This window comes from Mugil cephalus, chromosome 9 (genome assembly GCF_022458985.1).
Source record: "Mugil cephalus isolate CIBA_MC_2020 chromosome 9, CIBA_Mcephalus_1.1, whole genome shotgun sequence".
Lineage (NCBI taxonomy): Eukaryota > Metazoa > Chordata > Actinopteri > Mugiliformes > Mugilidae > Mugil > Mugil cephalus.
In genome coordinates this window covers 11,939,412-12,083,024 of record NC_061778.1, presented here as the reverse complement: position 1 = coordinate 12,083,024, position 143,613 = coordinate 11,939,412, and the positions used below count along the sequence as shown (strand labels likewise).

The window sequence follows — 143,613 nt, the reverse complement described above, 5'->3', positions numbered from 1 at the left end:
TGTCCTGACTTTGTGACTCATTGTTTCAACCGTGTCTCAACCGCGTCTGCCGTTTCGTCTCAGTCGCCTTAGTGCGTCTTGCTCTTTGACGTTTGCCTTGTGTGCGTGAAAGGCCAGCAACTGGGCGAGATTTGAACCGTGAAAACCCAGTGCTCCAGACTGTTTCCTTACATTTGTTCATTGGGTGGCTTTTTCCTTCTTTTCTCTCATTGAAAGAAAACTCTTCGTTGACGCACACTGTATGTGAAAGTGTCTTGTACACACGCCTGGCAGGTACCATGACATGTCAGGCGGTTGTCCCAAATCCCCTGGTGCCAAGGTGGCGCGTTAAGTCCTGCTGACTTTTCCTGTAGGATATCGACCGTTGTATCCCTCCATTTTTCTTCATCGACCAGTAACTCTTTTTACTCGGATGAAACGTCCCTTACAAAAAATATATATATTTTAAAATTTACCTCCAGAAGTAAACGTCCGTTCTCCTCAAAACGTGCCCAATTAAACTAGAAGTGCCATATCATCAAATAAAGGCTGTGGTCTGTAATACTATTTCCTTGTGATCATCAACCCGAGTGGAATATAGTCAGACATCGCATCACAGAAAATATCTGTAACAGGAAGCAATCCAGACATCTTATGAAAGTTGTGTTTTTGGGAGTTCAAAATAAAGTTTAGTTTTTATTATTATCATTATCATTAATATTATTATTTATCTCTGTGACATCTGGCACATGCCAATGTACCACAGAATGGGAAAAATAAAAAAAAACAAATTTTACCAAACTAGCAACATGTAACAGTGAAAGACCTGACAAAACTAATAACTTTAAATGACTTTTAATTGCACTTATATACTTGAGATGTATTGGGCCGTATAATAACTAAGTGGAGCAAATTTTCCCTGTTATATGTAAGATAACATACTTGTACATGCTTAATATGCAACCTTTTTACTGTAACCTTACCTTTTAAATACATTTAATAACATAAGAATTTAATATAGTGGAGTAGTTCTCTCCCACCTCAAAAGACATGCTCGTTACGCTAATTGTTGACCCTAAATTGGCCCTAGGTGTGAGTGTGAGTATGGTTGTTTGTCTTTGTGTTATCCCTGTGATAGACTGGCGACCTGTCCAGGGTGTCTTCAACCTACTCTAAACGTACTCTCATGTCATATGCAAACATAATCTTAGTTACCATAATTATGCAGATAATTCACAACTTTACATTTCACTACACCCAGATGACCTATCACCCATAATATCCCTCAGTCAGTGTATCAAAGATATTAATAATTGATGTCAGAAAACTTTTTACAACTAATCAAAGACAAAACAGAAATACTCATCTTTGGTGCACAGGCTCAGAGACTGAAAATTGCAGCACATCTCAAACTCTCTCTCTCGACAGCAAAACTGAAGCAAGGAATCTGGGTGTAATTATCGTCAGAAATCTAAATTTCAGAAGTCATATCAATCAGTTTACAAGATCATCTTTTTATCATCTCAAAAATATCTCCAAATTGAGGTACTTTATGTCAAAATCAGACCAAGAAAAATGAATCCACGCATTTATAACAAGTACATTAGATTACTGTATTGGTTTATTCACTGCACTCCCGAAATCAAGTATTCAGAGGTGACAACTAATTCAAAATGCAGCTGCACGTATTCTCACTGGTACCTGGTACATGAAATGAGCTTTATACATAAAATTGAAGAATTGAATTGAACCAAAACACTATATATTACTTGCATTCTCACTTAAAACACACATTTCGCTGCGAAAACTACAGTATTTTGGTAAAAAAATAACACAACCATGCCATAATGTCATAAGCAGGTAGATGACCAAAAATTAGCACTAGTAATGAGTATAAATTATAGAATTTTCTGATGATGTTTAGAATGATGATGGTGATGTGGCTGATTAGCAAGACACACATAATGTGACCTGAGTATTTAGTTTTTACTGATAGAGAGAGTTTGAGTTTTGAAGGGTTTGGGTTTCCATAGAAACTGCCTTTAGGGCAGAAAGGTCATTTTGTGCACATGGTAGTCACGCTCTGTAAAATGTGCTTAGTATATGTGTATGTAGCCTATTTTTACATCATTACCACACACAACTAGATTCTGGAAATTTACTGTAAAGTTTCCTATTGATATCGTGGAAATGAAACACTGCCTGTGGTTACATTACAAAGCTCTCGTTTCCTACTTTTACAATAAAATACATATGAATTAGAAGTTCACTTTTGCTTACGCAAGAAATTTACTTTTTACTTTCAGTGACTATGTTCTCGTTTTTTTTTTGTTTTGTTTTGTTTGTTTGTTGACAAACTAGCGACATACTCAAAGAATTCACAGGTCTGTAGATGGTGCAGTAGTCGGTTTATGATATTTTAGTGCGTCAGAATCAGTCTCACTCCACTTTGTGGTGTGACACCTTGACATGCATGATTAAAAAGTTAAAAAGGCTATCAGATTTTCACTTCATGATTATTGTGGACAAAAAAAAACAAACAAAGAAACAATAACAATATGATCAACAGAAATGTAAATAATAATGGCAAAATCCAGGAAATGCATCTTTAACGTTATTTAAGTTTTTGTGTATTTTGTGAGATAAATTACACTCAAATTAAAAAAAAAAAGTATAACAGAAGAAAACAGGGGCAGATGTAAAACATTCACTGTGTTCAAGTGGCACTGAATCAGTGGAGGGCCAAAATTGAATTTGAGTGAGAATCGTGGGCCAAAATGTTAATTATGCAGTACATTAAGTTACATATGGGTATAGCATCCATGTGCAAAATAAACACTATCACAAAAGAATTTTGAAAAATTAATTCCATTTTCAACGTGAACTGCTTCAACTCAATCTCAGTTCCATGCCGCTGTTTACTCCAAACCTCTGCCTCCTTCACTGGAGTCCACCATCATGGCGTTACCCCGGCCTCAGTCAACGGTGTTACGATCCTGCGCTGAACCCTGGGAAGTGCAGTCCCTATCTCCCTGGCGTCCTCCTACTACTGCCATTTCCCTCAATCCTAGGAACCAATCTGGGTAAGTATAAACTTATTTAAGACCCGGCTGTGCTTTGCCATGATTAACCTGGCTACGATTAGCAGGGATTACTCCGGCTGTCCGACTATTCTGCTCAATTTGCGTCACCTGCTCGCAGTTCACGATCTGTGGTGTGTCAAAACTGCTATTAAATCAATGGAACTATGCCTTTTGCTCGTTAAGCTCACAACAGATGCTGTTCACTCTACTTGGATGAGTGGCCACCCTTACATTAATGTATCATATTTATTAATACACAAGACAAGATGTTACAATTCCTTGTGCCATGCTCTGAGGCAAAACTCATTTAGAAGTCTAGTCCAACTGAAAAACTGACCAGCAGACCAGCAGACCAGCAGTCAGCTACTAAGGTGATGGGACATGCAACTACACTTCAACCAACACCTCTCCCTTCTGCCAGCATCAGAAGTAAGATACTACCAGACACCAGCTACTTAGCCTAGTCCACAGCAGCAGGTCATGAGTGGTGATGGGACATTTCAACCAGCACCTCTCCCTTCTGCTAGGATCAGAAATAAAACACCAAGAGACAAACGCTAATTAGCCTAGCCACGGTAGTAAAACACTAGAAAACACCAGCTACTTAGCCTAGCCAACAGCAGTAGGTAAGAAATGATGGGACATGCAACTACACTTTAACCAACCTCTCTCCCCTCTGCCAAGATTGGATGTAACACACAAGAAAACACCAGCTAACAAGCCTAGCCAACAGCAGTAGGCAGTATGAGGCACATCATTGGGGTTTTCAGGGGGGCACCTCCCTTCACCGACGCTTCGTTAAGTAAACCCACGACACCTCAAGAAGGTTTAACAGTGAGCTCTAGCATCCCAGAGTCACCCCCCTCAATGCAGCCACCACGCCACCGTGTGACTTTCAACCGACAGACTAGATTAGCCCCACTACAACTGCTAACTACTAACACTAAACAGCTAGCCGTACTTTTTGCATGCTCCCCAGCTAGCGTGTTCCCTCCTTAGCCACAGCCACTCGCTTGCTCGCTCCACTGCCAGGGACATGTTGTTTACAGCAACCCTCTATTCTTTCCTGCGAATGCCCAACACGTACAGGAGAGCAATGGTGGATTTTGCAACAAATCCACGGCAACCAACCTACCAACCAACCATCCTCGCTGCTCAGCTTCTGATGCCATCTTCGCAAATCTGTCTCTCTTGCACTAGTTTGCTTCCTCGACTCTGTCTTCCCATGAGACACAAAGTGTACTTTCTTTTCTACTTCGGACCACAGGAGCAAGTCTGTTCTTTTGCATGTAATGGCTATATGTTCTGGAACATCGTAAATCTGACCTCAGCTCCCAGGCTCCACCCACCCTTAACTGCCTCTCGCTGTGTCGGATTGTTGCTGGTCTGGCCTTATCTCCCTCATGAACAAACATAAAATGCCTATTCTCCTTTCTAGCAGATTAGGAATTTGCTTCAACCTGTTTTTTCCTCAATTGCCTGGTTGTGCACACAGCCCCAGGCCTCCACACCCTTGCTGTACAGGACCTATGATAACCCTAATCCAGGCCTATTCAATCAGCGGCCCGCGGCCTGCGGCCTGCGGCCTGCGGCCCACAGCTTGCGGCCCAGAGGCACTTGTGGCAAAGTGGCCCGGCGAGTCTGCACATGTTTCTATAGAAATTCCTACAGTACTTCCTACAGATCGTGAATGCAACATTATAAGTAATTAGCAACGCTGGACCTGCTGCATACCGGTACCGTAGCTAATTAGTTGGCTAGCATCACACAACCTGTAGCCCACTGTCAAACATGTCTCTCTGAAACAGAAAATTGAAAATGAAAACCGTCGGTTTAACCCTGCTTGGACTGACAAATATCTATTTATTTTGCCATCCACTCCACCGATGTGTTTATTATGCAATGAGTGTGTTGCGGTGTTTAAAGATTATAACGTTCGGAGGCACCACTTTGAAAAACAACGCATCTTCCAGACAAACTTCCCCGAAGGATCACAGGAAAGTGCTGCCAAAGTACAAAGTTTCGCTTCTTATAATTGTTATTGTAATTCCATTGTGTTAATATATCTGACTAGTTGCACCTTCGGTTAAGGTTGAAGGTGTTTTTGTTTATTCAGATGTTTATCTCTGTGCAACCCCAAAAGTTTTCTTCCCTCCTCTGCCTCTCCCCTTTTGTATGGGAGAGGTATGCGCCTTTTCTGTGTTTGTTTGCATGGTTTGGTGTTGTAGGCTACAAAATGCTAATTATTTGTGTTGTTTGATTTGAAGGGCCTGGAGGATGTTTTGTTTGTGATCATTGGTTATGTGTGCGTTAATTACTGTTAGCACTTTTGATGACACTGATATATAGCTATATAAAACTAAATCTTATGGCTAGGCTACTATTATGGGTCTGTGCAATAATTGCTATTTTTGTTGTTGTTTTTATATGCACTTTGAGATGGGCCTGGGTCAGACATGACCAAATTGTTTTTGTCTTTTGTTTTTTTTTGTTTTTTTTTTCGGCCCAGCTGAACTTGAATTTTTAATTGAATAGCCCTGCCCTAATCCCTAATCAAGTCCCTCGGATTCCATTTCCTCCCTGTTTTAACAATAATGTTAATGTGTCAAATGTTATTCTCTGGTAGAGAGAGCAAGCACAGGCTCTGATCATTGACCGTGGGAAAAACAATTATACAGCGGCAGGCCAAATATAATTGGTCGTGGGCCAAGTTTGTTCAGGGTTTACACGATATTATCACATGCGTATTTTAAACACGAATTACTACATCTTGGGCTTCATCTCATCTCATCTTCTACTACTGCTTATCCTCACTAGGGTCATGGGGGTTGCTGGAGCCTATCCCAGCTGTCATCGGGCGGGAGGCAGGGTACACCCTGGACAGGTCCCCAGTCTATCGCAATGCTAACACAGAGACAAACAACCGCTCGCACTCACACTCATACCCAGGGTCAATTTAGGGTCACCAAGTTACGAGGTGGGAGGTGAGAGGAAACCGGAGTACCCAGAGAAAACCCACACAGACACAAGGAGAACATGCTAACCACCGAGCCACTGTGCTGAAATTTATGCCTGTGACAAGGAAAGTTGTTGATACACATCAAATCAATATCTCTGAGATCTTTTTGAGAGAGCTATTTCTTCCAAGTAATCAACACCAGACAGATGTAGTACTTCTTGTCTTATAGTCACACGATTTATACAAAAGTACCAGAGAGAGGTGCAAAGCAACTTCAGAGAAACAACACCATGGGACAAAGATATGAAAGTAAAGTCGGACAATAATTTTTCAAATGCATGTAAATGTACGGAGGGTTCCTTCTGCTAAAAACCGAAGCACAAAAGCACAAATCTTTTTGCAGGAAGAATCCACATCATTTAATGACACCAATATTTGCTCTATCCTCCAAGTAATTAATACCATAAAACACTGGAACATTACATCTCATTCAATAGAAATTAAACAGCAGTTAAAAATAACAGGCTCAGCACATTGTACAAAACTGCTTTTTAAGTAAATCAACAGCAACTTATGTTCAGAACTTATGGCATAGGGGACAAAGACTGACCGTAAAGACATGAAAGAATGATATATCTGTGAGCAAGCCTGGTGTTTGAGAAGAGGTGTGTCTAGTTGCAGTTGCATCTGAGATGGCACACAAACAGGGAGAATTTGAGAACACGCCTGAAAGAAAGGATGTCTGTGGAGCGTCTCCGTGAGTCCCATAATCATGTACAAACAAGAAGGGGCTGACACCCAGGAGGGAGCAGAAGGCAGCGTGTGCCATGTTTACGCGACTCAGTTGCCAGGAATCGAGCAACATCCAGATGACGTGAAACTGGTAAAACGACCCATGTTGCAAATTTCAGTCAGGATGCACAGCGATTTAGCAACACCTCTGCAATATTCATGTTCAGACACAACAGAAGTCTCCCGATACACAACATTTCTCAACTCTGAATGACATGCTCAGTATAATACACTGCCAAAGGATTGACTTACAAATATGTTCTGTTGCCAAGAAGATGCAGTTTCTCAGCACGTGTCGCCTATCCTCTGAACCCTTTCTCAGTTTGTGTGCACTGGTTGTCTCAAGTGGTTGCACTCCACTTACTCAGCTCAAACAACTGACTAAACATGACAAAATGGAAATAACTATAAAATATGGCATTTTAGATGCACAAATTCAAGATCCAACTTTCAACATGAAATGTCTTTTACACATGTGCTGTCCATTGTGATGCATTGTTACTCCCACAAACTCCCTTTATGATTAAGCTGCCTGTGCACGTTTCCTGGTCATAAATTACTTACCGGATCCCACTTTGCTATTATTGTAATCATTATGTCAGCATCAATCGTTTTTTTGCCACTTACAGTTTTGTAGTGCGGTTTTTGACATAGCCAAGTCTAGGGTGGCACCCACACTTTTCTGTAACGTATTGATGGAGACAGGACCCCCATCATTCTTCTGTATTTTTGTTTGAACTTTGGCTTGATCATAGTGGCGCGTTTGGCAGATAAAGGGTCCCCCTGGGAGTTTCAAAGACCCAGCTATTTCCCGAAAGAGAATAAAAGGAATTCTTTTTATAAAACTAAGGAAGTCACGCCTTTACCACAAGTGTTCACTGATGCAACTAATGATGGCAATCCGTTCCAGCCCGGATGCAGCACATCACCGAACAAAAACATTACCACGGTCATGTTTCACATACAAGATGGGGTTCAGACGTGGCCATGTTGTGTCATTTGAACCAGAAAACATTACGTTGGTCTCATATTCATCCACAAAACGTTTCCTAGTAGACATCTGGGGTCTCGTGTATCAAAGTGTGCGTGCGCCCTGATCCAAGGACTTTTCGTTTGTACATCCCAATCCGTGTCAAACTCCTCCCTGTCAAACTCCTCCCTGTCCACGCCCCAATTTAAATATGCAAATGTATTTAAATAGGGCCTGCGTCGCAGATTTGTGAGGAGTAAAGCGAAAAAAAGGAACTTCCCTGAGTCTGAGGTCGAAGTGTTATTAAATGAAGTGGAGACATGCAGTGATAGTCTATTTGGTAGCCTGTCGTCAGGCAGCGGGCCGATTGCCCTCTCCACCACTGCTTGAGTTCGAGACTGGAGGTCATTGTACCTCCTCTCTTGGTCGGAGCCGGGGTTGGTGAGAGGGGTCAACAGCCACGTTCTCGGGGGGTAGCCACGGTCCCCTGGGGTCGAATGAAGGCAGAAAACTTGTGAAATAGATTTAGTTTCCTTTGTTCATACACCATTTGAATGAAGCACACTATCCTCTTTTTCTAATTATATGTGCTTCAGTGGGAAACGAAACAACAACAAAACAACTTTATCAATGGATAAATTATCGTCTCACCGAGAAGCCACCCATTGCGCCAACTGTATCAGCCTGTTCCCAACCATGCTGTTGGTCAGAATGGGCGACTGATGCGTTGAACCAGGGCACCTTGCCACGATGCTAGTGAGCTGCATTTGCGCATCACGTATTATTTAAACATTTATGGGATGAAAATGTTTCCTGTGGACAAAAACAAATTCATCTTGTTATGGCGCTGTGATAGCATGTGTGTGCAATCAATAGCTCTGATTACATCAGGGTTCAACAGCATTGTATGGGAATTTGATGTATCTGGAAGACATTCTGATGATCCCGTCCAACACAGCTGGCTCGGCTCAGGGTTGACCAACACTCCTGACCGGTCGGCCAGTTCACGCTTGAAAGCCCCTGTTGCCAGAAACCCCAGAGTGGTCAGCACCTGTGTCAGGACAACCCCTGACTCCACGCTGTGTTGCGCTCTAGGGCCGGTTGCAGTTCTGCCCACAGCTCCAGTAATACTGACCTCGGTAAACGAAAACGACTCATGAGCCACTTGTCGTCGTTTGCGAGTAGATCTCCATCTTCTCTAAACACTCTCTCACGCCTAATGTTACCATTTGCGAGGTCTTCTAACAAAGCCAAGGCTGCAGTTGTTAATGCCATTTTCTTCATTACTTTGCGCATGCTTTTATATCCACCAATGGTTACAAACACGTGTGTGTTAATTGCGTATTAATGTGTCTCTTATGTGTATGTCTTCCGAGAACTATTTAAAGTTTATGAGATGTTTGTGAGTGAAAATCCCAGAAGAGGATTTCAGCAGTTTCTGAAATACTCAGACCAGCCCACCTGGAACCATCAAACAAACCACAAACCTCGCCACACGTCACTGTAAACAACCATGGTGAGTGTGTATGGCAGAGTGGTAAGGAGGACCATTATATTACTATTACGTCCCATCTCCCGATTTAGGAAACTAATTCTATTTTGCACGTTTTCTTCCTTCATTTGACCCCAGGGGACCGTGGCTACCCCCCCAGAACGTGGCTGTTGACCCCTCTCACCAACCCCGACACTGACCAAGAGAGGAGGTACAATGACCTCCAGTCCCGAACTCAAGCAGTGATGGAGAGGGCAATCGGCCCGCTGAAGGGACACTGGCGCTGCTTGGACAGGTTGGGGGGAGTGCTGCTCTACGACCGGAGAAGCTGTGCCACATTGTAATGCCCCGTGGCGTCCTGCAAAACGTGGCACACCGCCACTGCATACCACTGCCAGAGTACATCCCCCCACCAGAGGAACCGGATGCCGGATCTCGGGAAGCGATACGGACCCGGTAGTATGTCATGTCAACCATGTAAAGATACAAAGACACAATTTAGCTAAATGCTCTTGTAATAAGTAGCTAAATTATGTGGTTGAAATGATGGATGTACTCTGGCAGTGGTAGGCAGTGGCGGCGTGCCACGTTGTGCAGGACGGCAGGTTGTTTTTTAAGTCATCATTGTTGGTTGGCCACCTTAGTTGTCTTAAATCTCCTCCATGTGTTTCCAGTTCTCTTTAGAGATGGTTTTGTGACATTTAATCACACGTCCCTCATTTACAGAAGAATAGTAAGAGTAGTACTGCGGTCTACTTTCCAGTTTGAACTTTTTTCTCGGAATTTTGACTTTTTTCTCTAAGTACATACTGGAAAAAGAATATAACTCCTCTATTTTTTTTTCTTCTCATGGGTGGCCCTAATACTCTCTGTAATCACTAGATTCACTGGAACAGATGCACGCTGGTTTGGTTGTGAAATAAACACATGCTTGTAGAGTTGTAGATATTTAATATTGGTTATTTTTCTAGATTAAACAAGTGCATTAGCATGAATTTCATTGTCATTTTATTAGTAAGGTTCCCTCCGTCTTTTTTCAGAATGTGTGAAATTTGCAAATACTTTTCAGTGGTGCATTAAACTTTTCACTTCTGGTCACGGATGTGATTCATTGAAACGACCACACAAAAATAAAAAAAAGAATAAAGATAAAATAAACATTCAATTCTCAAATGGGCATGAAAACAACTTAAAGTGTGCTGCTCATTTGTTTTGTATTTTTTTGCATTTAACTGTGTGCATTTCCAGAGTTGTGAAAAATGGTATCTGTAATTCTGTTTTCTTATTAGGTTCAGTCACTAGATCGTATAAGAGAGTACGTTAGGATACACACAAAATAAATTCAAAAAAAGTACATGTAATAGAAATAACAATGAGACGTTTCACCGCTCATCCGAGTAACTTCTTCACTTGTAAGAGACTGGAGTGAAGTTGAGGTTTAAATATGAAACTCTGTTGGTAAAAGCCATCAGAAATTTGCTTGACTGATTTCTGTAACAACCAGACTCGAGCCACTAATTAATGGCTTAACCTGACGTAGTTGGTGGTGGTAGTTGGGGAGGTGAGCTGGTGCTGTCAGGTGTAGATGGACTGCTGAGCAGTTCACCGATGAGTCGCTCTCCTGTCTTGAGACATGTGTTGTGGCATGTGTGGGTTACTTGGTTTTTCCAAATATACAAGCCTGCACTTTCTTCACTGAACAACATAAACTACTTTATCTTGTTTCTGCTTGGGATACTGTAGTGACAGCTGAACAAACAAAAACTTGATGACGTCATTCTGCAAGTATTCTCTTCAAATCCTGTTATCGTGCCTCCACCTGCCGAGGAACCTTACAGCATCAGGAGGGACCTCTTAAGCCTGGTTTCATCCGTCAATCACTGAATCAGTTCTCACATTTAACACATTTTATTTCATCCTGGTAATAACTCTTTAACATTCAAACACAACACCAAACTCTGCACTCCCCTGATTGAACTTGTCTGAACAGTTGCTGTGGTAGGAAGTTCCCACGGCGAGAAATTATTCTTCACTTCATTTTCAATAACCACTCTGAACTTCCTGAAAGAAACACTCCTCCTTTTAATAAGTTGCTCTTTCTTTAAAGAAAAACACATTTGTTAGAAAGCAGGGGGGTCTCCATTGTCTTCTGAAGTTTTTCCCAGTGAGTCATAGGGTGGATGTATGATGGAAGTTATGAATGCGGAGTAAAGCACTGGGTACTGAAGGCAGTAGATGTGCTGAATATTGTGGTCGAACAGTGGGTTCGAACCCACCCAGAACCTTCTTGCGATGCTGTGCGTCATCAGTGCTACGTCACTCCCGATTGATGTTGTCTTTTATCTTCATGTTTGTTGTGGGCAAACGTGACAACTTTTGCATCCATTTATTATATATTTAGTCTGTTTTATTGTTTTCTATACACTCACAGCATGTAATGTGTTATTGCATATGTCTGTGTACATGTTTGTGTGTTTTTTTTTTGTTTTTTTTTATCCTGTAATCAGGTACAAAACACACCTATGCTTACCAGTCACTGCCAGAAGTGAGAGCAAAAGAGATTAAGATCTATATGGAAGTATTTGATACGGCCACTCAAAGACTCATAAAGGGTTCTGTTTAGAAGCCTTCATTCAGATAATATCTCACTAATAGGTCTCTAGTCACACAGGTGTTTATTCTCACAGATGTTTATGCCTTTGAGACAGCCAAATTCTCGATATTCTTTTCACTTTTTTTTTTACCCTGTCATGAGTTCATTCTTGTAACTGTCATTTAGTAGTTCATCCTTGTAACTGTCACTTAGTGCTACTTCCTGTTTCAATAAAAATTTATGACAACGCTGATGTTGCAGATTATTGTCCAACTTCCTCCTGGCACTTGTTTTTCCCTGTCTAGTTCACTAGGACGTTCTTCAGACCCTAGTTCCTATTTTTTTGCTTGGAAAAAAAAACATTGCCAGGAACAAGTCAGACTTTGCTGTAAATAACACACAGTCTCCACACAGTTGACAGAGGGGAAATAAAGGTTTATTTGTTGGTGAGTATCACAAACCACTTCCCAAACACTTTTCATCATCCTTGTCATGTGGGACTGGTTGTCTGTAAGACACTGTTTACCACACAATGTAACATATACAGTGGTGGCATACAGGGTCTAATTTGCACCACAATGGTCTTATAATGAATTGGAAATATTTGAATTATTCCAGTCAACTTGTATATGTTTTTCCTATTGCTCCAAAAACACGTCTACCTCAGTCCCTTCCCCAAAGCTGTGTCCCCTCAGAGTCTGCACAGCACAATGCGACAGTGGAGCCATGATTTAATTAATACTACACTCTGTCTACCTCCACCAGTTATAAGTAAAATTTGGGATATAGACTATTTTTAGTTTTTACAATTCTCATGGTCCCAATGGACCATGTAATTGGACCATGACCCTGTAATTTAACCTGAATAGGTAATGGCACTGACAAACTTAGGATGTAAGCTCTTAAAGTAACGTTTGTGCTCTTTACTAGTGCCCTTAACTATAGGACACTGCTGCAAAGATCACTCCGACCTGGGCCGAGAGCCAGGCCACACACCTAAGTGCAGAGCGTCCAACCACCCAGGCCGACCACAGGTAGACAGGAACAACCCCAAGTGTGGCAGGCCCCCGCGAGGGAAACTACCTAAACTTTATAAGAGCTAGCTAGCAAAGTTAGATTGAAAGCAAACTGTTGTACCATAATTTGGATTTATTCGCTAATACTTTTAAAACTGACATACAATTTTACATTTAACGCCACATCTCGACAACCGTGTGTCGCGTACATCACCTATTTGTGTTATTACAGTTATTTAAAGATGGACTGGTGCAAAGCATTTCATATACTGTATAAACTATTTTTAATAGTTGGGAAGGAATCATTCGTTTGTTAAGATGGCGTAAGCGCAGGGTCTCATGAAATTTGTTTTTGGGAAACACTGCAAACTTATAGGACAGTAGTCAGATGAGCAATGATGACAGTGACTCATTCTGAATCACTCACATGAAGACACGATTGCGCCTGTAACTCTGATTACAACAGGTGAAAGTGACTGTATTTATAGCAGTCTATTTCCGCAAAGTAACAAACCACAAACAGTAAGTAAACAACTTTCAGTTACCCGGCCGTCACATTTCCGACGCACGATAGTCATTGACAGCAGCTCTGAGGTTAGCGTGTCTTTTCAGCGGGATAATACCACGTTAATACGGCCCGATTTCCGGGTTGACCCATTACGTGACATAATAAACTACAGTTGTTCATGCTGCAGATCGGCATCTCAAACAACAACCAGACGGATAATAGTACATTTTTTTAATCTTGAACGTAATGTTTCTAGTGCAGGTAAGATCCGCGCTATCCCTCAGACGGCTCCGTTTCTCTTCTTCTTCTTCTACGCCCGGCTTTCTTGGACGTGTTTGTTCCGGGGTCACATGCCAGCGCAGCGGTGGTGGAGCATGCGCACACGCATTATCCGATGAAAACTCCAATTCCAGTCGCATTATCTGGGTGTCTCAATCGGACAATGAGAACTCCGGTTTTAATCGGAGTAACGTGCTTACATGCACTTAAGTTCTCCTGTTATAGTCCGATTAAGGCAATAATAATTTTTTTTTCACGTGCATGTAAACGCACTGATGCCTCCCTGCTCATTACGCTAAATGGCGACCCTAAATTGACCCTAGGTGTGAGTGTGAGTACGAATGGTTACTTGTCTATGTGTTAGCCCTGCGCTGGCGAAGTGTCCAGGGCGTACCTGCTGGGACAGGCTCCAGATGAAATGATACACTGCGGTCTCTGTTTTCATATCTGAGAAGTGAGGTACAAAACACATTTGTGGTTACCAGGGTGAAATCGAACTGAGACCAATGTTTATTCTAACAGGTATTTAAAGCTTGGGTTAGCAAAACTCTAGACATCCTGTTCATTGAAGAGCATAAAAGTCTGACCATGGAAGAATTATGTTTGAGCACGCCTTGAAACCAAGGTAATTAAATGAAAGAATGCACAGTTCCTTTCATTTTTTTTTTTTTTTTTTTTTTTATTGTAATCACTGACGACTGCATGGGTCCAGGAAACACTACATTTAACCTGACAAATCTACCCCCAAGAACTGGAATCTGCACCAGATTAAGTGTGATTTAGTCTTTGCAATAACTGTATGTGTTGACATCTGGGTCTCTTTGAATGTATATTTGAACATAATAGTCACAAATATTTACATAAAGCAAGAATATGCTTTCACTCAATGGAAACTCAGACAGCCTAACTTGTTGAAACAAATGTTTTTATACCACCAACAATGTTGCTTCGGGTGATAAACATTAGTATGCACATTTTTTTCAGCATTAGTTAATTCTGTAAATATTCCCTGGTGGCCCTGCCTGTGACACTGACAGATTTACTTATCTCAGTTGAAACATTTGAAATGAAGTGCTCAAGTTTATTATGTGAATTCTCCACTTTCTGATCTGGTTCCAGGCAGTGACCCTCATGACTGTGATTGCTGATGCATACCAGTAAATGCTAGCACACCAACCACCTCACTTCTCTTTTCTTGAACCAAAACTTTAATGCACAGCAATGATGCTTTCACATTTCTCATGAGCTGTGAACGACTTTCCGACCAGGCCAGCCACTGGCTACCATTACATTATGCACATAGATTGTAAGGTTTTGGTTTTGGTGCTAAAATAAATGTTAGGCACGCCCTGGGTCTCGGTCGGACAGCTGGGAAGTGAAACTTTCCCTCTGTTTAGAAAATAATATATCGGCAGTACACAAAGTTGAGTAGCGTTCAATACGGTAATTGGGTTTGGACAACTTCCGCGAATGTATGAACTGTGCAGGTATTTTAAAGCTAACTTAAAGCTAAAAAACTAGTGTGCTTCCATGAAAGATCTTCTTTAGTGTTAACAGACAGTTAGCTTAAGCCTGAAGAGTGTGTTTGTTTTAAGTACCAAGTGTCTGTGACAGTTATTACTCATCCAGGTCATGGTAGTACAAAAGGCGTTGAATAAAGGCAACTGTAGAATTTTTCGAAGACGTTTCTTTTTGCTAAAGGGTTCTGATGACTCCTAGTTTGTGTTCCAGGATATGGTGGGAATCGTATACACAGCATACTTCAGTGTTGAGGCTTCGGTCTTTTTCAACATGCACCAGACAGTCCAGAAAGGCCAAACTATTCCTGCTGATGCCCTCCCTGGTGAACTTGACGTTGCTGTCCACTGCATTGATGCGTTGTACCTCCTCTGTCTTGATTTTAACCCAGGTGTCGTCCACATGCCTGTACCAGTGGCTGCAAAGGTGTCCAGGGCTCTGGTCTCTACCTCCTCCACATAGAGGCAAGATCAGTGACACTGGTGACGCCATCGCACAGCCGTGTTTCTGTCTGTAAAACCCTCCATTAAACGGGTCAGGCACAGACTGAGGAACACCCAGAACTAGCCTACAGTGAGGTTTGTTCTTGACAAGGAGCCAAGGAGTCGTAATCTTGCAGTCTTTTCCATAATACATGTGTCGCTTCTCTGGAATTCTAGGAATGCATGTGAACGGTGAGGCTACATCATAGGACACGATGGTTTCTTCTACCCACTTTGTTCACAAAATCCCTGGAGTTTTCAATGTGGTGAGGGGTGCTGCCTACCTTTGGAGACAGGATGGATGCCAAATGCTTAGCGATGTTATAGGTGACTCAAGTCTGAGTGGGACTTGTTCCTTGTGTATTATGGGGAGTCCATAAATACAGGGTGTGGTGTATACTAGTTGTGTTCTACAATGATAACAAAAACTATTCTTATTCTTAATATTCTTAAGCACAGTTATAAAATGTAAGTTATGGTCATGATGGCACCTAATGTATATGCATTCAACTTCAATACACTACACCCCTAATTGTGTATGGGCAAAATCAACAATTTGAAGAATGAAGACAGACATAAAAACTTCCTGATACAGCAAATTAAAAACAAAACACTGAGTTTAAAGGCTCTAAATAATCTCATTTTATGCTAAACTATGATACTATATGCAAGCCGTTGTAGCTCTCCAGCAGAGGGAGACATAATCCTTACAAGATAATTGATCACCCACTAAATTGTACATGGAGCAGTTTATCAATGCATAGCTAAGGCACGACGGTTAGGCAGGATTGTTCTCACATGTGTATGCTGACAGTGAGCAAGGGAAAGGCAGCACATCCATTTGAACACATGAATATGCCAAGACTGGCTCAATAAGCAAGGTGGGAAAAGCCCGGTAGGTGGTGGAATTGAACTTGGACTACTTGGAAACAGTGGCTGAGAGGAGGGACATTTGTGCAATACTGGACAAACCCTCTCGCTCTCTGCACGGCGAGCTGTGGCTGATGGGAAGCTCATTCATTTGGTGCAGAATTGAACGCTTCAGACGCTCCTTTGTGCCCACTGCCATCAGACTGTCAAGAGCAGAGAGCTCTGACCTCACTGAGCCAATATGTAGCTTATTTACTTAGTCACTTTATCCACAACTGTTGCCACTTTGTTCTTGTGTAGTGTTTTTTGTGTTTGTTATTTGTCCTATTTCATGTCTTTTTGTGTCTCTTTGTCCTATTTAATTTCTTTCCTGGTCACTGTAATATTTTAATTTCCCCCTTTGCTCATCTCATCTCATCTTAAAGCCCGAGCTGGACTCAAACGCAGGCCTTATCACCGGGAAGCCTCTTATCACATCTTACTGCGTGAAATTAGTAAAACGTTTACCCATTGTTGCATTCTCCTCACTCACTCCGGCAAAACAGTCTCTGTCTATTCATAACCACAGAGTAGGGGGAAAAAAATAAATGTTAAAATAATTTGTGGTGATTTGAATTTAATCCAAAACATCCTCATCCGCTTCTTGAAACCAAGTCCGGAATTTGCATTCAGTCTTTTAAAAGCACACAAATTAATGAGAGGATAACAAAACGGAACATAACAAACAAAATATAGTTTCCTACTCACTTGCCCCCACACTTATGTCTACACACAGAGGAGAAGTTAGAGGTCATTAAAAAGCTGTTTCCCTCGGAGCTTAAGGGAGTTGACTCATGTCCTGTAAACTCCAGTGAAAGGAGATGAGTCAACTCTGACTCTGGCTGAAGGCTTTAATGGACAGAATCGGTGTACTTCATGCCTTCAGAAGAGTAAAAATAAATGAATGAATGAATCATTTCCAGTTGAGATAATAATATGGGTCCCATAGGAGCAACCAAAAATAGCTGAAGCATTTTCTAAATGCCAACCCTATCTCAGACCCACACTCAACACTGTAAATCACTTACAGCATTATGATACTCATTCATACATACTGTATAAACACAGATACCATTTGCAAAAGTGTGCATCATGGGGCTTGGGGGTCAACCTGTCGTTGCTCAGGCCATACTACACAGTGCTGATATTTTTAAAAACAGACTCAAGACCCACCTTTTTAGCTTAACTTTTAGACGATCTTAAGTGTCTATTTTAGCTTGATTTACATACGCTGGACTAACATTCTGTTTATTTAGTTTATTTATGTATTTAATGTTTTTATTGGTCTATCCAGTGTATATTTTTATATTTGTATATACCTACATATTTAATGGTATTTGCTTACTATTTATATATACATATTATTATTGTTGTTGTTTAATCTTCTACTCCAGCCTCTGGTGTTTCCACACTGACTCATTTTATATCCCTGCGCTCCTTTGTGTGTTTGCATGTGTCTGTGTGGGTGTGGGGGTGGGAAGTGGGAGGTTTCTGTGGGCTTGCTTTGTATTTGTTTGTTAGATGCGTAAAGCACCTTGGGTTGCAATACATTTGTATGTGCTATATAAATAAAGTTGATTTGATTTCATACTCTGCACACTGCATCAAACTGGTCTCCATGGATATCATCCCAGAAGGAGGCCTCTTCTAAAGATGATGCACAGTTTGCTGAAGACAGGAAGACTAAGGACAAGGATCATTGGAACCATGTCCTGTGGCCTGAAGATAAACTTATTTGGTTCAGATGGTGACAACCAGGTGAGAAGTACAAAGACAAGTGTGAAGCAGAGCATGACCCCGTGCCTTCGGAAACTGGGCCGCAAGGCATTATTCCAACATGATTCCAAGCACACCTCTACGACGACCACTGCCTTGCTAAAGAAACTGAGGTTGAAGCTGACGGACCGGCCAAGCACGTTTCCAGACCAAAACACTACTGAGCATCTGTGGCCAAGCTCAAACGGAAGGTGGAGGAGCGCAAGGTCTCGAACATCCACCAGAGTGGAAGAGGATTTCAGTGGCAGCCTGTCAAGCTCTAGTGAACAACATGATCAAGAGAGTTAAGGCAGCGCTGGGGAAAAAAAATACACACAAAAATATTGACACTTTTTGGCACAATTTGGACATTTTCACTTGGAGGTGTACTCACTTTTGTTTCCAGCACTTTAATGTTATTTTGAGGGGACAGCAAATTTACACTGTTACAGGAGATGTTCACCGACTACATTGTACAGTCACATCGTCAGCCGTCACAAGATATATTAATATATATAAATATATATATATATATATTTGCAAAAATGCGAGGGGTGCTCTCACTTTTGTGCGATACTGTAGAAATTTGGTTAAAGTTTCAGTAAACAGTGATTCATTTTCTTTTGTTTGCTTTCAGCTAAGGTTAGTTGTCATTCATTCAACCCAGTCGTTCTATTTAGTATAGCTTTGATTGTATTCATGTTAAGCTTTTGTATTATACGTCAGGTTTGATGTTCACACAGACAGCAGCTCATCTTTAACTGGTGAAGTTTAAATAGAATGCATTTCAAGTCTTTAAAAGCATGTGGTGTTAAGGCACTGCTTATTCACTTCATTAAAAGTAAAAATTAGACAGTAGCATAGGGCAGTTTACAGTTGTTTTCTCTTTATGGATAATTTTAAAGTATATCATTTATATATTTATTTATTTACTGACATCAACTGACAAAAGACTCACTTTTTTGCTTAAAAAGTTATTGTACAAAGTTCATGGGTGATTTTGTTTGTTAATTTGTTTGTGTGTCTTTCTTTCTTTTTTTCTTGTGAAGGTCTTCTCTGCTAGCAATAGTTTCTACCTAAAAGATGAACCAGATGGATCCCCTAAGTGGCTGGATACTCATCTCATCTCATCTTCTTCTACCACTTAATCCTGCACTAGGGTTGCGGGGGTTGCTGGAGCCTATCCCAGCTGGCATCGGGCGAGAGGCAGGGTACACCCTGGACAAGTTGCCAGCCTATCGCAGGGCTGTAGCTGGATACGGTAGTCCATTAATAAATTTCTTGTACATGCCATCATTGTTCTCGCTGAGCAATATCCTTTCAGCACTGGTAAGTAATATTTCCTTTCTGACAATTTGTTGTGAAGGAAGGAAGTTACATTAGAGAATCATACTGGGAACAACTTCAGACAGGTCGGTAAAAGCTGTACATTAGCCTTTGTTGTAAAAATAGGAGGCAGTTAATAACCCCGCAAGTTAAAATCTTTTCTTCTATTTCCTTCTTTTCCTTTACTTTTATTTTCCCAGCACATTTGGATCATTTTTTTAGCAGAGTGGTGCATAAAGGGTCATTTCACAGTCCTATCTCATATTGCCCTGTTGTCTATATTAGGTATCATTGGATTTTATTCAGTGCTAAAATATTAGGGTTATCATATTTCAGCAGTATTAAATAACAAAACAGAAGAAACAACTAAACAATGTTAATACTAGTTCGGTCTTCCTTGTGGGTCCCAGATTCAGCACCTTGGAGAGCGGCCACACTGCAGCAGCGTGGAAGGTTTTCCCTTTTTTTGAGCCTCCGTTAATCCCTCTTAACAGCTGCCAAATATACACCAAGTAACAGGGAAATTCCCAACTGTGATTGCAGATATCCTCTCAGTGAGATCACAGGGATGACTCACTGAACAGTATCATGTAAAGCAATTGTGAAAATAAAGTGAAATTGTGTGTCAGAGATGCAAAAATTAAGATGTGAGATGTGGATTATTTTACGTTACACACTTCCCCAAAATGTTGTCAACACTGCTGAACACAAAATTTAGACAGAAACGATGATGTAAAAACAGAAAGCAAGATTGGGGAAGTCCAATAACAAGGACAGATGAGTAACTCTAAAGTCTAAAGTCCTCTAAATCACAAAACCAATGGAAATTACTACAGAAGTATTTTAAATGGGCAGTATTTTGATTTCTGGAAGAAATTGCAGGAGCTTGTTAATGCGTTCCGTGGTCTTCCACTAATCTGAATCCGGGTCACAGGGGCAGCAGCTTCAGTAGGGAGCTCCAAACAGCCCTCTCCCCGGCCACTTCCACCAGATCTCCTTCGGTGAGTGTCCAGCTCTTCCAGATGACGTCACGATGTGGGGGATGTTGACGTCGCGTTTTACACTTGGTTGGACAACAGGAAGAAGCAGAAGTGGAAGGTTTAGCGGTTGTTATTGAAGCAGAGCAACTTAGCGATTTTGTTCTGTCCTATTCTTTTGACAATTTGATAAAAGCTGTATTTTTATTTAATGTTTTTCAGGATAAAATTTCTTAAATCTTTCTGTGCCTACTATACAAACGAATGGATTGAACTGAAAATATTTAGTCATTTTATTACTTTACTTTTTATGGATAATGAGCTGTCATTGTATTTTTTTGTGTGTTTTGTAGAAAATTCTAAATTCTGAATAACTATACCAACTATAACTTTATTGAGATATCTCTTCCAAATATATTGTGAAAAATAAATCAAACTCGTGTTGCAAACCACTAACCATGGAGCCGAATTGAGCCGAAAGTACAGGCTGAACGTATGGTTGTCGTCATCCGGAAGCTGGAACACCTCTAACAGGAGGTGTAACAGGAGTATACTGATGTTTGTGTGAAGGACTGCAATCAGCGTGATGATGTCTGCAGAGACGGCCTGCAACAAAACAAAGCACACACTGTGTGATATATCCAGAAGAATGGGTGCATATCAAGGTCAGGGATGTTTTGACTCTCTTGCCAGATGGAAGCAAAGATGTGAAAAAAAGTGTCTCTTGTTCTCAGGGAAGCTTAAGTATCTTAACGTTGCAGGGTGAAAACAATGCACCGTGTGTACTTCTTAAGCACCACTCATTCCTGAAACAGACACTTGTGCATAATTAGATGGTGCTTCTGCACATACGCCACATAACAGGATAAGCCATGTGTGTGATTTAAGCGAGTTAGTCACTGTTTATGTTATCATTCTTTCAGATCCATTAAAGCCCTGGAATGTTGATTATTATTGTGAGCATCTTAACATGCTTCTCTGGTCAGAGACTCATCCATCACATGCTACCAGCAGTCATTGCTACAGCACCTTCATTGCTAGGTGTGGTGGAAATGAGATTTAGTAAATTGGCAGTGGCTCTTAGTGTTGCATTAAAGGGGATTACTTCTCCATGTGAAATCTTGTGCAAACCAACATTCAAGAACTACCTTGACTCTGTTCAACCGTGACATCCTCCCACGCCATGTGACCATAGAGTTGCATGTAAACACGTCCCAAAGTTATTCTGAGCCTGAATGAAAGAAGCTCTTTCATCTACAGCAATTCAACTCGCAACCACTAATGGCAACAATGTGGAATATGCCACTGATTTCAGGGCCTCAGGCATGGGCCAACTTCCAGCTGGCTTGGTCTGTGATGGCCTTTAAAGACTGGAGACAAACCAACTCACAAGCCTCTTACAGTAGCTCTAGCCAACTGTATCCTAGGACACTATCCAGATCAGATTAAATTTTTGAACCCTTGTGTCTTAATGGGTGTTTTTGTCCATTTGGCCATTTTTTGCCTCTTGACATGGTCATAATTTTGGCTGCGTTATGGCACATGGCAAGTTTTTTGTTTTGTTTGTTTTTTTTGGAAGAAAGTCTCTCTGTCTACAAATTTTGTAATTCCACAAACACAGTGGAGGAAGAATGGCTACTCTCTAAAGACAAAAATTTCCACTTCCAAAAAACTGCTCTGAATCTCTTGAGCAACCTCAGCCTGTTCAAAACATTCAGTTCTATAAGGGTATTACAATACTTTAGATGCCACTTTGATTACATGACATCACTGTTTAAAAAAAAAAAAAAAAAAAATTGTTATTTTCCATGTAACAGATGTTGGAGTGCTGTGCTTAAAGGAGACAGCGCTTAAAGATGCTTTATGAAATGTCAACGGAAAACCTTCAAATCAAAGCCAAGTTTCGAGCAATTGGCTGTAACGTGAACAGAGCATTGGAGCCGGGAATGTGTTTGGGCAGACATTCCCAGACAGGGAGGGCAGCTATGGAGACTGCTCCGAAGCTGGGGGACGGTTACTTGTTGCTGACTAATAGAGTCTGTCATTTGACATTGGAGGAGTAAGCAGATCTAGGTAACAGGTAAAACAGTCTCACTACTGTTTCACTTTTGCATTTCGGCTATATGCCTAGGAAAATACAGTGTACTTGTTTAAATGTGAAAAAACATGGTGTGTAAGCCACTGTTGAAATATTCTGTATTAAATCAGGCCAACTACATTCTATGACTGACTACTTTTTGTTCTTAATAAAAACATAAACAGTTGAACCAGTCTGTGGTCACTCTTAGTGGTACTATTAGTGGTCTGCTGTTTATTATTGCTTCATTCAGTATAGCGACTGACAGTATAACCAGACAGAAAGCAAAACAGAAATTCTACATGTGATGTAAATGTGATGCCACAAGAATGTTTGTGTTTTTAAATGAATGAAAGCTTTATTTGGAAGGTAAAAACGTGACCAGACACAAATATATGCCCAAGACCAAGGACAGAAAGCCCAAAAACTACAAAGTGTTGCTGTCTGCTGTCATATGTACCTCTTCATAAACCCATGCATCTTCATCAGATTTCACAGATGGGGATTCAGCCAACGAGGCTGGTGATGCCAAATCAGCTGGATTGAAAGTAGACAACTAGCGATGTGAGATTGCAACTATGTGTCACTCAAAGTGCCCATGACCTTAAATCATGCATGAACTTTGACATTATTTTATATGGAGAGTCAAATAAATTTTCACTCTGCTTAAAGGGGAAAGATGATTATTTCTGACACGTACTATTTATGACTACATTTGTGTGCAGAACAAAAAGAAGGACTCGCCTACTCCCACCTACCAAAATTTGACCTAACGAGCACGAGCTGGTTATTGTTAGATAACAGAGACCAGGTAATGCCCTCTTTAAGGCTGCATTGTGCTGCACTTATTAGCATGGCAATGCTAACATATCGATGATTAGAATATAGCATGCCATTTTCCCGATCTGAGTTCAGTCTGCAAACTAATTAGGTAAGATTAAGGGTGGTGTCATTAGTGGTGCACATTTTATCTAAAACTAACATTGAGGACGGGTGTGATTGGGTGGCTGTTACCACTCTTCTTCTGGAAAGTCTTAGGCAACAGGAGCCTGTCATTGGGCAAGGAGCGGGGTACAGGCTGGACAGGTCACCGGTCCATCGCAGGACTAACACAGAGAGACAGACAACCATTCACACTCTCACCTACAGACATTTAACCTAGCAAGCACGTCTTTGGATGATGGGAGGAAGATGGAGTATCCAGAGAGACCCCAAGCAGACACAGGGAGAACATGCTAACTCCACAAAGAAGGACCCTAGTCGGCTGATGGATTCAAACCCAGAACATTTTTGCTGTGTCAGTGGTAACCTCCACTGTGCCGCCCTCCTACTTTGGTTCCAGAATCCCAGTATTGTTCTTCACTTTCACCCTCTCACGGTTAAGACCTGCAGTCTAGCCATGTTTTTGTTAATAATAGTCAAACCTCTCGAATTTTATATTCACTTTAATGGCAAAGAATGTGATTATACACTGATATGTAAAATAAAAGGAGACAGTTGCTGCAGATTTGCTGGCTGCACATCTATGATGCAATTCTCCCATTCCACCACATCCCACAGGTGCTCTATTGGATTGAGATCTGGTGCCGGTGGAGGCCATTGGAGTACAGTGAATTCATTGTCATGTTCCAGAAACCAGTGTGACATTATATGAACTTTGTGACATGGTGCATTATCCTGCTGGAAGTAGCTGTCAGAAGATGGGTACACTGTGGTCATAAAGGGATGGACATGGTCAGCAACAATACTCAGGTAGACTGTGGTGTTTTAACCATGCTCAATTTGTAGTAAGGAAAATATCCCCCACACCATTACACCACCAATAGCAGCCTGAACCGTTGATACAAGTCAGGATGGATCCAAGCTTTCATGTTGTTTATGCCAAATTCTGACCCTGCCATCTGAATGTCACAGCTGAAATCGAGACTCATCAGACAAGGCAACGTTTTTCCAATCTTCTATTGTACACTTTTGGTGAACCTGTGAGAACTGTAGTCTCAGTTTCCTGTTCTTTGCTGACAGGAGTGGCAACCGGTGTGGTCTTTTGCTGACAGGAGCACCATCTTCTTCAAGGTTCGACATGTTGTGCATTCAGAGATGGTGTTCTGCATTCCTTGGTTGTAACTAGTGGTTATTTGAGTTACTGTTGCCTTTCTATCATCTCCAACCAATCTGCTCATTCTCCTCTGACCTCTCACATCAACAAGGCATTTTTGTCCACACAACTGCCGCTCACTTGATATTTTTCGTTCTTTTTCGTTTCTTTTTAATTCTCTGTAAACCCTAGAGATGGTTGTGCAGGATTCAGCCAACGAGGCTGGTGATGCCAAATCAGCTGGATTGAAAGTAGACAACTAGCGATGTGAGATTGCAACTATGTGTCACTCAAAGTGCCCATGACCTTAAATCATGCATGAACTTTGACATTATTTTATTTGGAGAGTCAAATAAATTTTCACTCTGCTTAAAGGGGAAAGATGATTATTTCTGACACGTACTATTTATGACTACATTTGTGTGCAGAACAAAAAGAAGGACTCACCTACTCCCACCTACCAAAATTTGACCTAACGAGCACAAGCAGGTTATTGTTAGATAACAGAGACCAGGTAATGCCCTCTTTAAGGCTGCATTGTGCTGCACTTATTAGCATGGCAATGCTAACATATCGATGATTAGAATATAAAGCATGCCATTTTCCCGATCTGAGTTCAGTCTGCAAACTAATTAGGTAAGATTAAGGGTGGTGTCATTAGTGGTGCACATTTTGTCTAAAACTAACATTGAGGATGGGTGTGATTGGGTGGCTGTTACCACTCTTCTTCTGGAAAGTCTTAGGCAACAGGAGCCTGTCATTGGGCAAGGAGCGGGGTACAGGCTGGACAGGTCACCGGTCCATCGCAGGACTAACACAGAGAGACAGACAACCATTCACACTCTCACCTACAGACATTTAACCTAGCAAGCACGTCTTTGGATGATGGGAGGAAGATGGAGTATCCAGAGAGACCCCAAGCAGACACAGGGAGAACATGCTAACTCCACAAAGAAGGACCCTAGTCGGCTGATGGATTCAAACCCAGAACATTTTTGCTGTGTCAGTGGTAACCTCCACTGTGCCGCCCTCCTACTTTGGTTCCAGAATCCCAGTATTGTTCTTCACTTTCACCCTCTCACGGTTAAGACCTGCAGTCTAGCCATGTTTTTGTTAATAATAGTCAAACCTCTCGAATTTTATATTCACTTTAATGGCAAAGAATGTGATTATACACTGATATGTAAAATAAAAGGAGACAGTTGCTGCAGATTTGCTGGCTGCACATCTATGATGCAATTCTCCCATTCCACCACATCCCACAGGTGCTCTATTGGATTGAGATCTGGTGCCGGTGGAGGCCATTGGAGTACAGTGAATTCATTGTCATGTTCCAGAAACCAGTGTGACATTATATGAACTTTGTGACATGGTGCATTATCCTGCTGGAAGTAGCTGTCAGAAGATGGGTACACTGTGGTCATAAAGGGATGGACATGGTCAGCAACAATACTCAGGTAGACTGTGGTGTTTTAACCATGCTCATTTGTAGTAAGGAAAATATCCCCCACACATTACACCACCAATAGCAGCCTGAACCGTTGATACAAGTCAGGATGGATCCAAGCTTTCATGTTGTTTATGCCAAATTCTGACCCTGCCATCTGAATGTCACAGCTGAAATCGAGACTCATCAGACAAGGCAACGTTTTTCCAATCTTCTATTGTACACTTTTGGTGAACCTGTGAGAACTGTAGTCTCAGTTTCCTGTTCTTTGCTGACAGGAGTGGCAACCGGTGTGGTCTTTTGCTGACAGGAGCACCATCTTCTTCAAGGTTCGACATGTTGTGCATTCAGAGATGGTGTTCTGCATTCCTTGGTTGTAACTAGTGGTTATTTGAGTTACTGTTGCCTTTCTATCATCTCCAACCAATCTGCTCATTCTCCTCTGACCTCTCACATCAACAAGGCATTTTTGTCCACACAAATGCCGCTCACTTGATATTTTTCGTCCTTTTTCGTTTCTTTTTAATTCTCTGTAAACCCTAGAGATGGTTGTGCATGAATATCCAACTAGATCAGCAGTTTCTGAAATACTCAGACCAGTCTGGCACCAACAACCACACCACGTGCAAAGCAGCGTCATCAGGTGGGAGTTGTTAGAATGTACACCCATGTACACTCATCTACTGTCTAGAGACATCCGGTAACCAAGTCGGGTTACTCAGCTGAGCACGAAACAAAGACACAGATGTTTGGCCAGGTTTCCAACAGCCGTCATTGAATATATTCCACGTTGCACATCTACTCCGCACAGGGGGGTGAACCAAAAATATAAACTGAGACCAGGATAAGGGAGTTTGTTGTTCCAGGAAGGGATGGCTGGGCTGAGGGAGGTAAAGAGGGAGGTAAAGAACCCCCCACCCACACACACACACACACACACACACACTCACCATTTCACTGCTTCCAGACATCCCAGCTAAAAATAGCTTTTCCGGTTTCCCCTCTTTGGTGACAGATGGCGACCAGAGGTGGTTTTTAATATGGATTATAAAAGTGGAAGATATAATAAAATGTCGACACAGGAAAAGAAGGAGGGTAAGAATGTAAAGAATCACTCATGGCACAGCCACTGGATGAGCACAGAGATGCTGTTTGTCTTGAGGCAGTCTCTATCGGCAGCAGAAGATACGGTAGAAAATAAACAAGAAAATGTTTCAAAGGTCGCACGCACAGTAAAATCTCTGGATCTCATCTTTTAATTTCTTCCCAGAATTTGACTCAGGCCCCAAGAGAGCCTGTGGGTATACTCCTACACACTACAGTATCACAATTATCGACGGTTACGCAAAACCTCCTTCTGAAATGTGAATCCTTCTGGCCACAACTTACCAAATGCTGTCTCTGCATTATTACATTAACAATTAAACAATTAAATGATAATTGTACGTTGACATCTGTCTCCCATCTCACGAAACAATGCATTTACTGTTGCACATAACCTATAAACAGCAACCACTGGTTTATAAAGGTTAAAACAAATGATCAGAGCCTGTTCAGTCGATATGGATCTGAATGATAACATTTATAAACATGTAACCATTTCCAAAAGCTCGACCCTGTGCTTCCAGATCAAAGTAAAGGTGGCAGCCGGCCAGCCTCAGGCAAGAAAACCGTTTTTATTAAAAAAAAATAATAATAATAATTAATGAATCAAAAATTGCTGTGTGAACAAATTATGAACAAAACAAAGAATTGCAATACAGGAAATTAAAACTGAAAAGAAGACGTTACTTTTGTCACCTCTGTTTTAATTCTCATACACCGGTTTGTTAAGCTGAATAGGCCACCTGAGCGACCTCTCTAAACGTGACTTGTTGCACCGTTAATCGAGCATGCCGAATCAGGAGGCCTGACTGCCGCCAGCAGTGCAGCAACACTTGTCAAAGGACAAAAGTCAGTATAGGCCACATCTTGGCAGCACTGGTTTTTGCTCATCATGTTTGACCCCTTGTGAGACAGAGAAGATTATGTCAATACTGGGATACGACGTGATATTGCGACACTCCTTCTGTTGTTACCCATTAACACCTGTGTTGTCCACTTCTAAAGTTATCTACATCAAAATAAACAAGGTTGTGATTCACACATTCGTGCAACGAGCAATCTCAGCAAAGATTGAAATCGCGCACCTGGGAGGAAAAACAAACTTTGGGAACTGCAAAACACCTGCAGACCATAGATCCAACCTCTCACCTAAAAAAATCATGCGGGTATGAAGAATCTACAACACTGATTACACTTGCATTCTCTCCACCGCTGCAACAGAGACAACTGTTATTATACCTGTGTTGCTGTGTGAAATCCATAAATGATGGAATGAAAGTTCAGCAACAGTAACAGATCCATTCAAAGCTTTATCACATATTGGCTTACTGTGTTTTTATTATTATTATTATTATTAACCATGGCCATTTGTAATTACTGCGAAACAACCAAAAAAGGAATATAATCACAACCCCAAGGCTATCACCTGTAATCACATAAATGTCAAAGTTGTTAAATTCAAGATTGGTCATGCCAGTGCTGCAGTGTGTGAGCCGTGACAAGCGTGGTGATGCTTGCCAAGGATGATTAACATCTCATTCAGTTTCCACAAGCCTGTATAAGCCTGTATCTAATCCACTCAATCGCTCTTAACCGCTTAATAACCTGAAGTCAAATTGTGCCTTTGGCTCTGTGTAAAACAGGCTGGATTACCATTTAGTTTTAAACATTCACTGCCAGCACTGAAGAGACTGGAGTCAGCATCCAGGATCTGTGAGAGTTAGAGCCCTCTGGTCAGGGTTGGGAAAAAGCTCATGATTTTGGTTTAATGTAAAAGTATAATCCTTTCCTCTAACTTAAGTATAACAAAGCTGCTAAAGCAATATCTGAGATTAGAGATAATTGTTACCGATATGTTAAGTGAATTAAAAACAGGTGTGTTCGTTCAACTATTTATTTATTAGTTATCATCTGGGCCCACATCCAGACACTATGCAATCTGGTGTAACCACAGAGGAAACAAGCGGTTTTATTATTACCACATGACCAACTGAGTGGACTTTCCATTATGTCACAGGTTGACATTGTCTTTTTATCCTTTTTTTGGATATTACATCCTTTATTATATGCTCCATTTAGGTAATGTGTGGCTGCTGAGAAGAAACAAACACCCTCCGCCATGTGTCTACTAGAGATTACTTTACATCATGTCTCATTTGAACATTCCTCACCTCTGTGTTTACAGAAGCAGTTCCATCAGCTCCAGGTGCCTCACTGAGAATGGCACAGTGGCAGATTGTTCCCATATCTTTAAATCGAAGCACTAGTCAGAGCCAGATTTGGTCTCGGTGTGCTCATACATAAAAGGAATTTGTCTTGGCGTTGGGTTCAATGAACAGAAATGATTACAAAACAATACAAGCCTACTAAATGAAAACGAAAGCATTATTTAAGTCTGGTTTTAAGGAGCAGAGAAACTACACGGACTGTACATGTATATTAATTAAATAGCAGAAAAGTGTTTTAATGTGACGTGAACACAATGGTTGCATGGCTTTACAAAATGGAAACGTAAATGATAAATATTAAATGAAATGAAATGGAAACAAAATATTAAAGCTGAGAACATATTGGTTGTGAGGTGGACTTCTAATTTGATTCCAGGATCTGAACTGTTAGTGACAATGTTGTTGAAGTTGTGCTGTTATGACCACAAATGAATAGAGCATTGTTTGATGAGGACTCAGTCAAGGTTACGGTTCAGTCATGTCCTCATCATCCGGGGCCCAGATCCTTTACTTTGTTTGAGGTCATCACTGGGGAATGAAGAGTTCACACTTCAGAGAAACAAATGGGTCACCTAGAAGGGTGAAGAAAAGGATGAGGCAAAACACAGGAAAAGACTTAACCCGAATACTGTAAGTGTTTTTCTCGTTAAATCCTGATTGAGGAAACAAACAAGCATGCACGGATACCAACACTGTAGGACCATTCCTGTAATGCTTCTAAAACCGGCTCTTAATGTTTCCGTCCTGTAAGTGGTGGGCCCGGACCTTTTTTTCAAAAATTTAGTTATGCGAATGTTTAGATGCTGGGCAGCATCAACAAGTTTGATCGTGGGAATTGTTTGCTTTTTCATGGGTGGGAAATGAACGGAAGCAAACCATATTTTGAAGACCTCTTGGACCAAAAACAGCTGTGAAATGTAAACTAGAGATGAGGGCTGAAAACGAAACGAAACAGTGACGAAACAGTATCTAAAAATGTTTTGGTCCTTTAACATATACAATTTCGCCATTATTTCAATAGTAAAAGATAAAGTTATGTAAATATTAATTAGAATAATTTGATTTGATTTTAAAATGTGGCTAAAAGTAGCTGGCAAATTTGTTTTCATTTATTTATTTTTTGTGGCCAAATTTTTTTATTTTTCTTGTTGCTGTTGTTGCAAATTAATTTTGTGATTCCCTTTTAAAATTAGGTCGACCTTTTCATATTGACTTTATACATATAGCTCAAAACTCAACGACAGAGACTGAAATTAGCAATAAACAAATGACTAATAGTGGCAGGTACTCGTAGCTCCTGGTACATCAAAGTTTTCATTGAAGAGCCTTGGGTTGGCGGCTGTGGCCTGTGGTTAGGTTTTGTTAAAGGAGACTCAGGAAAGGGATATGGCTTTTCGTCAAATATGTAAGTAACCTTTTGCCATTCCAAACCAAACCACTACTTTCTTCTACAACTTTCACTGTGAGTCAGATGTAATTATAAGAAAGTTTGAATGATGTTAATGATGGAATCAAATGATAATCCACTCATCTTTATTTGTAACGTAATCGTCTGGGTCCAGATCCAGACTAGAATCACTTCATTAATTGTGAGGGAATGAGGAATTCACAATTAAACACACAACTGATGCTTTTTACAAGGTTTTAGGCAGATCTGTGTGGGTGGGTGGGTGGGGGATGTGGAAAAAATGCTGTAAACTAAACCAAATGTTTTTAAAAATTCCATTTAACCTTTCACATGGTACTGTAGTTGAGAACAAAGTGAAAATTATCTTCTAAGAATGAACGGATTCTCTGGAACGTCCTGAATGCCGAAACAGGCAACTTTTATCGCCACCATCGGTCTATTCCTGTGTTGCTTCCAAAATCAGCTCTCGATTTTTGGCTTCAATCCTATGACCATGCTTTAGGTCCCCTTTTTTTAAACATTGCATCATACTGATATTTATATATTTGCTGAATAAACACAACCTTTTTATTTATCTACCGGGCACAAACAGAAGCTGTGACTAGACAGATTATTGCTAACACACTTAAGCTGTTTGGCCAACTCCCACGAGTTCACTGTGGAAAAGCAAAAAACCATGAAGCACACTGTTCAAATATCTCTTAAATATTTTTATTCTTTGATTTGATAATCAAGAGTGAACTGCTGACATCAGACACTTAGCCTCGTGTTTCTTCTCTTGTTTACTGTGGGTGGTTTTTGGGTGAGTACACACTGACAGTCCTTTTGCGAAAGCAAATGATAAAACATAGTTGTCCACACAAGGGAACGCTTGTGGTGGAGAAAAAAGCAAGCGGATGAGCTTATGCTGATGCTATCACATTATTCTGGTGTTGCACCCTAAATCATCTGTTAATGTTACACCTCACTAAAGCCCGTGACTAATGGACCTTGTCGTCTTTAACTCTTTTATAATAGTTGTATTACTGACATCTACGTATAACGCTGAATAAACGCAGCCTTTCTGTGTGTGGAATGGCAACAGATGGCAGCACTTATCTAAAATCATTCCAAAACGAAAACTAAATATTCAAGCTGAAAACAAACAGACTACAATGGAGGTGGACTTCTGAGTGACCCGTTAAATAAAAACTTATTTAAATGTGAATGAGCATTTATTTCTCTTATCTTAGGTCAGGCACCCTATTGACATGACGGACAGAGGTCAAAAGTAGCAATAGACAAATTCTCATCCATAATAACTTGTGATGGCTGCCACATGTTGCTCCTCATTCACTTTCTGTCTGCTGGCTACAACTATGGATCTGGCAACTGTTTTTCTTACTTTGTGTGGACATAAGAATCAAATATCTGAGGCTCTACCGTGTTGAGTTTGCATAGTTTCTCTACTATCAACCTCTACTATCTACCGACCACTCACTCCTTTTGTGTGAAATGGTAAATGGTCTTGCTCTTATATAGCGCTTTTCTACCTACTCAAAGGTACTCAAAGCGCTTTTACAGTCAGAGACACATCCACCCATTCACTCACACAAGCACACACACATTTACACACCAACTGGGAGCGACTGGGGGTTCAGTGCCTTGCTCAGGGACACTTCGGCATATGGCACACTCAGGGGATTGAACCGCTAACCCCTTCGGTTCATGGAACAACCCGCTCTACCTACTGAGCCTTAGCCGTCCGTGGTCACATGAACCTTTGTTCTTACAGGAAATTGACCCAGAATTGACCCTTTTTTTGTAAAATAAATAGCGCCTTAAATCCTTGGCCACCGCCTTGTGCAATCAATATTGACTAGATAATGATAAACGACCTCCCTAAAAAAAGCTGAGACCTATCAAAGAATGGGCCTCCTGAGGGTGTCCTGTGGTGTAACAGGATGTTGTTTTTTTTTTTTTTTAGTTGTAACTGAACCATTTCTTGTGTCTGTGTGCTGCAGGTCCCTGTTCTGGTCTAAGTGGGTGGAACATGTCCGGGTAACATCACTGCGAATAAAGTTAAAGCACAATGTGTCTGTTGTCACTAAGGTCAAACGTGCAAACTAATCTACATGTTATCAGACCACGTAGGTTTTGAACAAACCTCTCTCTGTATGCGGTTGATATATTTACAGATGGCTGTGATGACAGTGATTCTAAGATCAAAAGCACAGGTGCTGCAGATGTCGTCATTTGGGAGGACAAACAAAGACACTCTTCTGTGCTGTTTTCCATCAGGAAATGTCTCAACATATGCTGTGTGAAATCTTTCACACGCTGCTCGGACCACACAGCAATGACTTCCTGTTTCTGCGCAGACAGGTGAGGAACACCAAGAGGATCTGATGCTGTTGAAGCACAAACAGTCTCAGAGGTTAAGACTCTCGTAATTCATTCAAACTTGCGTGATAAAAATAGTCGGGCTTTCATGGAGGAAGGAAAAGGGAGCAAACCGTGAGTCCAACATCTCCATGGCGCACACTGACGTACGATAACTTCATGCCAAGAGCAATAGCACTGGCCCCTTGTAATCACTAGGTGGATCCCCTCTTCTATCGCTGACGCCCTTACTTGCAATGACTGACACTCTTAAGGCAGTGACTTAAAAGTCCCCAGTTGACAAAGTTTATCAAGCGCACGTCATCGAGTTGTTTTTAAATAAACCGAGAAGGGAAAGATAAGAATTGGGTAAGACCGTGACTCCTCAATAGCGATCGGGGGTGGATGAAACGAAACGAAACTGAAGGTGCGCAATCCGAGTGCCACGGAGATGCGCTACATTTATTATGTAAGTAAATGAATGTAGGTTTGACCCATTTCGCCCACGCCTTTCTTGCCAGTGGTTCTGTCAAATGCCTAAAAACTGTCATTCTTTGCGAGTAAAGCGTCACGTAGCGTCAAGTAGTGACACATCGCCACGAATATGTAAACAGAATTTTTTTTTCGTTAACAAAACGGCAGTTTACTGTCAAAGTTTGACATGAATATGATAATAATTATATTCAAATTAGATGTGACAGTTTAATATGACATAAACAAATACATACCTTTTACGGTGATCATCGGTACTCCGTCTACTGAAGGGTGTGGTGTGGTGTGGTTGTAAATGACCTTTCCCGCGGAGGGCAGTGTTGAGCCCAGTAGAATCAAAACTGCCAAACTTTCGAAGACGAAGAAGAAAACAACAACAACGATGCGCTTACAGGCTAATGCTGCTAGCGGGAGGAAGCAGTCTGTAAGTGTGTGATTAAAAAATAATGGTTATTGTGAAGTGTTTGTGCATCTTTCATTGAACTGTTGTTCAGTTTCTGCCGCTGGAGAAAAAAAGAAGAAACGTATTTTGTGCTTTTATTATGTCCACATTCAACAATATGACCAATACAGTTGTGCTAACTTTTAATGAAGGTTAACATTTTTTGTCCCCCTGAGTGAATAACACACTTGCTTTGTTAGACGACCTTATTTTAAACACTTTACGCCTCGATTTTTTTATTTAGTTTTACTTTGCTTAAATGTTAAACTAGCCACGGTTCCATTGATATGTGCTAACAACTCCTAGCACACAAGTTAGCACAAACAACAACAACGTGTGCGATGTTGAAATAATGCAGTTAACTAACGTTACTCATTTATTTTTGCATTAATACGGAAGGTTGCTGGGGTCGACCCAGAAGCTAGCTTTCAGACTAATCATTTAGGAAGAAAGAAACTGTACAAACCGTGTTAAAAATATTTGCTACATAGTCTGAAAAATGGCCCCAAACCTCCCAAAATGCTTGATTAAAACGAAATAAAACACATTAAAGCAGTTATTCTGCCCCTTTCTGGAAAAACGGCATTGAAAGGGTGACTTTCACTTTCATTGTGTTGATACATTAATCTGTGCCAAACCCCAAATGCTACTTTGTTCATAGGAAGTAAATATAAATATTATTGTGGGACATTATTTGTGCATTTTGAATTTGATGGCAGCAACACATTTAATAACATTAAGACTAGGTCAACAAAATTCATTAAAGGTCCATACCTGATGGAAAATCACATCTAATTAGCTCAGTTGTCAACAGCATCTTGACTTTACACAAAAAAAGCAGGGGACATTTACCGCTCAGTGAAACAGCACAAAGTATCACAGAAGATAATTGCATTGGCAGAAAAAAAATTCCACTATTTGTCAGAATCTAGAAATGCAATATGTTCAATTAAATTTAAGTTTTAAGAGATCATAGCATGCATCAGTTTTTATTTACTTTTCATTTACAATGTTCAGCCTTTTTGGAAGTGGGTTTCTAGTATAAGAAGTGAACTTTAGAGAGCACCTAAGGGCAACTTTCCCTCAAGATTGTAATTGATTTAGAGAACTAATTAATAATTTGTAAACGATTACTTAGTTTAGATTTTCAGTTCAGGAACCTCTTAGCTATCTGTGTGAATATTTCCCAGGATAAGGTGATAAAGTAGAGGTGATATAGAGGTGCTGGTGTGAATGACTTTGTTTTATCTTCCACAGGTGTTGGCAAAAAGAGTTAGTATGGCGATGCCGGTGTCTGTGATCCGCCTGCCCAGAGGACCAGACCCCAACAGCCGTGGATTTGACCCCAAGTCTCCCCGCTTCGTTGCTCTCTGCCGTACCTCCATAGTCACATCGTCTGCGTCAGAAACCGACCCTGAGCAGCTGCAGAAAGAGCAGCATGCTCGGTCTGTGCTGAGAGAAGGTTTCCTCCGCTGTCTGCTCTCCATAGCCAACAAGAAGGTTCAGTTTCACATGCACGAGAAGGTGAATGTGGAGGCCACGTTTGGAGCGTCGGATATTGACGTGCTGAACTTTCAGGTGTCGAACCTGCACACTCCCATCGGGGTGCAAAAGGAGGCGCTGATCAGGAGTCAGGATGTGATTTCATTCACTTTTGAAGTGTGAATGCTGCAGGCTGTTTAAAAAGCCTTGAGTGACATTTGGGATAAGAGGCACTTGGGAGTCCCATTTGTTGTTGTAAGTGGGCTCTCATTTCACACTGTGAGGTGGTTTATAAAAGTTTTTCTTTTTTTTTTTTTGCAGGACAGCATGGTTGAACACTGCTGTTGTCAGTCCTGTCTGTGTAATTCATTATATATTGTGTGTGACAGTCCACCATCCAGCACTGACAAGCAGTCCCACTTTTTCAGCACAAGGGGGCGTCATATACCTTTAAGAGAAGTTTCAACCTGATGTTGGTGTTTGGCAAACTTTTCACTGGATACTTGGAAAATCATTGACAAAGTATTGATGATGTATCATATTTTCCTGATGACTGTCAGTTGTGTGCGTTCACCATATGTTTACCTGAGTGCATCTTGGCACTTGTGGTTTATTTCTTTCCTCAATTGAGGGACTTTATGATAATGAAGTTAAGGTCAGTAAATCAAACCAAATTTCCCCAGACATCCAGCCGTACATTGTTTTAATCAAAATGTCCGCTCTACACTGTCTTCCTTTGTGACATACAAAAATACTTAATTGCTATTTTGAAGTTGCACCTTTAATTCTGTAAAGTGAATGAAATGATGCACTTTTATCATCCCTTGCGTTAAGTACACTTGTAACTGAATGTTTGTGTTGGGAAAATGTTCAATACTTTGTAACATATAGAGGTGTCTTTCGTAAATTACAACTTCTGAAGAAAACTTTTTTTTGTTTGTTTTTGATTTTCTCTTACAACACATTACTAGAAAATCATTTATGTCCACATCTATTAGCGTTTTCCCTCTGTGCTCTGCTTGGAGAATCAGTCGTGGCCCATAACTCATTAAAGGGTCAGCCTCATGACTACAGTTCAGAACAGTTTTTATGATGAAATAACAGTTTCAGTAACCTGTGCAGCCCAGATGCCAAACATTTGGTATTTCTGAATTGTAAGAATTACCTAACCCTCGTCGTCATACATATTTCAAAGCGAGTATCAGAGTTTGGACAAAATTCAAACAAGAAGGATGACAAAACCCTTGGCCTCTGAGAAGCAGTGACAGCCAGTTTCACTGTTCTCTAGTGCTCAATAAACAACTGATTATAGATCCATTGACCAAGATGTGAACAAGTACACTGATCAGGCATAACATTATGACCAAATTCCTAACATTGTGTAGATCTTCCTTGTTCCTTCAAAACTGTTGTGACTCATCAGAGAATGGACATGGGTCTTCTGAGGGTGTCCTGTGACAACATAATGTTGGTAGTGTTGTTTTGTGTGTGTGTGTGTGTGGGGGGGGCATCTGTAGATCAGGCTTATTCCAGTTGTATCCCACAGATACTTGATCAGTTCGGGATCGAGTGGATTGAATGTTTCTACCACTTACTGATAGGATGTGTTTTCATTTTTCCAGGTCAATATACAGAGATGAGCGGGAGAGATGATGAAACTGATGTGAATCCATTTTAATACGAGGGATGGTGGTACCTATGTGATCTCTGACCTGTCTGTGAACGGAGGGGGAGCTAAAATTAAAATCACTACATGTGATCACAAAAGTAAAATTATTGCAGCAGAACCCAATTCACATTCTGCAATTAATCTTTGTTTTGTCTCTCGGGTTTATTTGAGTCATTTTGCATTTTTCATGATTGTGTGACATCCTTTCGTAGTGGCATTTTGCATTTTTGTGGCTGTGTAGAAGTCCAGCCCCAGGATTACTGAATATGCCTGTGTCCAAGAGGCCTGTTCCAGTCAAATGTTAATGCAGAGTCTCAGTAATTGAAGGGACTGAAGTGGTAAATGCTGAAAACACCAGAAGAAGACCAGCCTATGATAACAAATTCAACACATCCACAGAGTGAGACATTATAATTAGGTTGTAGAAGGATCCGTAAGGAACACTAAAATAAATGACTCTCTAAACAATCAAACCCAATGAAAGCACCAAAAGGTAATATTTAAAAGAAATGCATGTGTAATTGATTTATAAAATGTTTCATAAATGGATATTTCTCATAATTTCCATTGGTCTTTAGCTTTAGATTCGTTTTGACTCAGTTGTCTATTTGTTCATTTTTAGGTTACATAAATATACTGTACTATATATATTACTATACTATATTTATTCCTGACCTAAATGTATTTAATTTATTCCATTTCTTTGCCTTCCCCATCATCCAGTTGAGTGGGGGTAAACAAGCAAAGCAGTTTATGTCACATTTAAGGTTTGTTCATGTATTTATTTGATCCTGGAAAGTTGGCTTCTCTATAGATCAGATGTGCACCAGGTCATTTCTCCTGAGCGTTTCAGCAGGAGTCAATGCTGAGCACAGATATGATGGCAGCCGAGACATTAGTTATTCAAATCCGTGGTCGTAAATACAAAACAGAAGAACAAGATTGATCATTGTTTAGCACCAGCCTCATGGTGTGGAGGGAGGAGGGGGGCATCAATACTATTTAATCTTCCTAAAAGGTGTATTTTGCGAGTTCCCAATAAGTCATTTTATTTGAGTGCCATTAGGCGGTCGTGCTGTGCCTGTGTCTCTGTTTGTACCTGAATTATCTGACCACTCAGTAGAGACAGACATCAATGAGGCAGTGACTCATCCCCACCCCACCCCACCCTCTCTCTCTCTCTCTCTCTCTCTCTCTCTCTCTCTCTCTCTCTCTCTCTCGCCCCCCTCCTAATCCAAAATATGACTGAACCCTCATATGACGTCATCGGCCTGTGTGATTCAATCAGGAAGTCCTCAAGGACAACCAATGTTAATTTCATATTCACAGGCCTGCTGCTCTATGACCAGCAGCTCCTCAGCTCTCACTCTCACTCTGTGTCGTCGGCCCATAATGACTGCAGCAACACGTACGTTTTCTGGTCATTTATGCTTCTTTGCACACACACGCACACGCACATACTTGTTTAAACAATACATGTAATATATAAAATTTAAAATACTTCAAATGCATCACACTAGGAGACTTGCTGAGTTGCTATTGATTATTGACATACATTAAATGAAGAAATAAACACAGACACAACATTATGACCACTTTCCTAATATTGTGTTGGTCTTCCTTGTGCCTCCAAAACTAATCTAATCAGAGAATGGACATGGGTCTTCTGGTGACGTCCTGGCCTCTGTAGATCAGGCTGGTTCCATTGCATCCCACAGATACTTGATCACTTTGGGATCTAGTTGGGATCCTAAACCGTTTGTGTGTGTCATTGCTATGGGGTGGGGGTGCTGGTCTGGTCTAGTTATCTAGAGGTAAATGTATAAGTAATATCCGCATGAGTACCAGGTCCAAAATTGTCACAAGGTGGTCAATGATATCTACTTCTCCTGTCAGTGGTTTTAATGTTGTGGCTGATCGGTGCATATCCAGACATATCAACAAATCGCACGACTTTGAAAAGGACATTCAATAGAAAGAAAGGGAAGGCAGAAAAAGAAGTTTTCTTTTTTTAATGACTTACTTACATTGTGCATTAAGTTTTTTTTATTGCACTCACAGGAATAACTTGAATACATGTGTTTGTTGGGGATAAAGCCCATGGTCTGACTGTAAAGGGTTTGAAGGGCCCCTTATGTCCCTCATGTTTAGTTCACATTTCTCACTGGGTGGCATGTCAGCCTTTTCTATAATTTTACAAGCTGTAGTTTCTGTTCTCTGTAGTTTTACTTCAGCTTCTAACAAGCAAGTTTCCATACCTCCTGACCATATTTCAAAATGGAACCAGATGTCATATGCATGCTCGCTAACTCCAAAATAATTTAACTTCAAGGGTACTATAGGAAGTTTGGTCTGTATTTTTAACTGTTCACCACAAAATCTACAGTGGAAAAGCAGATAAGATGAATCATGTATCAACTCAATATATCTTATATGCTAGGGAGCCTATAGCACTGTCTGGGGTTGTAGCTGCTATCTTTAACATTGCTAATCATTATATTTTTATATTAACTATAGATGAAATGTCAATGTTGAACATGAAACAGGTCGCTGTTATTGATATGCTCTATTAACACTTGTCTTAACAGATCTTTGGAGCATTTTAGCATTTTTCGGCTCATTGTTTTTGGTTTTTCAATTTGCAGCTGTAGTGATTTAGTTCATTTATCGGTACCATGTTTTTCAAAAAGCAGGCCAATTAATGTCTTTTAGACATTTATTAGATGAGTCCGTTTTAAATGTAAAATGAAAGTTGCAGAACAGAATTACAATAATTAACTACTGACAGAAGATTTTTAATTGTCATATATTTTAACTTTTCAAGATTGTGACTTCACTAATCTAAAGAGGAATTACACAGGTAGTATACGAGGGGTTTAGGATAAATATATGAGCTTTACAGCCATATTAAAACATGCAACCATGTTCTCTAATTTGAAGCACTGTGCAGGGACAGGCTGTCTCAATGTTATCTTCTCTTACTGTTTCTCTTTCCGGACAGTCTGCTTCTCCCTGATTTCAGTGGAAAAACATTCCTGCCTCCTCGTATGCTTGTGTGCCTGTGTGTGTGTCAGTGCGTCAGTCATGATGGTACAAGGAATCTGCCCCGTGTAGCACCACCGGCCAACAGGAAGCACATTCCGCTCCTTCCTGTTTGTGGCCCTCTCTCACTTCCTGGCAAGTGTCTGATAACTCACAAAACCACTTAATCACCCCTTTGCCCAAAACTCCTGCCAGTAGACAAAAATAATTGGGCAGTGACCTCATGACTGTGTATTTTTAGCGCATTTCATTGTGAACGCGAGAGGAGACGATGATTCACATGCTAGCGCTCATCATTATGGAATATCTCACTGAATAAAGTTGATGTGACATCTATTAATACACATCGTGGTTTTGAATAACATATCTGTGCTGTGACATTAAGAACTCAAGATGACTGCATGAATACATGTATTTGAGGGGAGTTACACAGCAAGGCGACGAGTGAATGAAACAACCAAGTCTATCCAAGTCTTTTCAGCTTTATAACAACATCTGTTTACATATGTCTCATTCAATTAATTACCAAATGGCTCTAGGTTTGATTTTCATTCTGATCCATTTGCCTTTTTCCTCCTGTTTTTGTTAATCTGTCTTCTTTATTTTTTAGCAGGAAGGCTGTAGGATGGCAATATCAGTTGATTGGTCAATCAGGCTGAAAGACAAATTTCTCATGGATGGCCATTCAATGTTGTGTTGACATCTTCAGAGGTTTACTCATGTTTACTGAGTCAGCTGTGGTTCATCTACTAAAGAAGGTTTACATCCCATCCCTTCCTACTGGATGATTCACTGGTCCAAAACCCAATAGGATGTGTGAATGAGAGACAAATATTGTACAGCACTTTGTAAACTTCTTAAGTACAGTTACCTCATTAATCGTCATGCAGTGCCACTGCCAGGTCAATCAGTTATCATGTAATACATTAGACTTACCCTCGCCACAACATTTTGCTCCGGCAAAGATCTGCCAGGCCAACTGAATAATTTTGCTGGGTTTTATATGGTGACAGACACAAGCAGTTGCACGTGATGTGTTCACAACAAAATGGCTTCGATTGGTTGGAGGTCTATCCAGTTAAATTCTGAGGATTTTTTTCTCCATATCAATAGAAACAGACAGCGTAATGAAAATCAGATGGTTCTGATAGGCTCTATCCCATGTTTCTAAAAGTTGCTGCTCCTGTAATTGATGTCCCCATCTCGCAGCTATTCAATATGTCTCTTGAGCTGTGTGTCTTTCCTCCAGAATGGAAATCTGCACTGGTCTTTCCACTCTTCAAAGGTGGCTCTGGCTCTGACCCCAATTGTTACAGGCCTATTTCCATCCTAGCCAAGGTCTTAGAAAAAACGGTTGATAAACAGCTCAGCCACCTCATGGCTTCAAGCAACGGTCTGTCCAACTTTCAGCCTGGGTTTCTGCCAGGCCACAGGTGAACCAAAGCTAATCTGAAGGTCCTGGATGACACTGTTACTACCTTCCTTGGACTCCAAGCAGATCTGCATCGGTGCATTCATCGATCAAACTAAGGCCTCTGTCAACCACTCCATTCTCCTGCAGAGGCTCACTAGCATTGGTCTGTCATTACACCTAAATAACCAAGTTGAGCAAGTAAACACTGAAAACATCTTTTCTGGCCCTCTCACCATCACTAAAGGGGTGTCTCAAAGCTCCATCTTGGGCCCAGTGCTTAATGATCTAGCCAAGAAGGCTGGCAATTCCAAGATCCACCAATATGCAGATGATACCATCTTATACTCAGAGGGGCCTTCTCTTCACTCTGCGGCATCCACACTACAGCTCAGTCTTACCTCTATTGAGCACTTTTTTCATAGCCTTCATCTTCTCCTCAACACCAAGATACAACACCAAATGTATTCTTTTTGACTGGAAACATGATTCCAAATAAAGTCTTCTATGTCGATGGCTCTGAGTTTGTGACCTGCTGCAAATACCTTGGCCTCTGGTTGGACTCGCCCCTCTCCTTGCCTGAGCTTCCTATAACGGAATAAGGCCTCCTTCAACCGCTCAACCAAAAACATGCTTGTTAAAATGGCCATCTTGCCCATTTTTGACTATGGTGACACCATCAACAGGATGGCACCTCAATCCACCCTCAGCAAATTTGACACTGACTTTCACACCACCATCCGTTTCACCCTAGACGCATCATTCACAACTCACCATTGCGACCTCTTGTAGACTGGACTTCACACCAGATGACTCCATCACTAGCTTCAGGTCATTTATAAAGCCACACTTGGTAAAACACCTCTTCTGTACCACTCCTACTCTGCCTTCAATTCAAGGTCCAGTAAACGTGTCAAACTTACTCTCCCCAAAGCCTGGACCGTCTTTGGACACAGTGCCTTCAGATTTGCTGCAGCATCATGTAAACATTATGTGATTTTGAGCATGTTCTTATACTAATGTTATATTATTAAGCTCTATTCTAACAGAGACATTTGCTACTTCTAGCCTTTTCATGAGGGACCAAATTTTGATTATAAATCGATGGACAGTTTCATAAATGTCTGAAATTTCAGTGACCTATTACTAAAACTATTACATTAGAATACCATACACACAGTACAGTCAGTGTTAGACACATATTTTCTGGTGATATTTTCCGCTAAGTGTTGGCTGGATGTGTTTTCAAAGCAGCCAGACAAGCAGACACAAAAGGAATGGCTGAGTCACATTCAGTCCCCAGGTTTGTTTGAGTTGCCACTGGGGGGAATGTTGGAGGAGCTCCAGCGATTGTGAGGACCAGGCGCTGTGTGGCAGCCTCACTTCCCCAACTCAAGTGGCCAGAGAGATAAAGAGGCCAGCAGTGGAGTCTGCCAGCTGGAGCTTACTGAGCAGCGGCTTTTTTTTTCTTTTTTCTTTTTTTTTATAAATATAATATGATCACAACAGTATATTCAATCCCCCAATTGTTTAAATCATAAATCGTTTTTATACAATTGCCACCTGTTAAACACTTAATGGTATCAAAACATTGTTTCATTTCTAAAATACTGCTCCTGCAACTGTGTTAAGTCAGTGAATGTCCAATCTGGAAGGACATGGGAGCTGCGTACAAGATCAAGATGTTTCCACACCATCATATGGGGAAGCGGACACTTATGCACAACATAAGTCTAGACAGGAAGACATACGAGGAGGTGGGAGGAGAAGGGAAGTGCTAATTAGAGTGAGATTAAAGTTATCTTCATGTATCTGTCTGTAGGCTCCATCACGATCCACTCCCTTTCCCACAGGAGTAAACACAGGAAGATGCAGCTAATTAGTGTCTGTGATGCTGAGGACCGACTGATGTTAGAGGCGATTGGACAGATTCACGAGCAATGACCAGTCATCTCAACCAATCGGACAAGGCAGCGCTGACATTTTTTTCTCAGAAGAGTGAAAATGTAGTAGATATTCATCTTTGAGATTTTGTATTTTACTCCTGGAAATGTCTGAAGGAGGAACTGCCACGAATTGTGAGATGGATTTTTGCAAACTTCACTGATCCCTGCAAAAATAATGACACTGTAATAGGCTTGTTCTTTGGGTTTGGTCTGGTCAAATGTTAGCATGCTAAGACGCTAAACTGACATGGTGACCTGCTACTGGGTAAAGCGGTACAAACCCTCCATGATGTCACCCTTAGGATTCCGAAGATCAATGTGTGTGACCCCTGAAAACGCCTCATTTACTGAGTCATGTAATACCTGGATGATGCAAAAACAGGTGACACCGAGGCAGATTTCTTTCTTGCCATTAAGGATGAGCACCCTCCTGTAACTCATAGTCTAAATGATTAATTAGGAATCATAAAATTAGCTATAGAGACCAAAATTAATGACCTGTTGAAACTGACGTGTTTTTGGAGTCAATCTCAAGCTGATATTTGAGGAACTAGAGATTTTGACATGTCTTCTACGGTTTTTATAATTTTTCAGCCCCCGAAGTTGCCACTTGTTGTGATTATGGTGACTATGGTATACACCGCTTAGCCTTGTACATTAAACATGTGTCAGCACGCTAACTCTGAGCATGCACAGGCAATGCTACCTGTGACACACCAGCCTCACAAATTCCCAATTTAAATTTTACAGTGCCGATGTTTGGATCAACAGGTTCCATTGAAACTGATCAGCTGCTGAAGCATTTCAGTCCAACCACCCACTAACTGCACAAAAACAGGAGGTGTTCATGCAGTATTTGAGAAGGGGTTTCCTGCTGGAATTGGCTGCAGGCACAAAATCGATCCTGACTTCAGCTGCGCGTGCCCATCGTCAAAAGAGATCAAATTATTACCATCAGCCTCTTATGTGGGAAAAGAAAAGATGCAACCCACTCAGCAGAAATTCCTTTAGAGGGGTCTCCATGATCTTAAATGATTACGTTTCTATGTGATTTTGGTGATTGTGAGGGAAGTAGGATGGTGGTGTTTGTAGAGCGGAGGTTTCCCTGGCCGAGGGGGTGGTTGTCTGGTACACAACTATTTAATCAGGAAGATTACATGCTTGTGAACATTTTTTCTTCTGTAGTCATTAACTGAGTCTGTGAGACTCTCAAGTGCTGCACTTAACAGCAATTTTATGTTGTTTGAGCAAGTAAATTAAAAAAAAAATCATGAACCATAAAAAATATATATAAAAGGAATTTTAAGATTCAAGAAACATCAATCGATAGTATTACTATTATAATTATCAAAGAAATCAGCTTAATATCTTATGTCCCCATATAACCTGCGAGGTGACATGGAAGTTTAATTTTTGGAGCTTTAAATGCATCTCTCCTCGTGATACTTGGCTATTTTCAACTCTTTAAAAATGCAGTTAATACCATTTCTAAGTAGTTTTTCCACCACTCCAATGCTGTCCTTCAACCCTTCATTTTCTCTCCTCTTTGCTCTTTTCTTGCCCTTATCCACCTCTGGAGTTTACCTGTTCCTTCTCTAGATTTAATACAACCCAGCCCACTCAACCTAAACAGCTTTAAGCACTTAAACTGAGTCATTTCACCTTCTCCAGCTTCTCTCCCGTCTTGTTTTCCGTCTTCATCAAAATCGTCTTCCTACAGTGGGCGCAGAGGCTAAACTAATTGCTTATAATTTCACTTAGACACGCACTCACGTCCAACCCAACGCCTCACTTCTCCAGACGGCAATCTCAATCTCTGCCTCCCTCGTTTCCTCCCTTCCTCTCCTCCTCTCGATCTTTTATTCTTTCCCTCAAGAGACATGATTTACTTGTGTCAGGGACAAGGACATCTGCCTATTAGCAAGTGCTACTGACGTAGGCATCACCATCCCCTCCTCCTTATTATCCCCTTCCTCATCCGCCTTCTTCTCCCGCTCCTCCTCCTCCTGCCTTACTCAAATTGGGGTCACCAACCTTCATCATGCAGGCTGGTGAATCATCAATGGGACTCACGCTGCACCGGGAGGAGGGACTCTGCCCGTCCAGGCTACTTCCGCCCTCCTTCCCAAATTACCAGGGTAACCCGACATTGTCTGCTCTCTACTGTCACACCACTCTGTCTCACAAAGAGAGGCGTGAAGAAACAGAGGGAGAATATGAATGAGGGATGTGATGATCAAGAGGAACACAGGCTGCAGAGGGAACAGAGTCATTGTAGTTTTGAAATGTAGTCGTACACCGTTAGTCTGCAAAAAACATGGAAAAGGAGCATCTGTTTGAGGGCTGGTTCACCCAAATATCAAAATATCAGATTTTGCTTAAACATGTTGGACAATTCTACCCAAACACAACAGTCAAATGTTAAATATCTAACAAGAGTCATAAATGAACAGTCAGTTCTCATAGCTAACAGCCAGCCTTGGCAACTATGGCCAAGTCATTGCAGCATGACGGGTTGGGCTGGAGCATCTCTGCCCCATTAGCAGTGGGTCTAAGATAGCACAGGCTACTCCTTCTGGTCTAAAGTGACACAAGGTCAACTTTGAACATAATCACGGAAATTTTTAACGATAGCTGTGGAGGGAATGCATCACCTAACACAGCTGCAAATGGGACTGAGTCAAAGAAAAGTCAGATGTTGCCCGTGCTTAACCCCCTTGACCATCAAAATGTCATGTAACAGACGCATAAGTGTGTTTGCCTGGTTTAAGAGATAGCACAGGATGAATGTGGGTGGAAAACGAGCCAGTGAAGGAAGCATGATGCTCTGGGCAATCTTCTGTTAATATAACTTGTACACTTCTTTCAGTGTGTGCCACAGTGCATGCACAAGGTTTCAAGGTGCTTCCCTCCATATGACCCCATACGTTGAAGCGGATCCGCAGCCGATTTAGATGCAACAAGGCTTCATCGGACGTCTTTTAGAGTCCGTGCCTCAGCAGGACTTAGGTAATTTGGCAGCATGTGGAGGACCATTAGCATGTGACAGGAAGTCATAACGTTTCTAATCACGTACGTCCAGTGCAAGTGTTCAGTGCCAACAGTGCATCTGGGAATAGGGTTGCCTGTGGCATCAGTAAAGAGGCATATTGTCTATTTACCCAAGATCTGACATTAGATTGCTTTTTACTTCAGACTTTCAAAGACAGTTTCACCTCCTTTAACGGGCAGTTTCCATTAATACTGTAATTCTATCCCATAATTGTGCATCAGTGCAAACACACAGTGGTTAAGAGGTTAGAGAGGATTCCAGTTACTCCAGTTGATCAGATTAGGTTCGAAGTTGGATGTGCAACGCTGAAATCACTTTCCAGTGGGGAATGTAAATGTGTAATTTGTCCAAAACTTATCAGATACAAGAAAATTAACAGAGAAAGAGAAAGGGATGCTGTTAAAGTCTGCACATGCCTGCACAGACCGTGGAGTATTTGTTACGAAGTTTCCTTGGAGTAATGGAGTGGCAGATCACATTTAATGTATGTGTAAAAAAAACAGACTCTGCACTGTCAGTCTTTCTGTGTAATCCACACAAGATGCAGTGAGTGGTTTTAAGATGTGTTTATTACACCACATGGGCCAACTGCCTTTCCACTCAGCTGTCTCTGTGACTTTTGGTCTAGTGACCTGCTGCAAAGAGAAACTATTAAATATGGGAGTTTGACAGAGAAGCAGATGTAAAGAGAGGATGTTTGCAGAAATGGTTTTCAGCAGTTTGTGACAATCTCTAGGACCGCGCAGTTTGTGTCCATGGTCTTTGTCTAGGAGAGCCATTATAGAACACATACATGTCTGTCTGCGTCCTTGCATGCTGCCACGTAATTACAGTACATACAGTATATGCATACGTGTGCATGTGTGTGGTCAGTAATAACAGGAAGCTGGCCCTCCATGTTGACACAAACCTGCCCGGTTGATTGGCCGTTTGAAATAAATAAACAAGCAACCAAGTGACCTACTCAACCCACAAGCAGCAGAGTTCTCCATGAGACTAAAAATAAGAAACGCTGAGTGCTCCACGCCGTCAAACCCAAACAGGAACACCTGCAGCTCACCCCTCAACCCGGCCCGTCGTCATGGCTACCAGCTGCACTGCATGCAAACAGTTTATAGTAGGATAAGGATGGGTGGGAGAGATTTCGCAGATGCCAGAAGGCCTGAGAGAAGATAGCGGATGAGCTACAGCCGAACAGAAAGAAAGAAAAAAAAAACACACACACACAGATTATAAAAGACAGCAGAGGTTGGAATGAAGTCAAGGAGGGTGAAGAATGTGGAGAAAAAGGAATCACAGAGATGGCGGAGCGGGTGACCAAAAAATAGATATTTTAATGAGAGAGGGAAAAAAAGACTGAGTCTGGGATGTGGTTTGAGTGGGAGTTGGTACTGGTTTTAGCATCAGCAGGTGGCTGTGGAGCACCAAGGCCACAAGGCAGACAGAAGGAATGTATATAAGAAAAACATCAATGTAAATCATGGCACAGTCTTTAGTCTGCGCTATGGGGAAGTGAGCGTTCAAGAAGGCCGGTTATGTTTTATGTGTTAGAGCAATTAACAATTAGTACACTCTCAAGAGCAATTAGGAAAAACTGTTGCGGTCTCTCAGCGTGCTGCTTGTAACGGGTGTAATGTTGGTTTATACAGGTTAAATTAGATAAACAGATCCTCAGGACAAGCTATTGATTTTAATTCAGAACAAGTAGTAGCTCAGCTTTGACTAAATCTGATGAAACCTTCTAGCTACAGCCAAGAAAACACAGCTGAATGCCTGGGGGGAAAAAAATGTATTACTGTAACCGCTAACAACAATATATACAGGACTTAACAAACTCTTAGTAAATATTGTTTTTCACGTCATCCAAGTTGCAGATTTACAAACCAGGCTGCTGATCACCGCTTGCTTGTGCATCTGCTGTTACATCGCACCCCAGTACACTGCACATCCTCAACAACTTGGCGTGAAGTTTCTGTTTTGGTCACTTTCAGCTTATCATGTACCCTGTTGTTAACAAACATTTGTGTCATCTACGGATTATCCGAATTCAGGAAGTTTTTGTTTTATGAAGTTATGGACATATTTCATGTCAAATCACCATTTCCGTGCCGTGTTGTCTGGGGAATGAATTGCCAACATGCACACAAGATGTTACTATGTCAACAATGGTTTTCATAGCCTTAGCTGAAAGTTCAAACCCAAAACGTACCATACCAGGCATCACTCTTGTACGCAGACCTGCAACAACAGTTCACAGCCCACAAACAAGACAACGATAACGGTTTGGTTGTGTAGAAATAGAATTCAACATTACAGATTTTTTTTTTTTTTTTTTTTATCTATGGTTTGATCCTGTGGGAAGCTCTGAGCTCTAATATGGGATGCTTTGTCTGTCTCAGGGCTCTTCTGGGAGGTTAAAATGCCCTCAAAACATCTGCAGCACCTGCTCATATTCCTCTCTGAGACAGCGTGATAAAACGCATGTCTCCTTTCATACATAAAATGAAAACATAGACTCACAATTCATGAGAAGGTAGGACGGGTCCCGGGATGGACCAGCTGCATCTGGAGTCTGTGTGCATGTGTGTGTGTGTGTGTGTGTGTGTGTGTGTGTGTGTGTGTGAGAGAGAGAGAGAGATTACATGACTCGACATACATTCTGTTTTCTGCATACATTTAAATACACATGTGCGAGGCCATATGTTTGTTCTTTGTTGAAGAAGTGCATGCCTGTCTGGGTTTGTGTATTTCCCATGAAGAACATACTGTACATATGTGAGAGTGTTATTTATGCATCTCCTCTGTGTGTCTGAGAGTCTGCTAGGTCCAGATGTGCCGGGGTCAGAGGAGGGCTGGCCTCCACGCTCCAGATGCGTCCAGGTGTGGCCCGCTGTGTCACGCCATGCAGCGCAGACTCTCCTCAGAGCCTTTTTCTGTATGAGGAGAACAACGTGTGAAATAATAAAAAATAAAAAAAAATAAAACACGAACTTGCATGAGCTGGACCTCGTGCAGATGTGGTAGCTCGCACTGAAACTGATTTACATCTCCGACTTGAATAAAGTAATCAATTGATCCATCTATCTGTTACTATCTTTGGCAGGATGTGGCTGTCTGTGCAGTCTGTGCAGCTGTGTCCGTTGATATCTTCAGCAAGGAGAACAGGACCGAGCTTAAGGACAGAGTTCTGGCAATTTTACAACAGGAAAAGGGCACTCAAGTCCTACATTCTCTGGCACAGCTAACGGAGGCAGAGCAGGAACGAGAAGGCCCGAGAGATAGAGAGAAACATGGCCTTTTGAGTAAAGATTTCACTGGGGTAGATGCGAGGCGCGTTGGAGGAACGTGGAGAGAGTGGTGTTGCTTAACTGTAACCGCCCGGGCACCGTGAGTTTGCAGCGTAAGGAGGAACGTAAGGAGAAGGGGGAAGAGGGAAGATGTGCTCCGCTTGTTATCACTGTTTACTCAGATTCCTACTCGCAGATAGCATCAGCAAATAAGCTGCGGCCAAGTCGAACGTGCTGTTAGACCAAACCAAAACTGACCTTTTGCCTCTGTGAAGACATGCACACACGTAACACACACACACACACACACACAGTCAACGCTCTCTGCATTCTGCCCAGTTATAAACACTGAGCAGTGGTCGAGCCAAAGAAAAACAAGAGCGTCTCTGAATCGAAGAATACAAACATGGAGTTTACATTTCGCTTTTTGAGCTTTTGAATCCTCGATTGTAGTATTTAACCTCTGGAATGTGGAATAACAGTTTAATTAAAGGGTCAGTTCAACAAGTGACTTATTATATGCTTGATTAAGCTCATAATAACACAACACGTACAAATCTAAATTGTGAAATAGTAAAATAGGCAGACAAAGTGAACTGCCACCGAGTTATCATGTTTAGGGCAGTTATGTAAATGATCTGATTCATCGGAAAATGGTGAGTCATCTCTGGCGTCCACCTTCAACATGACATTTAGCGTGGCATGATCCTAGAGAAACAGCTTCTGTCAGCCCCGACAGCCAGAGAAGGGGAGTTTCTTATTTTCTTTCCCTGGAAGAGGAAAATAGTTTTCTACTCATTATATCATCCACTTATCCAGTGTAATCAAGGCCATGGCCGTGTTAAACTGTATTAGCGGAGTGTGTGTGTGCCAGCAGAGATTAAGTCTTGCTTCTGTTTGCTGGCACCTACGTTATGAAATACACACCAACTCTTTGTTTAATAGCGAGTCAACGCTGAAGCTGTGTAAATATCAGGTCACTTGTAGACCAGAAGGGGTTGAAATATGATGAGATTTGGACAAATGTTGGTCATAAAATATAAAACCCACAGTAAATATGGCTCTAATTCGTTTATTTGAGTTTGAATTATTTTTGATTTATTTTACTCCTTTGTTTTCCTGTTGTGCATGGGTGAAAATTGGACCTTTTCACTAACGGAAACACGGATCTCTAAACTGAATTGATGCTGCATATATGAAGTTTGATTGATTTCTAAAAGCTTTCGTATTCATGGGTATTTATATAGTATATTTCATTGTGTTCCTCTCAATTAGCATATGTGTTTTAAAACCTTTGCATTTGGGGGGTTTGACATTTGGTGGTTTTCCAATGGCATTTTGGGGGGTTTTGGGGCTACTTTGAGATGTGCTATATGGACTTCTGATTAACTCTGAGGTCTGGCTGATGTTCATTTTGAATATCTCAACCGACTCTGTAATCAAAATGAATAAATTTAAAGTTTGGAATTACATTTAATATCAGTCTTTTACTGCTACAGCCTGATCTAACATCAATGTATTGTTTTTGGTCTGTGCCGCAGATCATTTGACCAGCGGATCATTTATCCTCATAAATTAAATCTTACTATTCCAAAACAAGACAAGACTTGACATTTATTCCTTAGGATTTGATGCATAATCTTCAATGCTGCGTGGTGAGAATAATACATAACTTGTAATTCATTATTAGTTTGTTCTACTGTGAAAGTGTGCACTTTAATCAAATGGGCGCCCCACTGCCAGGAACCGTAGAACGCCACCTAAATAATGATGAAATCAAAAGATGTTATAAATTAGGTAAAATAAAGCGGTCCTTTTCCAGTGTACACCAATAAAAGAAAAAAAAATGTATTTTAAGTGATCTACCAGTCTGAATGAGAGCGTGTTATGACAGAGAGAGTGAGAGGGGAAGAACAGAGCCGAATTACTGAATGAATTTGTAACAATAGTGGTAGTTTTGTGAGTGAAAGGGTGTTTGTCCTTGAGCAAGATAATGAATGCATACTAGCTTAAAGGATGCTCGCACACACTCACACACACTCACTCACACACACACACACACTCCATCTCTGTGACCTTGTCTTTAACTGTTCTGTGGTGGAGGAGTGTGACTTCCTGTTCCCATTTATTCATTCATTCCTTATTTATTTGTGTTCACATTTTTACTGATCGTTTCCATTATTCCCGATTCAATCCATAATCTTCTGGCCACAACAACAACTTTATTTAAATTTATTTTTCTTTAAATTCCAGACAACCTTTTTTTTTTTTTTTTAACATCCACTCAACGGACAGACAGTGTAATTTAATACTAATTACAATTTATGTAATGATTGATTTATTAATGGAAACTCTCTCCGCGTGCCGAACTGTATACGTCCCTGTAGACTAATCTGACATTTTTGTTGTATTTTCAGCTGACCTGCTGCGCGCTTACTAAATGATCTTCGGATATGCTAAGAAATAAATGGAATGATTTAATATGAAAAGCACCCGTTGAACATTAGGTCTAATTTCCACATACTTCCAAGAATAGTTTTAGACAAAAATAGGAGATTATTCCAAAAGTCCAGGCCAGTAATCCTATGTGTTGTACCTTTTTTTTTTTTTTTTTATTTAAGTTTTGTTTTCATAGTGTAGTATGACCAATATGTAAGTACTGTTAAATATAACACAATTGTAAGTAAAGAAACTTTACAACTCAGGGTTTTTTAGGCATCATTACTGGCTGAGGTTTAACAAGTTAAAGTGGCATAAAAGGGTCTGAAATCTCTTATTTATAAAATATACAGTTCATATTAGTAAAAGCTCCAACTTTTTAAACAAAAAGTCCCTAATAAGCGCAGGATAAGACACATTTATCATCTTACTTAGTCCTACTTTCAGTGAAACGTAGCTCTTAAGTGAATCTACACCTGGAAAAGGATATCTTTATATAAAAAGCACATCAGCTTTTAGTGTTTCTTGTAACAATCTTACACGAGTATAATAACTATAAATAAATATAACAAACAACTTACTTGAAAAAAGTATCGAAAAACTGTGAAAACTACCCACATTCTTGATTATTCATGTTTTTCCAGACTGTTAATCACGACCAGCGCTATATTTATCTTAGTGTATGGTGGCATTTTAAAGTCACCAGCGTTTGTGTGCCTGCTCTGAATGGGCCGATTATACTGAGCAGCATTTTTTCTTTTTCCAAAATCCACTCATCCATACAACCCACAAAAGATTTAATGAGATGCGTCCTGTGAGTGATAGTGTGGTACCGGTTCATGCGGTGGCTTCTTGGAATGAAGCCTCTATGGATTTATAGTATTTGAGGAAATACGATGATTAAAAATGGTCAGTGCTCCCTCATGCCGAAGGCCCACTGAGGACAAAGACGCGCTATTGTGTCACAGACTCACAGACTTTAACTTTCAGGTAAAACAGGCAGACAACCTCACAGCTGACACTGCACTTACTTGGGTCCCCGTGAATACACCCCCAAAGCGCGAAGGAGATCGGATAAACAGTTGAAAAGCGAAGAGCAGACACAAACACCCACATGCACAGATTCCTTTCTTTACAGCTGGGTGAAAAATAAATATTATAAATAGCTTTAAGTCTTAGGTTTTGTGTGTGGTTGGGTTGAAATTTCCCCTTTAACCGGCCCTGGTGCCTTTCCAGTGAAATGACGGAGAAGGGTTTGGTGTGGGTGACGCAGTGGGCAGCAGGGAGGGCATGATGCGATGGCATGAAAACACACACGCACACGCACTAACACACACACACACACACACACACACACACACACACACACATGTGCGCGTGCCTCTTTCCAGAAACACTGACCTCAGGACGAAAGAATGAAATCTTATCGCTGCAAAAACTCACTTTGGAATTCCTCTCTGGTGAATGAAAAAAGTCAGACCATGTTTGTGCGACTGTCTGTGTATACTCTGTCAGTGTGCGTGTCCCCGCCTGTGTGTACACTCATGCAGGATGTGTGGCCATTTCACTGGAGTGGACTCATACGAACATCTAATGAAATCTAGTCTTCCTCTCCTTTCTCTGCTCCTCTCGTTCTGACATCCATTTGTCCTTGCTTGCACACAGCACTCACAAATCATCCTGTGTTTTTTTTTTTTTTTTTTTTTTTTGCAATGTCATTCCCCTCCAAAGCTCTCAACATCTAAAAACAGTGACGAGTGTATAAGTATTTACTGGAAGAATCTAGTCAGGAATCTAAACACTTCATAGCATCTTGTTGTTGTGTCTCTGTACTCATGCATTTGACGTTTATTGGATCAGCTCCAGCAGATATACACTATGTGTTTGCCTACACTACAAACTTTAACTTTTTCATCCTTTGATTGTTGGATTGGATTGCGCCACCATGTTAGTGGATGGGACTTGGTCCAAAATAAAACACTAAAATACTAAAATGCTAAATATTATATACAAGGATGGTTGAGCATGTTCAAGTGTCTTTCAGTAAGTTTCGTATTTGGTTTCGTTTTAGCCACTTTACCAGTTGCATAAAACCATGAAAGTTGTATATAAAAAATAAATAAATACAAAACAAGTACAGTGTATAATCCAACATTTCCTTGTAACTGGTGGAAGTAGAGCAGAGTGCACTATTATGTGTGAAAATTTAACAAATAGTTGGGCGACAAATTAAAAATTAACAGCTAAAAATAGCAGTTCAATCTCACTTGTAGTTTCTGACCGCTTCAGGTTTCTGAACAGGCAGATTTACAGACAGGACACTTTAATTCATGGCTCATTAAACCACACAAAAACAGAGATCAAGACCCTTTTCAAACTTGTAGAAGAAGGTGACTGAGGAGACTTCAGGGAAACTAAAGCAGAGCAACAAGCCGGGGTCCTTGACAGACAACACACAACCTATGTAGACTTTAAGGGTTTATTCTAAGCCAACAAAAACACACGATAATTACAAATGACGAAAACCTTTTAATGAGTACCATATTCAGTTTATAGCTAATCTCATGCACTGGTCTTTTGAATGACAAATGGACACTTGATTACGTCTTGGATACCAGTTCTTGATATCAGGTGTTAGATGTCACTCCAGTTGATTGCTTTTATTTTGTCATTATTATGATGTTTAAGCTGTTTGTATTCCAGCCCATGCATGTTTTGACTCAATAAACCTGCCCGACATGCACAAAGATAATGATGTACTTTAAAACTGACAAATTAGTTAATAGAAGTTGATGGTTTCAATTTAAACTCGCCCACATCATCTGTGAAGTCCGTGTTGTCAAACCTTCACTGTTACAGACCAAAATTTATCAAGAGTAACATCATTTCATGCGAAGCCAAATGAACAGTAATCAGAGAAATGACTCACCAGCTCTTCATGTTTGCCATTCAGGCTGTTTTCTGCTGTGGCATCGATCACATTAAGTGTCTGAACATTCATCTTTGCATATATTTGGGGCTGTGAAGCTTTGCTCTCATGACTCACTCTGTTTTCTGCAGAACTCTTCTTGGGAAAATTTGATTTAGGAAAAAGGCAACAGACGACCAAGTGATTAAGCCCCATTGTTTCCATAAGTTCTGTAAACAGCACTTGACATTAGGTTGATGTTTATCAGTGTCACTTCATTGGTTACATTTTTGTACAGCATACTTTTTGTAACCTCATTCCAAGACTGCGTCATGACAAGAGCTTTACTTACAGATTCATTCATTTTTAACTCTTTCCACGTTTTAAAGTGAAACAAATGCCCTTGACATGCAGGTTTGTATTGATTAAATAATTCAAGTTTGTTCATTTAAACTGAGACAGATTTAAAATCTAATCAGTCTAGGTCGTGCTGATCTAATGCCCTTAAGTCTAAACTACAGTGTTTTATTTCTGTCACAACTGAAAACACCATCGATTATTTTAAGTTCCCCTTTTTTCTGTGTGGTGTGGTAACATGTGGTGGGTGTTGTGAACCCATTTTTGGAATAATCCATCATCAAGCCAGTATGAATTTAAGTTGGACACTATCAACTTTTAACAGTTACAGTCTTTTAAACTATGGATGACTGTGCGAGTCCTTATTAAGTCAATATATTGTCAAACATTAACTGATTTGCACGTCTACCAGAGCACCAGCTTTCATGGCTGCAAAATGTGAGTAAAATATGTTTTCTCCATTTAGCTCCTCTGCTAGGATTATTTGGCTAAGGAACTAAAATTATACAGAGGTTCCCTACTTTAACATGCTTTTAACATTTTACACAAATGGATCTGAACTGGAGTACATTTATATTTATATATCACCTTGACAGGATTAATGTTTGTAAGTGAAACTAATCAGTATCTTGATGGATGTGGTGTGAACACACAGAAACTGTCCATTAGATCAAGTCTGGCCCTGAAGCGTAAACTTCCAGGTGGACATGTGTGAAACTTTAGAAATAATTTCTGTGTTAAATGTAATGTTTAATATTGGTGTTATTGTGAGTCAGTAGGAAATTTCCAGAAGTTAGGACTTCCATTAAAAGAGGGTGAAAGTGCACGTAGCTGGAGCAGAGTGGGAAGCCCCTAAAAATCCACCAATATATTTGGAAAATACTGAACTTAAAAATATCCAAAAATATCCAAAAGCTTTTTTTTTTTTTTTGTTAAAGAACTTTGGACTTCGTAAAATCAGACTTATAATGTTCATGAGATGGGTTCATACTCACTATTGACCCTTATCTGAGTGAATTCTACCCCCATTAACCTCCATGCATTTGAACCCTTGCTGATGAAAAATATCCACTTGTAATTTCAGCTTCAAGTTGCTGACTTAGTAACATGAAATTTTGATATCCAAAACATAAATATGTCAAGCACCTACCCATCCATTTTCATATTGTCATTTTCTAAAAAAAAATGACAATTTCTACTGTTGTAGAGAAACTGCTGGCAATTGACACCATCTTAACCTTGGCTAAATTTAGATAAAATGCATTAAATTAAGCTGCCTTCATGGCACCAACCCAAACTTTTCTTTACGCGTCTTGCTCCATTTATTTCATAGACAGTCACCCCCTCTTCAGCCCACCTACAATCGCACTGTGCTGTTTAAATGTGCGATTAAATAGAACTTAATTGGAACAGTCAAACCTTAAAACATCTGTTAGACAAATGCTGTGTCCACCCTGTGGTGTGGCAATTGTGTCTAAAGGCATTTAATCCACACACAGGTTTGCATGTGCGTATGTAATTCATGTAATTCAGTCGATCAAACTTGCAACCTGAGCGCAGAGGTTGTAGGATTAATGGGCTTCATGCGGAGTGAATTGACACCATGTACGTGATTTACCAAAAAAGAAGCACAGCGTCTTCCCCGCTCTATCCCGCCGGCATTTATGACACGAGGACAGTTTTATTAATATCACCCCTATTACACCAAGTTAGAACAGCAATAACATCACAATCACAATGACAGATGACGGATGACTCCGACACATAAAACCGGTTCTGCAGATGCACTAAAACCACTGCGTGAAAACAGAAATCCATTACCGTTATTATAATTTTAATACTTCTTCGACTTTGAGTGACAATCAACAGTCAGCGCCGCGAAACGTTGGAGAAGCAGATGTTTAGTTGAGCAGAGATAATGTGGATGGTTGGATCATTTACTGACAGGATAAAGAGGCTCATAAATTCCCACGTTATCAGCTTGGAAGTATTTAGTGCACACAGAAACACACACTCGAGTGTGTGTGTGTGTGAGAGTGTGTGTGGTTGCACCTACTATTGCAAAGAGGCCCAGTTCACTTTCTTTATATCCAGGCTTGCTGCTCTCCATCCCACCACCGCTGAATGACTGATGATCTCTTTGATCAATGACTTATTATGTGTGATACTGCTGAAAGAGAAAAATGAAGGAGAAAAAAAGGTAGTAGAAGAGGGAATAAATCCAAAAACCTTCCTCCTCCTCCTCCTCCTCCTCCTCCTCCTCCTCTCCTGATGAGGCCTCGGTCTCCGTGTCCATGGAGGGACGGAGCACTATGGAGGTGGGAACGCTGGGATGCAGGACGGATGGACGGCTTGTTAAGAAGGCGGTGAGGTATTACTTTAAAGCTTTCTCTCCACCCCCGTCGGAAGTCAGCGGGACAGGCGGCCGACAGCTTTTCCAGAGGATGGGAAAGCTGGAGGCTGGGATCACTGCTCATTTGGAGGAGCAAGGATCTTTGAAACCTCAACGTGTATTCATCCATTTTATAGAACTCTGGTGAATTTTCCACGTCTCAGTCCTTTTCTGTCCCCTTAAACACTACTTTGAATGCCGAAAAAGTATCTCAAAAGCAACAAAAGTATGTGATATATACTCTCTTTATATTCTTTATCGTCTTATTCCACCTGAATGATGGTTAACACAGCTGAGGCATTCAAACTAACGGACTGCTGGGTTTATTCTCGAGGTCTCCTGGATTATTTATAGCTACACTCTTCCCCAATGGAAACTTAGATTTAACTTAACGTTCTTAAGTTTGGTGGCTCAACATAAATTCGTAATGCTTGGCCCATCTGTGGGTCAGTGAGGTTTAAGAGTTTCTCCCTGGTGGTGCATTCAAGGGTTTGTGAGATTGTGCTTTAATAGTGTCTACTAATGTTTTCTTGCTAGGTTTGATCTCCAGGGCAACATCTACTCGCTCAAGGATATTGAATTTCCCAAATATCGGATGAAGAGTTTGTCTGAATGCACCAACAATCGACATGTATATGATATTTGACAGAAACTGTGAACTACATCTAGAAAATCTACTTTTACACTTCCATTTGATATTGTTACTAAGGTCAACGATCAGAGGTAGGAAATCTAAAATAAATAAGATAAACTTGGGATGAGAGAGTCCAAGGGGATAAACAGATTGGTTGTATGTCAACTTAGAGACTTTGTAGCTTCTCAGCTTCATTGCCAATCTTGTAATGATGCACAAGGAAAATAAAAAAAAAATCAGAAAAGGAAAAGCAGAAGCAGAAAGAAGAAGTCATGAGGAATTAGATTAGACCTGGTGGTTGTTCCTGATCTTATAGTCATTCATTGATAATTCAAGGCCAGGCCTAAGATGAGACGTTTGAGAGTAGCTGACAACACATGAGCTTGAGCTTCACTTTCTAACCTGTAGCTCACTCATAGCTGAAGTAACGTTCAGGAGAAACTCAACAACGTTTTTGCGCTGTTTTACCGACAAACTCGAGTCTGGAGTTGATCAGCCTCGAGATTTGCATCCGGATACAGAAGGGAACAGCTACCATAGCACTGTCCAAAGTTCACAGTAGTTCCTACCAACACCATTAAATCTCAGCGATTCACATATTTTATTGGGAATCTACAGACGTAACACAAATGGCAATGTAAAAGTAAGTAGAAGTCTGCAGGTGCCATGTGTTACTTCCTTCTGTCTCCACATCATGCAAAGCTTAGCTCACATTTATAGTGCCATGAAGTGCAAACTAGAGAGTGGTTCTGATCTTCTCATGTAACTCTCGGCAAGAAATAAAGATGTACACACGTCCATGTATCTACAGTGAAAGTCAACTCATCCTGAAAAACCTGAGACCTGAGAGGTCAAAGGTTAAGCGGAGTTAGCTCCTTTACGTTTAAGTTTTGTTGCTTTATGCAAGGACTAATGAAGGACGTTTAATTACATGATTTTAACGCCAGCTTGAGGTCAGTTCTGTAGGTCAGATGTTTTCCTTCCAGCTGTTGGCAGCAGTACAAGATGTGTGAATTTAATACATCACTCAAATTATTCTAATTTACTCTGCCACATTTCAAGGATTATTGTAATTGTGTGTGTGTGTGTGTGTGTGTGTGTGTGTGTGTGTTGCAGGAATAGATCGAGTGTGCGTTTGTGTGTAAAGTTGCACTGGGACAATTACTCAGCCTCGGGATGAATGAGGTAGATGATTTTTTTTTTTCTTGTGTTTGTACGAGAGTGGACTGGAAGAGCGAGCAGAGGGGACAGAGAGGAGGAGCAGAGGGACGTGGGCAAGTGATTCTCCAGATGAGATCTAATATGTGAGACGGTGCATCCTAAAGAGACGTTTTCTCATGGGCTCACCCCATGAATACAAATTCACCCCGCCACCCGCTCTGATCTGCTCTGCTCCGCGCTGGAAGGACAGATGCACCTTGCTTCAACCCGTAGTGGAGAAGTACAGCCTGCTTTTTTTTTCCTTTTTTCTTTTTTTTGCCTCAACGTTTACTTTCATCCAATCACAAAACTGAACTGTGGTGACTTCATGGCGGGTCTGACTCACTCATTCATACATTTGTCTCGGAACGGAACCCGCTTGCTCTGATTCGGTGTGATGGGCTCCCGTATTTATAATGAGGGCGCGATTGTCTGCAAGAGTGTTGGCCGAAAAGTAAAATGTTGCCAACGAAACGCAGCAGGTGAGTTTGTTAAAGGAGGGAAATAATTACGGCTGCTTTGTGTTTATGTGTGTGTTGACCTCAGGGGTTATCTCTTGCATGCATGTGGGTGTGTGTCCAGGTGTGCTTTTTGTTTTGCGTTTCGTTTGTTTGTGTGAGGAAATAAGAGCGAGAGATAACAGCCTCTAAATGTACTGGGGCCGGTCTTAGTGACATCACTATTCGAGAGGATCTGAGTGGCCAGGAAAGTCAATTAGACTTAAACAGAGTTTACCAGCTGGACATTTAGTATAGGGGGAAAAGTATGCGTGTGTGTGTGTGTGTGGAGGTGTGTGTGTGTATGCGAGAGAGAGCAAGAAAGAGAGAGAGGAAAGGGGGAGGAGATACAAAAGGGAGGAACAGAGTGGAGAGGAAAGGAGAGAGACATAGTAAGGAGGTTTAGGAACAAGAGGGAGTTGTTGCGGGTAATACAGTACAGACAGACAAACACAACTCATTTTCCTCCTGCAGCTTCCAGCCGCAGTGCCAGCCCGTGTAAAACAACCAGGAGTGGAAGTGCAGGCGACAGAGAAAGGGAGTTGCCTCCTAGCAGAGGTCAGGCAGGCAGGCAGAGGGGAAGCCGGTGGATGTTTTTAAGAGTTTGCTTATCTGACACTGACAACAGGATGAGAAGCTGAGCAAGGGAGCAGAGAGGGGAGAAAAACATGGAGCGCGCACCGTTACCTACAGTCCATTTACATAGGAGGCTTAGGGGAGACATGCGGCTCTGAGAGAGGCACAAAAAAAAAGAGAAAGAGGTAAACTTTGTCCACTCTGCCCAAAGGAGCGGGAGCGAGAGCCGAGGGATCGTAACACTGGAGCTCAAGGATAAACCATGGACTCTGCATACATCCCACCACACCTGGACGTGAGTACTACATCCCTCTTTCTCTCTCTCTCTCTCTGTCTCACACACACACACACACACACACACACACACATACACGCACACATCTGCCTGTCAAGCCACAGGCCACAGGAACTGTACTGCTGAAACCATTAGTCACTCTAGGGAAAAACACACACACACACACACACACACACACACACACTCAGGCGCTCAGGCACATGCACACACTGCTGGCACACGTATTGCTCAATCAAAATCTTGTCCGGTAAGCAACTTGTCAGAGAATAATGTGGCCATTATGAGTTCAAAGAGCATAACGTAACTCACCACCGCTGCAACATACACAGTATGAATCGGCCCTCAGTGTTAACGCTCAGACGCTTTAATGTGAAAAGCAGAGGCGTGTTTTTGTTCTGTAATTCACATCGGTTTAGCTGTCAGACGCACAACCAGAGCAGTCTCAGGGCTTTCAGCAGTCACGGGTTAGATATGTCAGTGTTTCCACTGATGCTTTTGCTATAGCTTTGTGCCTCGGCGGGGCCTCCTGTTAACCGCAACGCACTTGTGACACTGAGACCTCCGAGCATCCCGGGCTGAGGAAAAGAGTGAGGATGAAAGAGACAAGTTGTAAATAGTGTTGATGCTGACAGTCGTGCGTGAGTGTGTGTGTGTGTGTGTGTGTTTGTGGATGTGGTACCTGATCAGTCAGCAAGTTGTGGTTAAGCTGTGGAAGCAGGGAATCACTCCACTCAACACACACTGAACCTGTAAGTGTGTGTGCGCGTGTGTTTGTGTGTGTGATTAAATCTGTTTCCAGCTTGGCTCACATTTTTACAGCCCAACTCCTTCACACTTATACATATTGGCAGGTATTTACGCACAAGGCTGTTAGCATCTGTTTAAAGTGCTCTTAGCGTGGACACATGTTTTTGTCTGCATATGGGTCTGGGTCATTAGGCAGCTAATCAGTCCAGCTGGGATGAATTGGGGTGCTGTACTAATAGAGTCTAATAAAACCACACGGCAGCCTACCTGGAATATTGTTCTAATGATTTCATCTGTTACGCCTCAGAACCACAACTCCACTCGCAACTGTTTTGGACATTTTGCACCACACCCCCTAAACATATATATGTATATATATATGTATTAACTCCACAGCTCAGAGCCTTACATTAATGACTAGTTATGCATGTGGAGTATGGCACAGTCATAACCTCACAGTTAATTATAGCGCGCATGCTTATTTTATATGTTACAGTGTAAGGGGCGCTGTGGAAAAAGTGCAGCAGCGAATACAGATGTGTCCTCAGAAGTGTTCTCAGGTGTGTGCGCGCCGCACGTCACATTCGGGTTCACAGGGCCGCCTGACGCGACGTTCGTTTCAAGTGTCTGCGCATTCTCAGAGCGCGGAAAATGAACCCCGTGGCACGGATCGTGTTCTGAGAGAAAGAGGCGGCAGCGCAGAAAAAAAAAAAAAAAAAAAATGAGAGAGCCGGAGAGGGGGAGAGAATCAGGGAGAGTGAGAGGAGGAATTTGGGAAAAGAAACACAGGAAGAACAACAGGAAGGGAAAGCTGAGGGACCAGGCGTAACATGAAGACAGCGGCGGTGGATAAATCAGCCGGTTGCGGTGACACTCTGGCCCCCTGGCCCGGCAACAGTCTGCCGCACTCTTCCGCAAAAACACCATTCATTTGAGGCGGAGGGGGGGGGGGGAAATGAGCAGCAGTAATAGAGGAGGAGAAAGAAAGGGGGAGAGAGTGATAGGGAAATGGGAGGGTGATACAGAAAAGCGCAAAAACAGATATTTTTGACAAGGAAGGAACTCTGAGAAAGGAGAATATGGACAAGAGGGGAGGTTGAAATGAAAGAAGAAGAAAACAGGCTCGGAGAATACTGTATGACAACAAAGAAGGAACGAGGCAAAAGGCCAGAGTTCAAGGAATGCAAAGAGGAAGGAGGAAGGGGAAGGGGGGGGGTTGAAATAAACAGATAAAACGAGAGAGGCATCGAGAGAAGCTGATGTCAGAGGTCAGGGGTTTTAATCAGCGAGTTCAGAAAGACACGGGGCTCACCGGCAACGGCACCCGTCTGCCACACGCCAGGGTCACGCTACTGTCTGCCGGGGAGGTCAGGTCACATCTAATATCTCTAATAGGCTGAGGCGCCCGTAAGCACGCGGGGGGGAAATATGCACAAACACAGTGGCTGAACTTCAAACCTTCATCTAACCTTACGCTTGACCCGTTCATTATACAGCCGCCCCAACTTTAACCTCCTAGAGCATTTCATTAACCCGTGTTCAAGCGGGATTTATGTCAAAGAGGAAAAAATAATAAAAAACAAGTCAGATATAGAAGGAGGAAATGGGGGTGCAGTTGTAAAAATGTCTTCTTTTTTTTTTAGATGGTGGAATGAGTCGACCGTTACGCACATGACACATAAAGATGCTAAACTGGGCCTGGATCCTCTTTGTTTTCCGGCTTAAATTAGATAAAAATATCACAGAAACCCACAGAGTCAGAGTGATGTAGGGCAAGGTGGCCAGCGTTCGCAACCTCTCTCCCCGTCTCTATTTTCGTCTGTTTCCCTGCCCATATATGACACACCCACATGTGTGACACATGAACCTTTGTACCTCGGAGTCACCTGGGTGGTTTTGTAGGTGAGGAAAGTACAGGGGAGATGGGGTGTTGTTGTCCTTAATCTGCTTTACAAGCCTCCACAATATATGGGAGAGGCTGTCCGGCAGAGTGTCTAATCTCTAATTGTCCTCTGCTGCGTTGCCTCAGGTGTTCAACAACCCTGGGTGGGGCTGCTGGAGTTTAATGGATAGCTAGCAACAATCCCACGCTTGGAGGTGGCTCATTTTCCCAGGCCTGCTCTTTGAACCACCAACCGTACTAGCAACACACGGCCGCGTTATCATGCACGCATAAAAATATGCACACCTTCACACCTGTGACCTCCTTTTAAACCTTTTTCTCTGAAAGTGTGGTAAGATTGGCTGTAATTACAGTGCTCACCCGGCCATAAACACCTCGGTTATCTCAGTGTAGAGGGCCTAATCGATCCTCTGTCCCACAGGGAGATGAGATAAAGAGATAGAGGCGAGAACCACAGAGATATGTGAGCACTCGGACAACGAAAGAGATAACACCAGACTTAAAGTACTTCAGTAGACAGAAAATCAGATGCATTTTCCTCAAAAAAAAAAAAAAATACAAATACATAATTGTCTAGTCAGGCAGATTGTCAATACGTCCTGATTCTTGTAGCAGCTGGAGTTCATTTGCAGTTCAGATGGTCTCGTCTGATCGACAGGTTTTACGCCTTTGCTCTGACCCTTTAACGCCTCACCTCAGTCTCTTCATGTCGTGCGGGCTGTTACTTTGCTGGTTTCTAATTACCCTCTCAGTTATTAAGACCTACACTAAAGAGATGCAGGGTGTTAGCCAGGTCGAACTGGTGGCTGTGTGAACCCATGTCTTTGGTCATGTTCCCGCGATGAGAGAAGTCACGCGGGGAGAAGAGCGGACATGGCAGCTGTAGACTTAATGGATTAAGGGAGACAAAAATAATATTGTTTTATGAATTTGCACATAAATGTGGGAGCACTGAGGTGAGGTGCGCATTAAGCAACACACAACACAGCAAAGAGGAGGTGTGGTTAACCTACAAATGTCAACATGACCAAAATTCAAACCACAGAAGTATTAAATTTCTTTTAAGAAAAATAACAGACTATTAGGCAAGGACAATTTGACGGTATTATGGTATTTACATTCCAGTCTCTACACACAACTGTAAGTGTAAAGAAAAACATGCATTGCAGGTTCTCCAAGTTCTACTGTACGACACACACCGTTGCGCACACATTGGCAAAGACTGTGCAAAGGTGTCTAACAAAAATGATTACTGGCTGAGACGGCTCAGATCGTATATTTTCATGATTCATTTGAAATGTAACTGCAGTTCTTAGATTTTATCTCTGGCTTTACAGTCAAAGACACTTGCCACGTTTCGTCCTCCGTACTAGTAGACAAGGTATGTTTATATTCTTGTTGGAGGGCAATTATCCACTTAGACGCAGTCCAAAGTCAATAAGCAATAATCGCTGCAATGCAATGGTTTTGCAGATAGTTAATCCAAACGTAAACACACATTTAAAACGTCAGATTTCCCTGTGATATCACACTGAGCTTACTCATGGACATAAAACCCAAAAACTATAAACTATAAATATTTGTTTATATTTGACCTGGGCTTTCCATTAGGGTCTATTCTTCTTCATCATCACACTCACACAGAGATAAAAGTTGTGCAGAGCTACAGACTTGATATGTGTATCCTCTATAGGCTTTGAAAAGGAAGAGAGATTAAGTCAAATCGGGATATCTGTCATTGTATTAGACGTCAACAACTCCACAACTTGTCACCATAGTCCACAGATAGATGCATTTGATGCACGGGGTGATTAAATTACAGACAGAGACTGTTAAATTGCTCCTGCTTCCATGTCCTATCAGATATATGGGCCTTAGGGGTAAGAACCTTCCCATAAATTAACAAAGAAAAATCTAAGTAGCGCAGTTTGTACAGCCAGGGGTAACAAGCAAACAACTTTACATGGATGTGTGGATGGTAGATTTCTTGAGCATATGCCATGTGACGGCCGAAGACTAATGAGAAACTAGTGTGTCCAGGAAGGAGAAGACATGAGCATGATATACAGAGTCCAGGAGCATCTCGTAGCGGCTATTTCTTTTGCAGATTTCTCAACCAATACTTTATATCATGTCAAATGATTTACATTTGTTTTGTATAAAACACCAGGAGGGAAAAGCGCTGCACAGCCTGGCTTCTCATAACCTGCCTTGATGTTCAAGTTCACCATTTCTTTTCCTCTTTTCTCCCCCTCTTTTGCACCCTCGCCCCTCGACTCCCTTCAGGTCCACCATGTTCCCTGCTAACCTCCTGCTCCTCATGGTCTTGCTGCTACCTCAAGTCTCGTCTGGTCGCCAGGGTGGAGACACCAGCGAGATCGATCATGGCAGGGTGTCCCCCACACCTTCCCCCTTGTCACCCCTGTCATCCCTCCTGGATCCCAGTCTGGCTCAGACCATCCAGACTCTCCTCTTGAACCGGCTGGGCCTGCAGTCTCAGCCTGAACCACAGTCTGGTGTGTCGGTGCCGCGGTACCTCCTCGACCTTTACCGCTTCCACCGGCAGGAGTACCATCTAGTGGAGGACCCTTCGTTTAGTTTCCCCAGCCAGCACATCCAGCAGGCCAACACTGTACGCAGCTTCCACCACAACGGTAAGCCTACAGACAAATCAAGAAGCTGTCGATTCAGTTCACGGAGATTATGGCTAATTTCAAGATGAGTAAATCTTAAAATTAAATCATCTATAAGAACACATGTGAGCAGATTTTAATGCCTTATCTTGTATTGGCTCATGTGATCATGGCTAGAAGCTGCAAAGTGACGAGTTCTTGACGAGAAAATACACTTTTGCACTAAGTTTATTGCCCCCCCCCCCTCAATTCAACACATTTTATGGCTTCATTATCAGGAACACAATAATGAACTAAGACTGAGGATGCCTGTTTGTTTCAAATTGAGAAAGTGACCTGAGCAACCCTGGAGTCATTCCATCTAATCAGGAGGAAACTGCCTCCAAGGCCTCGGGGCTTTAGGGAATTCACAACATCTGCCTGATGTTAAATGCTAAGCAGTTTATAAAGTAAAGTCGGATGCTAGTTAATGTTGCACTTTGGAGGTGAGAATAAAATCAAATAAAAAGTCAATGAGCTGTAAACAGGCTCAGCACAGTTGGTTATCCATCTTTGATTTTGAGACAATAAACGCAGTGGTTACACAAATAAGTAGAAAAGCTCAGATCCTCATAAACTCTTGTATTGGTTAATTTTTCTTGGAGTTCAAAAACATTTCCTGGTAAAAAGTTAAACCCTGAGCTGTACAACATAGTAGTACAGAAGTATAAAAAATAATGGTATAACCTCTTATCATTGCAGCCTTTTTGCAAAAAACAAAAATAATTGAATGCTATTCATGAACATTTTGGAGCTTGTGCATGGTCTTTCAACCCCAAAGTCAGAATCACTCTAAGTGGTGCTGTTCTTGAGTAATCAAAGTTGCCACACAGTTAAAAAAAATAAGCAGTTGTTGGGTTCTCCTGAATTGTTTTGTTTTGAAAAAATGTGCTAGTTGTGTCGGCCTTGTTTGCTGAATCCTATAATGGCTTTAATCAATGAAATCAGAAGAAAATTACATATTGCATGCAGCATTTACTCAAACACAACTCGTATTCAGAGCCCTGATTAGTTCAAAAAGCTACTGCTGTCCCATATACCACCCAGAGCAATGTGAAAGGGTTAAACAGACGTTTGTGTCTGCTATGAATTTCCTTTTTCCTTTTTAAGTGTTTAACCGCTGTCTATAAACCTCCTAAATTGCTGAAAGTTATTTGTAAGAATGTACAATGGACCTAAACTGACTTTTAAATTAGATGTAATGAGACAAATAAACAGAGATTTTAGGTGAACTTTTAGTTTTCAGCAAAAGAACCTCAAAGATCAAACTTTTTCCAAAACACATTTTGAATGATCATTTTCCTGTTTTCGACATTTGTCAAATGCATCATCAGTCAAATAGAGATTAAAGCCTAAACTCACTAAACCACACTAAACTCTCATATTCCCATGTCTCTTCCTCTTAGATCCCCTTGGAGACAGTGGCTTTGGAGAGGATAACACAAGAGTGCACATCTCCTTCAATATCTCCTCCATCCCTCAGGATGAGAGGGTGCTCTCTGCTGAGCTCCGGCTCCTCCGCAGCGACCGAGCTACTCTGGGCCCCGGGCCTCACAGACTAAACTTATACCTCTCTGAGCACCATGGGGACCCTGAGCCCACCCTGCTGGAGACAAGGTTACTCAAAAATGGCGTCCACAGTCATAAACCTAGTGGTTTCTGGGAAGCTTTTAGCCTAAGTGCAGATCTCTTCCACAAGGCCCAGGCTCAAACCGGCAGCCTGGGCTTCCTCCTGGAGGTCAAACCTGAAAACAGCACCACCTCACTTCCTGACCAGAGCTTCTCCCCTGCAGCAGGCGAGAAGGAAGCAGAGAAACAAAAACAGGGACACTTGAGGGTATGCAGGTCTGTGGGGCAGGATGATCACAGCTGGGCTCAGGAGAGACCCCTCTTGGTGACTTATAGTCATGATGGTCGCGGGGAGCCTCTAGTCAAACACGGAAGGAGAACCCCTGGTAATGGCCAGAGGATGAAAGTTAGAAACGGGACAAAAGTGAGAGGCAGGAAAAGCAAGAAAAGGGGGTATACCATGCCCGGCTTGGGCAGCAGTAAAGGAGGAGCCAGCTGGAGTGAACCCGGAAGGGTGAAAAGAAATGGAGGCCGCGCTGCAAAACTGAAACGCCTCTCTCGCAACAGATGCCGCCGCCATCCCCTATACGTAGATTTCAACGACGTGGGCTGGCACAAGTGGATCATCGCGCCCAGCGGCTACGACGCCTTCTTCTGCCTGGGAGAGTGCCGCTTTCCTTTGGCCGACCACATGAACTCCTCTAGTCACGCCATGGTGCAAACTCTGGTAAACTCTGTGAATACTGCCGTGCCCCGGGCCTGCTGCGTCCCCACCTCCCTCAGCCCCATCGCCCTGCTCTACCTGGACCACGAAGACCGAGTGGTCCTGAAGAACTATCAGGACATGGTGGTGGAAGGCTGCGGCTGCCGGTAGTGGGCCGCAGAACTCAAGCCCAGAGACACTCACATGGACAGAGGGAGCATCGTGGGAATAGGGAAAAGAGCAGAAGCATGAAAAGACAGATGATGGGAAAGAGAGACGGTAGAAGCCAGCTAACTGCAAGCAGACTGATAGAGACAAATGTAGCAGCAAAAGAAGGATGAGTGGAGGGAAGGGAGATAAGGGAATGGATATAGCAGCTAAATCATCATTATTAAGAGCAAGAAAAGAGGTCAGACGCAGAAAGTGAAGGAACAGAGTGAAAGAAACAAACAGCCTCTGCCACTCACCAAGATAAATGATTAGATAGATTATAATTGTCCTACTTTGCAAAAGACGCAGCTGTGTACATCATCAACCTGACGGGCTGCTTGTTCCCTCATGAGGACCCAGCGCTTCAACGTTGGAAGGTCTGCATCCGCGTTCGCCACTCATCTACCTAGCTCTGACAAAGTTGTCCTGCAGGCCCATGTGCTTAGCTTTTGCGGAAGGCAGCTGAAATGGTAAACGCTCAGTCACGGACATATATTTAAAGTTTTGGAGCAGAGTTTACGCAATTCTGTACCTTTCTGACGGATGATTGACAGCGTTAGCAATACGACAATGGCACCAGCATGGTATCTAAAGTTTGCGTGAGCGCTTTGTTTCTGCAGTATTTGAATCTGTTTTTATGGAAGCTAATATAATGACAGACTGTCCCTTACGAGCACCCGTACATCACAAGCTATTTAAAAACCACGACAATAATGCTGAGGAACTATTATGCTATTATTTGAATGTACTACTATCACTATTATTTAAAAAAAAAAAAATAGAGAGAGACTTTTTTTTTTGTAAATTTCTTTTGCAGACGTGAAGAAAATCCAAGTGATGGTTGTCTTGTGATTATACATAGTTCCGCTGAATGACGATTCTAACTTAAAGACACATTATGTATTTAAATAGCAGCAATATGGTGTATTTAATCTTGAGAATATTTAAGATACCTGCACTCAACAGAGCATAAAGTGAAAGCCTGCCGTCCACATGAAGTAAGTTATGGTAGCTTTACGTCCATACAAATGTTCAGTGTATTGAATTAACAGCCTGTGTTACTTCTCACCTCGTCATTGCACACATTTTGGTGTACAATAGCAGACATAAGTGGCGTCGCCTTTAAAAAGCTCAACTAACAAGTCAGTCGAAAGCTCTGTGTATTGTAGCTACTGAAGTGTGTAACAACAGGTGTCTTTGCTAGTTGTGTCTGCATGTGTCGAGAAAAATAAGAGGAAGACAGATATTAAAAACTGGGACTTTAGTGCCTTTTAAACAGGGGCTTTAAAAGTGTTCTCTGCTGAGCTTAGTAATTGTTTTTCAGTGTTGCATTTTTCTCTCCAAGTGGAAACATTTAAGCAACAGCTTGTAAAATGTTTGACAATATACCTCTAATAAACAGAGCAAACAGCACAACTGTCGCGTGTCTCTTCTTTTTTAATGAACTAACATTTCTTTTCCCGGGGCAATAGTGGATGAAAAGTCTTTTACAGGCATACATGTTTCTCCTGCCTAGACTTCTCTCAGGAAGAGAAAGGGAACCAAAACTTCCCATTGAGAGCGACAATCCACAGTTTTGTGTATGCGAGACTGTAGCTAAGGAAGCAGCTTCGAATTCTTAAAGTGAAACGTGAGATGGAAGTTAAACAAAAATGTTTTCTCTCCAACACACACCCTCTGACAAAACCACTGGATTACCTCACACTAGCGCTAATGAACAGCTTCTGAGCCCAGACATCAAGACAGAAAAAGGGAACTGTAGATGAAAGATAGAAACAAGCAGTTTGCACACGGGGTCACTCCTCAACGCAGAGGTCAAAGCCACTAAACGGATTCGTGGCCTCAACATTCCTGTGTGTTTGACCTCGTCCTCTCTGAGCACATCCACATTAAGTCACTAAAGTTTGTAAATGCATAATTTCCCCTTTGTTTAAGCCGTCTGTTTCCAGGCTCTCCAGGTCTGATTTACTCAGGTCGGACACTCAAAGCACATTAATTAAAAACACAAACCAGAAGAAACTGAACGGAGGCTCTGCAGAGTAACGTGCAGTTACAGGTGGACGTGTGTGGCTGTGAACGGAGAAGAAAACTTTCTGCCGTCTTCAACTTCATTTGTTTTTGTGCATATAAGCTGTCAGAGACTATCCAACTTCTCTTCATACGTTTTACACAGTTTCATTATGAAAAAAGGGCTGAAAATATTTTATTCAAATGTTTTCTGTAAATGCTTACATGGGTAGAAATCAAATTTCACAGGATATGAAATCAGTTGACATGTGAGTGAAGCCCACGGTAAAATGAAGGGACAGAAACAACTTCATTTTACAGCACTTTGGTTTCACAGCTCTCATTTTCATGAATGAAAGATCAGCGTGTAAGTGTGTAACTCATTACCATCGAGTAAGAAGGCTACAGATTATTAGAATGTGGACAACAAAAATACTGTTTTATAATATTTTCACCATTCAGTTCAGAGACAATGTTTTTAAATGAATGAATGAAGCAATGAGGAGTCAGCAGGAGGTGACTGGATTAGATTCTGGATGTGTAAAAACCTCAGGACCAGACAACAGGGTCTATGACTTCGGTTAAAGCTGGATTTGGTTAGATTTAAACAAACAAATCTGTTTCAAGTCCATGAAAAGCTCTCTGTGTTAAAACAAACCACGGTCTCCACATATAATCTCGATTAATGAGTGGATTAAATTGATTTGTTTAAATAATGGTTTAGTTACCATAAGCATGTGTTTTGTTGTGAATGGACACAGGCCTACTATGTCATTAGAAAACATTGTGGCAATGACATTTTCTGCAACAACAAAAAAAAACTATTTATACAAATAACTTGCACACCAAAAGACAGAGAGCTTCTAGGAGATTTGCAATTAGTTTGTATGATTGATCCTTATTTTTATTTATTTTATGCAACTTTTATTTAGCCAGGAAGCCCCACCGAGATTAGGAATCTTTTACAAGGGAGATCTGGCCAAGGTGGCAGCCATACAAAGTCAAAAGCGATATAAAACAGGAACATGATACACAAATGAGCAATAAAACAGTAAAACAGTTTAAAAGTATTTCTCCAGTAATAACTTGTGAAACACGATTAGTTTTGAAGGAAAAAGCCTATACCACGAACTCCAGTAGAACTTGGCCACTTTTTCTGTTTGTACAAAAAAAATTAACATGAGTAAACTAGTTCATTAAACATCATTATTATTTAACGTGACCCATTTCTCAAGGCCAGAGAGTGACAGGGTCTGTGTTTTCAGTTTTAAAAGGCAGTTGTCTGAACTAAGACCCCCTCCCATCCAAAATTCTTCAAACTATATTCTATACTTTCCTGTTTTTATATAGGGCTTTCTTCACGGGAGGAAAATAAACTGAGCTTGCACATATTTCCCCAGATGTGTTGACAGTTAAACACCTCATTCCTGATTACCGTTATAACCATTACAGATGTGTGCACTTCAGATATGTTGAATTCATTAAAAGAGTGACAAACTTAAAAATGTGCTCGGCCCAGATAAACGCGCTCAATCTCCGGCTGCTCTGGACAACGTTACAGATTCACGTTCGGTGTGAAGGAGCTCTGCCGCTGTGCTGTTGGCGGTAACAGTCCACAGCATACGGCTGGAGCTCTCTAAACTCTCTAAACTTCCTTCCCCTGCATATTTCACCTCTCAGCACCTGTGTGTGTGTGTGTGTGTGTGTGTGTGTGTGTGTGTGTGTGTGTGTGTGTGTGTGCAGAGAGAAGAGAAAAACAGAGCACACGAGATGTATCATATGATATCATGTTCACAGATGGTATATGCCTTCTGCTGCCTCTCCACGGTTCCAGCAGATAACGCTTTGGGCTGGTGCCCGCACATTTCATCTCGTGTGCTGCAACACATCATTGTTCACTTTTGTCGTCGAGCGATAACCTCTGGCCCGCTTCCTCGACGGCCCCCACTCACTCTTTCACCTACAACCCATCCTTCATTCTGCCTTTCCCGGCTCATCCGTCATGTTCATCCTTCAGCATCCCCCTTTTCAAACCAAAGATTGTTCAACTTCACTTTTATCTCACGCCATTTGTCAATCTCCTGTCCATCTTCACACAGTTCTTGATTTTTATTTTGGGTGCTAAATTAGAAGCAGGTGCTAAACCATTCAAGGTTTGGAGGACCACTGATAAACCCACAGTGGGGATTTCAGGCAACGTTAATCAGATACATGCGTATTCTTCTGTGTAACTTCTCAACAGGCGAAAAGTGATTTACATTTTGCTTGTTGTGTTTAAGGATTAAATCGTGCGGGAACCGAGAGGCACAGCCTCTGTCGACTGTTCTTCTCCTCACAGGTGCTGGGGTTATGAATCTTTAAAGGTGATGTTGTAGAGCACACCGACAGGATATCGCCAGACTTATCTTGTCAGGTGTGCACTGTCTGTTTGAGGCTGGGTAGCAGCGGCCTTGACCCAGTCAACCCGGAGGAACACCTTACCTCAGTCTATAAATCATGCGGAGTGGAGCAGTGAAAGGTTACTCCTTGTGCGTGGTCGCACTTCTGACCAGGTGTCTGGATTTATCTTTGCTATACAGCAGATAAGAAGAGCGGGGCAGGAGGGAGTAGGAATGTTTCACATTACAGAGAGAGCTTCACGCTAGGAGAGAAGGGGGACTATGAGGTTTATTAGATCATTGTAAATGGAGTCCTGTTTACAAAAAGGGCTATACCCAGGATCTTAGAAAGCCCAAAGTCCTCCAGAGCAATGTCAGCCCCCAGAAGAATTTGTTTACCTTTGCACATTTTCTAAATTAATTTCAGATTAACTTAAATTCTCTTTATTTGATCCAAGAATGAACTAATAGAACAGTTTCATGTCCATTCCAGCCATGAACATCATGTATATAATGCTTTCAGATCCAAGAGTGTGCAGAATAGTTCTTGTTACAACTCTAGTTTCTCTTTTAAAGACTTCAAGCCTGCAACAATAACGAAATACAATTCAGAAGTCACCTTGTGCATTGGCCAAAAAACCTTCAAATGCAATGCTCAGGCTTATACATGTGTTATTTGTGAGCTAATGTAGACTCCAAACTCCGCTTTGGCTCATTAAAAATATATGGAGCAGCAGTTAGGACTTAAAATGTGTCAGCGAGCGATGAACTTTGGAGCACGTCCCAGGTGCTTTGCACCAAATACCGGTAACTGTCAAATGTGAGCAGGTACGATGGACTTCTTCCTGCACGCTGACTGAAGACGGAGTTGATGCCTGCCATTCATCCCACCCACGCAGCCTGGTCGGTCTCTGGTGGCTCAGCGGACTGACAGCCTGTCCCCTACCTGCCTGGTCCACAGTTGGACTAAATGCTGACTCAACTGTGCAGCCCACCCACTGTACATATGATGCATGCAGTGATTTCTGCCAAGGAACAGCTCAGTTGATATTAAAATACGAATGAAGTCTAAAACTATATGTCAGAAGGGATTTCGGTTCAATTTGTGAACTTCTGACAAATAAGCACAGCGACATGGTGCCATTTTTTTTTTTTCAAACATCGATGATAAATAAAATCCAAGATGACATTGATATAGCAGCAACAGAGGAGCCAGGGCTTCGCTTATACTGCCGGGGTCAAAGAGCCTTAATGGCTGCGAGGGGTTCCCATTTGGACATCAGAAACTGTTTTCAATCACGCTAACCCCTTAAGTACACTAAATTGCAGTTTGATACATATAGTGTGTCACACAATAAAATGATAGCATCCCAAATCGCTGTAGCAGATGTGGATGTATCTACCAGTTGTGTGCTGCTGCTGCTGTTGCTGTTGGTGCTTTAAGTATGGAACATATTAAACAGATAGCGAGGGGTTTTGGGTTTCGCCTCTGAGCTTCAAAGACAGACTCGTGCCGCAACTGAACGAGCTAAAAAAACATAGACCTCTGGGTCACAGAGTGAAGCAGGTGCAGCACGTTAGATCGGCGTGGGCAGGCCGGCCGGAAGCAGGCGAGTCCCAACCAGAACGGTGACCCTTGAAGTCAGGTACAGCTGCTTTGTCTGTCTGCTGCGTGCGTTTGTGGCTCATGCAGCCAGAGGTTGCAGCTTATGTAAGAGACTCCTAACTAAAAGCATGTGCAAGCACCAGAAATCGTCTTTAAAACAAATAATCTGTCAATGATACACATTCTTTCTTATGTCCATCTCCTGACTTTGGTTTATCCTCATCATCTTTCCTCCTCCCATCCATCACAAAGTTTTCATTTCATAACACGGATGTTTTTCTTGCTCGAATGGAAACTGCACTTATTTCTTTTCCTCCTTTCTGTTATTCCTTTCCCGCCTCTGATTTGTTTTCCAACACTGGAGACATGCGTTCAGAGAAATGTAGCGACGAAGCTGAAGAGGAAGGAGATGGTCCTAAATTCAGCTGCTGAGGGGTGAAGGGAGGCAGTGGAACACAAGTGCATAAACAATATCACTTCAATTATAGAGACCAGACAGAGAAAGTAACAGAGGAAGTCGTATTCTGAGACAGGCTATAAACTATTTGACGGGAAACCTGAAAGTTTGCTGCTGCTGCCAAATCCCCTCATTCAGACCATTAACTGTATTTAAATATGGATCAACCCTCAGAGACGTCGCCCAAAAGATGGTGTCTTTGTAGAGAAATGTGACATCCACCACCACTGTTATAACTTTCAGCGAATTTCAAAACAGGTGTGAGTGGAGCTAAAGCTGGTAACTCCTTAAACTACACACAACTGGTGAGTAACAGAAGAATTCACCTTTTGCCAGTTACAGTTGTCATGAATGGATAAATTAGCTCGACATATAACGTTAATGCCTCGGGTGACCGTTCGAGCAACTGCACTGTTAAGAACATGACGAGTTTGGCATCACTTTTGACCCCTGAGGTCGCAACTTGGAACGAACTAGAACTAGATTGTCCATCTGTAATTTGTGATGAGTGTTGTACACTGATCAGGCATAACATTATGACCACCTTGCTTGGTCTAGGTGGGCTGCTATGAGCAGACCTGCTAGATCCATCACAAGAAGATGCTGTAACCTCCCATATGGGAGCACTGCATTTGCACAAACAAAACTTTTTCTTTAGAGCAACTAAGGCACGAAACACTCTTCCAAATGATTATTTATTATTAGCTTTTTATAAAAATGTTTAGATTTCTGTTTTTTCTCACGTGACGAGAAAAAATGGATCTTAAGTACCCAGTCTTGTCAGCACTTATGTCAATTTTGTCAAGGTTCCATGTCTGTCCATGCCATGTTGTGTTTCCTGTTTTATTTTGTTTAAGTTCCTAGTTTCCTGTCTTGTGCCTCCTTGTCTCTTGATTGTTTATTGGTTTCACCTGCGTTGATTGTGATGTGTTTCACCTGTGTCTTGTCATCCCTTCGTCCTCATGTGTATATATAGCCCTGCGTCGTTAATGTTAGTCTAACTTCTCTGCGCCATGTTCCCTCGTCCTTGTTCCATGTCTTGTTATCATGTTTCCTTGCCGTGTTTGATGGTTCTTTTGTGGTTTTGGTTTTTGTATTTTCCTGCTGTGCAGCGCTTTTTGTTAATAATTAAATACCTTTTGTTTTGAAGAACCTGCCTCATCAATAGTCCTGCATCTGGGTCCTCACCTACAACCTCCTCAACTCCCCCCTCTTAACAAATTTATTGTAATTCTTGTAATCGTTCTCTATATAATTTTGCAATGATAGTGCAAAACATGAAAGGTTATCATAATATCTTCTCTCTGAGATTATATATATATGTTCCAGGTCCAGACGTTTCCCAGCAGAACACTGAATTGTCATTGTCAGTGTTATTTACTTTACTCCTGTCAGGGGTTTTAAGGTTGTGACTTTACTATAGAGTTTGTAAACAACGGGAGTAGTTTTACAAGTCAAAACAAGCTATATATATATATATATATATATATATATATATATATATATATATATATGTGTATATATATATATATGTGTATATATATATATATATGTGTATATATATATATATGTGTATATTATATATATATGTGTATATATATATATATATGTGTATATAATATATATATATGTGATATATATATATATATGTATATATATATATGTGTATGTATGTATATATATATGTGTATGTATGTATATATATACATATATATATATATATATATATATATGTATGTATATATATACATATATATATGCTACTGAGAAAGCTCCAAAAAGAGATACCCAGTTGTTATTGGCAATTCTCGTTCTGAATTTGCTTTATACCAATCTGACTGTGTTTTATTATTTCATGACACATGTTCCTGCACGTGACAATTTCTTAAAGTAATAAATTATTGTCAACTGAAGTGATGGTAAAAAGTACAAAACTGAACAAGCCAAGCTGCAAATAAATCGCATAATCCTTTAATTCTTTCACCAACTCCCAGGAAACTATTTTATTGCACTCAGCTGTTATCAGCCCGTCTGTGTCCTCGGCGTCCTCCATCTCTCCGATCACAATGCCCACAACAGCGGGAATAAACACATCCATCACCGAGGCCTGGCTGCTGATGAGCCAAAAGACAATAAACAAACAGAAGACAGAGTGACCTGGCCTGCGAAGAAAAGGAGAGAAAAGTACAGCGAGGAGTGAAGCAACGAAAGAAGAGAGAGACAACGGTGGAGGGAGAGAGCTGGTAGACAGCTGTTGGTGTGTTTACTCCAAGCACATCGCTCTTCTCCAGATGTTTAGCAGCACACAGAGGAAAAGGTGGAGAGAGAAGAGCAGGGGGTGGAGGGGAGACAGTGGCAGGAGGACGTGAGCGCTTGGAGGTCCAGCGGTGGCTGCCAGGTTTGACTCATCGTGGTGTATTTTATGACTTGCGCATTCAAAGCGGTCGGCAACCAGGAGTCGCGGGCTTTATAGGATGACCTGACGAACGTTAACACAGGAAACAAACAGCAGGCTCAGCGACAAGAAATCACATCCACTCATTCTCCTACATTTCCTCGAGAAGTATATAAAACAGTAAGAAGCGAAGTGAAATAAATAACGCGAAACAATGTGGACGTGATGTGTGAAGCGATTAACTACTGGTGTCAGAGAGCAGAAAAAATATTAGGGCTTCGTTTCTTCTCACGCTTAACATGTTCCTGTAATCTCTGGCTATGTTTCCAGGTTTTGTGACCTGGGAATTTGTTTCTGGCAGTTCCCTCTTTGTTTCTTGTGTATTGTGGCAGGAGGAAGAGGCTCAAACCACAGGACTTGCTGTTAAATTCTGCACAGTCAGGTTGACTCCGGCTGTATTTGAGTGAGCTGTCAGCGTGTGCTGAAGGAGTTACAGTCTGTCAGAAAGACTACCTCATATCAGAGACAAGAGACAGGAAATGGGGAAAGGGGGGAATCTGAGGAAGAAAGTGACAAGAGAAGTAAATGAATAAAATTTATGAGAGGACACCATAATCCTTATTTATCAAATGAAGTCATATAATGCCAATGCAGCTCACTTCTGGCAGGGATTAAATAACAGGCAAAGTCTAGACCAATAATGTGTCACAGTATCAGGCAGGAAGGTCACAGAACTTGATGAATTATCGCCACGGTTGATATCCTTAAAGTAAAGGACAGACCCCCCCCTCTTGCTCCTTCATCTGCATTTTATTCTGCTTTACGGTGCAGCTCTGTACAAAATTAAATTTCATTATACTTTTTCTCACTTTCAGATTCCTTGATTCATGTGTCTGAGGCTGAAATCGGGGTCTGATTACAGACGCATGAATAACCAGGGCCCATCACTGAGCAGCAGCAGCAGCAGCAGCGGTACATGATGCTCCTGAGATGCATTAACAGAGGTTGGAGCCTTTCCAGCCTCCCTCCAGAAAAAGTGAAAGGAGGAAAGAAAAAAAAAATGAGATGCAGAGAGGGGAAAGAAAAGGGAGAGAGGAGGGGGGGAAAGGCCTGGCATAAAGATTAGATTAGCACTTTAAAACATCTGTGAACTCGTCCGGCCCAAGCTACCGCTTCCCCACAGATTTGAGCCAGATCTCACATTTTCTTTCCTCCACCCCTGCTCTTCACCTCTCGTTCTTCATCCCCATTTTCCTGACACTGGCCTTTTAGTTTAAGGGTAAAGCAGAGTAATGATAGAATAACGCAGGTTATTTTATCATTTTATTTTTCAGTCAAAAACCACCAACCACCAACAGAAAAGTCCTGACTGTAGACAAAGAGAATCCCAACAAGAAAATGCGTCATTTGTACATTGTGTCTGTGTTGTCTGAGTTGCAAAAGAAAAATTTCATGTGGTATGACCCCCTTGTGCAACAATACCAGTTACTAAATATTTCTACTACTGATCTGAGGTAATTTAGTTCCTCAGAACCGAACCGCCTCGTTTCTGAGATGTTGTTGGGTTTCACAAATTTTCTATTAGACTGAGGTAAAGATTTGGTAATTTCAATACTTTAATTTTGTATTTCCAACTATTTTATACGACCAATAGTTTACTCAGGATTGTTGTCTTGCTGTGAGGCCCATCACACAAACAGATGTCCTGACATGTTTTTTAAGAATTCACCGGAATAATTCAGAATTCATTGTGGTTATTTGTTGGCTGTTATTTGGTTAAAGTGTCCTTTTTATAAGAAGGAGGTAAGGGATGGATTTGTGGTTCAACAGTGGCTTTGCCAGTGTTGAAGTGCCAGTGTTAGTAACTTGTCTCCTGTCAGTGTCTTGGCCTTGGTCCTAACCCTGATCTTTCTCGAACATCAATGAGTTTTTTCATTTGATGCACCCAAGCTCAACTCAACCTAACATTCAGTGCATTTACATGTACAGCTTAATCGAGCTATGCTCGAAATACAAATTTCTAACAAGTCCTTGTCCCAATTTACATGCACGATATGTGTCTTGTCAGTTGGTTAATACCATGTTAATATGGCCTCCTTTACTGTTCTACTAATGCATCACATACTATAACAAACAAGAGTTGTTCATGCGGCAAACCGGCATTTCAAACAACAACTAGATGGATAAGAGTACAGCTTTTTAATCTCATATGTAAAGTACATGCTACTTATGATGCAGATAAGATGCGTGCTATCCTTCAGGCGGTTTTTCTACCAGCTCTGTTTACCTTCTTCTTCTGCGACCAGCTTTCTTGGATGTTTGTTCCTGTGGTCATACGCCAGTACGGCGGCTTTGGCACATCCACATATACGTTGTCTTGTTAAAAGTCCAATTATGGCGTATACATGTTGGAGAAAATCGATTTCAAGTCTCTGTGTCCTAATCGGATAAGGACAACTCTGATTTTAGTCCAAGCAATGTGTTTACATGCACTTAAGTTGTCCAGTTATAGTCCAATTAAGGCAATAATACATTTTTTTCACGTGAACATCTACCGTGCAAACTACACGTATTGATAAAGGACGCTAAGCAAGTAAATACCCAATGGAGTGGAGGCTGTTTGGTCAGCATAACCTTTCTATACTATCATTAAGTACCTCTAATTTCCTAGGCCTAAATATATCAGCTTCAGGTCAGGAAACTGTTGATTAATTGTCGTAATAGTGTGTTGTAGTCGTTTTAGGAGGGCGCTGACAGATCATGTCATTCTCTCATAGTTTGTCTCTTCTGTGTTTTTAAAAAACAGGACAAAAGAGGTAATATGACACATGTAAGAAAACCTCATTTGTAGTAGACCAGAATTTGTAGTATGCATAGTATCCAATTTTTCCTACCACGCAACACCCACACACATTAAGACACCCTCCTTCCATTGAACACACTCTTCCAGACCTTCCTTTCCTGCAAGTAAAGGTAAGGCTCGACAAATCTCCTAACTCTGTTCCTGTCACAATTGTGCACAAACTGGGATGAAAGTGAATGGTTTCCTCCATTCCTTCCCCTCTATTCCTTTCCTTTCATTTTTTCCAGCAGACCTTGCTGTAACTCCAAAGGGAGGAAGGGTGGGAACAGTATCAAGACAAAGCGATGGAAAGACAGATATATACCCTCTAATCTCCAGTGGTGGCCTGGTGGAGACTCAATTATTTAGTCTGATAATGAAGAGATGAGCCGAGTCCCTTTGGGGACCACAGGAATGCCAACCCAAAACCACACATTTGGACATAATATAATCTTAAATGAACAGCATGATATCTCATAAAAGCCTCGGTGGCACACCCAACAACTCTCTGACCTGTAAGCTACTGCTCAAATATGATGTGCAGACATTTATATCACACTGTGAGTGTTATGTATAAAGAAGGAACAGTTAATGTTGGTGTAATTTCCCTTGTAATACAAAAACTTGTTGGACAGGAAATCATAATAATAGTTTTCCTCCCTTGAACAGCAGTAGTTCGGTTCTGGGTCAGCAGTTTCAGCGATGTTGTAAAAGACATAGCAAGTGCACAAAGTATTACTTCCAAGTTCTCAAAGAATATGAAACTCAATCGCAATTATACACAGATTACTATATATATATATATATATATATATATATATATATATATATATATATATATATAAAGGACTAGAAGACCCTGGATGCTTCGTTTAAGGCAACATTTTGAACAGGTACTTAATAAACCATTCTATAAGTTGCAGTCTCGTAAAATTGTCTTTCAATGTGTAATTTATGGCACAATTCAAATGATTCAAAATATTTGTTTTGTTTGTTTGTTTGTTTGTTTGTTTTACAAAATGTTGTATTTGGCCTCACTATTAAGAGACTGGACTACAGCACTTCAGCCGAGTCTTGCTACTCCTGGTTGTTTCCCTTCTGGTATTGCATAACAAAAAAAAACCTCTGCAGCCTAAAAAGACTTTTACCCCATGAAATCCATAGACCACGGTTAAAAAAAGTTGACATCTGTGAAACATGACAGGACACCTACAACTGCAAAGGTTTTTTAATAAACTGAACTTTCGTACAGGGAAAACTTCTCGGGGAGTGAGCTCATTTTAATTTTCAGTCATCGCAGCGTGGAGTGAAACACAGAAATTTCAAAATTCAACAGGCAAGTCATTTTCATCAAAGGGAACAGGCGCCATGTTTGAGTGTTGTATCCTGTTCTCCTCAACATATCGATGACTGCCAGGTACGGCCGGCCGTATGCGGCTGGCTGCTCTAAAAATAATGTTTTTGTTGAAACACATTATTCTTCATGGCATGCTATAAGGCTCCTCTTATTTCTTTAGCAGTTGTATTCCCCCTCCCTGTTGTTAATGTCTACGGTTCTCTGGCTCTGCTAAGACGCAAACTTCACTTTAATTCAAATTCCAGCTTTTACAGACAATTTCACCATCGACCAGATGTCCAGTCGAGATCAGTGGTTTACTGGAAGCTTGTACCCTCCTTAAATAAAAACAAGCCACCACATGGTCCGGCAGATTCCCAAAACTTGGTCTGAGTCAAGATCAGGTGTGTGTGAGTGTGTGGGGATACTATGTACCTCACATTTGGCAGATTGCGGCAACAGCTAGTAGGAAGGAAGAGGAGAGAAGCCAGCCAAGAGGCCATGGAGCAATTCCATCTGAGCGCTTACGGGACATCAACAAAGCCTGTTGTAATAACAGTGAGCACTATAGCAGGTGTCCATATCATACTTGTTTTGAAGATAACTGGCAATAGAAATGCGTAAAAGTCGTTTCCAAAAAAACACACCTGATGTGAAATAGTACTGGGTTTTATTTGGAAAGAGAGAGAAAGAGACCTCCTGATTGTGGTTTGTTCACAGCATGGAAACACTAAAAACATGTCTTATAAACATCCTTCACACTCCATTTAAATTAATTTATTTAGGAAGCTGTTCAGGAAGTAAAGGCTGGGAAGGTTGACTCCATTAAATCACCCACAATAGCAACCGCACTGGGAGGAAGTGTGAGTATATCCATTATATCAACATGGACAATAGGAATATTAAGAAAACAAGCAATCGCAGACAAACTGCTTTTATTGTCGAACATTATTCTGCAACTGCTGTGATTTCTGTTCACTTTAATAAAACGAATTGGTTGGCTTTTTAAACGAGAATCAAAGATAATTAATCTTTTTCATAATTTGCAGCTGTTCAGTTCATTTAGCAGCTGACATCTAATTTAACAAGTCACAGTGGTGATGTATAGTTAAATAAAACAGAACCGATATCGTTTATTTCCCCCTTTTCTGTTTGATTTTATTCTTTATCCTTGTGTTAGCGTTTTTAGTCATATCATGCATAACACATCTGGATTTGATCACGCACTAACTTATTGTTTTAAATCATGTATCAGTTCTCACAGTAGCAGCAGTGACTTTTTAATTATAGCAAAGTAAATGTGCTGTTCTGACTTGAATTAGATGTGCTTCCTGTTGTTTGATCAAGACGTGAGGTGATTATTTTACATCTTTTTGCCATTGGAGTGTCATCTTCGTGTAAATTTATTTCTGAATAACAAACACAGTGCACCTACCTTTCAGAAAACACGTTTCCCCTTAGCCATTAACACAACCATAAATATAAGTGTTCTGTGATTTGTATTTGGTAGCAGTGATCAAGCCAGGACCAACAGTCAACATTTCACAGGTTCGTGCCAAGCCACAGTTGAGCAATCACCACTTTCCCTCACACCTTTACACCTGGCCCTGCCCCCCATTCCTCTTCCAGGTTTGTTTTGGCCAAAGCAAGAGCACAATAACATGACAAATGAGAAAACCAAGCCTGAAGCAGCAGAGGGGCATCTGTTCTTACTTCACAACCATCCGCGAAAACAAACACAAGCCTGAGAACGGCCTTGAGCTGTCAATGCCTGAAATCTGCTATGGGTTATTTTTACTTCAGACACGGAGGGACGGCGAGCTGCAGCATCAGGTGGTTCAGATGGGGGGGAAAGGATGAATCTGGGGGTAGGGAAGGAAACGACAGAATCAAAACATGACGAGAACAGGAAAGATGCAGAAAAGATCAAAACAGGCAATGACGAGAAAGGAGATGTTCTCAGATCAAACTTCGTGATAGAGATTTCTTGAGGTAAACATGTTGCAGAAAGAAAGACAGACTGGATTTAAAATGGAGAGAGAATCCCCACAAATGGCAGCTTCAGTAATGGAAGCACAATTATATGAAAGCTTCTTGTTGAGTGATTTATGGCGGTTTGAAAGAAGCTAAACCTCATGGCTCATCTGTTCTTCACCATTCATACAATTTTGATTGTTTGTTTGTTGACCCTGCTTTGACTAATACTTTTGATTTACATATTTTGCAGCCCGCTTCATCAATATGGTTGGAGTGTCCCCTTTTTAGGTTGGTTCATGATGGCCATCTATCTAGTCTAGTCTAGTCGTTTACAGCATACGAGGCGTTCAGGGAACATCTGTCATTTGTGAGCCAAAATAAATACACTCTCGCCCTCCAAACTTCATGCACATGGGTCACGTGGTGCAACCTCAGCCGTCAGAAATTGCAGTGAAATTTGACCGCAACGGTGTCAGTTACTGCTTTCACCAAATCCAAATCTGGTTTTATACCAAATTGTCCTTGAAATAAATTGGATCCCTTGTGAGGATAACATCACTGCAACCTTGGTAATAGCAGCCGCCCAGATTAGCGCTCCTGACCACTAACAAGAAAGGGCAAGATGCAATTATAGCTTATTAGCAGTGCTGCACCATCTACTTTTAGCATAAGATTCTCAGAAAAAGACACAGTTTGTAGACTGTTATTAGAGCTGGGTTCTCAAGCCTTTAGTTGCCTCATTGCTCAGGAGACTTGAGGCTCTAGGTTCTGTAAAACATCTTGAGAGCACTTGGTTTGTTATTGACTCTAGATAAATAGAATTGAAACAAATTAGACGGGAGTTGATATTACAAATACATATTTTAAACAAACTCTGTGAACGGATTTTTCTGTTAGTAATCAAGCTAATCAACTTGCTAGCTCGTAATTAGCAAACAGTTATCAAAACAAATCAGCTTTGTGCACGTATATAGATACACACACAAGGAATCTGTTCTGTACTTTCACACACAGATGTGATCTGCATGATGTGGACAACAAGGACACACTTTTAAAGAACAAAAAAAATAGAACAATACCCAACATATACAAAAACAGTGCTACATTCATTATTACACAGGATCGCAAAACACATTTAGAAGCCCAGTACAACTAAAAAAACGACCAGCAGGCTAGTACTCAACTACCAACTAGCAACCAATAAGAAGACACCAGCTAGCTAGCCTAGCCAACAGCAGTAGACCCACGGTGTGTGTAGGAAATACCAGCAATTCAACCACCCTGGCAGTAGGGGGGTTTCGGTAAGAAGTAATGGGATATGCGACTACATTTCAACCAACACTTTTCCCTTATGCCAAGATCCAAGGCAAAACACATTTAGAAGCCCAGTACAACTGAAAAACCCGACCAGCAGGCTAGTCATCTACCAACTGCTACAAACTAGCAACCAACAAGAAGACACTAGCCTAGCCAACAGCAGTAGGCAGTATATGGCGCAACATTGGGGTTTTCAAGTGGGCACCTCCCTTCGCCTATGTTTCATCGCCACCCTCCATGCTGTGACCACACAACCATGTGACTTTCAACCGAGAAATTAGCTTAGCCCTACTGCTAACTACTAAAACCACTCAGCCAGCCTTACCTTTAGCATGCTCCCCAGCTAACGTACCCACTCAGTTGCTCGCTCTGCTGCCAGGTTTATGTTGTTTACTGCCACCCTGTGATCTCTCCTGCTAATGCCTAGCTCTGCTATAAGAGGTTGAAACTTTCCAAACATTCCATAAACAAAGAAAACATGTAAGAACATGTGGAGCAGCGGGCAGCAGCGTTTTTTTTGGGTGCTTGCTCCAGGCACTTTAGCCATGGAGATAGAAGAAGGGATTCAAACCTTATGGTTGCAAAACTGCTTCTTTAACCTTTAGTCCCCACGTCATGTCTATCAAAGCAAAACTTCACATTGAATGAAATGAAACCTTCGAGGGAAGAATAATGAGGAAGCAGGGCATATTACAGAAAACAACATCTACTTCTGACTGTTAGCAGTCAGACAGCGACCGTAGTACAACAAGCTTCTCAAAAAAGACACTTCCCCTTTTTCTGATGAGACTTTAAGCCTTAAAAATGAATGAACAGCGAAATGTCTCGCACACTATAAATGACGTTGTCTCACTGACCTTTCAGCCACACATTGTTTATTACAACAACCGGAAAGAGTCTGGAAATGTAAATGTGAACGAGCATTCACAAGTAATTATTCTTGAGTGTGTCAGTAAAAAAAAAAAAAAAAAAACGTTGATACTTTCCAGTGAAACAAACTATGCAGATTCAAGTTTCGCATGTTTATGTTGGGGGGCGGGGGGGCATGCCATTACTTCCTGAGCGACAACCTGGGATTTGTTTCTGTCAAAAGAATCAGAGAAATTCTGAGAACCCTCCAGCTGTGAAATACAGTAATATGTTGAGTTTATTAGCCAGCGGAGTTGTGCAGTAAAGGTGCTGATATTGTCTGGGAAAAGGCCATTGGAAGTTGAATTTTTGCAACCGAGTCCAGAAGCCATTAATGTTAAATGGACAGTAACCTCTGCGGCGGAGGTCTACGTCTGTCGGCCACCATAAGGTGGGAATGTGACGAGTCGGAGGGGCAGGAGGAACCACTGCCAGAAGTGCCACTTCCTACATGACAGTTCTCAGGGAAGCTGGAGGGCTGGGAACGGGAAACTCCACTGAACACATCACAGACCGACGGATATTTAAAGAAATGAAGTGCGTGAATGCCTCTGTCTCTGTGTGTGTGTTGGTTGATGAGGTACCATGGGTGTAAGGAGGAGAGAGTCGGGAGAGAAAGAGAGAGGACAGGAAGAGAATTACATAAAAAAAAAAAGAGAGAGTTATACAGTGGAGAATAGTGAGAAAGAGAGCCAAAACAAGTTATGGCTGAAAAGAAAAAGAAGCAGAGAGGAAAGAGAGAAAACAGATGGAGGAATTAAAAGTAGGGAGGAATGGGAGTTTCGCACAGGTGGGATGAACGGATGGGTGGATGATGGAAAATCTCTTTGTCCTTCATTCTTCCCCCTTCCTCTAATGACGTGGCAGTGGATATGCGGTGCCTGTCTTCTTCTGGTCAATCCCACACACGCACAAACACACACACACACACACAGGTGCTTGGTGCCAGATCAAATCCTACCCTGACTTTATATCTTCCGAGGTCCACCCTGTGTTTTCATTAAGGTTAAAAAGGGAAATGGTTTTTTATTGGGAAACCAGTATGAACATATGGTAGCCATCACAGCTGGATTTGGACCTGATGATGCAAAGGAGGAGAGGAGAGGATGGTACAAGAGGAGATTCATTCATTCATTTTTTTTTTTTTTTTACTCATCTAAAACTCCCAGCTGTTCTGTTCTGCCCCCTTTAACATGATACTAACAAGTATACGAGGTGTTTTATGAAGTATTTTTATTCCAGCGCATGCTATTTTCACACAATGCCATTTGCCCTGTTGCCAGCTGTGAATATGAACCTGGTCTGTTCCATATACACTGATCAGCCACAACATTAAATATCTTTAGAAAGGTCAAGGTCGTAATGTTATGAGTATTTCTTTGTGTGCTTTTTATTTTCACAGGTCTTTTTTTCCCTCTCACACTTGTGCTATTGTATGTGCTTTGCCAGAAAAGAGATTAAAAAGCCATTACTTAAAAGTCAAATGTTGACTTTATTTGGTTTTCTTGTAGTTTTAACTATCTGTCTTATCATTTATACTGTTTGTGTCATAAATTTGATTTGCTAAGTCATTTTTTTCTCTCACAATCAGCTTATGGCTGTCTGTAAATAAATCTACAACCCAGTGACATTGAAGCGCTCCACTCTCCTCAGTAGACAAGCCAAGAGGTAAACTAAAAGTCAAACACTGAACATTAAGCAAAAGCACCCACGTTTTATCATCTAAATGTAAGTACTTATTATGCACAAATAACGATTTCCAAATTATAGCATTGGATTTTTGGATTATGGAGATGTGGTTATGATGATCTCCCCCTGCTCTATCATATTAACAGAGTAAAGATTTATATTATGCTCATAAAAGTAATTAATGCATGCCCTTGATGCATGTGTGCATTCCTGGAGCTGCAAAAAACAGGCCATCCTGTGCATCGATTGGATGGTTCGTTGAAGGAGGTGCTTGAAACACACATCACGGCCTGAGGGACTGAGAAACTGCGCCTACTGTAGGTCTACATCATTCATTCATTAAAGGTGGAAGGTAATCTGAATATGCTGTGTGTGTTCCTCATTTAGGCTAAAAAGAACTGAATTACCTACAAAAGTAGCATTCATGGTCATCTTTAATCTTTGAAAAACTGTACTGGCCTTGTAAGAAATATCTTAACAAATAATCCACCTGTTTCTGAGACTTTTAACTGCATCTTGTTAAAACAAATTAGCATTAGCAAATTAGCAGGATAAAATAAATTAGCATACATGCTGCTTATGATACATGGATAAAATGGATCTCCTGTGTCTATTTTGTTTATTGTCCTGTTCTTTGTGCTGTTTCTTTCTACTTATTTTGTCTTTAAATGTGTAATTTCTGGAAATATACTCACTGTTTCGTTGGTGAGAGCAAGGATTCTGCTCTCATGTCTATATGGTGAAAATATTTGGTTTGCTTTGCATAACTACAGTAGCTAGCACTATGTCTCTCCATGGATTCTTGTCCATTGAGAACTTTGTTCAGTTGCTGTCTCCAGATTTAATACCAAAATGAGCTAAGTATGCGTGGCAGAAATGTTCTCATCAAGACAATTTCCAAAAGTGGCTAATGTTAAGTTTAGTTAAAGTTTGGATTGAAACGCTGAATGAGGAAGACTTTCATTCAGGAAATAGCTCTGTTTCTCAAAGAGGTTTCTCCTTTATTTAAAGTAAACACATCCAGGCTGTTGCTGAAGCAGCTATGGAAAAACAATCACAGCCTCACAGGAATTTTTTTCAGGAGGTGACAGACATTAAGCGCCTAAGGATCCTGGGACTTGTGGACTTCTGGAAACCCGCTGCACCGTGTGTGTCCATAAGGTTTCATAATTAAAGAGAATCCACACAGAATGAATAACTGTCAAGTTACACTGGGCGCTTCTCATTAATTGTCTTTTTATTAACTTCAATTACAAGAGGGGCCAGGTGATTTTTTATTCAGTCAAAGCGCTGCGTGACGCTAATGTCACTGTCAGTGGGAATTTATGAATGAGTGAAAAGTGGCTGATGATGTAAAGGCTATTATCTGTTGAAAGAGATGAACAGTCGCAATGATAGATTTGTTAAGGTTTGGTCACTTTCTATTATTGACCTTTGAAAAGTGGTGCTAACTCAGACATCTTCGACTGAGCGAGTGCGTCCGCACATATAAAAGAAGACACTGACCTTTCGAGTTTGTGGCGGAAGATTAATTACTTTGCCCTAGGATCAGACACACTCTCTCGTAAGCCGCCGCTGACATCTCCATAAAGCTGAGGGAGAGGGGAAAATCTAGAAGTCAAAGTAACAGCACAATCCTCCTAAAAGCCACATCTACAGATTTATTGCCGCTCGGGGAAAAGAGAAGGAGGCCTCCATGTGTCAAAGAGAGTGAAGCTGACTTCATTATTTACCTGTCCACCTGCCTCATGCAAAGATGGAGGAGGAGGAGTGTACCTGGGAAGTAGGCAATTAATTTCATGAAAAATGGCCTACGTGCGAGCAATAATGTGTGTTATTTAAATCATCAGGCGCGAGCAAACACAAAGGGGATCTTGTTAGGAGCTTCGTTGTCTGGTTTTGTCTGGTTTAATGGTATGTTTGGATCCTTTCTGGGCTTCCTCTGTTCCTCATTTCAGCTCCTCTCTTCACTCTGCAGCAGACTGCAGACTTCATTGTTAGTAGCTACTGTTGCTAATAAATACAGAGGACCTTTAGTTTTCATCCAGACAAAGATCCCCAGGAGAACTGCATAAAAACAAATGGTTTTCCTCAGTAATGACAACTCACATGATGAAAAGCTACAGTCTCGCACACGGATCTGGTCTCAGCTGAGCGCAAATAAATTGTGTAAGGAACCGGTTTTAATGTGTGTGTGTGTGTGTGCTGGTAAGACTTCACATTCAAAAGTCAGGCTGCAGAGATGCCGTATGTACCAGTCTGTTGCAGCTTGTGAGTCCCATCCCTGCCTCCTCGTGTCGGGAGGATGTTGAGAGGTTAAACAGAATCACATCCAATCTGTCCAAGGACGACCTGCTGGGAAGGTCCCCGCTTAATTTGTCTTCCCGCTGCTCTGCAACTGGCCCCTTGCCATGCTTTAAAGTGAATACGAACAGTCAAAATGTCTCTCTCTTGCTCTCTTTTGCTCATCCATCTCCCACTGTCAGTACGTGGGGTTGAAGGCAAACGGTTGCCTTCAAATTTGGCAGCGAAGACACTGGCAATGACAGAGCCACCCACCGTTTGTATTAAAGCGAGAGGAAGCAGAAAACATCCGAGGCCACTTTTATTTCAACAAGGGGAGGTTTTCTTTGTTCGATTTGTGAGTTCCATTAGCAATTTATGTCCTTGTTAGGAGCCATAAAAATAAGTTAAAGTGTCCTGACAACTGCTTCCTAGGCCTTTATCAGGTAGAAGCCAGTAAATCTTAAAAATGTGTCACTTTGCATTTACAGTCTGTGTACATACTGCACACATATAACACAAGCATTAGCACCTCTGTTCGTTCAGTGAAGCTGTTTAATCAGCAGTTTGGCAAAAAATATTACACGGTCTTTGTCATTTATTTTGGGAATAGGTCAAACTGAGAGCGTGCAAAAGGGGTTTTTAAAAAATTGAAAAGCCAGAAGGTGAAACTTGACTGAGCCCTGTTTACACAAACCTCTATTTCCAAGGTCAATAATGAACTACAGTGAATAATTTAACCAGTGCAAATCATGAAAATGTCTGTTTGAGGGATTTAAATCTTAATAATACCAGTTTTCCTCTGTCCGTCGTGATGAATGTTGCACTTGTTACTGTACTGTAGTCACTGCTGGGAGATGAGTCATCACTCCCCCAAAGCAGTTAGTTAGAAATCACATCAGGCACTCTGGGAGACAGTCACAGCAAGAAACTAATCACAAAGTGGAGGCCCGTGACACCACCAAGTGTGGATTTGGAAGAGCTCTGTCACCAAGAAAGACACATTGAGTTCAGAATAAAAGAAGCAAGAAAAGTCTTCAAGTTGAACCTGTGCTGCCACCTGCTGACGATGTTTTTTGTACACCGCCTCTGTCTCCTCTTTTAAATCTCTTTTGTACTGTTAATCGTGAACACATGTAGAATATGTATTGGATGAATCCAATCAGAAATAATTAAAAAAAAAAACTATAAAGAAATAGAAGAAAAATGTGAAGTAGTTTAGTTCTGATATTTTCATATTCAGTTAGTTTTTATATTATGTTTGTTTCAGTTTTACCTGTGTTTGGTTTTGGTTTCTTTTATATCAGACTTCAAGATAAGACACATATTTGTCAGGGGCCGTTCACAACAAGCACTGCAATATGAACACAAGCCTTTCTGAAGAAAACTGACAAACAGTAGACCTCAATCTCTTGATCAGTACATGCACCAGTGCCTCTTTCATGGTTGTCGTGTTGACTGATTTGACCAGTCTGACAAAGATGAAAATTGAATACATTTATATTCATGTAATTTTAGTTTTGTAGTTAGTGCAGTTTTTATTTTTCATTTCACTGAACTGAAAACTTTTCACTCCTACATTTAAACAAAATCTAGTTTATTTATTTAACTTTAATAACTTTGTCTGAACTGATCTAAGTTATCCTGTTATAAAATAGATACAGATATTTTAGATACAGCCTTTGTTTACATTGTTGAAATATTCAATTTGGGTTTATAATCCTTTATTTATTCACAGCCACTGGAGCAATTGAAGCTGAAATTTATATATTTTTTTAATTCAAATTCACATTTTCTGTTTCTCTGACAGCTGCTTCATTATAGACTATAAATTGTGCTTGATGTTAAAGCTGAGATCAGACTTTACTCATTATTCCCAGTTGGGCCAAGTCTGCACCAGTCGGGGTGGATTGTCGGCACAAAGATCTGCAAGTGTGTGAAGCATCAGTCGCAGTCAAACAAACAAGTCTGAATTCTTTAGTTGAATCTGGATGCAGTCTGGTAGTGTGAGAAGATGGTGCCAAAAGATGACGAGAAGTAGCGGATATATGAAAACAATGATGGTGAACGGGGAGAGTGAAGCTGAACCACAGAAATGCAACAGAGAGGAATCGATTTGTGGCCGGAGCATGAGTATTTATGATGTTGGCTGCTGTGCACACCACAATTGCAGCCGTCGCGAGAGTTTACCTGAGAGTTTAATGCATTAGTTTTAGCTGTTGTTTAGTGTGTGATCCCCAGTCTTTCAGTCGTCACACGAAAACCTGCTGTAGCCAGTGTGTAAGTGTGTACTCTTAGTCTTTTCAAAATAAACGCTGTCAAAGCTGTGTTGTTGAGTAGCAGCCATTTCTCACTCAAGGCTTTCAGGCAGTCCACCTCACGCAGGTGCACCAGATGAACCAGATGTCTTCAATTATCCAATCACTGTCTGACCCATATAAGGAGTATTCTGCACTCCAGTGGTTAGCTGCGGTCTGTCTCAGGTTTAAGAAAGTGTGGTGTGCTGGTGAGTGTTTAGTTAGACTTTTCTGTGGTTTTTACTTTGAGTGCATTGAGTTTTCTTTGAGTTAATGTTTCTTCCCCTAAATGAATAGGCTATTTATATTCATGGCCTTGTTTTGGCCTTTTATTTTAATTGTCACTGAGGAATAATCTTAACTCCCTAATGTTTCTGGGTCATGATTTTCACTGCCTACTCTCGCCTAGAACTCGGAGTCAAAATGTCCGGCCGAGGAAAGAAAACTGCACCCAAACCCAAGTCTTCAGTGTCCCGGTCTTCCAGAGCAGGGATCACTTTCCCGGTGGGACGCATACACAGGATGCTCAGGAAGGGCAACTACGCACAACGAGTTGGCAACGGCTCCGCAGTGTACCTCGCTGCCGTCCTAGAATACCTCTGCGCTGAAATCCTGGAGCTGGCCGGAAATGCCAGCCGGGACAATAAGAAGCACCGCATCGCTCCTCGCCACATCTTGCTGGCGGTGAAAAATGACGAGGAGCTCAACAAGCTGCTCATGGGGGTCACGATCTCGGAGGGCGGCGTCATCCCGAACATCCAGGCCACGCTTCTTCCAAAGAAGACCAAGTCAAACAGAGACGAAAGCACTGCTAAAGATGTCCAGTCTCAAGAATTTTAGTTGACGCTTTATCTAATTTTTATCCCAATAAAGTGATTTTAAATTATACTTGTCATGGTGTGCACACTTCACTGGAAGCATGCGTTGAGGTGGAAGTGGCATGGTTTACTTCTAAGAAACCAGATCTTTGTGAAAGTAAAATCTATATTTTCTGAATGCTGAGGAACTGTACTGCAGTTCCTCTTTTCTGTAGCCAGGGAAAATTGTCGGCCGCAAACTTGACACTGAACTTGAGCTTGATACACTCGTCTAACTTGTCTGTCCAACTCGGTGTAGCCGTTGCACTTCCACTGTAACTCATGCAACTCTGTTAGTGTCCACAATGAATGCACTTCAACTGTTTTCTGCTTGCAGCAAGCTGTCTACTAATGAATATACTCTGTATAACGAAAGGTGCAACTCGAAATCTGGGGTTGTGGCTTAAGTTACATGCATATGGAAGGTCTGCCTAGCTTTTTTTTTTTTTTAATACTTCAAATCACACTTCATACTCTAGTTAACTGGGGAAGTTTCATGTGTTATGCCAAAGTTTAAGTAGGGTAAACTACATATTTGATCCTTGTATACATCCCTATAATTGACAACAATGACATGAGACTGAGTGGGAAAACCTTGGTTAAAAATATTAGGTAACCTAGAATAAACTATTTGGAATAAATGGGGGAAAAAGTGCACACCTTGTGATGAGTAGTGCAAAACACTACTACAAAAATAAAGGGAGTATTTAAACTGTTTCGGATGCGCAATGCAATTTGAAATATACTCCTTTTGGAAAGTTTTGAACGGAGTAACACACTTCTTGACGCTAAGCAGACCCATATAATGCAAATATTCCTCTAAGCCGGTAAAACGTTGCATATTTCTGCAGCCCTCTGTAACACTGCGTCCGTTGAACGCAGCCTTCGTGGACAATGACGTGCTGACGTAAGACGCGTGAACAACAAACAGTTGTTGGACTTCAACAAGCTAGCGGAGGACAGCCGTAGACAAAACAGGTTCAGCTGACTTCTGCCGGGAAAAGAGACGTCTACGGGACCCGAGCGTGTGGACTATTTTATGTGTAATATTACAAAGAACCCGGATAGCACCGACACGTGTTGTTCCCTAGCTGGTTGCTCCGAGTGTGACGCCTGTTTTTTTTTTTTTTTTTTTTTTTTTTTTTCCCTTGGTCGATGGTTGTGATGCGAGCCGAGTTGCAGCACGACAGAGGGTGAGACGGGAGCCACGGTCGGGATATTTATTTTTTTTTCTCGACGCGGAAGAATGGACTTTGTCGCGGGGAAGCAGACGGATAAAGAAGCGGGCGTGCGACCGCACACGGGCCTGGACGTCATGGTTGGAGAACAACTTTAGCAAAGCTAGCAGCCGCGAGCTCGCTTTAATTCATGCAGATGAGTCGGTTTGGTGTTAAGCTCACTTCGCTAGCGTAATGGAGGCGCCCTGAGTGACTTGTTCGTTTCAATTGATTGTCCTGCTCCTCCTAAATAATGTGCTGACGACCAGAGAGCCTTTTTTTTGGTCGGGTCCCATTTGGAGCAAATCGGTTTTAATTACCAAGTGATGGTTACCTGCCCCTGTGGTGGTTGAACTATGTTGGCTAGTTTGATACATGAAGCCTATTTCTAGTGTTGACATTTATGTGGGATTGAAGTTGGTGGTGCACCAAAGTCACTTGTAATTTGGGGACCATAATTCATACTCCATACCACAGACGAATACGCATTTAGGGCTAATTTTCTCATTCCACTTGAATCTAATTTTGTAATTTAAGGACCAGGACAGGCCAAGAGCGGGTACAGACAGTCTTATCAATGTAAGTTGGTTTCCTAGTCACTGTTTAACCCAATATTCCAGCTGTGTGGCACAATTACAGGCTAGAGTGTCACTGGAAATGAAAACATGAATATCGAAGAGCAGTGTCTAGATTTGTGCAATGTCAAGACGAAAAGCAACGTGGACGATGACCGCAACACTACCAACAACACAGAAGGGGTCACCCCCCGGATCTCTGAACTGATGACGGACAGCGACGCAGACAAACCGAACACCGTCTCCACAGAGGGCCCCGAGACCTACCTGATGCCTCAGCTCACTGACAACCTGCCGGTGGCCGAGGAGGACAACCACCAGGCGCAAGACACACTGGAAATAGACGAGGTCAACGGAAATGGAAAGGGCAGCATCCAGGACGCCCCCGCCACACTGAACCCCACCGACTTGATCTTTTCTAACGATGAGCAGCACAAGGACGATGTTGTGGAGGGGAAAATGAAGGACGATAAGGACGGCGGGCCTGCAAAGCTCGCCGCGGAGGAAGGGGACGATGGCGGGGACATGGACATCGGGGTGGATCTGAGTCTCGATGAGACCGGGGTGCTGGAGGCTGACTCCGCAAATGGTAAAACGTTCTCAGAGAGTACTTTGGAGTCGAAGCCCCCTCCTCAGGAGGTCCCGGCTGGCAGCACGGCAGAAAGCCAGTCCGGTGAAAACCAGCCCATCAGCACAGAGGCTCCTTCTTCAGATCAAGCTGGACTCTATCCCTCGGTGCAGGAGGGGGACGATAAACACAAACCAAGCGGCAAAAGGGTGACATTTCCCTCAGATGAGGATATTGTCTCCGGAGCGGTGGAGCCCAAGGACCCCTGGAGGCATGGTAATACTTGTTTGTTTCTGCATGCTTGTATGTGTGAATGACTTTCTATTTATTCCCCTTTGTTTGTTGAGCCTGTAAGAACACGTCTGCTGACTATGGTTATTCTTCAAGGCTTGCGCGGCTTCAGATTGAAAACATGTCCTTTCATGATGCCACGTCTTCTGTGCAGTCATGATGGGTGGATGGATGTTTTCATTGATAAGAGGTGTGTCAATGCGCCTGGTTTTGGAGAGTAACGCTCTTTTGTCTCGCTCTCCAGACCTCGTCATGTCTTGCAGGGTCACACTACAGCCCGTGCAGTCCTCAGGCAGCACCTGCGTCCACGCCTGTTTTTCAAACAAGAGTTTAAATAGTCAGATAATTAACATCATGGCTTTGTCCCCCTCCCCAGCAGTACGACTGTATGTCTAAATATAGGCCCTGGGCTGTGCTGTGTGCAGCAGTTGGAGTGAATCCCAACACTCCCTGAGGTGTGCCATTTTACCACAGTAGGTTCCTGTTTGTTCAATGAAAGCATGTCTAGGGAAGCTCATGAAGGACATGGCCTTTACTGTGTTGACATAAGGAAGTCACTCTTTGGAGGTACAAAGAAATGAAAAGTTGCCTGCGTAACAATATGTATATATATTTAGATGAATACCATATATTACATACACTTTTTTTAACAACTCCAGCTTAAATTTTTGATTTAAACAGAATGGATGGTAAAAAAAAAAACTATTATTGCAAATATTTGGATGTTTACGTTTCTGTGATCACTTACCTATATAATATGCACTATATTAGTAGGTATGCATACTATAACATAACCAAGTATGTTGGGTACGCAAGTGAAAGCAAATGCATCCTTATATAACAGGCCTGCACTAAATCCTCATGATGGTATTCAGCATTTGTTTAAGATAACTGAGAGAGCTGTTGATAAATTTGTGTTTTCATTTTGGAGGCTGTGGGTTGTAGTAATATTCAAATGTTTTTGTGTTGCACGTTACAGTTTAACAGCGCCGCACACCACCTCCTCCAACACGATCGTACCGTCGAATTATCACCTGAACGTTATGAAGCTAATATTTAGTGCAGGACTATCACACTATACTACATTCATTTAAACTGGCGTTCCCTAATGAACTGACAAGTAATAAAATATTGTTTTAGATCAAACTAAAACAAATACGCAGTTTTTGTTTTTATTCTAAATATAAAGAAGAGGCGGGATTTTTATTCAAAATGTCCTCAGTCTCTGATTTAATCCTAATATCCGTCTGACCTGCTGCTAACAGGTCCTGTTTGTTTTGGGCTTTGTTTCTATTGTCATCTTTTAACAGTCTCGCTCTTAGACTTGTGCATATTTTTACAGCTTTAGTCCACAGCAGCTTTGTGTCTCGTTTTTTTTTTTTTTTTTTTTTTTTTTGGCTGAGCCGAAAAGTCGTGTGTGATCACGATGATCTGACCATGACTCACACTTTCCTTCATCTGCTGTGGACAATAGACACCATTTAATAAACAGTCCCACAGTCGCGGTGTGAAAACCAGCGCTTGCTCAGAGTGCTGCGATGGCAGTCGACATCGTTACGCAGTCGAGCACAGTCCGAGAACGTGACAAATTGTGACAAGTTTTCTTCCAGCCTAAGATGTATTTGTGACCTGTGTGGGTCAGGGGTAAACCAGTGACAGTCCTGTTTGTTTTTCCTGGCGCAGAAAACCAAAAATGTAGGCCAGGCCAAGACAAGGGTCAGTGATGCGAGATGTCCAGATGGGGGAAGGGGAGTAGAAAGACCCATGAAAGCAGCAGCAGCAGCGGTAATGATATATATGAGAGATGCATGTTCAGCTGAATTTAAATCCGCCCGTGAACGAACACCCCCCTACTGCATCTGATCAGACAACCAAATGCTGGTGATGTCAACAACACGTAGCTTTATATTAGTGCAAACGCTGATGTGCCAATTTAAGAAATTTTACAAGTTTATTACTTCCATTTCATTGTCTGGTTGTTGCTTAACTCTGACGCTTTTCCACGCTGCCTCTTTATCTGCCTGTAAATCGTACATGAAATAACTTTAGCCTGGGGCAAAGTTCAGTTCAGTTAACCAGTTTCCTGGGCCCTTATGAAACACACAAGGAAAGGTGAAGTCAGTAGAAGACTGTCAGAATCAGAAAAAAAAATTTTATTTATCCCCACGGGGCAATTAGGAGGGCAAAGGGTGGCACATTAAAAGGGCAAAAGAAGAAATACACAAAGGTGGGTTGGGAAAAAGCAGCAGATTGTGTGCAAGGACAGGCCTGCTGCACAATTATCCATATAAGATTGGAGATGTATAGTAGTATATGTGATAAACATAAAAGAAAAATGCAAAATAGCAGATTCAGTACAGCAATATCAAAAAAACAGCAATTCAAAAAAGCAAATATATTACAGAAGAATGAGCAGCATTACACTTTCTCACAAAATGAAAGTGATTCCAGATATTTCAATAAAGTGCAATTTCGCTCTGTATGCGTTTCCATTGAAAGGTGTTTTGCGAATGAGTTGTGATTCTTGTAAAGTCTCGTCCTGTGATGTCCCATAGTTCTCTTAAATTCTTGTTATGAGAAGGAGACTTCACTTTGAGGAAGTGGACTTCAAATAAATTGGTCACATGACCCCCTGAGTCATCCCCAGTGACACCGGTAAAGGGGAATTGCGGAAAAAGTGTTGCCATTGCACTTTTGTGGTAAACTTTTATATCGGCTCAAAAAACCTCATTAGAGCGTAAAAGTGTGTCAGCGATATTTGAGAGGTTTTTCCAAATTTACATTCCAGTTTTTTATTGTGATATTTGGGTTTTACTTATTTTCTAGAGGTAATGAAAACGCAGCAATTGACATTGTGATATTGCACAAAGTGTTAAGATTATTGTAGTGTTGCTTTAGATTATGTATCAGAGGCATTTATCATGTGATTAAGTTAAGCTCATTGTTTTGGTGTAGAGGCAGATGGCTGTCAGGTTGTTAGCATGATCTAATGTCCTGATTTTAATGTGGACGAGGATACCACTGTCTTTAATTCATCCAAACATTAGTCCAGTAGGTTGGATAAATGTGATAAATGAAAGTACACGACATGCAGATTTACTCGCCAATTCATTAGGGACACTAGTGAAGATTAACGTGACATTCCTGATAATGCTCAGTTTGTGTTGAAACAACATCAGAGAGGTGGTCATTCAACTATATGATCATTTTAAGGAATGTACTTTGCGTCGCTGTTCAACTGAATTGAATTAAACTCAAAAGTGTTTCCGTTATTTAGCCCACAGTCTAAAAATGGGGTTGCCACAATAACAGTAAAGTGTGTGGGTACGACTTGACACAATTCAATACGACTACAAACCACTGCCTCCAAAATGAAAACACAATTGAATCAACAGCTCTTTCAGTCGTTTTTAAACAACCACTCAATACCACAACCTTGTTGAAGCTGAGATTTAGTTCAGGACTGTTATACACTACACACACACACCTGGATTTAACTAAGCAAATAGGTCCGATTCTCCTGTTGGGTAATGACTGCACGGGCGATTATCTTTCAGCTGGAAACAAGTTCCTTAACTCCATTACCTGATAAGAATCATCGAGTAATGGAGAAAACAATAATAGTACGTGCCTACCATTCTCAATCTTAACCACAAGCATTAAAAAAAAAAAGATAGTGAACTAATTCTTATGTGAGAAACAAAACTGAAAAACCTTTGTGAAAGTCTGCAAGGACAAAGAAAGAGACATCAAACACCTGTAGAAACGGCCTCAGACACGCACACACGGTCGGATAAGATCAGCGCAGCTGCACAACTTGTTTTAAATCAGCTGAACAGGATTCAACACTTTGGAATCAGAACATTTCTTTGATTGATGTGGCAAACATCGCAGCTCCTAAATGCCACCACTGCAGCTTCTTCTCGTGTTATCTGGAGATGACAGAGACGTGACATTTACATCTGAGGCAGCCAGCGGTTACAGTGTCACTGGTTTGCAGAGTCAAATACACACTAGATTAAATATAATCAAGGCTTTAATGGACAGATTCAGGAAATTACAGTATCGTTGAGCAAGAGTCTGAGTCCCTAATAAACTAATACGGTCTTATGACTAGTGCATAAGACTTGATGCTTGTACGGCTGTAGTAAAAGAGTTTTCTGGTATGTTTTACAGATTTACGTAATTACTACTTTTTTCAATGATACACCTCCTAATCTTTAAAACAGATGACCTAGATTTGTTTCTTTGAGCCGGGCTCAGGCCCCGAGTCTAATGGTAAGTGGCGTATTAGGGTTGACTGATTAATTAATTAATTAATTAATTAATTAAAATGTCACCTCCAGTTCCCACATTGTCCTCATCTATCCAACCATTTCTGAACCTCGATTAGCCGTCTGCTTTTGTTTTGTTGTTGTTGTTTTTTCTCTCTTTTTTTCTCTATGACAAAGTTACAGCAAGTTGTTGCACCAAAGTCTCTGTTTTGTTTGCGTCCGCCTCCAGATGAGATCATGTCAGGGTATCGCTCCCTAATCTGGCACCAAATCAACAAAAACAACATCCTGTAGTGTTTGTTCGCATATTATTTTTAAATGTTCCATCCATTGTGTGCGAGATCAAAGAAATACAACAATATCTGTGAAGTTTTTCCTCAGTCGAATGATGCAAACTAGTTTCAGAATCTTGTAGGTTTTTAAAACTCCAGTTTGAGCACAGGCTTTTCCTAACATTTATTTTTGAGGAATCTGTGTGTATCTCACCCAAGGCTAGTCAGGCTCGGTTAGATTGAGTCACAATAGGTCCACAATGCATCCAGACCCTTTATCTGCAGATCTAGTGTCAGGTTCACTGGGTCCCTGTCTTATTTCATCTGTCAGAAGCACAACAGTGAAATGAGCTCACAGAGCCCGGAGCTTCGTCCATACACAAGCAGAGGGAAGAATATGGCAGAAGATCAGTATTTTGGACATTTGCGAAGAAAGAGATATCTGGTTTATTTGCTGTCAGAATATGAGATTCTGAAACGAGGGAACCTGATGGCATCTCCCTTTTTAAAGTAAACACCTGTGCTGCAGGAGGGAGCAGTCTCAGGTAGTGGGGTATCCTGTTTCCATTTCTTTCATGCTCATTTTCCATAACCCTAGTCCAGTTCAGTGGTATCAGCTAGCATTCGATGTGTGTTTCCTAGGATTGACCAGGGAATATCATGAAACCTTAGCTAGTTTTCAGAGCTACAGCTTTAATAATATAGCCAGGAGCTTAATTTCATACTCATAAATTGCACGAGAAGTAAAATATGGTTGGAACTTGTTTTTTTTTCCTTTTTGCATTTCTCAGTCAAGACTTGAGTGACGCTTGTTCTATCCCTTCAGGCCTGGACAAATACTGGCAAATACATCATATCCTGAGATTCCTGAACTTCCCTACATGCTGCATAGCTCTCCCCCCTTTATCCCTCCACATCTCCTCCCCTGTTCCTCCTCCGTCCTGACTGGTCAGAGTAGTGTGGGTGCAGCTTGGGCTTATATCAGCAATGCATGTAATTACAAAAGCACTGGAGGTTTGTCCTAAGTCATTTATTTCATCAGACTTATCAGTCACTGCAAACACTAATGCAGAGACTTTGTTTTTTAAGTCATTATGCAAGATGTGTTTTTTTTTTTTTACAGATATCCCAGAGAAAATAAGAGAATACAGTGATTATTATAAAACGTTATTGTAATACCAAGTTGAAATCTGACACTTGCAGTTGATACAATACTTTCACATTAACAGCTGTTTATTGTACAAGGAACTGAAGTCTTTGGCCTACGTGCTGCTCTGTCTCATGTCATCAGATCCGAGGCCCACTTGGCACCGGGTTCCAGAGGCTCTGTGACCCATGAAATGTTATTTGTTGTGGCTGTGGACCAAGTTACAAACTGATAAGCAAAGCTTTCACTGTAGAACACGGGCGAAGGCACTGAAATCCTAGAGGCTAGTTCAGTTTGCACAAGCTGCAGACCAGTTCAAGATTTTATGGACCAGTGGAGGGAAAAAAAAATAAAATATCTCCAAAGTCTTTTGGAGTGATCCGAGCCAAACATAACAAATTTCATAATCGGCTCATAAGGGCTTATATTTAAAGACGCTGTTTGATCCTGAACAAATTACAGCATTTGTTCTATTTAAGTGTTAAATCAGTTCAGATGTCAGCTGATAATATTTGGTGTCATATAGGTGAGATTAACACCCAGGTTCCCGTGAATAGATAAGAGATATATTGAGTTCACACTATTGGTGGTGCAAAGAAGGCACAGAAATAGAAAAGAGAAAGGCAGTTTTAGAGCTAAGCTAGTTTGTTTTTTTGAAATACAAATGAAAATTGCTGTTGATGTTAGGATGTGGTGTATATTATTTTTGGTGGGTTCATAATTATGATACTATCCCAACATGCGCAGATCATATACAGGGTTACAAAACACAAGGCTGTTGAGTCGTGGCATTATATGAACAGTTGTATGTAAGTTTAAAAAGTATCAGCGATTAAATCACAGTTCACAGTTTGTAAACAATGAAATGTTTTTTGAGGGGTGGGGCTTAGCTGGAGGCAAAACATCTCTAACACCATATAACCTGTAAATACCAGTTAGCATATTTCACTTACTGGATTTGACCAAAAGAGGACACAGAGGGGACGAAGTCGGGTCTGTCTTTATCAAATGAAGCCTCTCCAACAAAGATATTACAAGAAGTTAAGGGAAACACTGTGGAGGGTAACGTAGCCAATAACATAGCAGTTAGCATTAGTATTAATCTGTAGCAAGAATGCCCCAAATAATGATTAACTTAATGCAATTTCAGTCACAATTTAGTCCAACCCATAGCAGCATCCAGGCTGAAACTGATGATGCATTACATATCAGTCTTACCTGATATGAAGTGTGCACTGCAAACAGAGAGTTGTCGATGATTGTCTCATTCCAGTCCTTTCTTTTAATCGCGTTCAACCAAAGGCAGTGGCTGGTACGCGATAAAACTTAAGCTTAGTGTTTTAGCTTTTTTTTATACAGCAAGATGACATTTTCCCGGTTGACAATGACAGCGTTCCCCTCCAGCTTCCCTCTGTTTTGCCTCCAGCTAACGTGACGTCACCGTGACGTAGGCCGTGAAGGGGTCTATAGTAAATGATTTACTTTCAATTTAACTTTACTAGCTAGCTCTTATAAGGTTTGGCTAGCTCATTTTTGTGTCTGGAGTGTTGTCCTCCGAGGTTTGAACAACTCCCTCTAAATAATTGCAAATCTCCACGGTCTAAAGAGAACAAACATTGGGTTTTAAACAGTGGCGGTAACGTAAATTATTAATAACAACAAAAATGGTTACGTGACTTGTCAGTGCCGTTTTCTCCGTCAGGTTAAATTGAGTAAAGGGCAGGTGAGCGTGCGGTGTATGTGGAGGGTATGAGAGGAGGCGGCTCTGGAGAGAGGATTTGGGGGTAGATGGGAGATGGGGAGGAATAGGGAAAAACATACACAAGTTGTTTCAAATGTGCAAAAATATTTCCGATTCGTTAGGAGACCATGGCAGAGCAAATTATACCCTGGCGCGCCGCCATAGTATTAACACTGCAGCCCTCTAAGCTGGGTCTAGTTCATACATCCATCTATTATGCATGTCTGCCAGTCTGCGCGACACAGGCACCTTAGTTTGCCATGCGAATTTGAAAAAAATAAATAAAATAATAATAGTGCACGTGTTTTGTACTGAACCTTGACCTTAGACTTTGCATGTGTACTGTAGAGCTAAACCACATTCATTTGTATTAAGAACTGTGGCTCATTGTAAATGGTTGACGAGACATAATGGTCTGAATGAAATTTGTTTTTTGTTTTTTTTTTTTGTGGCTTGCAACTGGTGTTCATTTCTAATCCATGTACCTGTGTAGGACTGTTTGTACTTGTCAAACAGGAATTCCTCTTTTTCTGCCATACCTGCTCTTGTCACCCATGACTATGTGGAAAAAAAAAACATTACCTACGCTGTCTTCCCATTGCACAAAATGCTCCTTCATTTTAAAACGGGGCACACAACCGTTGTTCGCTCATAAAGTCACTCTCCATCTGGTCCTGCAGCTTTCTCTCTCTCCGTTAAAGTGGGAGATGGTTTTAAAATGGCTGCTCTGGTTTTCTTTTTGTTTTTGTTTTTTTTTTTTACCCACACCATGCTAAGAGATCAAGAGAGAGGCTGTTGTTGATAGGCAGTTATATTGTGTTATTTCTAAAGGCATGAAATCTTCATGTTGTGATACTATTAAGTCTCCATCTGTAGCTGCCGTCTCCGCAGTAAAGTGCAAGCAGCCCTGAGGTACTGTGGAGCTCTGTGTTGTGCAACGACGTGAAATCCGAAGACTCATTTGGTGAGGGATATTGTGTGTTTTCTAGGAAGCCTGGCATGTGCAGGTGTTGAAAGTTTTTTTTTTTTTTCAGATTCTTTCTCAGTCTGCCTCAAGTGCTGTCTGTTAATTATTGATTTGCACGCAGTTACTCGGAATAAATTCCTGGGTATGGGCACGATGGCGCTGCTGTTAAGCCGTTTCTTAAGCTACTCCATTCGAGGCCGTCAAATTTACTTTTTTTTGTTTACTTCTGATCTTGTGCAGACCTGTGCCGTATAATTTAGGTTATGTAAATGGGTTTAAGTGATGGTCTAAACCTTTGAGCCCCATCTGTTTTAAGCGCCTCCCTTCTAAAATTCAGTCTTTTATCTTCTCTGTGTACTTCACCTACTGACACCATCTTGTCATGCAGACTCCTACAAGCGCACCGCAGCAGTGCCACGGGCCTCGTCTCTTTGCCCCCCACCTCTGACGAGCCGAGCAGCCAGCTGTCATGTGTGAATGACGCCGCTGCCACCGTACACAGCACGGCGGTGTGAAATGGCAGGGAGACCGGGACAGGGGGGTTATTTTGAACACTGTCACTTGATTGTTAAGTAGGAGCTGGCAGCACTTCTGTGTTCCAACCTCAGCATTTGCACCCGATTCTGGACGTTTGCCTTGAGGTTTGGCATGTTCCTCTATACGTCTCTATGTGTAAAACAACACAGGTGATTTTTAAACAGGAAGTGGTGGCAAAACACCGCTTCAGTGAGTTGTGGCTACGGCTGGTGGAAAAAGTTATATGACATGAAGGAGGGTGAGAAGCTGAAGTGATCTGATGCAGTTTTGATATAGGTGATTGGTAGATGTTGCAAACATTTGCAAGAAACTCAAGAAACAATCATGCAGATAGCGCTTTGCGTGCATCAGGTGCACCCATGCGTGCATCAGGTGCACCCATGCGTGCATCAGGTGCACCCATGCGGCATCATTGACGATAGTTTCTTTTCGAGTAGAGAGCGGAGAAGGCAAGAAAAACCAACTGTCTGCCACAAAGTCATGAACCAAATGCTTCATATGTGGATGTAGCGGAAGTCATCTAAAGCCCACAGGTTTGTAAATGATCAGCGTTTGATTTCAAAGTACGAGACAAACCTTTGTGAGACCTGAAGGGTTTTTTCGTCATGTATTGCTGGTACGACATCTGGCCTCCATGCGCCATGTGCCTTGTGTCCAATCTTCTCTATTGGTGAAGCTCTTTTTTTCTCAGTTGCAATCTTTAAATTCTTATTTCAGCTCATAGTACGAGACCTTACAGAAACCTTACAGGACATGTGGCTTGGAGGTAAATATTAACTACATAACAGCTCGTCCGTATAAGTCCCTCGTTAGTTAGTTAATAAACAGACTATAATTTCTGACCACCGTCGTCTCTTAGTGTGTGGTATGTAGAAACACGCTGCCCCAGATGTGTGCAGACGGCAGCTCAGCTGTTTATATACAGTAGCTTGGTCGAGGCTGGTACAGTCTTCACCGCACATTTCACAGTTTCTCTCCAGCTTTCTACAGAAAACACGATTTCATTCTTTGGCAGCGAAGCCTGTATGCGCCAACAAGTCAAACAAATGACATCCAAGACCTTATGTGGGTCAGGGCATTTCCATTTTCTATCATCTTCTGTCTGTACAAATTGTGTCACCTCTTCCTCACGCACGCCCTTGTCTTTCCTCGTTTCCTCTTTGGCTCTGGAGTGAGAGGAGGAAGCAGCGTCTGTAGACGATGTGTTTTCGCTTTGTTTCACGTCACTTTGACAAAGAATAAGATACAAAGGTCTCATATGAACAGTATTTCTCATAGAAAAATATTAAATGATATTATATTGATCCCCTGTGGCGCTAGTATTCGATTGTTTTGCATGATAATAGTCTGAAGTCACCGCAGCTCATTCATAATGGCTGCTTCTAGGTAAGTGGGATGCTACCCCCTATTAAACACATTGAAATATGAGAATTGCATGTGTATACAGGCCCTTGAGGTTTGGCTTCGACATCAAGAGCTTTTGTGGAGCCTCATAAGCAAATGGTTGCGGCTCTTACGTCTTCCTTGATGTTTTTTTTTTTTTGCTATAACGGAAACGAGCTCCGTACAGAAGCTCGGAGAATGGAAGATGTGATTGTTGGCCAATGTGTTTTGTAACTTTCCAAAACCAACAGTATGACGTCGGAGCTGTTTCTGCAGCAGTTTGCCAGGTGTGAATAGGTTAGAAAAAAAATGGGCAGTGCTCCTATTGCCGTGCAGACTCCTTACTTCATAATCCTCGCACTCCTACTTCCACTCCCTGTTTTGAATTATGGCATTACACAAAGTGGAGAGAGTGAAGCAGACTTGTCTGTAAGTGCAACACAATCTGCCAGTAAGAGTGTGAGCAACTAAACAAACACCTGCTGAACAAGCCGGACATAAACTTGCAGATATGCGTCATCTTCAGTCGCTTCCCCCACAGTCAACCTGCTGCTCGCTCCCTTCTTGTATTTCTAAACAAACAACACCTGTTTTATTTATACTCATCCAGGTAAATCTCATTGAGGTCCACAACTTCATTTCCTAGCGACTGCGCGACATCAGGCACTCAAATGCAAACGTACGGTGACGCTGTATGAAGACAAGGAAAACAGCTGTAGAAAGTCAAGATGAGCTAAAATGTCACTGAGTTTTCATTGAGTTCTTATTTGAAACACAACAGAAAAGTTAAGTCTACAACTGAATCCCCTGCTCACTCTTGGCTCTATGTGGGTTGATCTGCTGGTTGATTTGTTTTGACCTTTCGTGGGCAGCGATGGAGGCTTTGATTGCAAATGTGTTATGATGTTGTGCAGCTACAAAGGGGAAGAGATGTATTTTTAGCTACTGCGTTTAATAGTGATGCATCATTTCTGATGAGAAGTCATACTTGCGTGTCAGGCTGCAATTAAAAAAAAAAAAAAAAAGGGACACATTATTACAGTGATTTGATTAATTGACAAACTAATTAGCTGAGTTTTTCACATCTGATGCTGCTCTTCTGTTTTTTAGTTGAACAGATGGTTTTACAGACATGGGTGCTGGATGAATGTTAAGTTTGTATTTTTAACAATGAATCTTGGGCGTTTTCTTCTGGTGGGTTGTTATGTAAGTGGAATATTTCTACGTAAAGATAATAATGAAAAGAAAGGATGAAAGAAGATGCAAACGACTAATTGGTAGTGCCTACTCAAAGGTGCAGCCAACTGAGAGTATTTTATTTATTTTTTTTATGTGTATTTTGAAGTAGACTCTCAAAAAATTGTCGTGCGTTCCCAGCCCGTTAAGGTGTGGAAGTGAAGTGGCAGGTTTTAAGCCGATTGAAAACCTTCTCGGGTTCAGTGCATGACAGTTGAACGTTGAGCAGCTTTGTGTTACTCTAAGTACAGCGCTCTCCTCTCAGCGTATGTGCCTGCACTTGTTGCCGCGCTGCCAGTTGTTCAGGTTAAGTAATTGATTTATAATTTACGGCAAGTTCCTCCTTTGTTGCATGCAGGTTTTTTTCCTCGCCCCAAGACACTAAGCCAGCTGGGTGTGTGTGTGTGTGTGTGTGTGTGTGCTGCAACAGCGCTAACATTAGCTAATTCAGCTGTTTTGTGCCGAGACGGGGTGAGTCGTGGAGAGAGCCAGGAGAGCAGGCTGTCAATCACAGCTGTCCACTCATGGCCTCGCTGCCTCTCCTGTAAGCCTTCGAAAATCATATTGACAGAGCAAAAACTTTCTAACATGTCCTCCAGCAAATTTGTTAGAAGATTTGAGCCGACCCCATGATGGCTCTGTAGTGATTTCCACAGCATCAAGAGGCCCGTTAGTGGCATTGGTCTGTCAGGTTATTAAATATCCAAACAGATCATTTTTGGTTGTTAACCTATAGCTGGATTCCACATTTGATTATCCTGATCTGAACTTTCCAGATCTGTTCCACACACATGTCTGGATTTCATCGGACAGATTTATGATTGAGTCTCTGTGACTCTAAATATAACATCTAACCTCTATGATTGGAAATTTCACATATCAGCTGTAACGTTAAAAACGCCTGCCAAAAATTGTTCAAGCCTCTATTTTGCCTCGAAGTCTCTCTCATTGGGGAATCGATACAGGACGCCTGTGGGTGTTGGTAGTGGGAGCACTTGAGGGGCCTTTGTGAATTGGGCTTGTTCGAGTACATCCTGCAGATGCTCAATGAGCTTGGGATCTGGGGAGTTCGGAGGCCATGGGTTGTTTTTCATGTTTTTTTTTTTTTTAATCTGTCCCTGAGAAGAGTTTGTGGTAATTTTGCCATATTGCCCTGCAAGCGATGCAGGGAGGGTTGAGTTTGGGTTCCTGATCAGCAGCAGCATTTAGGTGGGTGATATGTGTCTTAGTAACATCCATATTAATTCCACATTAGGACCAATGGTTTCCCAGCAGAACAAGATGACTTAAGTAGATTTAATGCTGTGGCTGATCAGTGTTTGAAGAAAATAATTTGTGAGTAAGACGTTATGTTTAAGTGTCACATCTAGACAACTTCTGTATCGCATTACTTTTTGGCGTGTGAGTGAGTGAGTGATGACGTTCGAGATGTTTGCTCTACTAGAGGATGAACCTGCGCCAGCAGGGCGGTAGTAAAATGAGCATCATTATTCTTCTTAACCCTAAAGCCTGAAGCAGTTAATTTACGTCTGTTGGTCTGAGTCAGCAAACCAGATGCTGTTGTAGCAGCCTCCTACTCTTTTTCTTTTTTCTTTGTTGCTCACAAGCTAAGCGATAGCAGCAGGAAGTGATTTAGTGTGTGTTGTTGTCGTTGCAGCACTGTGGATGGTGGCCAACCACAATAAGAGAAGGGGGACGTACTGCCGCTTGATTGTGTCGCTCGGAGGATTCAGTCAGATTAGAGACAGTTCCCCTCTCCTGTCATCTGTACACCTGAAATGTCGAGGTTGATTAATGTCTCGTCTCTCATCTGTCATCTGAGGAGACGAGCTGCAGAGCGGCTGAGATAACCGACTCAGCATGAAGGCCCTTACATCTCTGAGTGCGGCGGAGCAAATTTCAAAATTGGCATCAGATGGATACAGTGGACACAGACCCGGTTCGTTTTGTCCCTTTTGCCTTTATTCAGATAAAAACTCTTGGGAAAGAGAGGAGGGGATTGACATGCGGCAAATGTCTGGTCAGCTGTGGGTCTAACTGAGCCCTCAACTGTATTTGGTATGTGCCCTTGGCCCTCGTCTCACCCGCACATACAGTATTTTAAATCAAAAGGCTTTTGAGCTTGTCAGCCTCTAATGTCGCTGCTTATCTGGAGTCAGTTCATTCCCCTCTCTCCAGGCATCCCGGGGCTCTTCCGGTAGCATCTGTCTTTTTTGTTTTGCTTATTTGTATGTTGATTTGAAGATCTGGATCTAGGTTCCCGTCTCTCTTGTGTGCTTCGTCTTCTCCGGGAATATTATGCATATTGTCGGCTCTGAACCTGGTTTTCAAAGATGTTGTTCAGAACAGTAATTTCCCCTCCCTCCCTCCCTCGTTCTGCGTACCTCCACATCGCCACTCCCTCCATGCATGTACCAGCAGCACCGTGGGGAGGGCAATAAAACAAAGACAGAGCAAGCAGAAACACTCGCAGTCTGTGCAGCTCTCATCTCTCGACTTCTGTGCAACACCAGTCGTTTGACTCATAAGTAGCTGCTTCTTTTTTCTTCTTCCCTCGTTGTTTTTTTACAGTTCATTTCACATGCATTAACAGAACATTTGTTATTTATTGAGGTGTTAAACCGGAGTCTCCGTGCACAGCAGTGATAGATTATTTGTCATTTGAACAATGGGCCCTTGTTGTTTTTTTGTTGCTATTATTCTCCCTCGGCCTCTAATTAATGAGTTGTGTGAAAATACAGTGTAGTAAGCATGAGACCCTCCCCACCCCAAACCCCACCTTCCCTCAGGAAATGTTTACACTCACACAGTTGCTCAACAGCGACCCTGCACAATAACTCTTTTCCAAGGACACAGTGTTCACTGGAACGCACACACTGTACTGTACACATTCACCAGACGTCTCCCTCTCGAAGCTGTGGCGTTTAGGCTAAATCCACACAACTTGTGGCACAAATGTAGATGAGGATGAACTGGGTTAAACAAATATACATACACCCTGGGAAAGTGTACTTTGTAAGAGTGACATTTTATTACAACTGATGTGCAGGATGTAACTGATCTGCATTAGAAAAAACCCTGGAAGAAGGTGTAAATGATGACACTTCACCTTGAATTTATCACAGTAAGTTATTAATTACCTTTTTTATTCAAGGCGCTACTACTCATGGGCACAGAGCAAAGGAATGAACGTGTGGTATAATAATATCTAAATAAAGCGTCACAGTTTTACCAAAAGAGCTAAACTAAGAGCTGTCGCCATTAAGTTTTATTCTACACAAGGCTTAAAGTGCTTGTGTTGGTGTTTTCAGTTGGGTCATAGACCTCAATGTGATCTTTATTAGTTCATGTATCTGTTAGATGTCGCATTATACAGATTGATGGCTTTTAATTTGAGTTTTTGCAAGACCATATGTTTATGTATGGAAAGTATTTGCTTTGCATCTGGCAAACATTTCTATTGAGACCTCTTAATATACCACTAAAGCACTAAATCTTAGCTGTGGTGCGTAGTATTATTGGATGGTATTGTGTTCTACTGACGCATGTTTATATCATCTTCCAGGATAATCATACAATTAAATTACTACCTTTCATGTCGCGTTTCAACATAAACTGAATATTCTAATAGTCATTAATGGGGATTTCGTGCTGCACGGATATAGTGGATTGTGTTTGTTTTCACTAGTGGACCTAATGAACTGGCATGTGAGTGTTCATGCTGTTTCTTATCTCATTTTCTACTTTTTGCTTCAGCCTGAAGAAAAGGTTTCCGCGCAATTAGTGCCGCGTATGTGTGTTTCCCTCCAACCTCTCAGGAGGATGAATATCAGTGTGACTGAAGTCCAGACTTGATGGTAATGAAAGGCCAACCTCGCACAAACATGGAGTTCTGTTTTTAACAGCAGTCTCGTGCATCCTGCGGTCGCTGGCTTTACTTTGTAGCGCTAATTAGAGTGAAGAAATTTGTTAAGGGCACATGAATTGAACTCCGCCGAAGCTCCCATCTCTGAGATCTAGGAGTCGATTCCTGGTAGCAAAACCGCTGACTTTGTCATGTGGTCACCAGTCAGAACTGGCTGTGTTTGCAGGTCTGAAGCCAGATAAGAGGCCTCATACTTGTTGCTGTACCAGTGAAGTGAGGCAGCTTTAACTTACAAAAGTTATGACTTCCTGTAAATTACAGTTAACAGCAGTTAGGGCGACATGGCAAAAGAGAAACAGACGCTCCTAACTTTCCCAAAACAGACAGAAGATGTACATGTTTACATGGCAATTGCCCACGTTGTGTTTGGTTATCATGCTAACACTAAAGTGATTCAGTAAGTTTTCTCTTCCTCACTAACAAGCAAACAGTGAGTGATTGTACCTCTTTTCTGTTTCTTTCTTGATTTATCTGAAGACGGAGTAGTCTGAGTTTTTTTTTTTTCCTGTAAATTGTTGACTTAGGTTGGGTGCGTTACCTTCTATGGCTGAAACGAGACCCGTACTGTGCAGTGCAGATTTCAAAGAACTAAAAGTAAATTCTGTGAGCTTTTAGCGGTGTGCATCTGATGGATCGAGAACTTAAACGTATTTCTGCTCCTGTGTATATAGAAGTTATATGTCTTTTAATATCATCCATCTCTGTATCCTCATCCAGCCATTTTTTTAGTGCGTGTTTGCAAACATATACACTCTGGACCAGGCCCTGCTGCAGGATCTGGTTAGTGTTGTAGGCACTGCTTAGTCTGGCTCTGAAAACAAGGAAAATATACGTTGTGGTCGTTCTCACTGTTTTCATGTGGTTCTGACTCACCCTTTCATGTTGTCTCACACGCACACCATTACTTCAGACTCTCCCCAGTCTTGGTCTCTTGCAGTGAATTTGTAGTAAATTTCAGTGAGAATCTGACTACGCAATTCTACACGCTGCTGGTGCTGCTCGCCTCTAACGCTTTCTCAAGTTCATCACACCCCCCCTGCTAGCGAGTAAAAGCTGATGGAGACACTGGGGGAGATGAATGACATCGGAGATGGATGAAACTAAACAGTGAAGTGGACAAGTTCTCACCTTGGCGAGAGATATCAAAACGCTGACTGCAGCGAAAGTCACATTCACACACGGGCAGAGCAGCTTGTGCGTTAGTGCAATACTTTCAGCAGTGTGGATGCAAGTAGAACGCACATCGGCCTGTCTGTCCCGGCTCTTCCAGCTTCCTGCGTGCATGAGTTTCCTTCTTTGTTTCTGCCATTATTTTCTCCTGTGCTTCACTCCTTCTCTCAGCTGAGTCTCTCAACCAGAACAGTGGCTTTGAATGTTGCCCAGTCATCTGACTGGAGTTAGCCCCCGCAACAGTCTGAGAAGGCAACAGCGTCTGACCCACACACAAACCAAGAACAATACGTCCTTTTTGCTGACTTAAGTAGGGGAGCCCTTAAAGGGGTTACGATTCCTGATCCTCTCTGTCAGGAGAGTGCTCCTTAAGGCAGAAGTACAAACAGGTCACGTAAAACAGGAATATTTTCTAACTGTCTCCAGGTCTTAGATTTTTATTTTGCTCATAATTTTCACTCAGGCATATCCTGTGTTTATTTGCAGGAGGAGCATCAGTACAGATTCAGCCATGTTCCGAAGCTTTGTAAATCTTTTCCAGATGCTTTATTTGTTTTGCTTTGCAGTGGCGGCTATCAAAACCACTGTGCTATTTGGTTGTACTCATGCAACAGCTTCATAATTAAGTGCAACCAGTGAGTGAACTGCCAAACACACAGAATTAATAGGCATCAGTTAACTTAATGATATGACAACATGCGCCAGCGAGTAAATTTGGCGCAGCCACTTTTGCATCGGTGTTGAAGTCTGTTTGAACTGAATGCACCTCCTAAAGTGGTTATTTGAACTTCGGTGTTGCTGTAGATGACAAACGAGTCCAAATCCTGACCCAGTCCTCCTTTCACGTTATAAAAGCTGTTATAGGAAACTATCAAAGGAAACCTGTTACATGTGGTGTAATTGGATCGCTAGATGTGATTTCATGTAAGTGTGCTGCTCCATTACGTCAAAATAAAAAATTACCGTATTAAGAACAGAGTTAACCCACAGGAAAATAACTTTGGGACATTCCCGGTCACTTTTTCATTCATTTCTTCTTTGTTGTGGTTGAGTATGTCTCTGTTGCCTACAGAGTGAAAGAAGAAATAGAAATAACAATCCTAACCGTCTGAATTTGTTGTGTTTTGCAGCTCAGAATGTGACAGTGGAGGAGATCCTCTCGTCCTATAAACAGGCCTGTCAGAAACTCAACTGTAAACCTATATCCAAAGTGCTCAAACAGATACAGGTAAGGTCCAACTGAACACACAAACACTTGAACAAACACAGTTGTAACACATGCTCTTAACCGTTTTCCTTGTCCATGAGTCTGTTGTTGGGAAAATATTTATTTCATCCACTGAGGAAATACTGAGAACAATGTCGCAGAAAGAGAGATTAATGAGGAGGCCTGTTTCCTCTAGAAATTGTTATTTGCCACCGCGAGTGGAACGTCATAATCCCCTCCTAAGTCTCTTGGCAGAATGGAAAAATAGCCCTTGTCAGTGCAGACAATGGTGTCATAAAGTGGTCAACAGCTGCTTTTTGATGGCGAAGTCTCAGTCACAGGTGAAAATCCCAAGGCCATGACCCCTCACCTGGTTCCTACCGAAAAAGCCAAAGGTCAAAGCCAGGTTATGTCATTAGCTTTTTCCTTACTTTAAATGTTTCACATAATCAGTGCGTACTGCATGTTGAATGGAAACAGACCTCATAATTATATTAATTCTTCAAAAAAATCATTTACAAATGAGTCAAACGATTCACCCTTATTGAATTAGGTAAAAAGCCATATTGATTAAAGCCTGTTAAAATGGTGAGCATGAGACACCTTCTCAGAGTTGAGCTTGTTCAAAACCACTGGGATAAAAATAACTGTACAACAAGGTTATAGGACATACAAAAGACGACTGAATGTAGTCAAATCATGTCAACACCGAGCTATACAGGAGCCGGTGGACAAGCAGCCTGAGAGCAGTTAGGAAGTCTTTTCGTTCCACCCAAGAGCCTTTTGTAATAATGAAGTTTTCCTGTCTGTGAGGCCGAACAGAATTTATTTCCAAGAATTACATCCTGGGCCTTTTCTTCTGGGCATGGAAACACTTCAGAAGTTTGTTAATGTGGTTTGAGGGCATGGTATGATGCAGCCCGGCATGACTCTGGACATGTGCTGTGATCCTGCAGAAGTGGGCCTTTCTTTTTCTTTTCTTTTCTTTTCTCTCCCTCTCTTTTTTTTCTTTCCCCCACTGCCATCTCCAGTGGGTTAACCAGCACAGTCATGTGTCCCATAATCCCTCTATATAAGCAGTTCTTAAACTCCAGCAGGGGAAGCCTCCGGGTTTTGTTTTTTAAATTTCTGCCGACCTTGTGACTTCATTTGTGAATCGGTGCACATGCTTGATTTGAATCGCTGCCGTTAACATGTTTGGATGGTTCCTCCTGTGAGGTGAGGAAATATGAATCAGTGGGCAGAGAAATCCTGCAGGGTCTTTCCTGTCCTGCCGCATGCTAGAGGATGATATATGTAAAACATACTGTATAGTAAGGATGTCCCAGTCTGTATCAGGGCTGGTCCTGATATTGTTTTTTTTTTTATGGTTGGCCAGCACATAGACCGTGTAGCGCTAGCGTTGAAGCGTCTTACAGAGTTTATGGCATTGCATGACCATCTCATTTCTTAAATAGAGAGCAAGCTGTGCTGTCCTCGCTACGTTACCTTTTACCGAACTTGCTACAGCCGCACAGTGCATACATCATCTAGGACAATACAAGTAAGATAAGAAAACACTTTATGAATCTACAGGAGAGGAAATGTTGTTTATTTAAGATCAGATCAGGAGTCAGTTTGGCCGATACTGAATATTAAAAGATAGATATTGGATTTGGGCACAAAAAAATTGATCAGGAGTTCTCTACTGTATATATCCAAAATCCATGTCAAGAACCATTTTTTTCACTTAGTTGCACAGTCAGAACAGGTTTCTTGATTTGTCTTTGTTTTCTCAGAAATTAGACAAGTGGTGTCTGTCCTGCTTCTAGACAATTAATCTGACCATGTAATAGTCAGTTTCTATCAAAGACTGAAGATATTTCCAACCCTGAACTTTCCCACTACTCTCATACATTAAGACAATATTATTCATACCACACAATAGAAAACAGTGTTTCCATTTATCTGAATTTCTCACCAATGGACAAAAACGTATGACTGAACACTGGGAAGTTACACTTTCTGAAAAAAAAGAAAGAAAAGCTGCCGTTATGGTAATGATGACGCACCGCTGCAGCAGACTGGGCGGTGATGCAAGACCGGGGACACCCAGGAAGAGAGAGTTGTCCAGAGGAATATGTTGGTAAAAACAAAGTTAGTTACACCCTTGAGATGTCACAAAGTTCTTCCAGACAAAAGCACAACTTCCCACTTTGTCAATGGCTCAAACCATAGTAAGTTACAGCGAGCTTTAACGTCTTGCTGACGACATGTTCAGTTCTCAAGCGTTAAAAATAAAAACCCTGCCGCTAATACAGACTTGAAACCTTCTTCTGTTTATGGCGGGGAAGCACCTCAACTGTTACTGGAAATGTAATGGTTGATCTGATAACTTTGACACTTACTGTGTATATGCAAACCTCTATATGCCTCTGTCCCGCATCGTGCTTGTGTAGGAAAGTCTCGCTACCAAACCAGCCTCACATAGGGTTGGCAGTGCTGGTATTTGCAGCAGGGACACATTAGCACTTTCTCCTGTTTGTTCTGTCCCTGCAGCACACACCATAAACCCCTCACGCGGGCCTCTCCACTGGAAGTTTGCATATTTCTACATGCCGGTTTGCAGGTTAACGATGAGCGATGATGATGATGAAGTTAAGAGGGCCTCAGATGGAAGCACATTCGTTATTCAAGGGACACTGCAAAGAAATCCCCACACGCCTGGTCAGCTGAGGGAGAGAGGTTGGGTTAACATCTCGGCTACTTGCGGAAAGACACATCCCCGCGCTAAGCTGCTGCCGCCGCTGCGAGCTTCGTTTAGTCTTATGGCCCCGGTACATTTCCACTGGCAGTTGGGATTCCTGCCCTCCCCTCTGCTTTTTTGTGATTGCTCATGTTTGCGATGTCTGGCCTCGCTCCATCCCTCCCTACCACTTTAGTTTGTTGGTCCACTACAGACCCCTCTCATTTCTGCTTAGTCATCCTTGCAGTAACCAGCCACATAAACAGACCGAATGCCTGGCCGGTGAAAGGAGGGGGTTAGCAAGAGGTGCTCAACCATTTACATTTTTTTTTTCCCTCCCTCACTCTAAATGCTTTCTTTATTAAGTCCAAGTGGATTGTACACGTGGCGCCTTGCCAGGGGCCCTACAGGTTATGTACGTTTCTGTCCGGTTGTTTGTGTGTCCGCAAGTTTATAAGTGTCACTATTTAGCAGCCGCATGTTGAATGCCCGTTCCGCCGTTACTCCCACCAGAGTCTTAAAACCTGGACACTTGGTAGCCTTGTGTCACATTTCTGCCGCTGAAATTCCCTCAGGGACGAGTGATTTCCCAGTTATGCAACGTCTCACATGCGGCCGGGGTGCAGACTTTGCTTTCTTTGAATCTGCAGAAACATGGTCTCCCTGAAGTCTGCTACGGTACATCTAGAACGAGGTTGACACGTTCATCGTGCACGAAATAAACAGTAAATGCCCAGCAAGAGCTTTTCTCGCGTATGTATAGTACACCCGCACGTGCTGTGTAAGCACCTGCGTCCCCGTTTTAAGGATGCAAAATCCAAAGTTCACATTTCTACATTGCATATGCCAATGGGCTCTAAGGCATTTCCAAACATGGTTGAGAAATGCAGCCTTCTTGTGTGTGAATTGCTGCCAGGAATGCAGAAAATGACAGAAAAAGCTTGAACCCGAACTTCAAAAGGCTGAGAATACTTTAAACAGAGACCCACTTAGAAGCAGGCTTTGTAGAACTAAACTAAATAGATTTGCATTACGATGTAAATAGGAGTAAACAATCTTTTGCAGATAAATAATAATAAACTGAATCATAAGTGTCTGAAGTTAATTGCTCATAAGTTAAACACTGTCTTTTCTAATTAATGACAGAATATAGTGCAACAAAAACATGTTTACTAGTGTAAACCTAAATAAAACCTTTATTAAATAGTATCATCACGTCTGAATAACTGAATAATATGGGAGTTTTTTAGTATTCAGTTGTTAAACAAAGAGTTAATCAACCAATCAGAAAGTGATTGATAGAGAAATTTTAAAAAATCAGACTTGAATTGACAAATAGGAAAATAATCAATAGGTTAATTGATGGTAAGCGGCCCTAGTCCCTTTTTAGAGTGAAGTAATAAAGTCTGCAAATGTGACGGGGACAAGTACATGAGGCCCGGATGTCGCTACTGATTTACTGCATCTTGATTTGATACAGTATCAACTATTTTACTTGTCATTGGTTCCAGAGATATGTGATTTTCCACAATATCTGATCTTCGTATGTTCTTTCCTTTTTTTCCTTTTTCTTTTTTCTTTTTGCTCGAACCAAACTAACACAATATTCTACATCTAGTTGGTCTATCTTGCACATGGCTTTGTTTTTTTCGATGCTCTTCTCTGTCGTCCGTGTCGACAGTCACCTCAGGGCTGTAGCTTCTGTCATGTTTTGAATCTCTCTCACAAACCTCATTGTTCAGATCTGATCTGAGGATTTTATGAGTCAATATTGGATTTTTTTCAAATCAGGATCAGTTTGAATCAGAAAATCAGTATTTTTAAACTAGCCAGAGCTGTTCAGATGTTGATGTATTTACAAGAAAGATGGGGAAAAATGAAAATAACAGAAGCCAGTGATGAAGTAGCGTATGTTCTCATTAGAAGCCTGAATGAATCGTTTTCCATAGAAAATTTCACGTTTTGTAGACGCATTTATCACAGAACATTGTTCACTAAGAGTCTACATGATGAAATCAGTCGCAGTTTCACCAGAATCGTAGTTTAATTATCATGGCTTTTGTGTTGTGAATTCATTCAGGCCGATGGTGAATTTTCTCTCACATCTTTCTCTCTGGATTTCATGCTGAAGGGTTTGCAGAAAGTCCTCAGACTCCTTGACTCTGTGGCGTAGTCTAACACGCATTTAATAGTTTCCGCAGCGTTTAATGAACAAGGTCAGAATTTGAAACAGTTGCTCGATGTCATCCACCCACAACACACACACATGCACACCACCACTCATGCAGAGGCGCCCTTGTGCGTCATGCACTATTTTGGGTGGTGGCGTTTCTGTCAGAGAGGAATTTGCACTGATAAAGTCATTGTCACTGACAGGTGCTCAAGTTAATTGAAGCTGGGAATTGACTGGAGTTAAATTGATGCAAATATTTGCCTGCTTCAGTTTATATAGTAATTAGCCATATTTCGCGAAGCCTTATATACTTTATAAATAATACCGCTGAATGTATTAATACAGAGCAGCTTTCAGATGTTGCGTTCGTCGCACAGCGTAACGGTGGTTTTACTGAACCCCCTGAAGAAGCCATGAACTCTCACTCCAACTAAACCAACGTTATCATGTTCAGACACACACAGATAAGTAACAGCATAGAGACAGGAGGGCAGGGGTTAGCGAGTTCATGCTGAATGGGCTGGGCAGTAGAGAGAGGGATTTGCTGGTACATAGTTTTGGGGGCTGCGCTGTGTATGTTTTCATGTTTGCGTAGGCAGTTGGGTGTCAAGAGGGTTAAATCATTTTCCACCTTTTCGATCTGTGTGGCCGGCGACCACCGCGCAGAGTAGATTGGGGTCAAGGTGAACGCACACACAGATGAACATGTTCATGTTTAAAGAATCGGATTACACATAAATAACACTGGGACATTATTTGCATGGTCAGGTCTTGGTTAGTCTTGTACACATGCACTATGTTTCCATTACGTCACATAGACACAAAACCAGTCCAGGTTAGTCCTCCGCGTTCAAAGAAGCTGATTCTCTCTCAGAACGCTTGGAGTTTCCAAGTTAATCTTTGTTTCGAGTTTAGTTTCACTCTCACATTCCTGTTTAGCCTTTTTTTTTTTTTTTTATCAATCTACTGGATACTTAAAACTGTATCAGAGCTCTGCTAAGTTACTGTTGATGCTAGCTGAATGTTTTTATCTGTCCTCTGCTTCACTTTTAGGCCTTTAAATTAAATTGTCTAGCGAATTTTCTCCAATTAGGCTCAACTCAATTTGGACAGTAGACAACAGCAGCTTGTACAAACCAACTCATCTCGAAACAAATCATCGAGGATTGTGACTCACTTTCATACATTGTTACAATATAGGTTGTGCGCTATGTAAAAATCCTAAAACTGACTAAAACACACTATAGGTGCCTTGAGCTAATATGTGCTGCGGACATTTTCCCTCGCGGTGAATGTTTATCTTAGTTTGCACAAGATCTTTGTTTTACCTCCAGTTCTGATTTATTGAATTGTCTCGCGTGTCATGTGAAAAGCAAAGTTTGCTTCAGTGAGGAAATCCACAGAGTGAACTCTTCCTGACACTACTCTTCTCGTTGTTTCTCTAGGAACTGAAAGACCTGACGCAGCGAAATGACTGCTTAGATCTAAAAGGTAAGCACCGAGAAAAACCATCGCAGTCACACACACACATTATACAACACGTTTAAGTCGTAGGAATCGGTTGTTGCCTAGAGGTACATTTTACACATCCCCTTTTTATTCAGCAACATGTGATGCACTGCGGGTGAATAATTAATTGACCAAGTGTGGATGCATGTCTTCAAGGTGAGAAGCTGGACTACAAGTCATGTGAGTCCCTGGAAGAGATTTTGAAGAGGGTCCAGTTTAAAGTGATAGACCTGGAGCAGACCAACCTGGACGAAGATGTAAGACGCCTCAAAACTCTCTGCTCTCCTTTTTCACTGTTAACATTCAATAACACACTGCTGATCTTCTTTTCCACTGTTGCTGCCCTAGTAGGATATGGGGTGTTTGTCATGGGTTTTCCGATTACTCCAAATGTCCACTTGTGTAAACACCATTAGAGATGTTTGGGGCTCTAGACATGCAAAGACAGACAGAGGGACACCAGTCCTGACCACTTCCTGTCACACTAGGCTCCAGATATGCTCTGCACTGCTGCATCACACGCAGCTCTGCTTATAGCCACACAGGACAAGTTGGGGCCAGAAGGTTGACTTTAATTACCGCTCATTATTTTATTTCTGTCTAGCTAGAGCCGTGTCAGTACTTTCACTCTTTAACCGCGGAATTAATTTAGGTCCCAACTTCCTGCTGCTTTCCTGCAGAGACGTAGAAGCTTTGTAATTATCACCGCGTCCCTTGAGACACCTTTTAAATTAGAGGATATTTTGTCCGCGGTTGTCTAGATGTGCTGTGAGATTGTTTTTTTTTTTTTTTGTCCTCTCTTCAGCCCGACCATCCACATAATGTAATTCGTTTAAAATCAGCTAGTACTTAATGAAGAAATCTACCATACTTATTTAAAAGTCTCTTAACTCCACCTCTTAAGGTTAAGCTTAACCAAGCCGAGCAAAAAAATCTACAAATAGTAGTAGAAGATTGTTTTATCCCCTCCAAAGAATAATTTAAAAGAACTCTGCTTGTCACTTGACTCTTGAATTCACCCAGAAAGAGTAGATTCTGGCATGTTACCGTACAACATTAAAGAACAACCTTCAAAGAAGATGTCACCTCTCGTCACATAGTTGCTCTTGAACGCACCCTAAATACTCTGACGATAAACAGTCAGTCAGCACATACCCTCTGCAGCAGCATGGAAGGAAATAAAACCACTGTTAACTGAGGACTAGGAAGAGCTACAAACAGGCTTCTCCTGACTTGCTCTGCGACCGATTCAACGCGCTGAGTGGGCGTAAAAGCTTTAGAGGGGGTTCGATTCGTGCCAGTGGTGCAGGACATGCCGCCAAAACTGGGACCGCACACGCTGAATGACGGCTCGACACCGGAAAACAGCCGACCGCCAGCTTGGTGTGCCACGGCCCTTAGACATGAAGCCATGAGCAAAAACAATTTGCAAGTTTTTTTGTCTTTATACACAAAGGAATCTACCAGTAATAACTTTCCTCAACTATGCTGGACATGTACTTTCCTCGTAGTTAGAACAGCTACAAAACACAAGCTTCACAAAAACCAATCAGAGGCGGAGTGATGTGTGCGCTCCTTTCAACCAACACGGAGCACTGCCCCGGAAATTTGAATGAAGCAACTGAATGAGTCAGTCACTGAGTCACCAGAGAGCAGCGTTTTAGTCTGAGACAAGTGTCTCGCCGTGGGCCTGGATAAAATGAGACTCTGAAAGGAGAAAATATTGAGGAAGTGTTACTGGTTGAGCTGCGATAAGAGGAAGGTTGGGAATCGAACGGGGGAGAGAATGTTTCCCTTTTTTTTTTTGCGGAGGGCGTGTGTCGTGTACAGTAGATGTCTGGATTCGACAGAGACTCGAATCTGCAGTAGTGGCGTCTCGCTGAGAACGATATGGGGAGATGAAAGGAGGGAAATTGTTTTGGAGAGATGTTTTAAGAATCATGTGGAGGAAGCGAGCACGCAGAGCGCTTTGAAAAGCTGTTTTTCATTGGACTAAATGTGACTCATCCTCCCCCTCCCTGTAGATAAACACACTAGTGTATACTCAGTACTGTCTCTCAATACACACACACGCACAAAGGGGGAAAGGTTAGGAGACACTATGCAATGTCCTGTCTGATTCTGTTACTTTTCATCAGGCTCAGAAAAAGGATAAACTCGCATTTTAATCTGGATCACATCCTGCAACTCCCCGCACAAAGGGAAATCCATTCAAACGAGTGTTTTAATTGTTTTCCAGTGAGAAAGACGAGGTGCACAGGAGCGAACAACCAGTACATTATAATCTGATATTCAGGAGCAAATTAATTTAATATTGAAAAGCAAAGCAACCATCCATATGTCTCCACTCTACTATCAGCAACACACTCACCTTGTGAGTATATCGGTATTTAATGAAAGAGACACACCCCCACAGCTCTACCTAAACGAGATTAAAACACTCGGATCTCATGAGTGCACTGACTTTTTTATTTATTTTTCTATTTAACCAGATAGATCCCATTGAGATCGTAAGCTCCTTTTTAAGGGCGACCTGGCCAACGTCGTCAGCAAACATTCAAGTTACAGATACATCACAAATGGAGAAGCAGTTAAACATAAATAAAGCGTAGTGTGAGGGCGGCCGTGGTGGCAGAGATAATTAAAAGAAGAGGCACTGTCCAGTTGAGACTTACTGTCAGTCCTTTAGGAAACAACGAAAAGCATTGAAAGAAAGTTCATTCATTTTCCACGTTGACGGTGCAGCAAAACTCTTAAACTATAAATATCACTGGATCGCAAGGCGAACCAGTGCTCAGAGATGGCGGTCCGTGTATGTTTTGGTCACTGGATTTTCCGTTTAAAAAAAAAATAGCAGTTATTTGATTTTCATTTTAAAAGTCAAAACTTTATATTGAAATTCAAGATATTCTTCTTTATGAGGGTGGAGAATGGATAAACAAAACTTGAGAAAAAAAACGTCCGATTTTCATTTTCCTTTTCCAAAAATAAAATTGTTAGTAGACAGAAACAAAAAGTTCCCGTTTTTTTCATATTTTGCAACTATAAGTTTCTGTTTTCAAAGTAAAAGCATGTATGAGGATGGTACTGTGTTTCTGGCAGAGCGCCCAAATACATGACCTCTATCTGTGGTTTCCCTAGCCCAGACTAAAAATGTCTCTGGAGCCTTACTCTGATGTCATTTTTGACATAACAAAACAGGGCTTGTCATCTGCAGAAATCTCTGCTCACATATCAGAGTAATGTTAGCTAGTAGCTAACTATTGTCTGGTTATATATAGTTATTTTTAGTTTTTAGCTGAAATATAGCTGTATAAAAACAACGAACTGATCCATGTCCATCAACTTCTGTTACACAGCGCCGTCCTCACAATGTGAAAAAACACTTTTTTTTGTTTCTGTCTTCTAACAGTTTTATTTTTTTTGTTTTTTGAAGCAGAAAATGAAAAAAGTAATAATTTTTTTATCCCTTCTCAATCCTGAGGGAAAAAAATGCCCTGAATTTAAATTTAAATTTTTGATTTTTAAAATGAAAATCAAATAATCACACTTTTTTTTCTTTAAATGTCCTTTTCTGAACTGAAAATCCAATGACCAAAATGCTTTAGAGTTCTACAACAGTTTTGTTTCCTACATTTCACACACCAAAGATACTTTTGCTCCATGAAAGACAGTCGTCACATAAAAATATAAACCTGAAATAACCACGTCGGTGAACCTTTTACTTGCTGGAGATGAATTAAATCATAATTAATTCATTCATAGAACGAATTAATGGACTTTTTAGATCTGAGAAATCATGAATACATTTTTTTAATTTTTTTTTTCTTATTAATTTAGTTGGTAAAAAATATTTATTCATAAGTTTATTTATAAGATTAAGTGTCGGCTAGTTGCGGAAAATATCAGCTCGTTTTTGAACTTTTTTAAAAGACTATATGTTACTACATTTACTATAACTGTTGTTATGTTTCAGATACGTGAGTTGTTAACACTTTGGCTAAACCGATATATCCTCAATAAATTACTGAGATTATTTTATTTGATCCAGTATGAAATCATCTTACATGTCTCTAAAAGTCACCTCAGCGTCCTAAATTGGTAAATACTGTAAATAGATAGAATTAAATAGACAACTCGCTCAACCACAACAAGTTATAATATGAAAATCCTGTTCACCCATCGATGAATCTTCATTATATAATTTATCGTAATGTGTCAATAAGGGCCATTTTACTTTAGAACTTTTCTTTTGATCATTATGTTTTTATTTATAACGGATTCTAAATTGTGGTGTTATTGCTTGTATTTCAGTAAATAATTTAAATATTCATGCTTGAGTCCTGCTGAATATCAGTAGTTTGTTCGTCCGCCCCTAAACTTTAACACAAACACATGAAATTGAGCTTCTAACCATAGTATCACACCTCATTTAAACACCTCTGCAGCTCTCCCCTGTCCTGAGGGACCGTTACCCTGGCAACGACAGCTTATTATTATTATATCTCTTTAAGGGTGTGACACTGACCAAATGTGATTTTAATCTTTATTATGTCTGGTATTTTCCTCCTAATGTCTTTGCCTCCTGTTTCTCTCTCTGTGCTTCTCAGGGTGCATCAGCGCTCTTCGACATGATAGAGTACTATGAGTCAGCCACACATCTCAATATCTCCTTCAACAAACACATCGGCACTCGGGGATGGCAGGCCGCGGCTCACATGATGAGAAAGGTGAGAGATCCCAGCCCCCAGGACAGAAACAGGGCAGGGTGATCTGCAAAAACACACCGAGCCATAAAATGACATTTTAAAGAAACAACGCTTCTTTCCATAATGGAGATAATGGAGATGTTAAAAGACGGATTCAGGGTCTAGAATGCAAATGACTGCTGAATACACAACGCAGTAATAATACAACCAGACACACCTGTACACAGCAAAAACAACAGTTCAGCTAAAGCCTTACATAAGACCTTGACCACATACAATGTCTGTTCGGGTTTCTGTTAAAACCTATTTAAATGATACAATCCTGCGCCTCTTCCTGCTGCTCTCCTTGACTTGCAGTTCCCCTAATTTGTTTTCACGCTACATTGTTACATAGTCGCTCAGTAGTGTCTCCAGAAGTGGACATGAAGTACTTGTGTTGTTATTTTCCAGACACACAAAGAGCTTTTTGTTATGAATTTACGCAGTTAAATCCACATTTTTTTTTTTGTGTTGTATGAGGAAGTCTTGAATGAATGACAAGTGTTTGTAGAAGCAGTAAAATATTCTAACTTCAGATTCATAAGAAATAATACTTAATAATGATAATAATATGTCATAAAACTGGCAACAAAGGTAGTGATGATGAGGGAAAAATTCGTATGTCTTTATTGTTTTCCTGTCCCTAGAAAATCCCTTTAAGTATTTGTAAAAGGTGATGTCTGAGTATGTTTAGAGAGAAAGATATCCGTCTCAAGGTTAAACTGTCTTTTCGTGCCTTTTCCTCGCTTCTGTAGTTTACCCAGAGAGAGAAATAAAAGCCTCTCCACTGTTTCTTATCTTCATTGTCATTCCACACTGCTGTTTCCTGCCGGCGCTCAGCCGTACTGGTCAGCCTGTGCTCGCTTGCTCCTTGACGTCATTCATCCCTTATTACTGTTAAGAATACAAATGAGTGGCAGGCAAACACATTAATGGATAATATTTCAAGCAGTGCACGAGAGAAAACTCTGGGGTATGAACAGCTGCTGCAAACGAATTGTGTGAAGGCACAGTCGACTGTGTCTGAGCTCTAAAAGATGATATATTACCGTAACATAAATCTGATCTGATCTCTCATTTGTGCACCAGACTGTGGAGTCTGCAATTAATACTGTGGCCTACATACTTGTTTTATTTGTATGGATTTGAACAATAACTTCCATCCCAGAGGGAAAAGACAACACATACTTAACCACAGTAATGATGCAATAACAGTACGAAATTTTATTACTACTCCTCTCAGTTGTCACCGCATGAGAACCTCATTTGATTGTCATCTGATCAGTGTTTGAACCTGAAGGCTTTTCCCACTATCTACAAACGTGTAAGAGACACTCTGCGTATTGGCAGTAAAACATTGTAACTCATTTCAACAAAGCAGACTGGTGTTAATTAACTAATGCTTTGACAAGTGCATGTGCTTGACTCCTTGAGTCACAGTGATGAGGACTTGGATTCAACAGGTGAAAAGACAATATGTCACTGGGTTTATCTGGGGTCCAATTAAAGCTGGGCGGTTTGACCGAAAATGTGTATCACTGTATTTTTTTAAATTCTGAGGGTATGTTCACAACATTTTCCACTGAGGCATTAATGCAGTAGATTGACTAAGGATGGACTATTTCACTGTGATGGTGAGTAAATATTGTAGAATAATCCCACACTAGTAGTAAAACAGGTTTGCATGGCCCCGTGTTAGCACAGCCGGCCTGCTGATGTGGAAATCCGGGCTCAGAGATTAAAAAAAATAAATAAAATGTTATTAAGATGAAATGCAGAAACAGGGACAGTTACGATATTCATTCATATTTTTTCCATATTTAAACTGCTATGTCTGTAATGTCAATAGCAGCGAGACCAGCTACCGTAATTATTGTAGCCTGTGCGCAACATTTTTTTTTCTCTTTTATAAAAAGCTAAAATTGGGGATACATTCAGGGACAGCTATAGCCAGGGGACAGGTCATCCAAGACGGCGGCTGTCCCCAGAAAACGGCACCATTTTTTTGGCACGAGTCTTCTTGTCCTGTTGCTTCATTTTTCCGACCTTTCCGTCTTTTCTGTCCCCTTCCGTTTAGAAGCTACATTGAAAATGGTCCAGTCTAAAATAATGTCTCATGGTGAAACGTTGTGAACGCTGTGTAATGAAATACGACGGTACGCTGGTATATTAAAAATTCATAGCATAACAGAATAAAATGAACCCGTATACCGCCCAGCCCTGGGTTCAATGCTAATAAATGTCATGTTTGTTATGTTCACATTTGAGGATAATATTTCATGTATGTACGTTAAAATAAGTATTGTGTTAGTAGTGAACATCGATATCCAGCTCAAACTGCAGAGCTGAGAATGCAGAAGTGGAAAATGTGCATGTTTACATGTGAGTTAGTCACCTCACGCTAGACTCTGCTATATAATTATCCTCCCTGGCCTCTGAAGTGGTGTTATTTCATTGCATATCGAGCACCAGCCAAAGATTGTTTTCATCACAATATTGACTCCAGATACCTAATTTGGCCGAGCACATGCGATAATTTGTACCGTTGTTGGTGTTTCCCCCTCAGACGAGCTCCCTGCAGTACCTGGAGGCCCGTAACACTCCTCTGCTGGACCACTCGGCTCCCTTCGTAGCACGAGCGCTCAGGATCAGCGGCAGCCTGGCAGTCCTCCACCTGGAGAACGCAGGCCTGACTGGCAGGCCGCTCATGTTGCTGGGTAAGATGGGCAAAGTGCCAGACACCGAAGAGGATGTATTACTGACTTTTGTTTTGCCCTCTCATCCTCTGCTTTTGTCTTCCGCTTCCCCCGCTCAGCCACGGCTCTGAAGATGAACATGAACCTGCGGGAGCTGTACCTGGCAGACAACAAGCTCAACGGCCTGCAGGACTCGGCTCAACTTGGCAACTTGCTCAAGTTCAACTACAACATTCAGATCCTGGATCTGCGCAACAATCACATCCTAGACTCTGGTACAGTGTGACTCACGGTCATAGAGCACAAGCACATTATTATATTATCTTAGGCTTTAATTTAATAATTTGTAACGAGATTTGATGATTTTATGTACATAAACATAAATACGTGTAGGCACGTATTTAAGTTCATAGAAGAACGTGTAGGGGAAGTGGGGTGATCTTAGCAAAGAGGAAAGGCAAATGGAGTGTGATTGTATTTGAGGACAAAAGAGGAATCAAAACTCAAAGTAAATGAGAAGTGATTCACATATTCACAAGTTGTATTTCTGTTGAAACAACTGGGCATGCTGGCTCATACGAACCAGTTAAAGCAGGCCGATAATTTTAGAGCATCCCTCTGTGTTTACCAGCTCTGCCAGAGGTGTTGACTAAAGACACTGATGGGTTTTAACATCTGTTGAAGAAATTCTACAAGTCCAGCCGACCTTATTCAACGCTTTTTGGATCTGTTGAAGCATTTAGTTTTATTTCATTCAGACTCCTTTTGACAGATGATTCTGTTATAATGTTGTTACATTGATCACAGCTTTGGATTTGATTTGTCCCCTGATATGATGTTGTCTAATTTTCAGATGCACATGCTAAACTTTTAACTTTTTATGCTGGATTAGTACCTTCGACTGTATATAAAGGTCGACATAGCCTTATCACCATTCAGGTTACCGTAGGCTCATTGTAGGTGTAAGTGGTCATTAACATCCTGACGGTGCATAACAATAATGTTTTATTTCCACCAGGCAGGAAGTTGACTCACTTTTGGAGCTCAAAGCCAAAGGGTTAGGCTCCATAGTTTATCTTTTTAGCGGTTCTCGAGCAGACATCTGCGTTGCAATGTGCTCATTCATGCGACTACCTATTGTTTTTAACTCCTTCGCCATGATTTATTTCTAGCTCACAATAAATTAGGTTTAATTAGCACATCACTAAGAAATAAGAACGTTGTTAAAGCAGTGACATTTTTCCTTGAAATAAATAACCAGCTTTGTCTGTTTGTTTGTCGCCACAGGTCTGGCCTATGTGTGCGAAGGACTAAAAGAGCAGAGAAAAGGCCTCGTCACTTTGGTGCTATGGAACAACCAGCTCACACACAATGGCATGGGCTACCTTGCTGCTGCACTGGTAAACACACACACACAGACACAGACGCTGAGGGACAATAAAGCCAGTCTGCACTCACACTTATCAGGGGTTTAAAGAGGATTTCACAGGCTGAGTGTGTGTTTGTGTGTGTGTGTGTGTGTGTGTGTGCGTCTCTCAGTACAGGGAGGCTGAATTCAATTTTCTCCTCATTACTCTGTCAGAGAAGTGATCAAAATAGAAGCGGGCAGCGCCGTCCTCATGTTGGGCGACTTACTTCCACATGTGCACGTTATAATTGTACCTCAGTCACTTCCTGTGTCACCGCTATCAACGTGCATCAAGTGGAAATAATGAGAGGCGACGAGGATTACAGTATGTCCTCGTTTGTTTTTTATTGAGAGCAAATAAGAATGAGAGCTCAGATATGACCAGTGTTTGTATTTCAGGAGAAAAAGTGCTACTGAGCTACTTTGTGTAAATTTGGGAGCAACAGTAGTTGTGTAGATATGGGATTAAAGTGCTGTGTAAACAGATGCTACCTGACGCCTGATTTGACTGGAGATTTCCACTCTGGCTTCCCTTTAACACGTCTGACGTTTTGCGTGCAACGGATGTGGGCTCAGGTTCTGCTGTTTAATCTGGTTTGGTTTCAAAGAGCTCTGTTATACGCTGCCGTCTCTGGTCACATGTCTGTCATTGACTGATAGCGTCATTATCTCGTCCACTCAGTTTTCCTTGTGGGATGGCGGTTTATTTTTGACACTGTTTTCTTTTAGGCTCTGCTGAGTCATCAGAAGAAGATAAACTTGTTCTGCTGTTTTTAATATTCAAATGTCTCCTGATAGTTTAGTCTTATTAATAGAAACACCGCACACTGTAAGGGACTTTAAAAGAGGAGATTGCAACTGCACCACGTTTGTTGGTCTCATTATTCCTGCTTTGTCGCAGGTTATTTGTGAGATTTAATTAATTTTGTTGATTCAGTGCAGAGTATTCAAAGAGTCTCTTTTGCCCAAAATGAACAGTCCTCCAGTGAAGCTTGATGTTGCTTGTTTTGAATGAGCTGCCACCTAAAGATTTAGGTGTGAATAGTTTTTTTGGGTTGTTATTACCATTAGTTAAAAAAAAAACCCTCTGCACTTAGGGGAGCATTTGTTAAGATGTGCCTTTTCTTTATATGCCTCTGTAACATCTCATCATTAATACTGTTGTGTAGGTCTCCCTTGTGCCTCCAAAATAGTTGTGTCTCATCAGACAAAGGGGACCTTAGTGAGGGACTTGGATCCTGTGCGTTGTAGGGAGGGGGTCTCTGTGGATCAGGTTTGTTTTCATTGCATCCCACAGATACTTGATCAGTTTGGGATCTGGTGAATCTGGAGGCCAGGTCAGCACCTTATGCTGTTCTTTCATGTTTTTTAAGTGTGTGTCTGCGTCGGGCTGCATCCTGCTGGGGATGGCTGCTGATATTGAGGAGTGTCATTGCTATGGGCTGGGGGAGCCTGGTCTGGTCTAGGTCTAAGTAACATCCACATGAATGCCAGGTCTACAAGTTTCCCAGCAGAACATTATATTATCACTAGATACTCGATGTCATTTACTTCGTCTGTTAGTGGTTTTAATGTTGTGGCCGATCGGTGTAGTTTCGTGATAATTCAAATAGTCATGGTTGTATAGAAAAAAATAATCTTAACTGGACCTAAAGGAGGCAGTGATGCTTTTGACTCAACAACCTGTGACAGGCGCCTGCTTGTAAATGCAAGAATTCTAAGCGTTGACATAATTTAAAGGGCGCGATTATGTAAAAATTCACACTTGTACATTTGTCCTGAGCACTGGAAAACATGTTTGTTTGTTTTTTTTACCAGGCTGTAAACACATCAACAGTCTAGTGAAGTGACATTAAACCAAGCCCTCAATCTTCTGCATATTGTTAATAGTGAAATTCACAGCAGTCCAAATATTTTTAGGGAAGTGGCCGTTTTGGTTTTGGTTTATCTAATGCTGGGTTTTTCTTCCAAGAAATCTCTCTGATGATGTTTTCCAGTAAAGGCAGACAGACTTCCGCACTGATAAATAGGATCCTATGACTGTCCTGGCTACTGATTCATAACTCTGACCTAAATGTAATCGTATAATTGGGCATTTAACAGTAAGCAGAGTTTGGAGAAAAGGCTCGTGCTCTGCCAAAACTGAAAGATTCCCAAGATTTCTATTACAAGTAAATGTTTTAGGCCAAAATAGATAGATGGATAGATGGATGGATAGATGGATGGATAGATGGATAGATGGATGGATGGATAGAGTTAAATCATTTTTTGGTTCATTTTATTTCCTGTCATTATGGACAAACACCAGCTTGAAAAAACTTCTGGATGTTTTAAACAATGTGATTTTATGTCTTTTTCTAGTTTGACTATTAATTTGGACGTTGTTTTTCTCAGCCATGCACCCAGAGTCTGGAGACTCTAAACCTCGGCCATAATTCAGTAGGTAACGAAGGAGTCCATAAGCTGAAAGACGGACTTATTGCCAACCGCTCTGTGCTCCGGCTGGGCCTCGCTTCCACCAAGCTGTCCTGCGAAGGTGGGAATTAGTTTGTTTATGTGACTCAGCTGCAGCTTTCATGTCGGATTTTGGCATTTCTGACTTCTTCTCCTTCTTCTTCTTCTTCTCCGGTCTGTTACTTTGTGCCTTAGGAGCTGTCGCTGTGGCTGAATTTATTGCTGAGAGCCCCCGTCTGCTGCGTCTGGACCTCCGAGAGAACGAGATTAAAACAGGTGGTCTGATGGCGCTGTCGCTTGCCCTGAAGGTTAACACGTCTCTTCTGCGCCTCGACCTTGACCGGGAGCCCAAGAAAGAAACTGTGAGTACGGGAATAAGGCATGGGGAAGGGGGTTGAGGAAAGGTGGTGAATGGGTGAATAAAGTCCAAAACAGACGTGTGCATGTTTGTGCTAAAATAAGTGTTTGTGGTCAAACTGACATTTTTCTTTGTTAAAAGAATTCCAAAAAAATCCACTCCACTTACCAACAAGTTAACGCCTGATTGAGCTTATTGTACTGTGACATAGACCTCCATTGTTGTCCAAACATTATTGAGGACAAATCAATGAGCCACAGTCTGGATCCTGTGTCTCTTCATTGTGATGAATACAGGCATTGATTCAAGATGGTCACACATCTTTAAAAGCTCGCTAGACAGTAACACTTGAATTTGATCCCAAACAAAAGCACTAAAGGCTCTCCTACAGTATTGAATAACACTCACCTCGGCCTTTTAGTCATGTTTTTGGGAACATTTCAAGATCTCTTCAGGTAGCTGACTGTGGAGAGATGATGTGAAACAAAGGTAGAAAGGAATATAAGGTCACATTAGGTTTCACTCCAACACCAGCATGGCCTTAAAAGAAAGATGTTTCTGACTTAAGTGGAAGATTGAAGGAAAATAGTTTGATATTCTCATTTCTGCTGCACATTTGAAACATATTTCTTGTCTCATAGGTGAAGAGCTTCATTGAGACACAGCGAGCCCTGCTGACTGAGATCCAAAATGGCTGCAAGAGAAACTTCATCCTAGCCAAGGAAAAAGAAGAAACTGAGCAGAAGATGAGGCTCTCCGCCTCCATGGCTGAAATCGCCACCGAGGACGGGACCAGGGAAGAGGAAGAGGAGGAAGAACCGGCGTCGGAGGAGAAGGCAGGAAAAGAGGGAGAGGAAGAGGGTGGAACAACAGGAAATGAAGCACAGGCGGACAGCCAGTCAGGAGCAAGCACCGAGGCGAATGTTTCTCAAACAAACCTGGAGTCTGACTCAGACACTGAGGACGAGGAGGAAGAAGTGGTGGTAAAAAAGCCTTCCTCTGCTTCAAAGTCCTCCACTCTACCTAACCAGACTGCTCCTCAAACCCATGCAGGGGTTACACAGTCCCCCGTCAGTGCCTCACGTACGCTCTCACCCCCGTCTGCCTCACCTGCTGGAGTGCCAAGTGTAATCTCCGGCATCACAGTGACAGAGTCCACAGCTCCACCCGGCACCCCTCCATCCCCTGGACGCTGTATATCTGTCTCGAGCCCAGGTAGGGGTCATAAGATTTTCATGGTAACCCGGGTGGAGAGCCCTCCCGAGCAGCCGCTGCTAAAGCTGACTCCCAGCCAGACTAACAAGGCCTCAGATAAGCCTGTAGACATAAATACCGCCACGACACAGCAGACACAGCCCCCACAGCCCCCTCCCACATCTCAAACAACTACCCAAACACAACAGGAGGATGTCAAGAAGAGCTCGGCCGCTCCATCAACAGACTGTAAAGTGACAGAGCAGAGTCCGGTTACACGCTTAGAGTCCATAGTAAGTACAACACAAACCCACAGCCTAGAGTCACAGTCCACAACTCAACATACAGACAATGTGACAACCACAACATTAGTCCCAGAGGTGGCAGATCCAGGTCTGCAAGCACCAGCCCTGCCTTCAGATTCCTCATCAGTGAAGGCGGTAGCAGTTCAGATTGTTGAAGGGGTAACACAGAGCAGTAAAAACCCCCAACCTCAGCTTACCAATGTAGGAGGAAACCAAGAAGGCCATGTAGAAGAAAGTAAGCATTCAGATGAACTGAATCAACCCCAGAAGAGTTTACCTGAACAGCAGCTGCAAGCAACATCTGCATTTCACCGGCTAGAGAATGACCTCGCATCCGCGTCCGAGGACGTCCATTCGCCAGACCAAACAGGAGAGGCACTTCCACAACAGGACGAGCAAGAGACATCTGTCAGCTCGTCAGAAAATAAACAGCCTAGCTCAACAGAGAAAGAGGAGCCTTGCCAGGAGCGACCAAGTCCAATGCAGCAAACGGAGGCAGATGAACAGGAAGTGGAGTCCATGCTCCGTGTGCAGACTGATCAGCAACCGCCATCTGTCCCTGAGGGTCAAGCACTGGAGTCAAATCCTCCAGCAGAAGGGGCTTCACAGAGTCCTGACCCAGCCTCGACTGGGCCCGAGGCTGAAATTAATCCAGATTCACCATTTGAGGAAGAGGAGGAGTACGAGTCGGCTGATGAGAGCTCCGCAGACGAGGCAGAAGTGGTCAGTTCATCTCTGCCCAACGGCTTGAAGCCCGAGTTCTCCCTCCATCTTCTCGACACTGAAAGTCCCAAGCCTGGCAGCTGTGTGATGGAGCACGGTGAGTCCCTGTAATCACTGAACCTCACTGTTGAAGAAAAACCCACATGCACTTGGTTTGGGGTGTGAAAAGCCTTTTAATAAGATGTGTTTTGTGTTGCTTGTCTAGTGAGCGTCAGCTGTGGACAGGACCTAGAGGAGCTGCTGCTAGAAGCCAGTTTGGAGACAGGGAGAGACGCACCATGAGGAGGTGAGTTAAACATTGATCTGTATGTTCATGCAAAGGAGAACCGCTAGATAGAAAAATATTTCTCATCACGCTGTTGATCACATATAATGTTTCCGTGAAGCAGGTAACTTCTTCGAAATGTTTGCCACTTCTTTTTGTCTATTAGCTAAACCATGAACAATAGATCTAAATTTAAAATATATTTTTATTCCGGGGTTTTACAGGTAACTTTTTCCTTATTTTAAAGGAAACTCCTTATTTGTCTACCCCTCTGTACAGCCACTCAGGTCGGCCTGCGTCATAACCAGGCTGTTTAAGATGCCAGAGGCTACAAAAACAAGCAATAATTCCCTCCTCTTTTACTCAAACCGTCAGCTTTTCAATCCACGTATACATGTTTGAGCCTGAATACAGTCTGACGCATGCAAGCGGAGAAGGCAGACAGCCCAGTCCGCCACCTTAGCAACAACATGTCTGTGCAGACAATCTGATGTCAGTTCGATGGTGACAACGGGTATATTTGTGTTATGGCTTTTGGCCTGCAGAGAGTATTTCTACACACACTCACCTCCAGATTTGTGACTTTGACATATAACATATAACAGAGACTGACCCCCTGACAGTATGTATATGATACAAAATCATAAATAAAGCAAAATATCCCCTTAAGAAAAAAGCTAGCTCTAGACTGTCTGTCATACTGTCTGTTAGACTTACACTAACACTAACATATTTTACTTGCCAATGTAATTTCTCATCGGCTTAATATTGGTTCAACGGGGAGAGAAAATAAATTTAAAAAAAATCAATAAATGATGGAAACAGAGCTGTGCTTGGTCGACTTGGTAGTTGTGTGTGTCCGCTTTAGTATTTCCGGCTGCTTCTCCATTTCCGTAAATTTCAAATTTATTGTTTTGGATGAATATAGACAAGGTTAACTGAGGAGGTTTGGAGATACAGACATTTGTATGACTCGTGTTTTGTTCAAAGTTTCAGTTGCCATTGTTCCAAGTGAAGCAGAAACAAAAATCAACCCAACTCGTTTAAAAAAACAAACAAAAAAAAAACAGAGAGATACAGTGCCGTCTAGAGTTTGAGTGGCTTTGTTAATATAATAGTCAGTTTTACTCTAATTCCTGATCATCACTGACCATAAACACTTAACATAGATGTGTCCTTCTGTATTCAATCAGCTCAAATCAGCTGTTAACTTTTTTTCACTGACTTTTGACAACAATCAAATTTATTGACATTTTCCTGAAACTTCAGTACCACAACAGCTTTCAAATGAATGGTGTGACGACCTTTATTTTCATTGTTCAGACATTGCTAAGACATGCTTGTTAAATTAATTGGAGATTCTATAATTGAGTGTAAATGTTTTTTGTGTGTGTGTGTCTGTGTGCCATTGAAAGCTGAATTGATCAGCAGCTGGTCTGCATATTGCTGCATGGTTGCAACTACAAGTGGCAACGAGCAGCACAAAATAAAGCAGAATTTATGTTTCTATAATCGGTTGCAGTTGTGGCCAGATTATGTATGTAATAATTTATTAATCATTTAACATTTTTATTGTTTTAATTTATTTTAATTATTATTATTTGAAAAAAAAAAAAGAATGTGACTTGTGGAATGGAATGTTGTCTGTGGGCGGGGCCCATTGTCTTTGATCTTGCCAGGCTATGTTCTCTGTGGGTGGGGCTTCCTTTGATCTTCAAAGGCAGTAGAATGATGACATCATACCTCAGACCTTATAACCACAGCAGCACGGCAGTCAGACTTATCTACTAGACACTTTGTATCTACTAGAAGTTCGGATTTATTCGTCACAGTCTACCGTGAAGAAGCATCTAGAAAACCAGTCTACACAGACAACGACATATATCAGCACAAAGCCCCCGTCTCTACAGACAACTACAAGGATCAACACAGGACTACTGTCTACAACAGACTTCTAATCTGTTCTAGCACATATCTACTGTTACAATTCTTTACTGTTTAATTGTTTCCCGATCCAATGGCTGACACTTACAACCCAGCACCAGTTTGGAGGGTGAGCAATGTTCCCACAAGAGGTTTTGGACGCAATCCTCTTCAAGGCACTGCTCCGCCACCCGCAGAGGCAATTGCCTGCAATCCTCCCCAACTGCCCACAGGGCCACTCATAGCCAATCCTCCCCAACTTGCAGAGGGGCGTGTGGTCAATGCTCCCCCACCCGCAGAGCCAATTGCCTGCAATGCTCCCCAACTGCCCACAGGGGCGTTCGCAGCCAATGCTCCCCACGCCACAGCGGGGCATGTGGTCAATGCTCCCCAACTGCCCATAGGAGCATTCACACCCAATGCTCCCAACGCCACAGCGGGGCATATGGTCAATGCTCCCCAACAGCCCACAGGGGCATTTACAGCCAATGCTCCCCAACTACCTAGAGGGCCACTCATAGCCAATCCTCCCCAACTTGCAGCGGGGCATATGGTCAATGCTCCCCTACTGCCCACAGGGCCACTCATAGCCAATCCTCCCCTACTGCCCACAGGGCCACTCATAGCCAATCCTCCCGTACTGCCTAGAGGGCCACTCATAGCCAATCCTCCCCAACCCATAGGGGCTATGGCCAACAATGCTCTCCCACTTTTGACAGTCATGTGCCACCCTTACGTCGAACGACTGCAAAACCAAATGGAGCTCATTAAAAATGAAAATGGCTACATAAAGGTGACCATGCAATCTTTGCACTCACATGTGGTGAGCCTGCTTAAGCAAAGAGCAGACCTTCTGAACCAGCTGAGTGAGGCTGAGAAGAAAATAGATATGAAGGCAAAGGACAATGAGGACCAGGAACAGCGGGTACCACCACTCCCAAGAGAGATGGAAAACCAGCTGAAGACAGACGCCTGCTCACAGACCGACAACAACTTCAGTGACTGCCAGCAGGAGTTAAACGAGCTGAAGGAGCTGCTCAGCCAGAGGCAATGTGAAATCCAGCTCCTCAACTTTGAGAAGGAAGGTTTCATAGGTCAACTTGATGAAATCAAGAGAGATGAGGCCGCAAAATACAGCGCCCTGGAGGACAAATTAAGAAAAGAAGTGGAAGAGGAGAAGAAGGCGCTCCAGGAAGAGAAGAACGAACTGGAGAAGGAAAAGAAAGCTCTCGATGAGACCAAAGAAAAAGTTAAAGAGGCCATTACACAGCTGAAGGAAAAAAAGAAAAAGATGAAGCAAGGAGATAAGGTACTGGAGAAAGAAAAGAATGACCAGTACGAGCAGCTGAAGAAGGCCCACAATGATCTTCAGGAAGTGAAGATGACTCTGGAGAGAGAGAAGAAAGCGTCGGAAGAAGAAAAAGCTCAAGGGGAGTCAACAAAAAAAGAAATGGAGCAAAAGATTAAGAAACTGGCTGAGGAGGAGAAATACCTGTCAGAAGCAAAGAAAGAAGTGGAGAAGGAGAAGAAAGCTCTGACAAAGCAAAAGCAAGAACTGGAAGAAGAGAAGCAAGATCTCAGCGAGGAAAAGAGTGACCTCACAGACTGGAAAGAAAGATCTGCAGCGATGAAAGGAGAGCGGACACAGAGAAGAAAGATCTGACAGCGATGAAAGGAGAGCTGGAAGAGGAGAAGAAAGATCTGATAAAGGAGAAGAGAGAGCTGGAAGAGGAGAAGAAAGATCTGATAAAGGAGAAGAGAGAGCTGGAAGAGGAGAAGAAAGCTCTGACTGAAGCCAAGAAACAGCTGGAAGAAGAGAGGAAAGACCTGTCAGAAAGAAAGAGAGAAACTGAGGAGAACAACAAGCTGAAGGCTCAACAGACAGAGACTAAGAAAGAAAAGAAAGAGAGGGAAAAGAAGGAGAAAGAAGACAGGAAGCAGCTTAAAAAGAAAGAGAAAGAAGAAAAGAAAGAGAGGGAAAAGAAAGAGAAAGAAGATAGGAAGCAGCTTAAAAAGAAAGAGAAAGAAGAAAAGAAAGAGAGGGAAAAGAAGGAGAAGAGAGAGCTGGAAGAGGAGAAGAAAGCTCTGACTGAAGCCAAGAAACAGCTAGAAGAAGAGAGGAAAGACCTGTCAGAAAGAGAGAGAGAAACTGAGGAGAACAACGAGCTGAAGGCTCAACAGACAGAGAGCAAGAAGAAGACAGAGGACAAGAAAGAAAAGAAAGATAGAGAAGAATAAAAGGAAAGAAAGAAGAAAGAAAGAGAAAAGAAAGAGAGGGAAAAGAAAGAGAAAGAAGATAGAGAAGAACTTAAAAGGAAAGAGAAAGAAGAAAAGAAAGAGAGGGAAAAGAAAGAGAAAGAAGATAGAGAAGAGCTTAAAAAGAAAGAGAAAGAAGAAATGAAAGAGAGGGAAAAGAAAGAGAAAGAAGAGAGGAAGCAGCTTAAAAAGGAAGCCAAGCTCCAGAAGAGGGAGAATAAAAGGGAGGACCAGGAGCAGAGTACGTGGATGTTCTGGAGATCTTCTCGCAGACAAACCAGTGACATCAGTGACAGAGTGGTGGAGGAGATTGTTTGTTAGGCCAAGGCTCGACAACAATCACTCTTCCTCCTTGTCCATGAAAATCCTGGAAGATTTCTGTCTCCGCCTCTCCATTTTTTTTTCTCCACACCGATACCCTCCTTCATTCAATCCTCCCCTCTCATCTGACATCCATCCACCATCCCCTAACTTTCCTCACTCCTTTTCCCCAAATACAGCGCGGAGGGTCAGTGATTAGCACTGCAGCCCCACAGAAACTCCTCAACCTCCATCACCTGATGTTCTGGGTGGGTTTACCCCGGGTCCTCCGGTTTTCCCAAACCATACACTTCAGGTTAATTGTAAACAAAACAAAAAATTTAAAATTAAAACAAAACAATAAAAATACAGAGGAACAATATTATAACTGTTGTTTGTCATCAGGTAAAATTCTGGTTTATTACTCTTTTTTTTTTAAAACAATACATTTATTAATTTAAATAAAAAGACTGACCTAACTGAGGTGGAGAAAGTGTTGTGCACCAAAGTATCAAAACCTTCATCATATCAAAATAAAAACCATCTAATCTTAATGGGTTCCAGGGGGGCTCCCGAAGGTTCAGTGTTGGGACCTTTTCTGTTTTCTGTCTCTATGAACTTTGTAACAAACTGTGTAATTTTTATGCCAACGACACAATCATTTATTGTCTTGCACCATGTGCTGTGCAAGCCTTTGCCCTTCTACAGCCTTTGACGTAGTTAGTTAGTTAAAGCTGGTGTTGAACGCAGATAAGACAAAAGCTATGATGTTTTCCAGAGCTGCTGCCCAAGCACAAAATCTTCCTGTCTTAAGTTGCCAAGGAACAGCCATCGAGCTGGTCCCGTCTTATAAGTTTTTGGGTTTCCATATCGATCAACACCTCTTTTTTTCAAATTCCATATATCAAGTCTATATCAAGTTCTAAACTCAAGATAGAACTGGGCTTTTATTTTTGGAACAGATCGTATTTCTCCCGTGCAGCTAGGAAATATCTTGTGTTGGCAGCCTTCCTCTTACATATGCTTGCTTCAGCCACCTGTTTACGCTCTCTAGACACTGTATATCACTGTGCATTGTGGTTTGTCAGTGGTTGTACAAATCTGACCAGTCATTGCACTTTGTACAGAAAAATGTTCTGTCTCACCCTAACTCATCTCCTCTCTTCTTCCTCCACAGGGACTGAGAGGACAGGTGAACACAGCACTCGGACAATTTGTCAGGCTCTACTTCATGACCGGTTGCTCTACAACGTTTTTGTCTCTTTGACTTCACTCGACTTTTCCACAAAGGACATAAAACCCAACGCTACAGTCGAAGCTCGGCATGTGCAAATCCAAGTTATGGAGAGGACACCGAACCTGCTGAGCTCGGCTGCGACCAATAAAGAAACCTCTGCATCCACACTACATCTACCATTGAAACACACGCACATATACGCACTGAATATGCGAAAGAGGAGGAATAAAATCACCCTGTTGTCACTACATTTTGTCAGTCTTTACACACAAAATAAGTGTGAGAGAGAAGAGAGATGGAGAACAAACACTAACCAAAGACAGAACACACACCTTTCTCACAGCCTCTCTTTACGTACATGTCCACTGTAGTTTGGGAAGTAACTAGCAATTGAAGTTGTTTTTTCTTTTGATGATGATGATGATGATGATGATGAAGTGGGGTTCACTCAGAAGACCAAATAAGGTTAGTGGACCCTGCTGAGAAGACCTGCTGGCTTTAAATACTTGAGGTCTCTGTTAAAGGCTTTTATATCAAAGGAAGCTGAAGATGTTAATGTGTCTGTTTAAACACTTTGTGTCTGTGTCCCCCAAACCCGACCACCTCCATCTTTTCCTCCCTGGATTTAAAAAAAAAAAAAAAGAAAGAAAGAAGAAGAAGAAAATGGACCTCTGCCAAAGTGACCTCCCTCTTGTTTGTTTTTCTCGTCCTCTGCTCACTTTGGCCCCTCAGGAATCAGCGTCCCCACCTCAGATCTGATGTGGAGGAGCTGCGACTGTCTCCCGCTTACCGCCGCTACAATAAAACTGCTTTTTGAAAGTTGGTGATTTGCTCCCCGCTGAAACAAACAAACAAACAAACAAACAAAAAAAACAAACTGAATTTCTGCAAATGTCAGAAAGTAAAACCCGAGTTATTTACAGTAGTTATTTTCTGTTGGTTCTCTTCAGGTTCATCTGTGATTTCTTCAACCAGTTGTTGTTGTCGTTGCGTGAAACTCTTCTAAGAAAAGCAGCCTGGTCTCTGTCCCTCAGTCTTCCACCGGTACTTGTGCCATCTCACCTTTCTGCTCCTCGTCCATGTTGCCTTCAATCTCTCAGCTTCACATTCAGTCTTTTGGCTTTTTTTTTTTTTTTTTTTTTTTTTTTTCATTTGGCTGCTTTGAGAATCAGTTATTTTGTATTTATTTTATAGCTATATGAAGCCTTTTCTGATTTCCCCTTTTCTTCTTCACATCCTGCTCATTTTATCTTTTTTGTTTAGGGTTTGCTTTGAAAGAGGACGCCCCATTTTTTGATGTACATTTCATATTCAGACTAGAGCAAATATTTAGGGTTTTTTTTTTTTTTCCTGGTGGGCGGGGGGTAATCTATACTGGGAGGAAAGGTAAATATGATTGAATGGTTGAGTTTTGACTGCAGTCGGGGTGCAGTAATGAAAGCAAACTTAAGAGTCCTCATCAAACTCTGCTGTTTTAAAGCTACTCTGCTGGGTGAAGCTGTGGCCACAAGGGGGCGCTGATGTTTTTTTTTTCTTTCTTGAAGAAGTAAAGAAGACCAGTGTGAACAGTGTCACATGTTGATGTCTGTTTAAATAAGACTCCTGTCCTCGAATTTCCAGAGCCAGGCAGTACAGTAATGTGAACTTCATGTCTGTCTGTGTAAAGAGCTTTTTTTTTTCTTCCTTGAAGCAGATCAGACACGTGTGTTTTCTTCTGAGACGGGCAGCGTTCAACCCTCATGCTCTTCTCCACCCAACAGATAGTTTGCCCCCCCACTGTTTGTAATGCTTTAATTTTTAGAAATTTTTAATAATAATTTGTTAACTTAATTGAAATGTGCTGGTAATCACAAAGATATGTATGGCGAAATTTGTTCCTCTCAAATAAATGCATGTAATGACTAAGGACGTGTCAATGAAATTACTCAGTTTGATCCCAACACTGAAAATCAAAGTGGAAATAACAGGAGAAGAAGATGATCAGAGTCAGTGGCTTGTATAGAAATAGTACAGGTTCATTGAATATTAAAAAGTACAGTAAAAAAAAAAAAAGGTTATTCACAAAATAAGTTATACAGACAGTGAGTGAGGAAGGTGTCACAATTACAAAATGATGTTGGTATCGTTACGTCAGACAGGTTGTTTGTGTTTCTGACCTTCACATGTTCCTCCTCCTGGCAATATTTTTTCATTCGTATTGAAACATGATTAGAGATTCCAACTTAATTTACATGGATGCTAAATAAAAGTTTTAATGCCTGAAAACATTCATCAGAATACAAATTGAAGCTGTTGATATGCTGGTTGATGACCATCACCTTTCTCTTCTCCACACTCCCAGTCTCGTAGATCACTTCCAACCCTGACTTGTGTTAGATCATTTCTTCTCATCCTCAGTGTTGATCCTGATCAGAAACGCTTTCGCAACGTCACACCAGTAAATAAACCTATAAATACGAGTCAGCAGATGTTTCTGTAGAGGCTGTGTTACTGGTTGAGTATGTACATGATTATTTCTTTACTATTGATTCCAACAATATGTTCAGTTTGAGATGAGATAATCTTGTATTGAACCCACAGAGGCAAAATTTGCAGTGTTCCAGCAGCAGAGGGGGGAAGAACAACAAAGTAACAAAATAGTCCTTTGTAATTTAAATTCTCAACATTTTATTGTATTTGCACACTGGAAATTACTGGTGTTTATTGGGTTGTATAATGTCCTAGTGAAGATGTTACACGTGATAAAGGAAATAATTTCTGGTGAATCTGTTGTTGACTAAGATCAGGCTTGCTTCAAGAGAAGGAGGACTCTGAGGTATCTCTCCTTCACACATCAGGGATGAATAGCCTGTCCAGACCATGCATGTGGTTGGACATTAAGGATGTTAGCTCACAGGTAACGTGGGGGAGTGTTTGCACATAGAGAAGTCCACCACTAGCTCTTTGTTTTCCCTGCATTTGTCTGAAGGTGGTTCTTGCTGGTGCCAGCCCACAAAGCCACGGATCAGCTCTTTGTGCCCGAGTTTATCCTCATCTGTGGGCAACGATTGCAAAATCCTGGGAAAACTTTTGCAGGTGACTGTTGGCTGAGTGGTGTGAAATAATATCTCCCTACAATATGTATCAATAAATAAAAAAAAGTGTGAGAGAACCCATGCAGACACAGGGAGAACATGCTGATGCCACACAGAAAGGC

General features: G+C 41.6%; 4 protein-coding genes across 5 annotated transcripts; all 4 read left to right on the top strand.

Annotated features, from left to right (window-relative positions):
- The first annotated feature begins 33,658 nt into the window (after nucleotides 1-33,658).
- On the top strand, nucleotides 33,659-36,839 carry gemin7 (gem (nuclear organelle) associated protein 7). 2 transcript variants are annotated; one of them, XM_047594770.1, is made up of 2 exons: nucleotides 33,659-33,827; nucleotides 35,550-36,839. In XM_047594770.1, exons 1-2 carry the CDS (start codon nucleotides 33,810-33,812, stop codon nucleotides 35,955-35,957), a joined length of 426 nt encoding a protein of 141 aa, XP_047450726.1. In that variant the 5' UTR covers nucleotides 33,659-33,809; the 3' UTR covers nucleotides 35,958-36,839. The 2 variants fall into 2 exon arrangements, with proteins under 2 accessions (XP_047450726.1, XP_047450725.1); XM_047594769.1 differs by lacking the exon at nucleotides 33,659-33,827 and adding an exon at nucleotides 34,146-34,274.
- Nucleotides 36,840-60,822: 23,983 nt separating this feature from the next.
- Nucleotides 60,823-70,699, top strand: bmp16 (bone morphogenetic protein 16). Its single transcript, XM_047594989.1, has 3 exons — nucleotides 60,823-61,479; nucleotides 66,416-66,783; nucleotides 68,208-70,699. The coding sequence occupies exons 2-3, from the start codon at nucleotides 66,423-66,425 to the stop codon at nucleotides 69,242-69,244; spliced, it is 1,398 nt and encodes a 465-aa protein (XP_047450945.1). The 5' UTR covers nucleotides 60,823-61,479; nucleotides 66,416-66,422; the 3' UTR covers nucleotides 69,245-70,699.
- A 22,183-nt stretch (nucleotides 70,700-92,882) lies between these two features.
- On the top strand, nucleotides 92,883-93,664 carry LOC125013123 (histone H2A, sperm-like). Its single transcript, XM_047593468.1, has 2 exons — nucleotides 92,883-92,985; nucleotides 93,186-93,664. Exons 1-2 carry the CDS (start codon nucleotides 92,883-92,885, stop codon nucleotides 93,614-93,616), a joined length of 534 nt encoding a protein of 177 aa, XP_047449424.1. The 3' UTR covers nucleotides 93,617-93,664.
- Nucleotides 93,665-94,557: 893 nt separating this feature from the next.
- ppp1r37 (protein phosphatase 1, regulatory subunit 37) lies at nucleotides 94,558-142,322 on the top strand. Its single transcript, XM_047593467.1, has 13 exons — nucleotides 94,558-96,269; nucleotides 114,067-114,164; nucleotides 120,487-120,532; nucleotides 120,707-120,807; nucleotides 125,161-125,280; nucleotides 127,865-128,015; nucleotides 128,114-128,269; nucleotides 129,282-129,394; nucleotides 131,797-131,938; nucleotides 132,052-132,218; nucleotides 132,856-134,533; nucleotides 134,642-134,722; nucleotides 140,358-142,322. The coding sequence occupies exons 1-12, from the start codon at nucleotides 95,516-95,518 to the stop codon at nucleotides 134,716-134,718; spliced, it is 3,603 nt and encodes a 1,200-aa protein (XP_047449423.1). The 5' UTR covers nucleotides 94,558-95,515; the 3' UTR covers nucleotides 134,719-134,722; nucleotides 140,358-142,322.
- Nucleotides 142,323-143,613: the final 1,291 nt, after the last annotated feature.

Excerpts from the sequence above, each read along its gene's own strand:
- gemin7 (XM_047594769.1), top strand. The coding sequence starts at position 34,146 with ATGACCTTTCCCGCGGAGGGCAGTGTTGAGCCCAGTAGAATCAAAACT. Across the intron at positions 34,275-35,549 it reads CTAGCGGGAGGAAGCAGTCT|GTGTTGGCAAAAAGAGTTAG; the intron begins GTAAGTGTGTGA and ends TATCTTCCACAG.
- ppp1r37 (XM_047593467.1), top strand. The coding sequence starts at position 95,516 with ATGAATATCGAAGAGCAGTGTCTAGATTTGTGCAATGTCAAGACGAAA. Across the intron at positions 128,016-128,113 it reads CAGGCCGCTCATGTTGCTGG|CCACGGCTCTGAAGATGAAC; the intron begins GTAAGATGGGCA and ends TCCCCCGCTCAG. Across the intron at positions 129,395-131,796 it reads GCTACCTTGCTGCTGCACTG|CCATGCACCCAGAGTCTGGA; the intron begins GTAAACACACAC and ends TGTTTTTCTCAG.
- LOC125013123 (XM_047593468.1), top strand. The coding sequence starts at position 92,883 with ATGTCTTCAATTATCCAATCACTGTCTGACCCATATAAGGAGTATTCT. Across the intron at positions 92,986-93,185 it reads TAAGAAAGTGTGGTGTGCTG|AACTCGGAGTCAAAATGTCC; the intron begins GTGAGTGTTTAG and ends ACTCTCGCCTAG.
- bmp16 (XM_047594989.1), top strand. The coding sequence starts at position 66,423 with ATGTTCCCTGCTAACCTCCTGCTCCTCATGGTCTTGCTGCTACCTCAA. Across the intron at positions 66,784-68,207 it reads ACGCAGCTTCCACCACAACG|ATCCCCTTGGAGACAGTGGC; the intron begins GTAAGCCTACAG and ends TCTTCCTCTTAG.